The sequence below is a fragment of the Orcinus orca genome, chromosome 13 (genome assembly GCF_937001465.1).
Source record: "Orcinus orca chromosome 13, mOrcOrc1.1, whole genome shotgun sequence".
NCBI classification, from domain to species: domain Eukaryota; kingdom Metazoa; phylum Chordata; class Mammalia; order Artiodactyla; family Delphinidae; genus Orcinus; species Orcinus orca.
In genome coordinates this window covers 87637807-87781985 of record NC_064571.1, presented here as the reverse complement: position 1 = coordinate 87781985, position 144179 = coordinate 87637807, and the positions used below count along the sequence as shown (strand labels likewise).

Genomic DNA, 144179 nt, shown 5'->3' with positions numbered 1-144179 from the left:
CCGTCTTAAGGCTTAATGGAGGGGATGCCGGAGCTCCCAGTACAGCAATGGGCCTCGAAGGGCTGGAACTTTCCTTTTCTGACACCTGTCATTGGGACAAGTTCCTCTATGGGAAACACTTAAGCAGGGCTGAATTAGGGCCGAGGAAAGAGGACATTCACACTAGACTTGAGGAAGCTGTCACCCAAGGTTCAGGCCTGCTAGCTGGGAGACCAGCTCCTCTGAGGGGATCCCGGGCAGAGGAGGTGGGTACTACCCCAGCCCCAGATGGAGGCCGGGCCCTGCTGGTGAGCAGCAAGGGACCCCGGGAAAAGCCCTCTGGTGAGGGCGGGGAGAGGGCTGCGGGTGCCAGGCAGATGTGCCTTCATGACTCTGCAGCTAGACGGGTCCTTAGAGATAGTCAGATCCGACCCAGTGGTGGCTTCTCCAGGTGAGAAGCCAGCTGAGGCTCCAGGAGGGGGAGCACCTTCCCCAGGCCCAGAAGCTGCCACCCAGACCCTGACACCCTGGCCAAGCAGCTCCCGGTCCACCACCATCTCCACCCAGAGCCTCCCGTGTCACAAGGGCGGGACTGGGGGGATGCTAGTGCAGGCAGCTGTTGCAAGCAGGGTTGTGTGGTCAGGGAAAAGAGGGGAAGAGTGATGGGTTCCTGACAGGGGACAGGAAGCTGGGGCTCTGAGGCCCGAGAGAGAGAAGCAGAGGTCTCATGAGATGGAAACAGGGAGGTAGAGCTGTCCTGTGTGAGCCCTGGGCCAGGAGGACAGGGCAGACCCAGGGAACTGGGCCACAAGCCCTACTGACTCCTAACGTCCCCGTTTCCCAGAGGGTCTCCTCATTCTGTTGTAATTTAAAGAAATGTTTTTATTGGAGTAGAGTTGATGTACACTGTTGTGTTAGTTTCTGCTGTTCAGCAAAGTGAATCAGTTATACATATACGTGTATCCACTCTTTTTTAGATTCTTTTCCCATATAGGTCATTCCAGAGAGTAGATTTCCCTGCGCTCTACAGTAGGTCCTTATTAGTTATCTATTTTATATAGAGTAGTGTGTATACATCAATGGCAGTCTCCCATTTTTACCCTCCCTGCTTTAACCCCTGTAACCATAAATTTGTTTTCTACATCTGTGACTCTATTTCTGTTCTGTAAATAAGTTCATTTGTACCATGTTTTTAGATTCCACATATAAGCGATATCGTACATAATTTAGAAGTTTCTTTGTGATTAAACTTCTTCTCCATTTCACTCTGGAGTTAGTTTTCCCTGTGGATACCCAGCCGGCAGAGCTAAAAGGGCTGTAGTCTTCGTCATCAGATCTATCAGTGTTCGAATCCCAGCCCCAGATTCCGAGAAATTGTTTTTCTTCCGTGAGCTTCGGTTTTGCAAACAATAAATGGGGACCATATTAATACAGATCATACGATGCTTTAATGTTTAAATGAACATTAAACATTGTCCCTTATTAACAGTCCCTTATTCATTCTGGCCTGTATTACACATTCACCAAATGTCTATTTTATTTCAGTTGTTGCTGGTCTCACTTATGCACCTTGCTCAACCGTGGTAATATAAAGTCAATAAAATAGACTCTTGACCTCAAGAAAATTATGGTTTAATGGAAGCTGTTACAGTTTATTTCTCTTCATTTTTCCCTTTCCCGTTTGAAATCAGGAATTTTACCTTTCTAACTTACTTACTCAGAGCCCAGCTCTATGTATTGTACAAAATAAGTGCTTAGAATACGTAGTTAATGGTGCGTCTTGAAATTGTAGCAAAAGGCCTCCCTAGAATGTTTTCTAACGTGATTAATGTAGATACAGGAGCATAAAGGAGGAGCTGGCTGTGTCCTCAGCTTTCTTTTTTTACGCGGGCCTCTCACCGCTGTGGCCTCTCCCGTTGCCGAGCACAGGCTCCGGACGCGCAGGCTCAGCGGCCATGGCTCACGGGCCCAGCCGCTCCGCGGCATGTGGGATTCTTCCGGACCAGGACACGAACCCGTGTTCCCTGCGTCAGCAGGTGGACTCCCAACCACTGCGCCACCAGGGAAGCCACCCTCAGCTTTCTTCATCATCTAGAGGAGGCCGAGGAGGAAATGGCACATTGTCACGAGGGTCTAAAGCTGAGGAGGGATGGAACACCCCTGACAAACGCATTCGTCCAGCTCTGCATAACAGGGTTCCTTTCCAATATGCTTCCAATGAATGGAGAGGACAGTGAAAGGGAAGTCTAATCTACAAAAGTAATATAGGCCTGTGGGATGAACTAGATAATCCAAAAGCAAGATGAATCAATAGTATTTCAGGGTTCCAGACCTCATCAGCAAGGCAACAACTTCTCTTTAAAATTAAAAAGTGCTTGCACAGAATGTTTAATATGTGAGGATATTCATACCATGTTTTCTACTAAAAAATAATCAGTGAGAAAGAAAAATAACAATTGTTTGTTTCAGATAGGAACAAACACTTTCTGACACTTTACAGAAATTGATGTGAAGGATTGCTATGAGATGTAAGTGATTTACATACATTTTCAAAAGAATAATTTTTCCAAAAATGATGAAAAATATATTCATTCAACTAACAGTCATTGATCACCTACTATATTTTAGTAGCTGTGATCAGTTAATATTTTTTGGGGGGACAGAAACCTGCTACAGAAGTAACAAGGAATGTTGGACCTCCAGAAGAGAACAGTGATTTAGGCAAAATTGAGAAGTGGTTTGAATCCACCCGAAAAAGTTTCAATCCTCAACAGATATTTAGGTCTGGGCTCCATTTTTTAATTCATACAATCATGTTTTTAAAACAAGAAGAAGCTCTGCTACAGTCAGATGATTTGTCAGGAGGCTGAGGCCAGAGAGAGGGATTGATCTGCCCATGGTGACCCACAGCACTGCTGCCGTAAGCTAGACGGGCCTTGCACTCTGAGCTGGTTCATGCTGTTTCTGACATTCCTTCTACAGACGGGTCCTAATGGAGAGACTGCATTTAATTAGCGACGGCGGTCACCAGGAGAGGCTTGGTGCAGTGCTGTTGGGGGCACAGGAGGGGCGGCCACCTCTCCAATGGGGAGGCACAGAGGTCTTCCAGAAAAGATGACCCCAATGCTGGGTCTTACCCTTGGACTTGGTCTGTGCCAGCAGTGGGGAGGGGACACACAGCAGGGCTGAATGTGAGCAGAGGCCCCCAGGCAGATGGGGAGGAATCTTTGGTGCCTGGAGCAGATGGTCTACTGCAGACAGAGGGAGCCCCGGGGGCTTAGGATGGAGACTTTTCCACAGTGTGTTTAACTGGGATGACCAGATCTGCTTTCAGATGCTGCTGTGAATGACAATGATGACAAACATGCAGGCCAGCTTATAAAGTGAGCAGAACTGACCAGATTTCCTTAACCTAAGTGCGGTCAGGCACTGCAGGGGCCCCTGGGGTGGAAGAGTCACTTTCTCCAACACCCCTTCTTCTTACACATAAATACTAGAACAATCCACAGTCTCTCACAGAGTTGCCAGGGGAGCTTCCTAGCTGGAAATTTTGAGGATGTCTCTCCCCTGCTTGAAGCATCTCGGTGGCTTTCTGCGGCTCCCAGGACCCGTGTGTGAACTGCCGGATGTGGTTTAGGAGCACCCCTGCCCCAGAGAGTGACTTTTTCCCCAGCGTGTATCCTAACCTATCCTGAGCGTGGATCTTTTTGCCTCTATCCGACATGAGTTCACACTTGAGACCCATTCTCCTTGGCCCTGTGCATGTGGTCAACATCGGAGACAGTTTCAGAGATGGACATTGACCCAGCTCTGGTCATCTGAGTCAGCACAGAGCCCACATCCCGGGTCCCTCTGCTCCAGCCCCTAAGGGGAGCGTCCGGCTTCTGACAGCCCGCATGGGGCCAGTCCCTCCATGTCTGAGCACCCCCATCACTGGTGGAAAGCTCTAATAGTGAAAATCTGCCAGGACGGGCCCCGCCTCTGAAGTTCCAGCCGCTGCTTCTATTACAGAGTCCAATGGGCAGAGGCTCTGCTCATTCAAGGGCAACTCTGCACCTAGACTATCTATGCAGACAGTGTGAGGAGCTTCGGTGGCAGTGAGAGCTGAAGGATGCAGGGAGGGACAGATGTGTAAACAGAAACCCGGGTCTCCAAATGAAGACGCAGCTGACTAAATGCACCTCCCAGAGACTGGAGCTGCTTTTGAGAGATATGAGGGGTATTTCTAGGAAGAAGATAAGAAGAAGAATAGTCTGAAAAGGAACAGTGCATTTGCAGTCATCAGACAATTATCCCCTTGCATGTCCAGAGACCCTGGAGGAATTGTAAGTAACTGAAGTGGTGGATTGTGAGGGCTGCAGACTGCAGACAGCGTTCCCGGGGCTGATGACAAGAGGTGACAGCTTGGGCACAGAGGGCCGGGTGTCCTGCCGTCCACAGAGCAGTCAGTGTCAAGTCTCAGTGTCTTAGAACCACAGATGCCTGGGCCCCATGCCAAAGCCTCCTAATGGCATAGGGCTTGGGCATCACCTGGGCATCTGCATTCTTAAAAAGTCTCAGGTCATTCTGACATGCATCTCCCAATTGATAATCACCATGACCATGATGGGCAAGGCCTTGAAAGGTGAAGATGAAAAGAAACATGGTCAGCTTCCCAACACTTAGAACTAGCTCACATGTTCAGTAAAAAAATAAAATAAAATATAAAATTAAACTAAAATACAATATAAAATTAAAATAAAATATAAAAATACAATATAAAATTAAAATAAAATGGAATAAAATAAGAGGTCCTTTAATGATGGATGGAATTTTTCTGAGATCTTAGTAATTGGGGGTTGTGTCGAGTATCTTAGTGGTTAAAAAAGTAAAAAGCATCAGAACTCTTGAAGGAGTCCAGCTGGGGAAGCCACCTTGTTCCCTCATCCTGAAGCAGCGAGCGTGCCCCAGAGCCCAGATTCTGGAATCCCTGTGTGTAATTAGACACTTTCCAGCTACATTTCACAGGAAAGCACACTGCTACGGGAAAAGTCTAACAGCGGTTGTGTGTATGGTGCCACGAGGACAGACAAGTGCAGTGAATGATCTGTAAACTTGTCATTTGCAGACAACGAGCACATCCTGTAAATAAATTGAGAAGCTGACAGACGCAGTGTTTACAAAGGAGACGAGGAGGGTGGGCGTGTGCTGCAAGCTTGCTGGCTTTCCTAACCACCTGCCTTTCCGCCTAAGATTCATGAAACTCTAGTGAACGCCCGGAGACCCCCTCAGAAGGGCTGCTCTACCCAGACTGCTGAGGGTAAGTGAAGCAGAGGTGGGCAGTGACAGAGCGTTTGGGTCCTCGGCATGCCAGTGCATCCTTAAAGCCACTTCCTGGGGTGCTGCAGTGCCTCCCCCAAGAAGAGGTGTGCCCGCTGGGAAAGGCAGCTCATAGAAAGTCCCCAGGGAAAGCCACGTAAATGGGCAGTGCTCTCTGAATTCAGTGGGACACTGATTTATTTTCTTAGAAATTTCCGAAGATTTAGATTATATTTCTTGAAGAAGCCTGCCTTTATGAACATCTTTTACCCAGTCTGGCTTTTATGACATTTCGAACATACTAAATATCTTTTTCTAATACAAAGGGTCAGAATTAATCAGGTCAGAAGTTAAATAGAAATGTGTGTGTGTGTGTGTGTGTGTGTGTGTGTGTGAAGGTCGTACCCAAGGAGGTGATGGGCAACACTTTGGTCTTGCCATATGGCATCTATGCAAATATAGATGCAGGAATTCTTAACCACTCTAAATTAGGCTTCTGTGCTTGACAATATTGCCTGAAGTTAGGCTTTCAAAATAAAGATAGTCATATTAATGCTCTTACAGTGAGGCTGTCTGTTGGTTTATTTGGAGAGTGGCATCCCTGAGCTCCGTGTCTAAAGTAGCCGCCACTCACCCAGCACCTTGCAGAGCTTGCAGGATTGTTTGTCCTCTGTTCGATGAGGTCAGACGTGAACTCTTTCTTTCCTGGACACCGGCAGTGTTTTATTTTATACTTCACTGCAACTCAAAACTTCTAGATTGAAGGAAAGGGAGTGGAGCCTATTCCCAAAATATTTGAATGTCCCAGAGATGAGTTACTGGTCCAATGCCATTTTGCTTGGAATCCATCCTCGCTCATATCTGGATTGAGAATTCCTGTTTTTCACCCTGCTCTACTTTTAGAATGCAGATTCCTAGCAAGGTGTGCCTGGGGGTTCGGAGCTTTGTTATTTCCCTTTTATTTGTGACCAGGGCTCATGCAGTGCCTCTCCAGGATGACATTGAAACAAGTACCAGAGTCACAGTCAATAGTGTGCTCGGTTCAGATGTCTGCAAGCATTAGCATTGCTTTTCTGAACTGACATAACTGGAAGTGTCCACTCCTCTAAGACTCTCCTTTGTATGTGTATCTTCTCACCTCTGGAAGACCTAAATTGCCTATGTTTTCCAGTAGTGTTTCTGTGGAGAGTTCTTGGGCACAGTTGCACCTTAATAATAGTGTACCACATATACCCCCAGCATCGGAAGATGCTTGCCAGACATACTAGGGAAATAAATCACATGTGCCTTTTCATTCTCAAAAAAGCCTGCTGCTCCAGCACCGGGGCAGAGCAGATATTCGGACAAGACTTATTGGAGGCCCACAGAAGATATCCTTAGCAGGCAGGGCCAGAATGACCACTGGCCCTTTGCACAAGCTAGTCATATATGGAAAGTGTCAAGTAAACGGCTTTGTTTGAAAAAGCCTTGGAGTTTAGGCAAGTGGCTGTTTAACCAAACGTAAGGTAGATAGCTAGTGGGAAGCAGCCGCATAGCACAGGGAGATCAGCTCGGTGCTTTGTGACCGCCTGGAGGGGTGGGATAGGGAGGGTGGGAGGGAGGGAGACGCAAGCGGGAAGAGATATGGGAATATATGTATATATATAACTGATTCATTTTGTTGTGAAGCTGAAACTAACATACCATTGTAAAGCAATTATACTCCAATAAAGATGTTAAAAAAAAAATAACCTGGTTAAATACATTTGAACTCAACAAGATATGAGAGCGGACAACACATCAGAGTACACGAGGCGGTAGCATGCGTGACACTTCTTTAGAGATAGACGGTGTTTCCCCCAATACCACCTCATTGTGATTGCGAGCCTGATATCCATTCTGTAAGGGTATTTTTTTAAATCCCCACTGGGCAGAAGAAACTGGAGCTCAGAGAGGAAAAGTAACCTAGCCCATGGCATGGAGGAGACAGTGTTTACATCCAGGGTTTTGTGCTGTTCCATGCCACACGTGTCTTTTCCCCAAGCAGATGGCTCTGGCTGGGTTTCCCCTCCCAGCAGGATGGCCTGAAAACCCACTGTGGGGTTTGCCTTCTGCATATTCTTTCTTTCAGGAATCAAAGTCCTGCACAGCTTATTCGACGCCTGACAGACAACTGCTGTTTTATGTGTTTTATCCAGGTCTCCAGCTGTTTAAGGAGGGAGGGGAGTCCTGGTCTTGCTACTCCATTGTGGCCAGAAGTAAGTAGCGAAAGGAGGCTTCCAACCTAAGGGTGTAGAGGTGCCCCTCAGAGTACTTACTATAGATGCAGATTTTGAATCTTTCCCCAAAAGCTGAAATTTAGGACAGCAGAGAAGTCAAGAATCTGCTTTTCCTAACAATATCCCAGGCGATTCTAGTGCAGGAAGTTCAAGGATTCTGTTCTCAAAAACAACATTTAAATAACGGTTGGCTTATTAGAATAAATGACAAGCCCCAAACCAAACAGTCAAACAATGAAACTCTCTGTATCTAAGCTGGAAGTAAGCTTTTCTAAATCTTTAGTTCTTGGCCTTTTTTCCGCCGGACGCTTCCCTCCTCTCTTGCTTAGCTTTCCGACAGAAGGAGGTCTCGTCCAAGTGGAAGAGAGACCTCTGCAGAAAGGGACGTGGCAGGTTCCCTCAGGTGGAAGAAGGTGTCAGGAGCTTACACCATAGGAAAGAAAGCCAGGGGGACCACAGTAAGATCATGTCTGTCTGTTCAAGTCTGACTGTTCATCTTTTTTCTGGTTTCACTAAGAACTTCAAGCCCATTTCCATGGTCCTACCCTATCCATTCCCTTTTGTTCTTTTTTTTTTTCCCCCTTGTTCTTGACTCTGTGACTTCATTCTCTTGGGCCATGAAGGCCGGTTGGCAATAAAGCAACGGGATGTGGCAATAAACTGATCTTAAAGAGCATTTGTTGGTCTTAACCACCTCCCGATACACAGCCTTGAAACTGGATGCCACCTTTTCCAGATCTCAACACAAAGAGGCCTTGTTTTATGGGCCGTTGAACCCAATACTAACATTGCAGTGAGTGAGCAAGGGCTGTTTGCCAAAGTTTGGATATCATCCCATCTTTAGCTTTTAGGGTCATAGAATCAAGATTACTTAATGTCATGAGATATGAACTATTATGATGTCCTTCAACTTCATCCAGTTGGATATGAAGCACCAAATTCTAGGACTTTTCTTCCAAGAGTATGTATTCCATGAGTCTGACTATAGAGAAAACAAAGACAATAAAGTCATAAACTTTAGCAATTACTTGTGTCCTGAGATGACCTGTGGGATCTCTGGGGTGGACACTTCCTACCTCCTGCTCAGCAAGTGATTCCAGTATAGGACCAGACACTGCAATGATTTAAAATGTTTATGGATTCCTGTGATGTCTAGCGACAGAATTTCAGTGGGATGTTTCCTACTCATCCAAGTGTCCAATTCCTGCTCATTAAGATTCAGTCAGGCTTCTCCTCTTCTGTGGAGCTGGCCTCACATTCCTCCCAGCTCCTCCTCAGAAGTGAACCATCACCATTTTGTGCCTTTTATTCCTTTGGGTGGCACTTAACGCACTGTTTGCACCTATCACACTGTTGCCATGTGTATCATCCCTTTTGGATCACAACATCTTGACAGTTGAAATCATGACTAACCCATCATTCATCCCAACCTACATAATATCTACACATAGTATGTGACACGTGCATGTTTGTTGAATGAATATTTCCTTCTTGGTGCAATTACATTTCTTCCTTGAGGAAAGTCATACTGGCTGACTTTGATCAGTGATGTTCTGGAGTTGCCAAATTTAAACATGGATTTTGTTTCTATTTTGGGGTGGAGACTGGAATCCATTATTGATAAGGAGTCCAGGGAAGAGAATTTACATTGTTGATGACATTCTACTTTTTATCTTAATACATACTGTGTTTTCTCTCACCAAAAGTGTTGTGTTTCCATAGCAGCAATAGGAAGAAATCAAGCTGATTACAGAAATAACATTCTATTTCACCTTGGAAAATACATACTTCACTGAACTTTGTTTAATGTACAAAAGGCAGTTTCTTCTCTATAATGAGCAAGTTACACAAGTGCATCATGGACTCTGGCACACGTATAGACAAACAAGGATTGGGTTCTGATCTAAGGTAGGTCATTTTTGAAGGTGAGAAATGTAAGCAAATAATTGTCAGATAGAATAGTGGGGAAAAGGTTTGCCAACACAAAGTCAGTTATTAATTATAGAATTCAGAGCACGGTTTATGGAGGGTATGGTGGCATGTGAATTGCATCTTGAGTGATAGGAATATGCCAGAAAGTGTGGGGTAATGGGTAGAATATATGCATTCAGGTCAGTGTGACCTGGGTTCCATGCCCTGCTTCGCCATTCTCTAAGAGCTTCAGCTCCAAGACTTGTTGACCTTCCTGAGGGTCCGTTTCCTCTTGTGCACAAAGGAGACAGTGACATAGAGCTCACAGAATTGAAGTACGATTTACAGGGAATCATTTATGTAAAGTACTTGAGCAATTGTGTTCCAGATTGAATTACATCCCATCAGAAAGACACTGTAGTCCCAACTCCCAGAACCTCAGAATGTGACTGTATTTGGAAGCAAGATCTTGACGGAGGTAATCAAGTTAAAATGTAGTCACTAGGGTGGATCCTAATCCAGTATCTCTGCTATCCTTAGAAAAAGGGGAAATTTAGCCACAGAGACAGACACCCTCAAGAAGGAAGACAATGTGAAGACACAGAGAAAAGATGGCCATGGAACCAGAGTGATGCAGCTTCAAGTCACCGGCCTCTGAGGGGCGCCAGGAACCAGCATAACCTGGAAGAGGCAAGAAAGACATGGAAGACAATCCAGCCTCCCCTTCCTGTGGAGCTTGCCCTGGGCCAGGAACACAAAGCCATTGAAGCATGAAGGCTCCTGGGTACTCAGAAGAGGAAGAAAGCTCTGCTCTGGGGCAGAAGAGAGGGGGGCCAATGGTGGAGAGTAGGGAGAGGAAGGAAAGACCACCACTGGGGAGGCTCCTGCTTCCCGCGCTTGGGAATCTGACCCATCAAACTGCTTTGGCTGATTCATAGAATCGGCATGGTAGGAGCCGAGTAAGAAAGACTCTGGCGTCATGGTCCTCCATGCGTTTTTCTATACTGATTTCTCCTTCGTCCCTCAGATTTTCTAGAGTGGTCCAATTGGCAGCCCAGCATTCACACAAATCTGTGGACTAAGGATGGAGATTGATGTGGTAGCCAACCATGCCCAGGTTGCCAGCCTGGGCTTGACTCCTGCACTGTAGCATGCTTTGTATCTTCTCCCCTCCAAAGCTCAGGGTCAGGAAAAGAGACTCCCTCTGAAGATGCGGTGAGACCATTTGCCTCGGTGCTGGGAGGATGCTGTCCCAGGCTGGGCTGCAGCAGCTGCAGACGCCTCCCTCCGTGCCCTGCCCAGGGGCCTGTGTAGGAGGCACCAGCTGTGGAAATAGCTGTGATGCAATAGGCGTGTGTTCTTCCGGCTGCTGCTTGACCCCTCCGCCCGGTCCAACAGCCCCGAGGTCTCCCATGCAGGAGGCAGCAAGGATGGAGCTGCCGGCTGTGCCTGTGGGAAGCCTGCCATCCCTGGACCAGCTGGAGGGGAGCAGGAGTCACAGCCGAGGTGGACCCAGACCTCCTCTGACCCACAAAGACCTGAAGGTCCTGAGAGTGGAACTAGCACCCCAGAGTGAGACAGCCGGCTGAGCTGATGGAACCAGAATGCCAATTTCACCAGGTACAAGTCTTTCCAGATAAACGGAGTCATTTTTTATTAAGGTTTGTCATAAAACCAGTTTCCCCAAATGCTCAGCTTTTCCTCTTGCTCCTGGGCATCGGGCTTCAGGAAGTTTCCTTCTCCTCACCTCTTGCTGTGACCGCTGTGTAATGTCTCCAGAACAGTGGCCATGAAAACAGTCGGGCAAATCCTACTTGGCCAAGCCTGTAATACCAGTACCCGCTCCCTCGGTGCCTAAATCTGGGAGATTATTTCCTTTGCGATCTGCTCAGAACAGACAATGCCAAGAACATTTCTCTAGCTACAACTTCCCCACCATGGACACTTTTCCAAAAGTTTTTCTTGGTCCCTCACGTAGAAACACAGCAGAACTGTCACCATTCTCAGTGACCCTGAATTCAAAGACAAATTGGTTGCATCTGCTGAAAGCTTTAAAACTAAAGTCACCATCAGCTCCAAGCTCAGTCAGTTTAGAAGCCAGAACATAGTCATCACTGTTACATTCTCTCATTTAAGAAAACTAACTTTGCCCCTCTATCTTTTATAACAAATGCATATTATATATGTTGATTTTATCAAATCATAGGCTTTCTGCCCTAAAAGTCTCCTTTGGAATCATCTAGTTAGAATTTCTTTCAACTTATAAATGAGGAAACTAAACACCAAATAGCTGTGCTTTTCCATGTTCTAGAAGCTGGTAGTCAGGTTTGGCAATCAGAACAATGGCCCCGATCCTTCTGCAGTAGGGAGGTTTTGTGTGGTGTGATGTTCTCTGTAGAGATCGTGTGAGGACTAGACCTCTGTGAGGCTATCTCGCCGCCTCCTGAAACACCAGGTTGGGTTGTCATTGAACTCTTTTCAGTTACTAGTGACAGGTTGGACCTGATGAAACCATCTCTGAACAACAGAGATGTTGACTTGAGGGCGTTGACTTGGCCAACTTCTGAGGAAGGTGAAACTGCCCAGCTCTTTGTCTGTACAAATAGGTGGGTGGCCCTGGTTGACCAGCATGTGATAGATGGAGATGGGACACAGACCATGAGAGCAGTTTCTCCAGAAGGTCCGATGCCACAGAGATGATTCTCACCCTCACCATGTGGTGGGTCTGTGTGGAGTTTGGTCAGGCCCAGCTCTTCCAGGGGTCAGAGAGACCTCCTGTCTCCTCACCTGCCCAAGTGGTGGGAAAGGAGGAAAGCAACTGTACCTGCAGTGACAGCAGGTAGAGCTGACCTGGGAGCTTTCTACTTTTGCCTCTCCCAGAAACTCAGCTGAGAATATTATTAGGCACCTGAATTGCCTTGGAATGGAAGCTTTTTGTCCAACCCAAGGAGACAACAGAATAACTGTGGGACAGCTATAAATACAGAGGGACACTCATTTCCAAGATCTTTTGCCTGGTCACTGTCAGAGGCATTTGTGCCCACACCCAGGAATGCCTGGTAGGTCCCGAGGCCATGAGACTATGAAGAGGAACTCAGAAAGGATGGGCCCAGGACACAGCTGTCCCACAGGCCCTGGCACCTCCTTCTAGGAAGGGTGCAGCTGCATTCTTGCATAGGTGTCACCCCAGTCCTTCCGGGGATTGCCCTAGAAGCTGTCTGCTGGAAATGGAAAACTATGCATCCTTTAATTGCTCATGACCCCTGGAAAATTCCTGGGCATTGCTGCCTCTGGGGACATCATTGGAGGGTCTCTTGGCTTTCAGATGAAACTGGGTGGCTGTTGATGACAAGAATCTCTCTGTTTCTCTCTACTCTGCATGTTCTCTCTTATTCTGTTCTTTATTTCTTCTATGTGCTTATTTCTTCTATGTTCTCTTTTATCTAATTGGAGAGGTGAGAATTTTTAAACATGGAGGGGATGTTAGGCTCGTGTAGCTGTGACTCCCTTTGTCTCATTGTATTTTAAAGATGGAAGATTGAGCCTGGAGATGGGTAGTGGTTTGCCCAGGTTGAGAAAAGGGAAGCCCAGAGCCTGGACAATTCTTAATTCAGGATGGAGCATCTTTCTTCCTCACCGAAACCCACTTCTTCTTACTCACATGCACCTTCTTTCACCTTAGCTACCAAACAGTTGGACAATCTATTTGCTTCTCAATCCACCTATTCACAAATTTTAATAACAGTTGGTTTCAGAGTTTCTGCAGCATTGCAAACAAAACTAAGAAACATGGCCTCACTGGATTTGGGTTTCTGGTTTGTAAAATCATCTTTGCTTCTGTGACATCTAACCTCAGGCCCATTAACCTCACACTCAGCGGTCAAGCCCTCATCTTTACCAGGAGGAGGTTGGGCCACAGGCCCTTGAGATGTTGTTTGGGTTGAAACATTTTATCATCTCTCAAGTCATTTCCATGTCATCTGGAAGATACACGTTGAGGGGAACAGGGTGTTTAAGACATTCCAGTCTGCCCAGCCCACACACTGAAGAGTTTTACTTGTCATTCTTGAGGGTGGCTCTTTCTTAGATCTGCTAAAAAGTGCGCCAAAGGGCACAGCATCGCCCTCTGCCCCACAGAGGACACATTCTCATGCACAGCCCCTGGGCCAAAGGGCACAGCATCGCCCTCTGCCCCACAGAGGACACATTCTCATGCACAGCCCCTGGGCCAAAGGGCACAGCATCGCCCTCTGCCCCACAGAGGACACATTCTCATGCACGGCCCCTGAACAGCTGTCCGAGCCAGAGTCCCAGTATAGATTTTTCTTCAGCCACATTTTGTGCTGCATTTTGGATCAGCCTCTGCATGTGGCTATTCCCATGAAGGCTTACTAGCTCACCCACATCTCAGAGGTGAGAATTCTCTCACAATTACATTTCTATGGCTTAGGGGTGTACTGAAGTCAGCCAGGGCCTGATGGGAGAGAACCTTGTACCAGTCTCACAAGTGGGAAGTTATGGAGTATCTCACTCCAATATGCTGGATGATTTATTAAAGGCATGCAACTGGAAAGCTAGAGAGTTTCTAGTTTTATTTCAAGACCTTCTCTGTCAGGCTGGATCCAGTAGGAAAGGTCCACTCTAGGGCTCAAGGCTAGAGTGCTAGTCAGTGTTTTCCAAAGGGCCCTGAGTGTAACTGACCCTTGGTGTGAAGTCCAGTGCCGGCTCTCCACCTGTCATCCTCAGCTCCCTTTCCTATCTCCACTGTTTCTCATCTCCCCAATGGGCAGTGGTAGAAAGAACCTGAGAGCAGAAAATTTGGCTTTATCATATAATAACGCTTGTGATTCCAAATAAGCTGCCTAATTTCCTCATTAGAAAAATAAACCGACTCACAATATGGCGATCACTGTATTGTTAGGATTAAATAATTAAGGGTGATAATGTAAAGCATTCTAACAGCTAACATTTTACTTATAATTAATATTTGATTTATATTTACAATCTGTAAGTACATATTTTATGTCCAATATTTAACATTTCATCCTCATAAATATATTATAATCTCGCTGTGATGCACAGAGGGGTTAGGTAACATGCTTAAGGTAACAGAGAGAATACTGCAAAGAGTCCATGGTCTGAGTCTGTGTATCTTTATTCACCTGAAGTGCCTGCCGTATTTAAGTGCAGACCTGGGTTGGAATGAACAAAGTTACAGAATGTTTCACCAACATTCCTGTTGTAGATGGTGACTCTGCATTTCTTCCCCAGAGCCCTAGCCACTGGGAATGGGGATTCCATAGCGCTCTTTGGTTGTCTGTCTTCCAGGTATCCAGGCAACTAGTGATGGATGGTTTACTGGACCAGTTGTCTCCAGTTCTGCTTCTTGGGATTTCTCAGGATTGAAGATAAAATCCATGCAGTTCTAATTTTATTACAGTGAGAAAACAGTGGTCCATGCCCAGGAGAAATGTCTGCAGGCTCAGGGCTGAGATAGACATTTCTGTCCCAGGTGTGTCCTCCTCAAGCACAGTGCCTCTGATGGCACTGCATCTGCCAAGTCATGATTGCTCTGGAACGGTGTCAACTCATGTATTCTCTGAGCCTGGAAGAGTCTAAGACAATCATTTTCAGAAATGAACCAAATTAATGAACATAGACTCAGTTTTCTATAATAAGAATCAGTTGACTGCAATGGATTCTCTTATAGGTGAAGTACTTCATACGAGCATGTTTTTATAAATTCTTCCAAGCAATGAGCTCATGGTGTAGTCCTGTCTGGCAAGCATCTCCTTCAGCTGCAGTCTTTATAATGTATAATGTAGAACCAGCACTCTATGTATAATGTTTCATGAAGATGTTTAATTTATGTAATTATCGTATGAAAAAATATATGTACTGTTAACTGGTACACTGCCTCCTGAATGATCTGAGGCTGCAAAATGTCTCAGCTGCACTTGTAAGCACTGATATTTTCCTTACAAACCACAAGCTTGACTGAGGGGACTGGATGGACAAAGGATTATTACTTCCTTTTTTTTTTTTTTGAATTTTATGTTATTTATTTTTTTATACAGCAGGTTCTTATTAGTTATCTATTTCATACATATTAGTGTATATATGTCAATCCCAATCTCCCAGTTAGAATTATTACTTCTGATCTCATTTAATTGTGAAACTCTTCCATAAATGTATCTATATGCAGCATTAAAAGTCTAGAGTCTATCTATTCATGAAAATAATTATCAGCAAAGTATGAAGAGAAGAGAACTTCATCCAACTGAATAAAGGACATCTACAAAAACACAGGTAATATCACATTCATTGGTAGAAGGCTAGATACATTCCTCTTGAGTTTGGGAACAAGGTTTGGGTACTAATACTCACCAATTCCATTCAATATTATGCTGTAGGTCACAGCTATTGGAATAAAGCAAGAAAAAGATATAAAGGCATAATTATTTGACAGGTGGCATGATTGTCTATGGAGGATATTCTAAGGAATTTGCTAGGGCAAATAATGAATTTATCGAGGTTGTAAGATAATGATTAATAGCCTAAACTCAAACAAGTCAAAAACTAAACATAAAACACCATTTACAATAGCCTCAGTAATAATCAGGAATACATTTTATGAACGATATTTAAGGCCTGTGCGAAAATGACCACAAAACAGTGTTAAGAGAAGACAGAAAAGGCCTCAATATGTAGAGATAGTTCATGTTCATAAAAGGAAGTATTAAATGCTCTTAAGATATCTATTTTCTCCAAATTTTCTATAGATTCAATATGGTCCTAGTAAAATTCCATGCATGCTTTGTTGAAGTTATCATTGGGCTGCTTTAAAAATTTATATGGAAATTCAAAATGTGAAGAATACCCACAATATCTTGAGAGTTGGAGACGCAGGAAAACTTACACTAACTGATCTAAAGACCACGGACTTAACATGGGCAAACTAAAACTCTAAGAATTCTAGGAGAAATCATAGAAGAAAACTTCTGCAATTTTGAGGTAAGCAAAGAATTCTTAGGACAAACAAAGCATAAATCATTAAAATATATAAATGTATGCTCCTCAAAGATAAAAACTTCTACCCTTTAAAAGTTCACAGTTAAGAAAAGAAAAAGAAAAGCCATTGACTGGGAGAAAATATTCTCAATCTCTATAACTGGAAAAAGAGTTCTTATCTAGATTGCATAAATAATTTGTACAACTCAATATTAAGGGGAAAAAGGTTTAACATAAACGGGTGTAAGACTTAAACGGACACTTCAGAAAAGAAGATACACCAATGTCCAAGGAGCCTATGGAAGACTATTCTAATTATTAGTTATAAGGGAAATGCAAATTAAAACCACAACACCATGCTTGTACACACTCCCTTGAATGGATAAAATAAAAAGACATATATGTATCAAGTGCTGTTGAACATAAGGAAAAACTTGAGCTCTGATACACTGAACTTGGGAATGTAAAACGGTCAACCATATTTGAGAAAGATTGGGCAGTATTTATAAAATTATGCATATATTTATCATATTAGTTTATCTTTTGGTTTTTAATTTTTACTTCTATGTAACAAATTGCCACACATTTAGCAGTTGAAAACTTATTATCTCACAATTTCCATGGATTAGGAGTGCAGGCAATGCTTACCTTGGGTCCACTGCTCATAAGACTTTAATCAAGGTGTTGCCTGGGGCTGAGGTCTCATCTGAGGCTCAGGGTCCACTTCCAAGGTGGTTGTCTCAAGGAATTGAGACAGGGTGCAGCAGGGTGGCTTGTTCTTTGAAGCCAGCAGGTCCATCTTTCACTCTGGAGCCTCTTTTAAAAGGCTCACCAGGTTAGGTTAGGCCCACCCGGAAATCTCCCTGTTAATAAACTTAAAGCCAATGGATTAGAAGTTTTAATTACTGCTGCACATCTCTGCATCTTTGCAACTTAATCATGGGAATGACATCCATCATTCACAGGTCCTGACCCCACTCAGAGGAACGGATTAAAAGGGCATGTTCACCAGGAGGCAGGGAATCTTGGGGACATTCTTAAGAATTCTGTCTACCATACTTACCATATAACCCAATAATTCCACTACAAAGTATTTACCCAAGGTAATTGAAAATATATGTTCACAAAAGACTAGTACATATATGCTCATGCCAACCTTATTCATAATAATTTAAAAACTGAAATAAACCAATTCCCCAACAGGTTAATAGACAATCTGTGGTTAATCATACAACAGAGCAATATAAGAAGGAAAAAAAATACAATTCCTATATGCTACAACATAGATGTATCTCTGAAAATTATAGAGTGAAGGAAGCCAGCAATGAGTACTAATGATACCATTAACATGAAATTCTAAAACAGACAAAATCAACCTATGGTAATCATGATAGCGATAGAAATCTGATTACTGGTTTTATAAGGAAAGGGAGGGCTGACTGCAAAGGAGCAAGAGGCATCTTCCCGAGTGATGGAAATGTTTTATATCTTTTTTTGGAGTGATCATGAATGTACATGCATGTATTTGTCAAAACTCATCAAACTATACACTCAAAAATGTGTGCACTATGCAAATTATGCAAATTATATCTCAATAAAGTTGAGTCTTTTTTTTAAAGGAAATGTTCTACCCAAACCAAGCAAAAACAAATCCCAGAGGCCAGATTATCTCAGAACACATTTGGAGTTATTCCGCTGCTTACATATAGTCACATTCACATTGAAATCTTGATTGCCAGCTTGTCAGAATACTCCTGCCCTGAACCGCACCTGCCAGCCAGTTAGTGGTCAGCACATGGCATCCGTGATTGGCTTCATTTGTCTTATAGTTTATGGATCTTCAAGTATCTTCACAATTGGTTCATTTTTTGCCTGAAGCCCTTATGCATCAGTGGAGGTCCTTTTCTTTATAAGAATAAGGAATAACTTGAAAGGAAAAACATTTTCTAACATTTGTAGCAAAATTTACCATGATGGTATCAGCCAAAGGTACAGTTTTCCGTATAGAAGTTCTTTCTTATTTTATACACACACACACACACACACACACACACACACACACACACACACAGCAACTTATTTCATGACATTTGTCTCATTTACAAAGAGCAATTCGAAAAATACACTATGTGAACAGTCAAAAATTGTACTCTGCCACTTTGTAAAGGGAAAGGAGAGTTTGTTTTCACCAAACGTTATTGAACCAGTTGAATAGCAACCTGGCATCCAGTTGAATAGTCCCTGGGAAGAGGGGCTCTGAGGTGACATGCTGTATCATGCTTGAACAATTAGAGAGACTGGGTGTGGAGCAAGACAAGAGTTTGGGGAGGAAGGGCTTGGGTGGGTTCTCTAATTTCCTCTTCTACAGGGATGTGTAGGCCCACAGGCATGTCACTCATTTCTTAGCACCTATTAGAGATCCAGTAGATGAATGAATGGATATATATGTATATATAGAACACATATATATTTTTATTGGAGGAAAATGTCCCAATCTATAGTCAAGACTTACTAAATAGTGTTTAAAAACATCTTATATTTATTTCAGTTTTTAAAGAATTGTGAATTATGAACAACAAGATATTAAAAGAAATGTCTTCAATTCACATCAAAGAGCTTGTGAAGACACCAAGACCATGATTAAAGGCATTTTTAAATGAGATCTCAAACAAAGTCAACTATTTCATTCTTGTGACATCCTAGTAGAATACTGGCCAAACTGATAATTTTGCAAATGAGGAAACATGGCCAGAAGGTTTCTAATTCTATATATTTTAAAGCAAAACCCCAAACTATGTAGCTAGCAGTCCCTGGAGGTAAGAATTGGACTTGCACCTGTCCTCCAGCTGCTCTCAGACCAGTAGGGAGAAAACCTAGTATTTGGTGATTTCAGTGTGTCCCGTATAATGAGGTCACAGGATGCACAGACCCTGTAGGAAGAAAGGGAGGACACCAGCAGAGAAAATGGTGTGGTATTACGGAAGCTGGTTTCTGGGATTCTTACAGACAACTCTGGAACTGAGATGTGAAAGAGGAGACGTGAAGAGGGGAATGAAAAAGTGCAAGATAAAGAGGCAAAAGTGAGAAGGAGCAGGTAAGAGAATGGGTGAGTGCAGCTGGAGGACACAGGGACGGATGAGAGAGACGGTCTTGGTCAACCCATTAAGGGACACTTTTTTTTTTTTTTTTTGCAGTACGTGGGCCTCTCACTGCTGTGGCCTCTCCTGTTGCGGAGCACAGGCTCAGAGGCCATGGCTTACGGGCCCAGCCGCTCCACGGCATGTGGGATCTTCCCGGACCGGGGCACGAACCCGTGTCCCCTGAATCAGCAGGTGGACTCTCAACCACTGCGCCACCAGGGAAGCCCAAGGGCCACATTTTGTAACTTAACACCACTGACCAAGTTGCATGCTTCAAGTCAATGACATTGCAAGACCTGACTTTATCACTGTGAATTTCAAGACTTACTACATGCTCAGGGATGTTTAAAAGTATGTCAGCATTATACTAAGCTATGCACTTAGGATGCAAGTCATAAAGACAATCATCAACAGAGGATTGTAAATTAGCCAAAGGAAGTCACATGTGTGAAATGCATAAAGTACACACTTTCAGAATTGTCAAAAAGCAAGCATCTTCCTGAAAGTCCTGTAGAGCAAATCCCAAAATGTTTCATCCGGTGCTAAACATTTGAAACTCCAACAAACAAACGAAATCGCTTGTCTTTTTTTCACAATTCTATAATGCAAGGTGAAAGTCGTTTTACTCATAATTTATTTTTGAATGATCAATTTTCAAAAGCAATTGAAATGAATCAGATCCAAGTGTCTGTATTTCACCACATAGCAGAGTATTAAATTTAGTGTTTGGTGGGGTAGAGCTATAAATTTGAGAGAACTGCATATGGAGCATGTAAAAGGTATTCTACTGTGCGGGCTTAAATATAGTTACTTTTGTCCTCATCAAAAAAAAAAATACCATGCCGTGAATACTAAATAGCTCTGTATTACTTAAAAAGCCTTTAGATACAATTCAAGACGTTGACTTCACAAATATTAGGAATGACACATTTTTAGTGCATGTTCTTATTAAGGCTATTTAGTACTAATGAACATGAAATGCAGCGGTAATCACACTTATTTCCAGTTCTTTGTTCTTTTTTTTAATTGAAAAGAAGCAAATTTTAACAACCATTTAAACATGTTCTTTTAGGCACATGACAAATATTCATTCGAAACTGACAAAAATAAATGCAAAGGGCTCTACAATGAAGTGTTTGGCTGTTCATTACTAAGGGTAAGAGTAAATTTTATCCACAGTGTTTTGGGAGATTGAAAGCTAGATAATGTTTCCCTCTCTTCTCTGTTACACAAGAAGGATTTGAAAGAGTATAGCAAAATATACAAGAACAAAACATCATTAACTCATGCCTCACCTGGTAGCTGTCTGTGATAACCACCTGAGAGAAGTGATCCTACTTCAAAACATATTTCCAAGTAGTTTTAATTTCTGTTTTCATTCAAAACTAATCATGACAACTGAGACATTACCTACAAACAGATTTTCAAATTTAGGGCTTGAGTTGTTGGGAATCACTATAAAACCCTTTCTAGGACTTCCCTGGTGGCGCAGTGGTTGAGAGTCCGCCTGCCGATGCAGGGGACACAGGTTCGTGCCCCGGTCCGGGAAGATTCCACATGCCACGGAGCGGCTGGGCCCGTGAGCCATGGCTACTGAGCCCGTGCGTCCAGAACCTGTGCTCTGCAACCAGAGAGGCCACAACAAGAGGCCCTCGTACCGCAAAAAAACAAAAACAAAAAACAAAACAAAACAAAGAAAACCTTTCTACATATTTTAGTATTTCGCACCCTCAAAATCCCTGCCAAGCCCCCAGGAACTTCAAGAGACTTTCCCAAACATCTCCCATTCCTTTTCAAACACCTGTGGGCAATGGTTTGGTAGATTTCCTTAGCTTTAGGCTCTGTAGAATGCCTTTCACTGGTAGCTCTAATAAAAAGAGTGTATTAGGAATCTTAGACCTAAAAGGACACTTCCGTGCATTAATTTCCAACACCAAAATCAATCCCATTATCTCCTTGCAATGTGAGGGCTCTTGGACAATTCTCAGTGACAGGAAACAACACACTGCTTCAAAAACAGTCATTGTTGGATAATCTAAACTATTAAAATTCTCCCTTAAATAGGAAAGTATCAACACTGTTGGCCAAACAAATTAACACTGGTTGTCACTGTGTGTTTAGACTCTTCTTTATTGACTGAATTTATTCCAATGGGTGTTTTTTAGTATCATAATTCAACTAACTGGAATAGTTACAGTAAGGTTTTCTTATATTATTTGAAAGATAAATATGCTAAGATGAACCCCTTGGGGCCATAGAAAGCAAGTTTCTTGTGTCAACTTTGTTAACATGTAACAACTTTGTGATTTGCCTCCTAACCGTGTCCAGAGTGATGTGCTTCTTTTAATGGAATCCAAGGTTGCTTTTGTGTCTGGGCAGCGGCACTGCACCATTGACTTGTGTAGAGTTATTTGTCAATGAAATATTGAGTTCTTTACACAGCTTATGCTCCATCATCCTCTACAACTTGAACAGTGTCAATTTCACTAACTTTAGCCCATTGTTTCTAGTTTATCACAATCTCAATAATAAATGCTGACATTTATTAACTGCTTCCTACACGGTAGGAAAAGTTCTAAGACTTCCATATTCTTTATTTGCATCATCTCAATTAATTCTCAGAGTAGCACTGTCTGGTACACCTGCGGTAATTTGAAGCAAATAGTTTGAACCTAGGGAATTCAATAATTGTATTTGACTTTCTATGCTATCACCTTCTACTGGTTGTGGGAACTTAGAAAATTCACTTTCACTGGAGGGGCCTCAGTTGCCTAAACAATAAAATGGGTACAATAATGGCTCCCTGAAATTCTAAAGAATATTTTAGAGGGTCAGAAATGACCACCAGAAAATTAAGAATGAAAAGATATATACTTAAATTTCAGAAAAGTTTGCTTTAGTAATGCACATAGTACCTTGCTACATAAAGCGTGGTCTGAGGTCAGCAGCACTGCCTGAGAGATCGGTGGACCCGTAGATTCTCAGGTATTGCACCAGACTCATATCTACTGAATCAGAGTCTGTGGTTTAACAAGACTCGCAGGTCCTTCCTGTGCACACGCACATCTGAAAGTGGAAAGAGGTTGGTGGGGTGGGGAGGGGGGCACTGTCATAAGTCATAGCTCAGCACACAGCAGCTGTTTGCACAAGTTACTGCAGCCTCTTCATTTATTTTAAAAAAAAAAGGCAATGCCACTACCTCAGAGTTGCTTTAAAAGTGAGACAAAATAAACAAACAGAAAGGCATTAAAAAACCTGCCATCTATAAGCCCAAAATAAGGAGAGAGCTACAGACATCCAAACACAGGAAAAGTGCATACTAGTTTTTATTTTTTTAACACAAGTGGAAATAATCTAACCATTATCCATTCTTCCTCTGATTTTCTTCTTCTCTTCCCACTATCAAAATCTATGGCTCTGGCTTTTCTGTTTTCCTACTTAGTTTTATTTAATTTTTAAAATTTTTATTGGAGTATAGTTGCTTTACAGTGCTGTGTTAGTTTCTACTGTACAGCAAAGTGAAGCAGCTCTATGGATACATACACCCCCTCTTTTTTTGATTTCCTTCCCATTTAGGTCATCACAGAGAACTGAGCAGAGTTCCCTGTGCTAGACAGTATGTTCTCATTAGTTATCTATTTTATACATAATATCAGTAGTGCATATATGTCAATCCCAATCTCCCAACTCATCCCTGACCCCTTTCCCCCTTTGTATCCATAAGTTTGTTCTCTACATCTGTGTCTCTATTTCTGCTTTGCAAATAAGTTCATCTGTACCATTTTTCTAGATCCCACATATAAGCAATATTATACGATATTTTTTTCTCTTTCTGACTTCATTCTGTATGACAGTCTCTAGGTCTACCCACGTCTCTGGAAATGGCACTGTTTCGTTCCTATTTATGGCTAATATTCCATTGTATATATGTACCGTATCTTCTTCATCCATTTATCTGTTGATGGACATTTAGGTTGCTTCATGTCCTGACTGTTGTAAATAGTGCTGCAATGAACATTGGGGTGCATGTATCTTTTTGAACTATGGTTTTCTCTGAGTATATGCCCAGGAGTCATAGAAGAAAAAGAAATAAAAGCTACATATATCCATTCTTTTTATTTTTTTCCCATTTAGGTTGTTACAAAATATTGAGTATAATTCCCTGTGCTATACACTAGGTCCTTGCTGGATATCTATTTTATATATAGTAGTGTGTATCTGTTAGTCCCAAACTCCTAATTTTTTCCCCCTCCTTTCCCTTTCGGTACCCATAAATTTGTTTTCTATGTCTGTGAGTCAAGCTCACTTTTCATTCTGCCCTGCAATGTTTGGCTGCAAAATGCAATCAGGGTGTGGGGAAGACAGTGACTGTGCTTAGGAGAGATGATTCTGCTTAATGAAGCAAGTGTCCAGAAGTGCACTTCTGTGCTCAGCCTGCCTGCAAAGTTATGACACTTACACATGTGGTGGGCTCTACATGTGTGATTAGTATGTGTTCAGTCCTTTCCACCTCCTTGCCAATGTGCAAGAATTACAGCCTGGTCCACTCAGATGTTTACTTCACTCATCATCTGACTCTTGCCAACAGGGGTTCTTCTGCTTTTAATGGAAAATGGAAAAGGTAGCAGTGGAAAAATAATGATGCAAAGAGCAAAAGCTAGAACATTTTTCCTCAGAGTTTTGAAGAGAAATATATAGAAGCAGATTCCTTCCTAAATGTACTTGTCAATATGGAATATACTCTTTAACCATGTCACCTTTGAATGTACCAACATAGTCATGACTTTATAAGTGGTTCATGTGCATTGAAATGCTATTTGGTAAAGGTCATTTTGGGGGATCTCATGAGAGGAAACATAAAGCAGCAAAGGCAAGCTCCCTGCCGCAGGTACACTGGACACCCAGGAGAGAACACAAGGCAAATGTGTGCACAGTTGCATAAAACCAACATTTAACCTGAAAAGTGATGTCTCTAGGCTGCAGGGGACTTCAGGATGCGTGAAATGTGTAGAGGGAAGTGGGGCTTCCAGGAGAGGGAAGAACACGGTGCCCTGGAGGAGGTGGGAGTCTTTGCGGAGTCCTTTTCTGAAAGGTGGAAGGATTCCAGGTGTGCAGAGGGGAGAGGAGTGGAGAGGGGAGCAACATGAACAGAGCAACAGCTGTAGAAAGTGCTAGGCTTTGTCCTGGAAATGTAGGCTTTTTGTTTTTGTTCTATAAGTCTCTCTCTCTCTCTCTCACTATATATATATATATATATATATATATATATATATATATAGTGTAAAGAACTGTTAGAACTCAATTACAAAACAGTTTTCTGTAACTAATTTTAAATTAGCTACATGCACTCCAATATTCATTGCAGCACTGTTAACAATAGTCAGGACAAGGAAGCAACCTAAATGCCCATCAACAGAGGAATGGATAAAGAAGATGTGGTACATATATACAATGGAATATTACTCAGTCATAAAGAAGAATGAAATAATGCCATTTGCAGCAACATGGATGGACCTAGAGATTATCATACTAAGTGAAGTAAGTCAGACAGAGAAAAACAAATATCATTTGATATCACTTATAGGCGGAATCTAAAAAAAAATGATATCAATACAAATGAACTTATTTACAAAGCAGAAACAGACTCACAGACTTAGAGAACGAATATATGGTTACCAGGGGGAAGGGTGGAGGGGAAGGCATAGATTAGGAGTTTGGGATTGACATGTACACACTGCTATATTTAACATAAAATGACTTTACATGAAAATAAAAAGAAAAGTTGGGAACCAAAAGTAAATAAATAAATAAATTGGAAACACAAAAATGGCTCAAGAGTTTTCTGGTTGATAACTCTTTTTTGAGTGGCCAAAATAAACACTAGGTGACCCGAGGAGACATTTGAAAAATTCTTGGCCTATCTTAACTCTTTAAAATCAAATATTTACCTCCTTGAAGTTCTGAAAATATTCTGCTTAAAAATTCTTGCCAGCAAAACAAATGATTGTCGCAGGATACTACAGCTGGTCTGTGAAGACATTACCAAGTAAATTATCACCAAACCATACTCATGACTACTATTGGTCATATGGCCTGAGTGTTAAAGTTAGCTTTTTACAGGTGAGTGGTAGTGTTGGAAAATCTGCAAAAAGAGTGTCAGTAAATTAGGGCAATATTTACTCTGTGGACATTACACACTTCAAAACATTTGCAAAGCCCATCTACAAAGGCAAACACTCGTCTCTACAATAAAAACTCCCTGGAAGGTGCACACTTCACATCACTAGGCTTGACGGTGAGCTGCACAGCTACTGTCTCCGACCTTCCCAAATGTTTATAGAGATTTTGCTGTAGAAAACAACCACAATCAACCGGACCTTCCTAACTCCAAAGTTGTAGTATCTCTTAGAGAAGTGAGTTTGAAATTCTTCTTTTAAGACAAAAGAGTAAAAATGATTTCGGGGTCACTTTTTAAGCAAGTTAATAGGCTGAGCTATTTTTAGCACTGTGAGACACACTTATTTGCAGGTCACTCCAGTCTATGTATTTAAGCAAGCTCCCTCAAGATCCTCTTGAGTATGTGGATTTTCAGCCACTTTGAGGGTTTTATTGTCAATTTTTTGTTTTGTATGTTCTTTAGAAGCAATAAAGTTGCATGCATGTATATTGTTCCCAACTTTAACTGTCTTATGTACCCAAAGAATTGGTGACCTTTGCTTTGAACAACCTCCTTGCCTCAACTAGGAAATCAGGCAGCATTTTTTCTTATGCACAAGTTAGCAGTAAAAGACTTTTGCCTCAGAGACAGGTAAGCCTGCATCTTTTTAAAAATTCTTTGAGATAATATAAAATTCAGAATTCTCCAGCATGCTATTGCATATGGTATTAGCACTTTAGGTTAACGGTGGGTATGTTCTGAGTACTTATTGAGTTTCGACTGTGTTCTATACATAAAGAAAGAGTATCCATCGCCTTAGAGGCTTAATATAAATTACCGACATCAATCTATAGAAAACAAACCAGTAGAACAGAGAGTAGGAGAGAAAAAAAAGCCATTCTTCTAAATCTGGGTTTGTAAAGATGTCAGTTAATATTGAGTGTGGTGTCTGAATTGAATTAGAAATGCTGTCATAGAAAGATCATAAGCTTTACATCTAAAAACCCACTCTGTTATACATTAGAACTTTTGAGAAATGGACACGGCCAAGTCTCAATTCTGGGGATTTTGACAGAGTGGTTCTTGGGTGAGATCTGCCCAGGAACTTTTGAAAGGCTTGAGGGTGACTCTGATGCTGTTGGCTGTAAATGGAATCCACAGTAACTGGGAGTTTGAGAACCTGAGTGCCAGTTTTGACTTTTTCATTTTTCAGACACATGACCTTGGTGGAGTTACTGATTCTACCTGAGCTTTGGTGTAATATTGATGCAATGCAGTGCTCTTAAGGATAGCGCTTGAAATACACAGGGAAGGGTGAGGAAAATCGTAATCTTCTGTAAAAATGTATGAGCTTATTATTTTCAGAGACTAGCGGTTTCCATGAAAGACAGCTTTTTTGTGGAAAATATTTTGTCACATGCCACCAATCTAGCTCATTCACAAATGCTTCCTATTGCCTTGATCAGAACTCCAAACTAAACTAGGTTTTCAGCTCAAGGATTGACCAAGTGGCTCCCTTTGGGTTGATAACACAGGACAATTCAGGAAGCAGATGTGCGTCCACACAGCGGTGCACACAACTTGAGTGTTTGTGTCAGTAAATCAAGACCACAGTAGGTCTGGGACCCTGGCACTGAGGTGTGTGGTACCTGAAAAAGGCAGAGGAAAGATTGTGTATTTTAAGAAGAGACATGGAAGATATAAACATGGTCCATGAACTCCTATCCATGAAAACTGTATCTCCTGAGATTCAAAAAACATATTGAATAGGATTAACAGCAGATTAGATAAGGTAGAGGAAATTATTAGTAACTTGAAGACATAACAATAGGCTCTAACCAAAATGAAACGTGGAGAAAAGAATGACTGGAGAAAGTGAACAGTACTGAGTGAGCTTTGGGAAAACATGAAGTGGCATAATATACATGTAATTGGAGTTCCGAAGGAAATGCGAGGAGGGGAAAGCAGAGAAAATCACTAGAAAAAATAAATAATGGCTGAAAAATTTCCAAATTTCATGAGAACGCACAGAGTCAAGAAGTTCAAGAAACCCCAAACACAAGAAAAATGAAAAAAAAAATGCACTATAGTCAAATTGTTTAAAACAGTGACAAATAGAAAAATTTTAAAAAGTTCAGATTACAAAGATATATTGCATATGGAGAAAAAAAGATAAAGATGACAGCCAATTCCTTATCAGAAATAATGGAAACCAGAAACCAGACAGCGACGTCTTTAAAGTACTGAAAGAAAAGAAAAAGTCAAACTAGAATTCTAAAATGCTATGCTCAATGTTTGATGTCAAGATTTTCTATATAGCTACAATAATAAAGAAAGTGTAAGGCGTGAGGATGGACATGTAGATCAATGAAACACAACACAGAGTCTAAAAATAGATCCACATGTAAGATTAATTGATTTTTAACACATGTGCCAAAGTAACCTAATGTGAAAAAGAAATTTTTTTTTTCTCAACAAATGACATTGGACCCAGGTAACATCCATATGCAAAACAATGAATTTCAAATCTTCCTTTGAACTGTATACAAAAATTTAAGTCAACATGAAATACAGAACTAGATATAAAAGATAAAACTGTAAAATTTTAGAAGAATGCAGAAAATTTTTGAGACCTTGAGTTAGGCAAATATTTCTTTGACATTATACAAAAAGAATGAACCAGAAGTGAAAAGACATTTTCTGTTCAAAAGACATTGATAAAGAAGTGAAAAGACAAGTCACATATTGAGAGTAAACATTTGCTAAATACACACTTGATAAAACCTTGTATAGAGAATATAACTTTTGATTCAATAATGAGATAATCACATAAATAAAACGGAGAAAATATGTGAATAGATATACTCTACTAAAAATATATATGAAGGTGGTAAATAAGCATGGTCATAGTCAATAGTCATCAGGGAAATGAAAATTATAAACACAATGTGATATCATGGCATACTGGCTTGAAGGGATAAAATTAAAAATACCATGTGTTTGCAAGGATGAAAGCAATTGGATACTCATGTTTCTGGTTGTCATAAAATGTGATGTGTCCACTTTGGCTATGGGTTTGGTGGTTTCCTATAAAGTTAAAATATATAGACTACGCATATTAGTGTATTAGGGCTGCCACAGCAAAGTAAGACAGACTGGGTGGCTTCAACAAGAGAAATGTATTAGCTCACTGTTCCAGAAGCTACAAGTCTGAAATCAAGGTGTTGGCTGTGAGGCATAAACTGTTCCAGGCCTCCTTACTAGCTTCTGGTGTTTTGCTTGTGATCTTCTCTGTTCCTTGGCTCAGAGATACATCACCCCCATGTCTATCTTCATCTTTACCTGTGTTCTCCCTGTGTGTGTCTGTGTCCAAATTTCCCCTTTTTCTAACAACTCAGTCTTATTACATTAGGGCTCACCCTAAAGCCCTCATCTTAATTTGATCACCTACAAAAACCTGATTTCCAGATAGGTCACATCCACGGGTACTGGAGGTTAGAACATCAACATCTTTTTAGGGGACACAATTTAACCCATGGTACCATAGGAGCTAGTGATCACACACCTAGCTAGTTTTCCTCAAAGGGTTTTGTGAAGATTCAATGAAATTTAAATCTCAATTCATCTGATTGCTGTTCATAGAAGTTTTACTATATTGAATCAAGCCATCCATTTTGTACTTGCAGGTTGGATGAGAACAAAAAAGGTGATTTATTCTGTTCTTCAACACAAAATGCATTAGTTGCATTGTGTATAACCTTGCTCTTAAGCAACTTATAGTCTAGAGGAAGATGTGGCTCTCAATACTGACATGGCCAGGTGGTCTTGCCTTGTATAAGAAAAGTTAGAGGACTTTTGGTGAATTCACAATCGCTAGAGAGTCCTTTCATGTGAGGAGGGTCAGAGATGGTATAATGGGGAAAGTGGCAACTGATCTCATCTTAAAAGTTCTGGACAAGTGGATAGAAACAAAGGCAGTCCAGGTGGGGAGAACAGTAGAAGCCACGTAAAGGAGATGGGAATGCATAGAAATACGTGCCAGCAACCATAAGTCGCTGATAGGACAAAGGAAGTGCAGGTACAGTGGGCTGCTGGGAAATATCATTGCAATGGTAGGTGGGCCAGGAGGCCAGCAGGAGAGGAGACCTGTGTTCTGGAGGCAAAAAGGGAAGGAGGGACACATTTTGAACAGGAGAGTGATGGGATTAGCGCTATTTCAGCAAGTTCATCTTACATGGGGGCAGGGTAATCACAAAGGGGAACATCACATGGGGGCCACTCGGTGGTCTGCACAAGCTGGAGGAGAGGCCCCTGCACAGGGGCTCAGTCTGTCTTCCCTTTGGGGAGGTTTACCACTCACATAAATGGCCTTGCGCATATCAGGTAATTTTCTTTTAACACCAGTCCAGCAGAGGGTGTGTCTAAACGGTCAGAGAGGCTGCTGGTCCTTCCAGGTAGGCTAAAAGGGCAAGTATTACCTGATGCTGCAGTTTCTTCCTGTTCCCATGATGAGAAAGGCTCTTGATCACACAGTGCTGCTGGAATAATGTAACGATCAGCTTTATTTTTGCAGAAGAAACAGGATAATTTTTTTTCAGAGTCAGATCTCTGGATCACCAGCATTAAAGATAATTCCCACAGCACAGCCTTTACAAGGTTGAGTCTTACACTGCTGCTATTGTAGTCTTCTGCTGGAAGGCACCCAAGCACTTAAGGCTGTACCTCAGATTGTACGGATTTCCAAATGACCCCTCACAGCAAGATCTTTAAAGGTCAATGGCCAAACAGTCCCTTTGAGAAAATCTGAGAATGACTTGATTTCACAGAAAACTCATGAAATTGGGGATCCAGGGGAGCAAAGTTGAAGGACTTCTAATCCCTTAGTTTTATGTCTCTCCTTGAGTATCATCATGAAGGTAGACCTTGGCATCCTCCTTTCACTAAATACCTCAGGGGACTAACCTCTCACCTAAATGTCTTATCCTCTCCCAGTAAGTTGCCACCGTAGCTTCCCTGCTTTGGGAGCGGAGCTGTGTCCTTTATGACAAGCTCAGTGACTCTGAGGTGAGACCCAGCCGTGGGAAAAGGCTTCGGGTCTCCCCAGACAGCTCAGAGATTGTGGATGTACCCAGTCAGACTTCGCACTTACGCAACTTCAGGAAAGTGGAGGCTCCCTTGAGAAGGTGACTCCAGATGCCAATCTGTCACTTGTGCACAGCAGTATGAGTTTCAGAACAATTGAGTTGAATGCACACATGCACGATTTCCATGAGTTTCCCCGGGAAGCATTTTGGGCAGGAAGCAAAAAGTTTATTACTATGTAAAGCTCTGAATTTCCTGAATAAGAAATTCCCGTATTTCTTTATTTAAGCCTGTACTTCATATATATATATCCATGGAGAAGAGGAAAATATTTTAGGTAGGAGCATCTCTGAAAGGCAGCCTTGTATTTGTAAGGAAGACATTTGGAAGTTATTTCGATGATCTGAGGGCCAAAGGAGTCTGTGGCTTAGTGCAAAATTCAGCTGAAAGCCAAAGCAACTAAATAATTTTCCAAGCTCCCATGATAAATTGTTGGCTGATTTGAAATTAGGGTCCTTATCTCTTGATTCCCTGCTTCTGTTGTCTACTCCTGTATAATAAATCACCCCCCAAATTCAGTGGCTCTAAAGAATAGTAATCATTTTTGTTTTCAACTAGTTTGGGCTGGCCTGTTTCATGCAGAGTCAGTTGTGTTGGTTTCCTTGGGTGGCACGGGCATGGGATCTGCTTTCAGGAGGGCTCCCCTCACAAAGCAGGCAGGTGGGTCGTGGCTATTCCTGGGGGTTCAGGCAGGGATGTATCCAGGGACCTCATTACCTCTTCACAGCATGGTGGCTACATTTTGCTTGTTTTAGTAGACTTTATTTTTTTAGAACAGCTTTAGGTTCACAGTAAAGTTGAGGGAAGGTACAGAAATTCCCCTCTACCCCCTGCTCCCCCACATGCACAGCGTCCCCCATTATCACATACCCCATCAGATGGTACATTTGTTATGAATGATGTACTTACATTGACAACATATAACTCAAAGTCCATAGTTTACATTATTTCTTTTAATTAATATTTATTGGAGTATAGCTGCTTTACAATGTGGCGTGAGTTTCTGCTGTACAGCAAAGTGAATCAGCTCTACGTATACATATATCTCCTTACATTATTGTTCACTCTTGGTTTTGTACATTCTGTGGGTTTGGACAAGTGTATAATGACAGGTAGCCAGCAGTACTGCATCATGCAGAGTAGTTTCATGGCCCTGAAGTCCTCTGTGCTCTGACAATTCATCCCTCCCTTGCCCTCCCCTTAACCCTCTCAACCAATGTTCTTTTAGCTCTCTCCATAGCTTTGCCTTTTCCACGTAGTGGGAATCATAGAGTACGTAGCCTTTTCAGATTGGCTTCTTTCACAAGGTAATATGCATTTAAGTTCCTTCCATGTCTTTTTATGGCTTGACAGCTCATTGCTTTTTATAGCTAACTAATATTCTATTGTCTGTATGTACTACCGTTTATCCACTCATCTACTATATCTTGGTTGCTTTCACATTTTGACAAGTTTTGGCAATGATGATGAAAACTGCTATAAACACCCATGTGAAGATTTCTTTGTGGACATACATCTTCATTTCCTTTGGGTAAATACCAAGAAGCATGATTGTGGAAGCACAATTGCTGGGCCACGTGATGAGTACATTTAGTTTTGTAGGAAATTACCAAGCTGTCTCCAAAGTGGCTGCACCCAATTCCCACCAGCAATGAAAGGGAGTTCCACGTTGTCACCAGCATTTGGTGCTGTCAGTGTTCTGGATTACGGCCATTCTAATGGGGTGTAGTGGTATCTTACTGTTGTTTTAATTTGCATTTTCCTGATATGATATGCCTCCTTTTCTTATGCATATTTGCCATCTTTATATCATCTTTAAATGATGTATCTGTTGAAGTCTTTGGCCCATATTTTAAATTGTTCCCTAAAGGGTTGCTCCCTTTCTGATTGTTGAGTTGTAAGAGTACTTTGTGTATTTTATATAACAGTCCTTTATTAGATGTGTCTTTTGCAAATATTTGCTCCCAGTTGGTGGCTTGTCCTCTAAATCTCTTGGTATTGTCTTTTTCAGAACAGAAGCTTTTAATTTTCACGAAGTCCAGCTTATCAATTATTTATTTCATGGATGGTGCCTTTGGTGTTGTATCTAAAAAGCCATTCCCTTACCCAACATCATCTAGGTTTTCTCCTATGTTATCTTCTAGGATTTTTATAGTTTTGTGTTTTACATTTGGGTCTGTGATCTATTTTGAGTTAATTTTTTTTTAAAGAGTGTAAGGTATGTGTGTATATATATATATATATTTGCAGTTGAATGTCTAGTTGTTACATTACCATTGTTGAAAAGACCACCTTTGCTCCATTGTATTGCCTTTGCTCCTTTGTCAAAGATCAGTTGACTATATTTATGTGATTCTATTTTTAGACTCTCTTCCATCCCATTGATCTATTTTTTCTATTCTTTCACCACTATCAGGCTGTCTTGATTACTGTAGCTTTATAGTAAGTCTTGAAGTCAGATAATATCAGTTTTCTAACTTTGTTCTTCTCCTCCAATATTATGTTGAATATTGTGGGTCATAGCTTCCTCTATGCCTGAAAGAATTTTGCTGCTGGAAGCTCATGGAATCTCTCCCATTCCCTCAGCCTATGAGTTTTAAATCCCTTCTAGGTCCTTAAGAATGAAAATTGCATACATCAGGTTTCTGTCCCAGCTGTGCTGTTGTTTTGATCTACAGCACCACAGTGAGCTCTGTTGTACAGTTGCTAACATGCTCCTGTGTTTGGGTCATTGTTGATGTTGCTGTGGTCGCTTTATTTACATGTGGGGGCCCACAGTACTATAAAGCCTGCAATGTGATATGCCTGTGTCATCCCAGGGATGTTGTTCTCATTAGTGTGGCTTCAGAAACAACCTCAGTACATACAACACTTTCAGGGAAAGCCTATTCCCTGATGAACATTAAGTAAGAATAACACATCTTTACTCATGGTGATTTTTGAAATGTGATTCTCTGGGTTAAATGTGCTATCCATCCATATATTTTTTAGTTTTAGGACAAACATAGCATTTAACTTTGATTACATAGGGAATAGATGTGAATTTAAACTAGTGGAACTCAATTATTGGACTGATTAAACAAGAAGTATATGTTATCTATTTTAATCTGCTTAATTACTGAAACAAGCTTTTCTTTGAAAATTACTCCATTAGCCAAAAGAACAAAATCAATGCATATTCAATTAATATTAATTATACAACAAATTCAATGTTGAGTCAGTTTTAGCACAGTCCGATACTGTGGTTTTCTTATTGGTAAATTGAAAGTTCACTTATCGAAAGAGAGTTGGGTGCTTTTGACTGTATTTAGAACCAGCGTGAATGCTAAATTCTAAATGTTAAACCAATCTCAAACTTGTAAGGGATTGTTTACATGTATGCAAGACTGGGTGGGGTTCACAATATGGTTCTGTTCCCTCTGCTTCTAGAGCAAAAGCATTAAAAAGACCTATACAGTGAAGTTGTGAGCCTTCTGGATATGAAATTAATTTAGCAAAACAATGTTTTAGTGATCAAAGAGTAATGAATCAGAAGATGTTGAATGAATTTTCCTTAAGCTATGTGCAAGTTTACAAATGAAGGAAAAGAGCTGTGGTGAGATGGGTCTCTGTTGCCAGTACAGAATTCTCTAGGGGGCCACTGTCCACGGCATCTCACTTTACCCAAAAAGAAAGAATACCATGCACATGTCATTCATTTTGCCAACCAAAGTCCATTGACCACTGACCAATGAAAGGGGAGAAGAGAGAGAGAGGGCTGGAAAGTTTCTCTTACCAAGGTTGACCTGAACTCTCCTGGGTCAGATCCTGCATGCATTCCAGGGGCAGATTTGGTCTTGTAGTGCTACTTTTGTTTAAATATCACTTTCCATTTTACAAAGCTTTCTATTTTCTTATTTAACTTGTGTAATACCTTAACCAGGCTCATATATATATATATACACACACACACACACATATACACACACGCCTATAGATATACACACACATACACATATGATGTATGTATATATATGAAGTTACATATTATTAACTCTTAATTTAATATATATTAATAATTAACATATAGAAATTAAATAAGTTGAATTTTACTTATGTTTGCATATATGCACAATGATTATTATTCTTCATCTGTCAATTAGCAAACAGGCTCAGACAGGTGAAATAATGATGTTAAATAGCTTAGGAAGGGCAGAGCTGGAATTTGTCCCTGTATTTTCAAAGTCTGGTGCTCTTTTCTCTGTGTTGAAAGTCCCATTCAATAAACTAAGTTGCCATTCAATAAGCTAAGTTGTTGGTTGACAGAAATGGAGATATAATGGTGTGCACATATACTTTAAGGACCATGAAGACTTTTTTGCCCATGTGGGTCAAGGTAACTTCAGACTGACTACAGATCTGCTTCTCAGCAGGCTGTTACCCTAGAACCTCAGTCATTAAGCACACGACTTCGATGTCCCATTAAAGTACTCACTGATTCATTCATTCATTCAACACATGATCGCCTATGACAGGTGAGGCTCTGTGCTGGTCCCTGGGGATAATGCAATAGTGCAAAGCATCGATATGTTTCCCACACTCATGGAGTCAAGAAGAAACTAGACTAGTGATCTAGGAATTAGACCAGTTGAGGGTCCATAAGAAGGGAAGGGCAGTGAGCTGCTGTGGTGTTCAAAGAAGGGAGGGAACTCCTAGAAGGGTCAGAGAAACACTAGGTGGCATTTCCAAGGTCAGTTCTCATAGGTACGAATTATCCAGGCAAAGATAAAGCATGAAGATTTAGGGAGAAAAGAATAATGCCCTGGGCAAAGTAAATAGCACACAAGAAGGACCAAGTGCCTTACCTAGTCTGATTTTTTTCAACAACACAAGAGGATGCTTCGCCTCACCGGAAATACACGTGATCCTCAGTAGTCATCCCTGTTTGAACCCTGTGGATGATAAGACTCAGGAAGGAAAAATAATGTGTCCCCTTCTGGAAAATAGCAGAGTCAGACTTAAAACTTAGTCTGTTTCCATACATATTTTTCTTAGCATAATACTACATTAAGCACGTTTTTTATCAAAATTCCCAAAACCACAGTTTGCCTTCAAATAAGGAGAATGTAACAGCGATTGCTGTGACCAATTAGACTAGACCTTAAAATTATGAGTCCAGGTAATTTATTCAGTGGGTCTTGACCATAGAGATGGTGACACAATCATTATTTTTCCAATGATTTCTGTGTCATAAAGTCTGGAAGCAGAATAGAGTTTATGTGGGCAAGAAACAATTTTCCATTGTGTATGCAATAATTATCAACGCATACTGATTTCACCCTTTCTAATTCATCAGTACTCTTATCTTGTGATGAATGGGCAGAGAGAAGGAAGATGAATGTAGCACACCTTTTTAGGTTGCTTTGGGATTTGTACATAGAAACAGGCAGAGGACTTCCTATTTTCCTACCTTCCTTTCCAGCTCTCCAGGACACATGTTTCCTGGGATGTGTCTCTCAGATCCAAATCACCAAGTGAGATGTACGTTTCTCTTAAGAGACAACTTGCATACCCTAAAAATAAACCCTTAGAAATAAGCAATTAAGATAGACAGTAATACAGCTGTTAATCATGTAGTTGGCATTTAGGTCATTTTTGATCACTCACCATTCATTTACCAAGTGTTTGCTGTTTCCTGAAAAACCCCCGTCTTCACACTTTTGTGTTGGCATCCCTCTGTGAGTGCTGTCTGCCTAGCAGACTGCTGTCCACACCTAACTTCACTTCCTATCTTCCAGCTTCTACATCCAGCTCACATATCACTTGTTTTTGCCGCCCAACCTCCATTCAAATTTCTTCTGCTAAAACAAATTTTTTTTTTTTTGAGGGAAGTTCTTTCTTCAAGGCTCTTAACCTATGAGTATTGGATGGAGCTGACTTCACTCCCAAGCAGTGTGGTGGGTGAACTCTGATTGGCACAATCAAAATAATACATCCCCCCTAATTAATTCAGAGGCAATAAGATACAAAAGACTGCTGGATCTTCATGAAATGTGTAGGTGTCATGCCTACTGTACATGAACCTGGTGGAAATGTAGTTTTGGAGCTGACACAGCCATTATGCCCCAACACATGATCTGAAAATGAAGTCCTCTCCCACCTGCTGAATGGACCCAACAGAGAATAAGAAAAGCAGGGTCTGTGAAGTCAACCCCATCCTACCGCTGACCAAGAATTAGCATCACTACTCCATAAATATTCTCTTATTCTTTAAGCCAATTTGAGCTGTGTTTTTGGCCATTTTCCATCGAAAGTGCATTAACTGGGCAACTTTGCCAACCCTACCAGGCAGAATGGATAGCTCCCTTCTCTGCATCTTCAAAATGCTTTGTTTATGGCACTATTGGATCACTTATCAAATGGTTTATAGTTAGTTATATGTGTCTCTAAGCCTCTGGAGGGCATTAACCATGGCTAATTCCTCTTTCTTACTCCCCATCTTTAAGCACAGAGCCTGGCACATGGGAGGGGCTCGATGAGGGTTTGTGCAGTTAACCAACAAGTTTACTGCTCTCCCTCCATTAGCTTCAGATCGGCTTCCCTCTCTGTGTTTACAAGCTTTGACTCCCACAGAATGAGAATGTATCAGTGCAATGTTTCAATGCTTAAAATAATTAAAAGGCAATAGAGCTACATTATCTTGACAACCTCCTCAAAGGTTGAACCAAGTTAAACACTGTTAACTAATTACCATCAGAGGGAAACCAAATGTAGGAAATTGTCAGTTGTTTGCCAAGAAATGTCACCATGGTTTTTAAGGCGTATTTTCCCAGGCTTATATTATTTCAATCCTTCTATGGGCATTGGAGACCTTTGAAAAATGAAGTATGAGTATTCTATTGATGAAAAGATAACATTTAAGGGATTTTAGAAGAAAAGAAATAGCAATTCCTGAAAGTGCCTTCCAAAGTCTTATAAAAATGCTACCAGCTGAATTATTACAGTATTTCTACTCCGTTTCAGAAAATCCACCCCCACCATGATTAACACATACCAGCAAATTAGCCACCCACACAGGGTGAGTGCTTCCATTAGACCACAGATGTTTGCTGAACCCCTCACTTGTTCCTACACAGGGCAAAACCTGGCTCATGGGTCCCATGTGCATGTAATCAATAGAGCAGATTCATCATTTTTCACTCCTGGTTCTTGACCAAGTGAGTGAGTTCACTACCACTGTCCACATATTTATGCTTTATCACAATTTTCACAATCATCCTTTCCCCACCCTAACTGGAAGGAAAGACTGTATTAGACTTTTATCAATCATTTCTTGTCCTGGTCAGTAATGCCTACACATGCTGCTTCTGTTTTTCTATAAGTTATTGGCACATTTATCATTACTTGGCCTTAGTAGGGCTTTTTACCATTAGGTAATAATGCTCTTGAATTTCACCTTCAAATTATCCTTCCAGGAAGAGGAATAAAGCAGCATGGTGTGTGCTAGGACAATAGGCTGCTTCTGACTCTGGGCTCATAGATTTTGGTGACTTGTGAAAAATCATTTTTTTTTCCTTCACCACACAGGTTTGTCAAAGAAAAGAAATTGGTATAGTCTATAAGAATTGTGATAATGTTAATATTTTCTAATTCTGTAGTGCTTTTCTCTGAGAGCATGGCATGCTGGTCCATGTGCATGGAATGCAGTGAACTTTACTTGGAGAACTCTCAGAATGTCTTGCTTTATTTGGCAACACCTTTTTCTTTCAGGTTACTTTGCTCAGTTGTTAACTGGAACATAGGCTTGTCTAAAGCTCTCTTTCTTGTTGTGGAAAGCAAGAAGTGCAATCACGTGCAAGAAGAAATAGAGCTCTCCTTACCGTTAAATCACAAAGAATTGTGCAAGTATTAGAATAAACTCTTGGAAAAGTAATGAATTATTAGGGGTTCTTCTTTCTGTTTTCTGATACTTTAACTCAAACTTTCCAATCTAGAGAATTTCTAGTGACTTATGGAACCTCTGTTCAGGCCCGACCTACTCTAGGAGGCCTTCACGGGTATCCCCAAGCCTTGGTTAGACACCCCTTCTCTGTGCCCCGCTAGTGCATACCAACAATTGTACCCTACGTGCCACTGTGTTTAAGGTCCTTTAAATTAGATCAATTTTCTACACGTTGAATTCCTTGAAGACAGAGAATGCCGTGTTCCTCTCTGTATGCCCAACACACAGCCTAACAGGTAGCACGTTATAGAAATCATAGTCAGTGTATGAAAAGTAAGTTTAGATAAAATTTATTAACAAAAGCCTTAAATAATACTGACAGACTAAATAACAATGCAAAAGGATTCCCAGAAATGTGTATGACAAATGGGAAATGAATTGACCAGGCCTGGAAGGAAATAGAGGAGATGAAATAACATTAGAAAAGGGAAAGTATGAATTAATATAAAAAGAAGGTAATGTGCTTTTTGTGATTAAGAACTGTAATTAGTTCAATATGGCTCAGGAATGTTAGAAAGTGAGGTTGAGAGGAAATTAGAAGAAGCTTTGAAGGTCAGGCTGAGACTTTATGGACACATCTATGGGCCAGGCTAAGATGTTTATGAATATATCCTGTGGGCAATTCAATCTTGCATATATGTTATAAAGATAGAAATAATCTCCCCAAGCCTCAGTTCTTCACATATGAAGTCAAGAGGTTAGATTCCTAGGTGATCCCTAAGGTCTCTTTATGATCTATTCTCTATGAACCAGGGCAGGGCTGGCTTATTCCACTTTGAAGGCAGGCACTTTGGAAAGTGTTCGCCTCACTGGGTCGGCCTCCTTGGAGCCCAGGGTAAGAAATAACTGCAATTATCACTTTGGCTTACTCATTCAGCTTCCTTTCCTAACTATCTTTTTATTTGTTTCTTTTCTCTTTTTTTTTAATGAGGTATAATTTCCATATAACTTGATATCAGTTTCACGTGTCAACATAATGATTCTCAGTTTGTATACACTTAGAAATGATCACCACAAAGAGTCTAGTTACTATTCATCACCAACATATTTACAAATATTTTTTTTCCTGTGATGAGAAAATTTAAGATTTATTCTCTCAGCAACTTTCAAGTATGCAGCACAGTATTAATAACAATAGTCACCATGCTGTACCTTATATCCCCGGGACTCATGGATTGTATAACTGGAGGTTTGTACCCTTTGACCCCCTTCACCCATTTTGGCCACCTTCCACCCTTTCCTAACCATCTTGAAGACAATTCTCTACCTCGGGACTTTATAAACACATAAGATAACTAGTTGAAGAGAACCAAGCACACTTTACAGCCACTCAGAGATGTGCTTGTCTGCAGAGGAAGGGCAGAGCTGAGTCAGAAACAAGGACCCAGAACCAGAGCTGAGTTGACTTCACATTGAGAAGGGCAAGGCGTTCTGAAAAGGAGCCAGAAGCAGAAGCCAGAACCCCAGAGCAGGCGGTGTAGGTATGGGCTGGCAGAACAGGGAAAGATCTGGAACCCTGAAGTCAACACGGCTGGGCCCAGGGAGGATAAAAAGATTCCCAAGGGGACCCAGTAGAACTAGTGTGGCTGGCTGGTTGTATGTCCATGGGTTTGTATTCCTCACCGTTTTCCATAGACGTTTCCACTTATGCCTCAGAGAAACTTAAAGGTCCCAAGTTACCTACAATGGTTTGGAGGCAAACCAACTCAGCAGAAGCTCAGACCAGCCAATATGAAGGCACTTTGGCAAATAACTCAGTGAAATGCATTTACTGTCATATATTATAAGCAATTTGTATGGTTCTGTGGCAAAATAAAAATGTAATGTGAACCTTTGGATATAAAACTATTTTGTCTATTATAATCTGGACTCAAAAAAAAAAAAAAGACTTTCTATGTGAGGAGTTCCTTTGACTGCCTCTTTCACAAAATGGTTTGACTCAGTCTTTTATTCACATGTGTGGGATAAAATACTACCCCAAACACAGGAAGTTAGGGTTTTTGAGCTTATGGAACTTTACAGGAACAATGAGGATCATAAAACACAAGTATATGTACAGAGCCAGCTTCACATACTTGCAGCCTGTGTTGTCACACCAGGCCCTACGGTTTAATGCTCTGCCATCAGCACCTTGAAATTCTCAATAATTTTCGAAAAAAAGCTCAATATTTTCATTTTGTGCTGGGGTCCTACAAATTATGTAGTGATCTTGTATGTATGTGTAGCTAGGAAGGTAGATGGGTAGATAGATAAATACATGATAGATAGATGATAGTTGCTTGATACACAGAAATAGATGATGATGATGGTGATGGTGATGGTGATGATAATGGCAGATATAGAGAAATTTTAGTGAAGGAAATGCATCTTGGGGATGGGGAAGAAACCTTCTACCGTATGTTGAGTGGCTGGACCACTATTTTTCTGCAAACTCACTCTCCTTCTGCTCATTCACGTCCTATCTAGAGAGAACGTTTCCAACCAATGATTAATAGAGAACCTGAATGCTGTAAAGCACCTAATTTTTGTGAGATGCACTAAGATTAGTTTGCATACTTCATTAAATGGAGTTAAAATGATTTATGTGAATACTTTAAAAGAGATTAGAAAGCCATTTTTTCCTGAAAAGGTAGTATACTTGTCAATAAACTTCTTCTGACTTCTCTTTATCATAACTTCATGCCTCAGAACCAGTTAATCCTCAGTGAAAAAGATGCCTCATCTGCCGCCAACTCAGGCATCACCCAGACTCAAGTTCATCCCAGATACGCTGTCAGTGGACTTTGGGCCTGAGTCGTACAGTGACGAAGGTTGACGTGGTCTGAAGACAGTTGCGGGACAGCTGATGTGCAGCTTAAAGGCACTCACATGGAGAGAAGTGGTCACAGTGACAAGATGAGTTTATTTTACAAAATAAGTTGCTAGAAATTCCCTAAAGCTCAGTGTTAATCCCCACTGTATTATTATTTTGGTGATTACATATGAGTGGTTTCCTGCATTTCCATCATTCAGTTGTTCTACATTTGGGGTTACTTAAAAACATATACACATTTTCTTTCTGGTGAAGGAAAATCACTGATTCCTGAATTATTACAGCTGGAAGAAGAATTTGACATCATCCACTTCATCGTTTTACAATTTTTCAAGTATTTGGGCATTAGCTTCAAATATATGTATATTTGCTATGCCTTCATTTCTCATATACAATTATTTCTAAATATTACTTAACATCAGTTCACTTTTTTTTTTTTTTTTTTTTGCAGTACGCGGGCCTCTCACTGTTGTGGCCTCTCCCGTTGTGGAGCACAGGCTCCAGACGTGCAGGCTCAGCGGCCATGGCTCACGGGCTCAGCCACTCCGCGGCATGTGGGATCTTCCCGGACCGGGGCATGAACCTGTGTCCCCTGCGTCGGCAGGCGGACCCCCAACCACTGCGCCACCAGGGAAGCCCCCAGTTCACTTTTAATATTAAATAAATTTAGTCTCATCTTAAGCAACAGCATCCATTAAATCCTGGATTTAATAAACTAGTTTTATGTTTTATGTTTTAGTTACATATGCATGTGTAACTATTTTTTTCTAAGGTTTATCTATGACGACCTAAAAATGCTTCATGTCCCTCTCTAAAAACATTCTACAAGCTGAAGTGTAGAGACATAATACAGACTTCTCTTGGTACATATGAGCTAGTGAAAGCAGAATGAGCTTATTAAAATAAAGAAAAGATTGTCCGATGACCCAATAGAAAATCAGAGTCTTAAAAAATTAAGTCTTGGGCTTCCCTGGTGGCACAATGGTTGAGAGTACGCCTGCCGATGCAGGGGACACAGGTTCGTGCCCCAGTCCGGGAGGATCCCACGTGTCTTACAATCTTTACTCTGCAATTCCTTACCTGTACCTTTTTGGAAAAGTCACTTAAAATCCCTGCACCTCAGTTTGGTCATATGCAGAACCTGAATTTAATCAGCATCCTAGCTCATAATATATTTCTGAGCAAGGAGGAAAGTGAGTGGTGGGAGGTGATATAGTGACAGATGACATGTGACCTGACATTCTGGGTGACATAGGAGACCAGCACCCAAGGTCACAAGGGTAGCTGTGACACAAGGGTAGTTGACAGACCGTGAACAAAACCAAACTTTCCTAACGCTCATCCAATGACCTTGGTGCGGAATGAAATAAGCTAATTAGATGTTGAATAAACTTCACTAGAATCACGCCTCTGTTTTCAAAGCATTAGATTTTTATGTGGTTGATGATGTTCACAGAACACTGATAACATTTTTTGATGAAAATATATTAATACGGTATTGCATAATGATCATCAGTTCCATAATTCTTTTCTGACATGGCTGCTTCCCTGCAATTTATCTCTTTAAGCAAAAGGTAGAATGATTGGTTCGTTTCTGATTTTTCCTTTCAATCTAACATATGGTTCTGTTTAAATGTGTCCATGTTTGCAACTTACAGTTGACATTTTTGGCACTCAGAATAGTATCTTGCAATTATACTTAGTTTAGAAAGAAGGGTTTGCTTTAACAGCAGAATGCATGAAATAAAAAAGTTCAAGTCAAATTTATTGGCTGCTGAGAGCCCTCGAGAATGTAGACGTCTGGTCTGGGGGAACTCAATGGATTTCTGTTCTTGGTACATGCACCCACTTATGTGTTCACGTCCCACCCCCATCCTCACGGCCATTACATGAAAGCATCTGAGTGTTGTACAAGGCTAAAGCTTTTTTGTTAATCTATCCCATATGGAGTAGCTATTAAACAGACAGCGAATTCACTCACGGCCTGGGGGTAAGCCTGTATTTGTAACACGGGGACACTGTCAAGGGACTTGTGTAGCAAAGAATAAGGAAAAAATATAGAGAAAAGGGAATGTGAAAAGTAGTACTGTCTAGGCTACATTCAGCCTGAAAATAATTGTTTGTGAAGACTTTGGTGGTTGTGGACATGTGCAAACAGCTAAGGAAGCTCTCCTCGAAGGAAGGTTACTTCTCCTGCAATGCTGTGCCTGGGAGACACAGATTTTCCCTGTTTCTGGGTCTAAATTCAGAAATTAGGCCCAGAAATAGAATGGTTCAGTGAAACTCAATCGTGTCCCAGCACGAGATCCGAGACATATGGAAATTAATGAAACACAGGAGTTCTGCAAAAGTAATAGAAATGCACATGGAGATCCCTCTGTAATTTAAGCAGAAAGGTTTTATGCTTTAGGTACTCAGTTTTAAGCAAATGAGAGAGACGTTGAGAGATTTGGGTGGTTAGAGTACCTATACCCAAAGCAAGAAACGATCAGGCCAGTTTGTCACGTCTCAGTAGATTATGGAGATCTGGGATCGATCAAGGGCAACGAGAAGTTTCTGAGGCAAACTTGGAGAGTGAGGCATTTGTATAGATGACCCTAGTTCAAGGATAGATTCATTCCCCAGAAGGGAGGAATGGAAACTTAATACCAAAACACCTCAATTAGAATGGTTTGTTTCTATAATTTCTTACATACATTTCTGCTTGTTTATCAGATTTAAAGTAGCTTTGTGGATACATTTCTTCTGGGTGTATTTACTCTCTACTTGTCCTTACACAGTTCTTAAAGGACTCTTTCAGGTGATGCAATCCTAACGTCTATTCATGGAGATCTCTTGCACAGAATGAGCCCAAGCAAAGCCTGAAAAATCATTTACCAAGTGGAATACATGCCCTAGTAGGTTTGTGAAGAGACAGAGTCTTGGGTTGGATGAGGTCTACATTTTCTTTTATCTCTGAGACTATCATTCCTTGAAAGGTCCCTGGCTTCAAAAAGCCTAGCAAACACGACTAACCAGGTTGTACTTCCAACCTGCTGCTGGGGTGGATGACCTAGTCTGGAACAACACTCTGAGTCATTCAGATCAGCGTTCTTCTAGTGAACAAATTTCTGTTCAGCGAATTCTGAGTATGTGCTCTGAGGCAGGAACTCTATGATAAGCACTGAGGACACAAAAGTGAGAAAAATGGGCATAATCTTTGTTCCCATGGAGTTGACAGTTTTGAGGAGGAATGCAAATGTCACTCAAATAACCACAGTAAAAAGTGTACACCTAAGAGCGAATATAAGAAGTTGGAAGGAAAAAAACATAAACGAACAGCTTGAGTCAGACTGAGCAGTCAAGGAAGGGTTCTTGGAGGAGGTGATATTTGGACCAAAACCTGGAGCAAGATAATTTAACGAGGGAAAGGGGGCATGGATTTCTGGAGAGATGAATCAGGTAGGCTCAAGGGAAAACTGTGACGTTAAAAAAAAAAAAACTAGTTGGAGGCCAGTGGGCTAGATGAGAAAGAGGCAGGGAGAGAAGTGATGGAAGCTTCCTGGTACAGGAGCTACTCAGGGACCCAGAGGCCAGGTGGAGGATTTGGTTCTTGATCCTACGTGATGGAAGAAGACACCAAAAGTTTTAGGCCGAAGGTTAACATAATTTGATTTGAACTTGAAAGCATCAGTTTGGTATCCACTTACCTAGAAAGCCAAAACGGTCTTTGAATCAGCTCTATCTTACACTCCCTTAATAGACAATTCTCAGAAAATCTCCGGCGCTAGGTGCCTGCTCTACGTATCAGTGGCTGGGCTAATTAGCACACTATAGCTTAGACCCAGCGGATGCTACCAACAAGGGTTTCCCGGCCATTTTGTGCAGAAGAGCCTCTTTCATTTTCTTGAAAAGTTGAGGTCTTTGGGAAAAAGCCAGGAGACACAGTGAGGTGTCAGAACAAAGACTGTGTTTGGAGAAGAAATATAATTAACTAATTTGAAGACTGAACAACGGAGCTTTGAGAGATGGGATGTGGGAAGAAAAGCACATAAAGGAATCAGAAATCCAGTTTCCCCTTAGAGAGAACATGTAGCCACTTTGGGCTTCTGTTTACTTGCTTATGAAATAAGATCCATTCATTCGCGCAGCACTTACATTCCTTCTTGTTTTTAAACAATGCACCCATGTACCAAATCCCGTGTTAAGCTCAGGGGATAAAAAAATAAAGTGTGGTGCCAGCCTTCCAGCCCCTGGCATTCTCCCTGGGGAGGCGAGAACCCAGTATTTATCAAGTCTGACCTTCTAGACCCTGGGCTTGGTGCTTTCACAGGCATTCCGCTATTGAATCCATACCACAAGCAGGTGAGATCATAGGCTCCTTAGCCCCACTTTTACAAATGAGAAAACTAAGACTGAGAGAGAGGAAGCACCCGACCTCAGATCAGGCTGTCAGTGGTGGCAGGGCCAAATGTCACACACAGGTCTGATTCCAAGACCCTTGTTCTTTCCACCGTAACACAGTGTAAGCAAGTAATTACAGAGCAGAGTGTGAAGTGTTTCCACGGAGGAATGCAGCAAGAGTTATGGCAGCAGGGTGGGGATGCACTAAGAATAGCTCCTCTGCTGCTTTGCAGGGCTGTCCCCGTGATCACGTGCACGGATGGACTTGAAAGTGCTTTCTTTGTATGCTAAAAAGTGCCACATAAATATAAGGGATTACTGTCACCCACACAACCGGATCTGCTATGCTGGGGCGCCGAGTGCCTCTCAGGGTGAGGCTTACAGGCTGGGACGATGGCTATTTCATTCATTCATTTCCAGGACTTTCTTGGCATTCACTGCACCACAGGGGCGGGTCTGACAGCCAGCAGTCCCACACGTCCTGATGGAAGCCAAAGCCTGTCAGCTGTGCGGGGACATTCCTGGGTGCCGCTGGCTGGAATGACACTTAAGGTTTTTATCTCTAAGCTGAAAGGGAAAGGATTGATTTAGCCTGGAGAGTTCCCAAGGAGCATCCTCCCTCCCTCCCCTGTGGCTCCGAACCCAGAGCTTAGAATCAGGAGTCCTCCCAACTGTCCGCCCGCTCTGAGGTCTTCAGCTGTCTCCGGGTGAGGGTGCCCACAGAGACCAGCGCCAGCGCCGGGCTGGGCTGAGTCATGGTCCCCGCCTTGCTGGGCGGGGTCAGCACCAGTGATGGCTTGGGGACAAGGCCTGTATAAAGTTGCAGGGGTTTTCCAGGCTGTCCTGGGCGGGGGCTGCGTGGATTATAAACAGCTGTGTTCAGAAGCCAGAGTGACAGGAGGGCTCTGTGACCCGGCCTGGGGTCCCCGTGGAGAAACCTGTGGCGAGATTCAGGACAGAAATTCTCTCATGGACCATCCTGTGGTTAGTGTGGGCACTGCCTGTCTGAACATATATTAGTGTGTGTGTGTGTGCGCGCGTGTGCATGTGTGTGTGCGTGTGCATGTGTGTGCGTGTGTGGCAGGAGGAGATGATGCTCTTACTTTTTCAGTGTCACAAGAACTATCATCTCATGACAGACTCATAAACCAACTCCTGACACCAAGAGGTTTTTTTTTTTTTTTTTCTGCTTTGTTTTTTGAGATTTTGTGACGAGAAGTAGACAAACAGAGAGATGGAGGCAAGTGGGAAAGGGAAAGGTCTGGAGCCAGAGGCTCGAAAGATGTGCATCTGGAGGGGGAGGGCAGGGACAGAGGGGCGCCCGAGGTTCAGCCACACGGGAAGGAAAGTTTTGGAGGCGTCGCCAGAATGTTTCTGTGGTTTAGACAAGCATAAAGGAAAGTCAAAGAACGGAAAGTTTAAGGACTCTTTTTAGACTTATTTTTTGAGGTAACATTATATAAGTTTCATGCATACCACATTATCTATATGTTCTACCTCTGGATACCCTGTGGTGCTCACCGCCAAAAGTTTGGTTCCTATCCGTCACCGTACAGGTGACCCCTTTCACCCATTTCACCCTCCCCCTTGGCCCCCTTCCCCTCTGGTGACCCCTACTCTGTCCTCTGTATCTACATGTTTGGCCTTGTTTATTTTATTTTATTTTATGTTTTATATCCCACATATAAGTGAAATTATATGGTACTTGTCTTCCTCTATCTGATTTAGTTCACTTAGCACAACACCCTCAAGGTCTATCACGTTGTAGCAAATGGCAAGATTTCATCTTTCATGTGGATGAGAAGCGTTCCCTTGTATACATACCTCAGCTCTCACTGGGGACTTGGGATCAAGTCTTTGAGAAGTTCAGGTACTGAATGTTCTCGTTTTAATATTGTTGGTTGTTCAGCCCTCGCCCTGAAACATGATGTAACCGAGCAGGATCCTATGGGGCCTTCCCGGGACAGGGACACCTTCCTCGTAGCCTCTGCTGTAGCTCCTCTCTGAAGTACCCAGATAATGATACCTCATGCATGTTTCCTGAGTTTTTCAGATGCTAAAAGCCGCCACCAAATGGAAGACATTAACTACTTAATGGTCATGCGCCTGTAGCCCCTGCACCTTCTGGCACCCAAGGATTGCTCACCATCAACTAATCATAGAATTGTGCCCAAGCTGATCACATCCCCTGGGATTCCCCTTCCTCACCTGACCTTTAAAAATGCTCTGCTGAAACCCTTTGGGGAGTTAAGGGATTTTGGGGCGTAAGCCACCCATCTCCTCGTTTGGCCCTGCAATAAAATTTTCTCTGTTCCAAACTCCTGTGAGTTGGTTTGTTTAGACTCACTGTGCGTCAGGCCTAGGGGCCCACGTTCAGTAACAGTGACACAGCCTGATCGTGAACCCCAGGGGTCTGCAGGTTCATAAGGGGGTGGATGCTGCAACTGACTCCCGTGTACAGAGTTTTTAGGAAGAATTCCATACGTTGGTAATGAAACGTTATTGTAAGAACAAAGACAATGAAAACAAAATCCTACTGTTGATCAAAGTATGTTTTAGCAAAACTGCAATGAAAGTGTCAAGTTTTCAGGACTCCCATGTGGCAGAATACCCACGGGCGCCTGAATTACCTTTTCCAAAAAGTGAGTCAGTCTAGGTGAGTCATTTGAATATTAAATGCCAGTTTTCTGTCAAAGGAAGCTGCAAGACTGTCATCTCTAAAAGACCACAAACCTGCTTATTTTGGAAATGGAACCCACACCTACATCATAGCTCACGTCCACGGAAGCTCCGGCCTTGTGCTCATTTAAGAAAATCACTCAGGCATCTTTCATTTATATTTTTGCAAGGACCATGAGGTCACAGACAAAGGGTTATTTTCATGTCTGTCTTCAGCATTATTATGATAAGAAATTAATATCATCCACCTTATCTAGGAATGCTTTAAGGGTCGTGACCTGACCCGAACGGTGAACCCCAAACTGAACTGAACCATATTAATTTGCAAAACCAGCCACTGAAACTGAAACCGTGTAGCGATTTTTAGCTGAAATGTATACCAAAACGACGTCTTCTAAAAACGTGACTTGGCTTCATATATTTCGAAAGCTAATGAAGGGATGTAAAAATGTCTCTGACCGATGGGTCATTATTTATTTGTAACATGAGTCAAAGCACATGCAGTGTGACTAAAATAATTAAAGAAGAGAAAAACCATATAGGACCTTACCACTACTCAGCCATGGACTTGCCAGACTGTTCTGGCGGGGAAGGAGGGGAGCAGCGGGGGCTGAGGGAGTCAGGCCCCAGGTGGGGGGCAGGGGGTGGCCCAAGGCCTGGGGTGGGGCTGAGGGAGCACCACTGAGCTTGGGGGCAGCTCTGGGGTCAGGCTGGCGAGGAGGGAAAGCGAAGGAATGGCGGCGTCTCCTCCTGGGTGTTCAGCAAACGGATTGGAACCTTCTCTACCACGGATGAGACAGAAATATGCCAGATGGCAAGTGATCCCTCACACTGACTGCATAACTCAAAATCGAATTAGAAACTTGCCTTGGTCCACTCCTCTTTGAAATACTGCTTTTAGTTGAAAGTTGAAATCTGTGACAGGTCCAGACTGGGGAGGACAAAGAAAGAAAGTAGAAAGACTGCCCTTGTTTCTTACACAAGTGACTCCCTGTGAAGCAGCCTTGGCCCCAGCCTCCAAAGGTCCTGATTTCTCTGAGGGCCCCGTGCTCCCCCCTACTGGCCCCCCAGGTTTTACCATCATGTCTGTCCTGTCTTAGCTTCTCCTGTCTATGGGCAATCAAGCCGGTGACTGAATGAATATGTGAGTAAAACAACCCAAGCGCCCTCCTTAACCTTCCATCCTGGCCCCCGATGCCATGCAAGCCTGCAATTCATTCATTCATTGTCCTGTTTGTCCTGGGGTCACAGGCCCTGCTTTTCCGTCTCCAGCATGTTCAAGTTCCTCCATTCCCTTGCTTAGCTGCTTTGAAATAATCATTTCCCTCAAAATAGACTTCCTATGTGAATTATCTTTTTATCTTTCCTTTTATTTTAGCAGCTGTATTAATTTCCTAGGGCTACCGTAACAATGTATTACAAACTGGGTGACCTAAAACAGCAACAATTTATTTTCTCACAGTTTTGGAAGCGAGAAGCCCCAAATTGAGGAGTTTGAAGGGTCATGCTCCCCACTGCAATCTGACCAGAGTCTTTATGAAAGGGGGTATTGGGACCCAGCATAACCCCAAGGAGAACAGCATGTGAGGAGGAAGGCAGAGCCTGGGGTCACGTGTCTACAAGTCGAGGAACACCAAAGGGTGCCGGCAAACTACCAGCAGCAGGGAGAGAGGCTGGATCAGAGCCTCCCGAGAACCTTCAGAGGGAGCAGGGTCCCTCCAACACCTTGATTTCAGACTTCTACCCTCCAGGACTGTGAGGCGCTAAATGTCTCTTATTTAAGCCCCTCAGATTGCTGTGCTTTATTTTGGCAGCCCGAGCAGACACGGGCAGACTGCTTCCCTGGCTCTGCCTGGCTCTGAAGGCTGCGGCAATCCTGAGCACCCCCTGGTTTGCAGCCTCCCACTCCGATCCCCACACCGTCAGCACAGAGGCTCCCCGTGTGTCTGGGTCCAGATTTCCCTCCTCTTAATAAGAACATGAGTCCTATTGGCTGAAGCTCACCCTAGTGGCTTTATCTTAGCTTAATTCCAACTGCAAAGACCCTATTTCCAAATCAGATCACATTCACAGGTACTGGGGAGTTAGGACTTCAACCTACCTTTCTGGGGGACATAATTCAATCCAAACTCCTTGAAAGGGTTAAGCACACTCATTGCTTCTTCTTCCTTAGAACTGGGTTACTCTTCATCTTTTCAATACAAGGAGCATCCCGCCTCAGACACCCCAGCGCTGGCATTGTACCACTTTCCTCTTTATCATTTTAATATCCTACATTCTCTTCTCTTCCCTGACATTGAGGAGGTTGCCTGTCAACCACCCGAACTTCCCACCTTTCTGATTTCCCAGGGCGCCGACCCTGAATTCTCTCTGAAATGCTCTTCTGCGCCACCCCTTCCAGAATGCTTCTCGAGTCCTTGACTCATCCTCAGAGCCCACCCACTCCTTAAATGCTGGCGCTGCCAGGCCTTCTGCTGTGGGCCTGGCACCCAGGGCACCAGTGGGACAAGGTTTAAGCTGTATTAGCCTCTCTCTCCTCCGTGCTCCTCTGAGCACAGAGACCATGTGATTTAAGCATCACCAGGCCCTGCACAGAATAAACACACAGTAGCTCTTGCAGGACAGATGGAAGACTTGAATGAATGGGACCTTATGAATTTTCAGAAGGGGAGAGTGACTTGGGCATGGCTGTGGTCTCTTCCTCCCACCTTGACAGCTGGGCTCACAGAGGCACTCGGCGTGCTCTGCTCAGTTACACTCCCAGGTAAAGAAAAGAACGATCGTGGGCTGTCATGGATGAAGGAACCTGGGGCGGTGGACACATGCTGCTGACTGCCCGCCATCCCCCGAGGTGGCATGGGTGATGCTGCAGGGGGAGGCTGGGGTCCAGGGGCTAACCCCCTGGCGGAGGCTCTCAGGGTCCCTGTCCAACTGTGAAATGAATGGAACTTCAAGGACAAATAGCATTGTCCCTTCACAGGGACATGATGGGAATCAATAGAATGTTCTCATTTCTCTAGAGGAGATGTTTGATTCCTAGCATAGAAGGCTAGAGGTAAAAACAAACCTCATACTACAGGCAACAAGCAAACATCTCGAATCTGGATGGGAGCAAAGGAGGGCTTCACCCACCAGTCAGGAGGCATTTTGTGACGGCCTCGGGCTCCTCATTCAGTAAGGACCCCCACCCACTGCAGGTGTGAACAGGTGTACTTTCTACCTGGGTGGAATTCAAAACCTTCACTTCATTTGAAGGACCTTGAAGTCTGAGAAGATTCAAAATAATGTCTTTAAAGTCACAGGGAAGCAATCTCATTTTGTGAGCTATTCTCTAAAACAATAAAGGATGGTAATAATCTTACATGTGTACCTATAACCCAGGTCCTTCTGACATTGGCTTGTGCAGTTAAAGAAATGAAGTGATTTGGGTAATTGAAAATTTGCAAGGACCATGATAGAATAGTAATAATGGGTTGCTTCAATTTCTTCTCATTGCTAATTCAGACCAGGAAATGAGACAGCACATTAGGTCAATGGTTATGAACTAATTAAGGGGCAAACTAAAAGCAATTCCATTTTTAAATAGGTTATGCACAGAATATGCAATCTCTTACATGTCTGTACACTTCCAGGCTTACAGCTTGGTTTTCAAGGCAGCTAACACAGGTTTCCATCCTAGTTCTTTTATTCATTAGCTGTGCGACATCAGGCAATTTTCTTCAACCCTTTGGAGCTTGGTTTACTCATCTGCAATATATATACCTCACAGGCTCTTTGTAAAATGTTACTGTACAGCCCACGTCAGCATCCTTTGTGCAGTGCTGGCCAGATGATCTGCATGAAATATTTTTATCTGCGTCTGACTTCAGATTGGGGGAAGCCAGAAAGAAAAACATCTCACTGAAAATTAAAATCAGCTGGTTGGGACCTCACCCCCAGATTCTAGCATTCCTTGCTTTGCCACATTCATCTCTTCATTAAATATTCATGGGCATTTTTCATCTCTGAATCTGCCTGGGGACCCTGGAGGAAAAAGCACGTCCTGTGTCCTTTGAAAAGTTACCCCAAGCTAAGGGACATGCTTGGATGCCGCTGGTGGGCAATTGAAGAGCAGGTGATGACGGAATGAGGAATGAGGGAGGCTGGAAAAAAGGCAGGTCAATTCAAGGGCAGAACTCTGCTTCTGAGCCACGCCAGCCAGCAGCCTGCCTTGGGCTCCCCACGCCCAGAATCTGCTGGGCTTGCTCAAGTGTGGGTGGAACGTGCACCCCGCTGCCCCAGGAGCCCCTGCCTCTGAGGTCACACGGAAGGATACCTAGAAAGCACGCAGGACCTTTCCTGCAGCCCACCTGCAAAATCCACAGTTTCTCAAAAATACTAGATCAGCTGATTCTATCTTCACAAAGATGGCCTCATCAATGCAGAAATCATTTGTATCTAGAAAAAAAGTAGCGTAACTGGTAACTACGAGAGTGAAATCTTTTTGCTGCCGGTTTGAGGTTTCTTTATGTCTTGTCCTAATGGATTCCAGTAAGAAGTGATGGTGGAGGGGAAATGGGGACCAGAGCTCACGAATGGCGACATGCTCTGTGCTCCAATTACTCAGCTAAAGATCTTTACAGTTTGCACTGCATAGTGATTCACATCTTACAAAGCTTGTTTGCCAGGGCGATTTCATTTCATTCATGTTAGAGGATCATGTTGCCTTCTCGAGAGGGTTGGTGAGAGAGTGAGTTGAAATAATATTTGCATGACAGAAGGACAGTTACTTTCCAATTTTCAGCAAGGAAACGGATTCAGATCAGGGAAAGAAGTGTAGGGCGGGGCCCAAAGTATCTGTTCTCTGCCAGATACTGGTTGGAGGCTTTGCATATGAGTCCTCAGGTAACAGCCCTGAGAGTTGGGTGTTATTATTTTTTTTTATTTAATAATGAGAAAACTGAGGTTTACACAGTTTAAGCTATAGGTCAAAAGCTCTATGATAAGTTTATAGCAGAGCTGGGATTTAAACTTATGTTTTCAATCTATATATGTGGTTTTGCTTAAATGATACTGAGACACACATCAATAAAGTTTACTTATAAAAAAAAATCTCACAGGATGGGCATAATAATGTATCTGACTGAGGTTGATGGCACTCATGTCTTGCTGTTACCTAGATGACAAAAGCACTGATTTTGGGTTGTGCAGAACCTGGTGCCCTTCTTTGTCAGGCTTGCCCATCCTCTGCCTCCGTGGCAAAGTCCCAGGAAGAGAGAAGCAAGCAAAGCATGGACCAGGAGAAAGGGGAAGATGTATGCTTTGCCCACTTCCTGTGCGGCTTGGTGACTGTGACCCGGTCACAGCGAAAGGCCTGTGACCCAGAAAAGGAGAAAAGCCTGGAGGTTCGGAATCATCAGCTGGTCTCCAGACACTTCTTAGGGGCACAGGGCTCAGCACACCACTGAGGGGAGTCGCGCGTATTTAAGGCCATTCTCTGGCCTCCAGGGGCTTACCCACTATATCCATCCATCCAGGGGCAGGGAATACACAGGGGCTCAGCAGAGCGATTTCACAGGAGCATCTGGTGTCTGGGACCTATTTCACGGCACTTATACTTTTCATCTTTACCTGCTTTACGTATGGGGCCTCTTCTTAGGTGTCCTTTGAGGAAATGATTCCTTGGCTAAATCAAGACGGAACAGTCACGTTGTGTGTCCCACGCCCTCTAAACTGACTTGGGCATTTGGAGAAAATTATACGGGGGTTGTTCGGAGTCCTCTGGTGCTGTGATCACACAACCAAACGTGCGAATGTGTAAGAAAAAAGAAAAAGGAGAATAAAGAGGAAGACACAAAAATTACATAGGTCAATACCTATGTCTCTATTTTTAAAAATCTATAGATCTATATTTCTACGCATCTCTGGCTCTCTATTTATTTTGAGGCAAATACATGAAAATGTGAGTAGTGGCTATGTCTGCCTGGTAGGCTTTTTGATGGTTTTATTGTTTAAAAATTCCTCTATAAAAATTTATTATTAATAATTAAAATAAATAAATAATACTACTTTGTAAAATGGTGAACATAGGTATGTTTTAAATCAGTACAGGAGGGCTTCCCTGGTGGCGCAGTGGTTAAGAGTCCGCCTGCCGATGCAGGGGACATGGGTTCGTGTCCCGGTCTGGGAGGATCCGGCGTGCTGCAGAGCGGCTGGGCCCGTGAGCCGTGGCCGCTGAGCCTGCGCGTCCGGAGGCTGTGCTCCGCAACGGGAGAGGCCACAGCAGTGACAGGCCCGCGTACCGAAAAAAAAAAAATCACAAGTATTCCCCCAGGCTAAGACAGGAACACCCAACCTGGACCCCCAATGGTCTTCCTTACTGTCACTATGATAGTCTTACTTATTTCTCAATTTGTGTGTTCTCTTGTCTAGACTGCATGAGATTATATCAATTTTGCTCAATATCACATTACCAATATATAGCACTCTGCTTAAATATTTTTTTACATGAATAATAGTATTTTATTGCACTCGCTTATTTACTACATTTTCTCATCCTACCGTTGCCCAAAGCCACGAGATTTTTTTTTTTTTTTTTTGCGGTACGTGGGCCTCTCACTGCTGTGGCCTCTCCCGTTGCGGAGCACAGGCTCCGGACGCACAGGCTCAGCAGCCATGGCTCACGGGCCCAGCCGCAGATGTGGGATCCTCCTGGACCAGGGCACGAACCCGCGTCCCCTGCACCGGCAGGCGGACTCCCAACCACTGCACCACCAGGGAAGCCCAGGAACTGTTTTTTATATAGTTTCATACTCCATGCATTAGACGTGGTAGTGTCTAATACAGAGCAGGAACAATAGTTACTTGTGAAAGTAATCAATCAATGTATAGTGATGATTGCCTCTGTTACCTGGGCATATATGTCATATTTGTGTGGGAATGTTTTTGAAAGTCTTTTTATTTGTCCGCTAGCCTCAATGAGGACAGACATTTATTTTTCTTGCAACTCTACATGCAAGTTTAGGAAAGTATTTAACATATAGTTAATGTATACTTCAACATATAGTTCAGTATATTCATCTGATTTACTACTTAAAGATTGAATTTGAAGTATGTACCTTCAGAGAGAAATAAATTGATAGATATTGATTGTCAAATGGCTGAATCTTATGTCACATTTAGTGGATCCTCTTGTAATTTAGTATTTGTTCAACAACCACTTTTTACTTTCATTTTTTAAAAGTTTTTATTGGAGTATATTTGATTTACAATCTTGTGTTAGTTTCAGGTGTACAGCAAAGTGAATCAGTTATACATATACATATATCCACTCTTTTTTAGATTCTTTTCCCATATAGGAAACCACTTTTTAAACTACTAACTCCAACCCAGTAATCAGACTGGGTGGTGGTTCTCCAATGGGGCTGGTTTGGCTCGGAGGAGAGCCATGCTGCAGGTCTGGAGACATTCCTAGTTGTCTGGTTGGTGCTACTGTCACGTAGTAGTTGGAGGCCAGGGGTGCCGCTCAAATCCTAGGGCAAAGAACAGCCCCGCCCCCCCAAAAGAGAGGATTTCAGTCACATATTTCAGAGGTTAGGAGACCTGAAACTAGAGTTCAGGGGAACGCAGATGAATAAGGCACAGCCGTTGTCCCTAAAGGTCCCACAAGAAAAATAGAATTGGAACGAGTCCTTATACCAGGGTGCTTCCTCACAATAATAGAGTGTGTGAAACAGAATGGGATGTCCTTAGCTGGACTCATCAAAAACAGTTACGCTGAAAGGGGGACAGCTTGGGTAAAGTCATATGAAAAACCCAGACTGGAATGTATAAATGTAGTAATTCTCAGAACTAATAGGAACTAACTAGAAGGAAATTGAGGTTCCTTTTATTGGAAAATGAACTCAAGATGGACATAAAGACATCTTCCTATATCTATAAAAGATCTTCAGCACTGAGACCAGCATATTGGACTTATCAATGCAAATTTTTGATTTGATGAATGACAAGCCAGTGGAAAAGAGATTTTTCTCTTTCTTCCTCCCTCCCTCCCTCCCTCCCTCCTTCCTTCCTTCCTTCCTTCCTCTCTCTCTCTCTCTCTTTCTCTCTCTCTCTTTTTCCCTAAAACACAAAACCTCTGAGGCTGGCCATGGCTCAGGTCTTCCTGCAAGGAGGGCTGCTCCTCTCTGTTCATCTGCGTTTCTCCTCCTCAGATGTATTCCTTTGGGTAGTTTGCCAGTGATCACGGGATTGCCTCTCAGCTCTTAACCCACCCTTCTTTGCCCTGCCCTATGCTACTGCAGCTGGACCCTGTTAAAGTTTCTCCTCTGCAGCTGGTAGAGTGTTAACTTCATAAACAGAGGCTGGAGAAGTGACCCCAAAAAGGCTGGAGACTGAAGACACTGTCCTCCTAGATCCAGGTCCTCCGCTCTGGGTGCTGTGCTCTTACTATTTATTATTATCGTTCAGTGTGGTGTGGAGACATTGATATCTATCTATATATGTCTATATCATATTATGTATATATATATATATATATATATATATATATATATATATCTTTTGGTGTCCATACTTAAAAAACTTTCTATAAGGCTTGTGCATCAATAAAAAGTTACAGCTCGGGACTTCCCTGGTGGCACAGTGGTTAAGAATTCGCCTGCCAGTTCAGGGGACACGGGTTCAAGCCCTGGTCCGGGAAGATCCCACATGCCGCGGAGCAACTAAGCCTGTGCACCACAACTACTGAGCCCACGTGCCACAACTATTGAAGCCCATGCTCTGTGACAAGAGAAGTCACTGCAATGAGAAGCCTGTGCACCACAATGAAGAGTAGCCCCTGCTCGCCGCAACTAGAGAAAGTCCACGTGCAGCAACAAAGACACAACACAGCAACAAAAAAAATAAATTAAATAAATAAATTTAAAAAAAAAGTTACAGCTCACTATTATCCATGAAAAAAGAAAGACTGAAGAGAAAAGGCCAATCCATGTCTCTCTCCTGTGTAAAGCCCCATCTCTGTTTCTACTTTCTAGTTGGAATCTCCTTTACTTCCTCTGGTAATTTGTATGATGAATGACTTCATGTTTTAGGTAGAATTTGCGTCAGACTTCCGGGGTTCCTATCCTGATTCAAAACTAATTAGATCTATCACTTTGGGCAAATTTTATAATTTTTTTCTATGTTAGTATTACGATTGGGAATCTTTTAAATGATTATTGAAAGGGAAACCACTTTGCATAGTGCTCCGGGATACAGTAGATAATATAGAAAAAGTGCTTTACAGAATGCCCAGCACATAGTAAATTTTTTGTTTTTGTGTGTTTGTTCCTTTTTGTTTTTGTTAATGTAAGACCCTGCCTCCTAAGCATAGAGAGGTGGTCTTATCTGTGTAAACATCTGTGAGAACCCATCTCAACAGGGCTGCGACTTTTAAGGGTATAAGCACCACAAGAGATGTGCATGTTAGTAAGATAGCTGAGGAAGAGCCAGGACCAACGGTGGACTGCAGTAATAGAGACGGCTCACATTTACTGAGCACTGACCGTGGACCGAGCCCTGTGCTCAGTGGTTTTGCGAATATCAATTCACTTAATTCTTGCAGTACCTGTATCAGCCCAGGTGACAGGTAGTGCTTTCCCGTGCTGTGAACGAGGATGCTGAGGCATCCATCTCTTCCAAGATCTGTCCTAGTTACAGAGCTCAGAAAGAACATGGCACTGAGTCTAAATCTGTGTCTTCAGTGATTCTAGTGACTGCCCCTCTGATGGCCACGCTGCCTCTGAAAGCCACAAACAGGGAGCTTTTCTTTTCTTGGCGCAAGAAAGGAAAGCTATTAAAAGGGTGATGCTGAAGGGGCTTTGGCAAACCACTAGCCTAAATGCTTGCAAGCCTGGGGGCATGGTGCAGCCTGAGAGCCATGTCACTTGCATAAATCTGCACAGTTAAGTGAGTATTAGATCTGGAACTGGAACCCAGGTTCTATGTCCTTCTTCTCTGTCTCTCACATCCCTCCAATAACATAGTCCCTATTCTAATGTGCATTATTAATTTCCTATGTGGTTACCTTTTAAAAAATATCCATGTCTCCCCAGTCAACCATATATCCTTTCCATATGGAGTTTAAACTCTTGTAAATCAAATGAGAACATGACAAACAGGAACGAAGGAATGGTTGCTGGACTTCTTTTAAAGAAGAAAATGACTTCGATGAATAGGTACTTATGGGAAAACACTCAAATCTTTACAAATATCTTAATGTTGAAAACATATTTTAATTGGCTTAATTAATAAAGGGGAGGAACTTTAACAGAGCCTTGGGATTAATCATTCCTGAAAATGCTGAACTCTTGGCTGGCATCTTTTGCAGGGGATGGATCGTGAACCCCTGCACGGCTGGAGCCCTGGCAGAGAGAAGCTTGGGCATCAGAACAGTGGCATCGCAGGAGCCTGCATCTTGGAGAGACATGAGGGATACGAGCGTGGGGACGAGGGAGTTAATGCCTCCCCGTGCAAGAGAGTTATATCACGCAGCACCAGTGCGAGGTCAGCAGTCTGGCTGGGGCTTGGACGTCGCTGCGTGTGCCAACAAGCACCCCGGGCAGCCCTTGAGAGGGTTCCAAATCCAGGTTTCATTCTGCAGCCTGGAGGATGCTTTGACGATCGCCTTGCGAAAGGAAACTAGAAGCTGCATCGGTGATTCCCAGACAAGCCACGGGTTAGATCACGGAACTCCCCCAGCTGGGAGCCCACCGATGCAGTGACAAAGGGAGCCCGGCTGAGACCCTGCTCAGGTGAGATGAGGCTTCCGGCTGTGGGGTCTTGTCTCTGCCGTTCGTACGAGCGAAAGTCAGTCTGCTGGGACTAGACGCTGCTATCAGGCAGGTTGTTTGCTGAATGCCTTTCGTGTTTTCTCTAATTCCTTTTTCAGAAGCGTGAGCTAGTCTGATGATGCACTTTGGTCGGAAAGCCACCTCTAAAACCGGGGAGCTTGTTTCCTAGAGAATCTAGCTGCTGGGGGATTCCAGAGCAGGTTCTCAGGAGGGTCCGCAGCAGACCAGAGTCGGATTAGCACGTCCCCAGAGGCGATTTCTCACTGCGCCCCCAGATTAATACTGGGATGGCGGCAATGGAATATACCAGGGGGTCTGGGGTGCTGGGTCCTAACTCAGAACCCATCCTGGGGTTACCAGGAAGCCACATGATCTTGGGAAAAACATGATTAAATATTTGCTGAGACAGGTTTGAGTCCTTGGGGTCAGAATTGTGTCCGGTTTACCTTTGTGTGCTGAGCCCTGGACATGGGATCTGGTGATCTGCGTGCCTAAAAGTTACCCAGCGACTCACAGTGCTTTGGAACAGAAAGCGTCACAACAAAATATGGGTGTAAACTTGGAAAGGCCATGACGTCTGCGTTATCATCTCAGGGAAGTCCTTTAGCCTTTCGGACCATTTGCAAAATCGTGTGTTGTGATGCTAACCCGAGCAGGGATCGGAGCAGCTGTGAGGCGAGTGTGGGTGCTGAGTCAGTGCCATGGCCCAGGTGGTCTGCGCTTTGGGTGAAGTGAGATCCCAGTGACAGGTCTTAGGGACGGGGAGAAATGGGAGTGAACCTGGGGCTTTGGGGAACAGTCTGGGTGAAGCCCAGTTACGACGGCCAAATGGCCTGAAAACCTTGAGCCATACCCACGCTGGGGTCAGTCTCCAAGATGTCTGACCCACTGGGTGGGGTCTGTCATCAGGAAGCCTGGTGGCAAACAGCGTTTACAATCAAGCAAATACCTGTTTTCAATGGCCAGCAAATGCTTCCAAATGGCACCTCTAGCTGAACTCTTGAAAAGGCAGGGATGACTGCTGCTTTCCTGATTGACACCGTCATGTCTCCTCACTGCCTTCAGGGCTGTGACCCACCAGGCTGATTCTAGCCTCTGCGATCTCTGCGCTCGCCTGTGCGCTTCTGGTCGTGTTTCTGGACTCTCTGCTTCACGCTTCACGCAGCACCTGCTCAGGGCTCGTATTTTCCTGTTGTGTCCCTGATGCTCTCACCATCGCATGTCTGTTTCTGCTGGACCCTCAGCCTATAACACCCCCTCCGGCAACCTGACCACTTGTATTCATTGTTTAAGACCAAGTTTAGTTGCAGTTTCTTCCATAAAGCTTTCTGGGGCTCACATAGGTGTTTCTCTTCTTGCCCTGAAAGCGTCCTATGTTGTTTCTATGCCAGAATTGCATTGGAATTACCTGCGTGCCCCGCCAGTCCATGCTGTGGGTTCAGCGTCCTGGTACACCCAGAGTCTGGCACACAGTAGGGAGAACCTTGTCTGACCATATGTAGAAAGAAAGAGTGTCCACCTCTGGGAAAGACTTCGGAGCCTCCAAGTGTTTCATCATCTTCCCCAGGAATGGAAACCAACAAAATATTCAGGGGAAAAGCAGGGACACAGTGTCCGGAAAACAGGACTGGGGGCATCCGGGGGGCTACGGCTCAGAAGGCTGAGCAGGGAACTTGACCAGGTCCAGGGCACTGAAAGCCTCCCTCTGGGTTCCATGGCTGCCAGCCTGGGTCTGCCCTGGACTGGAAAGGGGACACTGAAGCACTGAGCTAAAGACCGAAGCCAGGAAAGAAGAGTAGGGAGGGCAGTGATGGCCAAGCCTCCAGTGGAAATAAGCTGCATTGTTTCAAGTATTCATTCTCCGCATTGCTTTGCTCTCATGTGACAGCGCATTGCAGCTGTGACGTGGGAAATATGCAGAGAGAGGTCTGTGAGACTCTAACTTTGTCCCCGAATCAAAGTCCGAGCCCCTCTGGTTTGGAAGGTGAGGTGGCCACCTCTGCCCTTCAGGCCAGGGGTGCACAGGCAGCCCTGCCCCCATTAGCCATGCACAGGAGAAAAGGCACCTGAGCGGGTGCCCTCGTCCCCCGGCGCCACCCAGGGGGACTTTGCCGCACTTGGTACAGGGCTCACTAGGAAGGCAATGAGAACACGCAGGTGGCAGGTGGTGTCTAGGAGTCAGAATCTGCCTCGTGACAAATACGTCTCAGACTGGTGTAAACGTGAAGGGACATTTACTGGGCCAGGTAGCCAGGAGGCTCAAAATATGATTTTGCTTCTGTTCCCAGCTGAGTCCAGGGGTTCAATGAAGTCAACAGAAATCTATGGGTATTTATGTGCATTTCGTTCTATTTTTTCTGTCTCTCAGGTCTGCTTTATTTATTTATTTTTAGTTGATTTTATTCACAAGCAAACACTTCCTGTAGGGCGGGGAGGATGGTACCTCTGACAGTTCTAATTAGTAAACTCAATAATAAAAGACAACCTCTTTCTCCAGAGTTCAAGAAAAATCCCAGTGTCCTTTGTTTGGCCTCATTTGGCTCCCAATCCCATTCCTAAATGCAGCCCTAGGGGCAAGGGGATGCAGTGCTTTTTTTGTGTGTGGCCTCTCACTGCTGTGGCCTCTCCTGTTGGAGCACAGGCTCCGGACGCGCAGGCCCAGTGGCCATGGCTCACGGGCCCAGCCGCTCCGCGGCATGTGGGATCTTCCCGGACCGGGGCACGAACCCGTGTACCCTGTATCGGCAGGCGGACTCTCAACCACTGCGCCACCAGGGAAGCCCAGGGGATGCAGTGTTTTGAGGGGCCATTCCTGGGTCTGGTTTCTCACCAACCCTCACACCAAGCAGCACTCACAGCTCATCCTACAACCACGTGGATTCCAAGCTCGCAGTCGCAGGCTGTCAGGGCAAGCAGGGAATTTAGCAGCTCCCTGGTGAGCTGGCTTCATTTTAGGTTTATTAATTTTCAGGGGGGAGGAGGGGATGTGAAAATATTATACTTATTCATTACAACTTAGAGAATAAAGGAAAAGGAAAGATGAAAATAAGAACCTTTCATGATCCTCCAATGTATATAGATAATACCTCTCATTATTCATTATTTTCCTCAAATAATTGAAAAGTTTTCTACATAATTTGAAACATTTTCTGTTTTGCAGTCCTGACTTTCATAGTGATCATTTTCCTTGATCGTTTCAATTTTCCTTATAATATACTTTAATGGCAGCATGACCTTCCCAGAAATAAACATACACGTTCATCTAAACTCTTTCAGCATTTTCCTTCCTTTTGTAGGTGAGGAAATTGAAGCCCAGAGAAGGAAAACAATTTTCCAAGATTGGCAGCAGCACAAAGACGTGATTTCAGGTGCTTTGATCCTAGTTATCTAACCTCTTACTTACCTAAGGTCTTTATCTTCATGTATCTTCAAGAGATGCTGAAGGGTTTAGATTTTTTTTTTTTTGGTGACAAGAACTGATGGATAATCATCAATATTAAAGAGAGGTGCTTGAGAGCTGAGTAAAGTTCCTGTCCATCAGTAGACGCTGCCTGAAGCTCTAAGGAAGAGCTTAGAAGTCCTTCAAGGCCCTGCCCGGCATGGTGGGTGGGAGGTCGTTTCTAAAGGGGGCAGCAAAACGAAGTTGTCGAAACTTTGTAAAGGTGGAGAATATTTTGAAAACACATGTTCTTCTTCACAAGACAGTGTGTGGGGATGAAAGTTACGAATGTTGTCTCTGACTCCCTGTTTTCATTCACTGAACAAATATTTATTGTGCGCCTGCTCTGTGCCAGGCACCAGTCTAAGTACTGAGGACAAGCTGTGAAAAGACAAGGGCTGTGCTCTCAGGGAGCTCCTACGCTATGCAGGGGAGGTGGGACAGAAGGTTAGACAACTAAGTTGTCAAGATAGGCTACTTAGGATGTAAGCACTGGGTTGAGCCGGGAGTGAGATGAAACATCCGGAGCTGGAGCAACCCCAGCCGAGGGGAGAGTCAGTGCAAAGGTCCTGGGGTAGACCCTGCAGCGTGTGTGAGGAGCAGAAGAGGCCAGCCAGCATGGCTGAGGCAGAGGAAGGAGGGGGCTGTGGTCTAGGCAGAGGCAGGGCCACGTAAGGAATCTGCATTTTATGAAAAGTGTGCAGGGGAGCTGCTGGGAAGCTTTAGAACTGGATCGTGAAAAGATGCTCTGATTGGTGTTGTGAAAGATCACCCTGGCTTCTGGGGAAGGATGAATTTGGGAGACAGGAATGGCAGGAGGGAGACGGGTTAGAAGGTTATTGAGAAGGACCTGGCAGGAAATGGCGGGCCCTGGTTTCGGGGAAGAAGTGGCTGGGTGATGGCCTTTGGAGGCCACAGGACTCCTGCTGGTTGGATGGGGATGGGGGTGGTGAGTGGTGGTGTGTTTAGGGAAAGGGAAGAATGAAAGATCATCACTACAGCTTGACCGCACCAAGACTCGACACCTTGTCTCTTCCCCCAGTTTTCTGCTTTATCCAGAGGGAAAGGTGGGAAAGTGGGAGAAATTCATAAGCAAATACTCCAACACTCATTCAGACATTCTGTCATCTCGTGGAGTGGGGATGTCTGCCTTTTCACACAGGAGGGACGGGTCTCAGGGCTCCTCGGGGTGGAGTATCCCTGTGGAGGAAGGCTCAGGAGAGGTCTCACAGGCTCTGGACCATGTGTGGTCCCTGCGCGCAGTGGGTGGAGTCTGTGCTCCCTGGAGAGTTGCAGCCCCTGCCCTTTCTCCGCAGAGCGACACGCGGCTGGGTCTTGTCTTTGTGGAGCCCCTGCCCCTCCTGTTCTAAATGGTCTTAGGCTGGAGGCTGCCGTCATCCTTCCTCATCCTCAGACCTCGGTTCCCCTGAAACAAGCAGCTAAATGCAACTGTGAGGGGCTCGGTGAGGAAAGGCAACCGAGGTGACATCTTATAAATAAGACCTTCCATCCCAGTTAAGCAGCCAGTGAGAGTCATCTTTGTGTAACATCAGGTCCGAGAGCTGACCTTCTCAGGAGTTGTGCCCGGCCGGGGCTGGCTTGCAAGGGGGCCCCGGGGCCCAGGCCGTGTGCTGGAAACCAGGTGAAGTCTGGGGAGCTCTAAAATGACACCACTGAGGAGGGCAGGCTTTGTCCTGAGTTCCTGCCGCCTCCCCCCCCCGCCATCCACTGGCCTTCCTTCCCAGAGCCGGTGGCCGGCAGGAGGCACCAGGGAGAGGCCCTGCTGAGGCTTCTGCTTCTCAGAATCAAGGCTCCTTTGTGCGGACATGAAAACCCCCAGGGCCTGGCTCTGCCTTTCAAGCCTCATTTTTGCCATTCTCTGTCTCAAAATTCTTACTGTAATAATAGAAAATTTTATGCAGTCCTGCACACGTGCACGTACACACGACAAATCTCTCCCTTGGGCTGTTTTTACGCAGCTCTGCCTGCTTAGATGCAGTGTCCCTTATCACCCTACTAGTTCATGGCTATTCATGCCCTGACACGTGAAGCATCACTACTCCTCCCACGAAGGCTTTTCTCTGGTCCTGACCCAGACTGGGCTGGACATGCTTCCTCGGTGTCACCGCAGCCGCCAGACCCACCTGGGACAAGGCTTTCTGCACACTCATCTGAACTGCTGCACTCTCTCCCCTAACGTGTCTGTGCCTCGCCTTCTTGGCAGTAGCCTCCCCAGAATAGAGGGGTTAGAGCAGTTAGTGAGCATCAGTGGAGTCCATGCTGAGACAGTGTGGATACCGGGAAGGGACCACAGAGGCTGCATCTCTCAGATCTGGTCCAGGGTGGTGAGGTGCGGAAGGCTGGCTTCCATTCCACGCCTTCTCTTACACGATTTTCATAGTTTTATAGAAAAAAGTGATTTAATGGCTAAAACCAGAAAGATTTCAGGCATCTGAGATGGTAAGGAAATGAGTCAGTGTGGAAATGTGAGTTCCCCCAGAAAGCCGAACATTTTTAAAGCCTTGACCATTTTGTGTAGAAATCCTTTAACATTAATGATACAACTTTCTTTCTTCTTAAGAGCAAACATCATACATTGTGATGTAGTACAGTGCTATTTTCAGGGTTCTGCAGGGAGGTTTTCTGCTATTTTGAACAACCTTAAGCTGCTGTATCTCTTGAGTTTTCAAGTTGGTTCCTCATGTTTCTCAATGTTGCATCTTTTTTTTCCCCTGTCAACTGTCACTTCTTATTTCTTCCACTATTGGTATATTTCCTTATAATAATAGCAATGGTTCTCCATGTGCACATTTTTTTTCTAATCTGGAGAGAACTAGGGATATGAATAAGGGAGCTGGTTAAAGATAGACTTTTATATATTTATGTATATAAATATATGGGACAAGCTGGATTCCAGTGAGGACTCAGAGCTGTCTGGAGAGAACTAAAGACAGGGCATTTATAACAGAGCTTTTGCAACTTCTCAGTCAATCGATGCAAAGAGGTTTTGTCTGCTTCTTTTGTGGCCATCCGTTGGCCATTGTACTAATAGGTGAGATCACTCAAAGTCTAACTTCCAACTCTTGGAAGGATTTCAGTTGCGACATGAATATTCCACTCTGTAACATGGTGTAGAATGTCCAGATTCAATTTAATGGTTCAAATACTTGATTGATCTGCTAACAGGCATTAAGCCCCTCGATGGGCTTAATGACAGTGTGTGGGTCACCAAAGGGAACCCAGGAAGGGCAGGGGGTTCACGGCCCCCCATCTTAGACAAAGCCTTGGTTCCCTTGACAGAGAATCCATCCAGGCTTTTTGCTGGAACTTTTCTGGATAGTTCAACACTTTCTGCAAAAGCAGACTGCTTTCTGTTTTTCTAAGTTCAATTTAAGTATATGACATAAGGCACTCTCTGAAGAGGCCGATCAGTTGCTGACCTATTTGTATGATATTTTAGGTATAAAATATGAAGGATCATCCACGCAAACAGCAGAGTGTGAGCAAGATGCTCTTCGACACCCTGTAGCTGGAAGATTTTTTTGTTGTTTTTTGGCATAACATAAAATTTATAAAATGAATGTTTGGATGCCCTTGAATCTCTCAACGCTTTACTGAGTTTAAGACTCTGCAGACCTCAGTGTGTGAATTAGGTGTGTGGACTCCTCCTGTGACAGGAGACGAAGGTGAGGGCTCCTGTCACCTTGGACCTGAGCATAGAAAAGTAGTCCCTGGGAAGCTCACTCTCACCAGCTCAGAGATGACAAACTCAAGTAGTCACGCAGGCGAGGCCACCAGCACAAAGGGGTGAAGTGGGCCAGGTACGGTTGCAGCAGGGAGCACCTGCCCCACCTGAGGTCAACTGGTCTAGAGTTGCAGGGAAGCCAGAGATCGGACCTGAACTTGGAGACTCCTGGCTTTTAGAGCCCCATGTACCTAACCATGTCCGGGGGTGGGAGGTGGTTGGAGGGTCCCAAATTTATCACATCTGCTTGGTACCATCGACAGAGCAGAGAACTCTCCCACTGGGAGACCCAGTCCCCAAATTCGGACCCAGAACTGTTTTCTGAGGTTGGCTTAGTGTTTAGAAATAAATAAATACAATCAGTTTGGATGAAAGTGTCTTTGAGAGGTGTTTCATCTCCAGTTTTCCTCAGGCCTCACCACTCCCTGCTGTATTACAGCAGCTCCCATGTGCACATTTGTGCTTCCTCTCTGCCCCTTACAGGCATCTGCATTTTTAGCTGTGTATACAAATAGATGCACGTTTTAATCCCTTGTCTGTTCAGGCTTGACAACCTCACTGGAGATCTAGGGCAGAACCAAAAAACGCAGAACCAAAAAATGTTATAAATGATGTCCTGTGGGCCGGAAGAGTGCGGCCTTGGCTGGGGGTGTGGGCTGGCTTCCCTGCCACTGGAACTTTCTAATTCTGGTCTGTAACCAGTTAATTGTGACATTAGAAACAAAATACCCCGAGCATCGATTACAGCGCCTGCTGGATACATAATAATAACTCAATATATGGAAACTAATTATTGTTGCCATGAGTATTTTATGATGAATATTTTTATTAGAGTAACCTATATCCGTGGATCCAAATACATAAATAGCTTTGGAATCACCCAACGCAGAATGCTTATATTCATAAACTTACACAGCCCCTCTGCAGAGTGTTTCTTATAGACAAACACAATAGAGGTGGAATTCTAAAGCCCCAATTAAGTGGAAAAGGTCGCTTTTGTGGTAACAATAGGGCAGAGCTAAGCAACAAAAAAAAAGCTACTTAGTTTGGCAACCTTTGTTCCGAAGAATCTTCTGAAAAAGCCCCCCTCCGAACCTCCTGAATGGGGCCTGATCCCATCTTCCTAATCCCCTGGCCGTCTCACATAGGGTTAATTGAATGCTGGGGAGGGGTGGGTCCCCTTTTGTGGCAGGAGCTGGTCACAAAACAAAAACCAATTGCTAGGTTCCAAAAGGTTTCTCCCTCACACTCTGTGATAAAGTAAGAGCTGCAATTCCTCTTCCTTCTTGGCCGGGAGGGGCGCAGAGAAAGTTAAATCTTTCGAACACGCAGAATTTTCTGGAAAAGGTGAAAGTTCCGTTTCAAGTTCCAAATTGAATGCAGCCTCCCAGCCCGATGCTTTGACCCGTCTTTGTCCCGGTGCCGCAGACGCACCGCTGGCTGCGGCAGCAGCGTGGGCAGGGAGGGCCCGGGCTCCCACGCCGGCCCCTCCCCCAAACACCAGGCTGCACATGGTAATTAAACCTCTGGGGCCTGGAGATGTTGGACTCCGGTTTGGAGAAATACTACACAGAAGAGCCGACCGGCAGCCCCTCCTTCTCGCCTGTGGGAATTTTCTTTAGTTACACATGGCTTCCCAGGTAAACAAGCTTGAAAAAAAAAAAAAGAAAAAGTCACTGGCGGGAATTAAATTAGCACCTTAGTGTTGCTTGTAATGAACCAGTCTGCTTAATGAGATGATCATGAAATCATGTTGAAAAACATAAAATCCTAGCAAAAAATGGGGGGTTTGCCTCGCTTTCCTAGGTCCTTTGTGGAACGCCTTTATTAAATATGATGTTTTCTTAAACATCCAATGTGCTTTTTTTCCAAGAGACAAATTGGAATTGTGAAAGATCGGGTGTTTATTACCTAACAATTGTGCTACAGGGCTGCCCCATGTCCTCGTTTCTCTGAGCTTCCTTTCTGTAAACTCTGCACAATTTTACCCATCTGGGAGTTTAGTCTGGGGATGATGTGAAGTCATTGTAAGGCCGAGTGTTGAACATTTAGGAGGCGGGTGGCACTGCACTAGTTCACCTGGTCTGGAACATGGTCTTCTGCACATATAGGCAGTGAAACGTCGGCACGTGGGGTGGAGTAACTCATCCAAGACCACGGACGGCACGTGATGGGGCCCGGGCTCAAGGGGAGCTCTGCTGACTCCAAAGCTCGGGCTTTTAGCAAGACCCGACACCCCCTGGACTCTGTGCACACGTTGTGCAGGAAATGTCCATGGGGTCCCCTGTGTCAATGCCCTCCTCTCCTTCCCTCAGGAGGAAAGGGAACGTCTTGCCCGGCCTGTGGTTTGAGGTCTACCAGGGATCAGTGGACCGTTGCCCCAGGAATCCCGGAGTCTACAATTCACAAACAGGAACTATATGTCTGGAATAATCACGGGGCATGGCTGCTGGTCTGGGAAAGAAGGAAAGGCCGATGTGTTATGAGGACATATTCAAACACGCGCCTGGGCTGCCCACGCCGGCTGCTCTTGGGAGCCCTGTGTGTGTCCGGGGACCCCACCCCCTTGGTCTTTGACGGGGGATCCAGCGATCCCCGGTATTCCTTTGAAGGGTGGGCATGCGCACGCTGGCCTGACATCTGCCCTTCCAGGCACCAGGGACACAGAGGGGAGAAGGTGGGTGTCCCTAGCATTTCCCTTCGCCTGGATCCCCACCGTTCCTCCAACAAGGAGAGCATTACCTGCAGGCGGTGAGGGCAGCAGGGCAGGAGACCTGACTCCTGTCTGGCTCTTCCCGACAACGTGACCAAAGCAGGCTGCTGAGCTGGGCTTCAGTTCCTCAGTCCCCTTGAAGTCCATCTCCGGTTTGACAAACCCAACAGATATCTGTCCAAACGATCATGATAAGATTAATAAATAAACGCAGAGCTGGGAAGATCCAACAGGAGGACCGTGCAGCTGAGAAGTTTGCTGCTGACCTGAGTCCCCAGGTAGTTGGAGGACATTCACCATTGTTAGGCTGCAGTGACTGGTCCCCTTGGTTGTCTGGCCGTCACCAACACCCTCATCCTGTCCTCAGTGTCCTGAGGATGGAAGTGGGGAGGGAGACAGGGCCGTTCCATGGGGAGGGCTTCTTGGTGAGAAAGAGGATGATTCAGGGGAAGCGGGGGACTTGATCTTCCTTTCCCTCCGCGCTCAAAGCACTTCTGGGCAGACTGCACATCAGGGGATGAAGGGAGCTGTTCGGAGAGAGAGACGGGGTTGGAGAAGAGCAGCCAGCTCGACGCCAGGTTCTCGGCCTTTGGTACCAGGAGTCCCAGTAACGGTGGTGGTGTTGGTAGTGGTTAGAATAGTAGGAATAGATGTGGCAGCTAATGGTCTGGAATGCTTACTGTACTTCCCAGATGCTCTTTATTTATGAGGATTTTCTAATTTTCACAAGAACCTTAGAGGTAATAGGTCTTTCATTTTCCCTATTAACACATGAGGGGTGTGACATTTACAGGGATGAGAAACTTAGCCCAGGCACAACAGCCCGGCCAGCAGATGGAGCAGCTCTGGTAGATATGAGTGTCAGCAGTCTTGACACAATGGTTTCCTTCCTCTGTGCTTACTTTCTAGGAAGCAGAGGTCTTGGGGAAGAAGCAAACTGGGTGCCTGTGTGTGAGGCCGAGAGTGCTGTGAATTCTAGTGAGTTTCTTGTGATTGCTTCCCAGACCCTCTAGAAAGATTGCTTTCATCCCTGGTTTGGAGGCCATGCGCTCGGCGCTGACGGCCTTTCAACTCAAACCCAGGTCCAGCGAAGGCCCCCCAGTTCCATCTGAAATGAGCGCGTAGCCGGGGCAGGGAACTTGGCGGGCGCTCCCCCTAGTGGCGGTAAGCAGAACCGCCCTGCTCCCCTCTGCTCTCGGCTTCTTGACTTGACCTCTCCATAGACTGAAAGCTTCTTGAAGGCAAGGCGTCTCCACCCACTTACCATTCACAGAATTCTGCTAGAAGATGGGGGCACATGGCATTGAACAAGGCACAGTGACTTTCTGTCAGCATTTTTCATCAAGGGGACAGAGAACATGCACCCAGGACTGAAACACAGACATCTGAGAACTGTTACGGGAGCAGAGAAAGGAAGGACTCACTCTGCCCAGGAGAATTGGTCAGGAAAGGCTCCAAAGTGGGAGCAGCATTGGGTCTTGACCTTACGACGGAGCCGGCTTCAGCATGCAGGTTCCTGGGCCGCTGGAGTGGTGAAGCCACCCAGAGCTAAAGAAACCCCAGGGGGGTGGAGTTGGCCTCAGGCAGTGGCAGAGGGGACGGTAAGAAGAGGGCAAGTGACTTTTCCATCTGATGCGTGCCCTTTAGCACCTCCAGTTTTGAAAATTGTCTCTAAGATACTAAGCAATGCCTGGATACTTAACAGAAGTCAAGAGTTTTAAAGTGTTCAAAGAAAAAAAAAGAAAACACAAACAAAAAATGAAACGGGAGTAAGACCCACAGAGATGAACACTAACGTTTTTTTCTGAAAGCTCCAATCCATCATTTGCCTTGTTAATGATCCCTAATGAAGACAGTGGCCAATAGTCAAATAACTGAGTCGTAAAACTGAAAACCAAAGGCCAATACAGGTGTAGTTCACTGACTAAGGTGATCACGTAAGAGATTCACGCCAAGTACACGTTCCTCAGCGTGCACGCAGTAAGCTTTTCTTATTCAGATCGTGTGTACAGGCTCCCTGCAGAGCTGGGCACAGAGAGTCAGCACGGTTACGACAGGCTGAGCTTACAACACTGCAAAAGGGATGCCCATTCATGCCTATGGAACCTGAATACTCCTGTTGCGTTTACTGTGTGGCTTTTGTGTGAAACCCCTTATCTTTTCACTTGGACGCCTCCTGGAAGGTGTGCACCTCAGCCAGTGTGGCCCGGCTCCGGCAGCAAGAGCTGTGGACCACCGCCCGCCGCCTGGACGGATCCTCTGCTGGTGAGCATGTGAGATCCTCACGGAGTGCCTTTTGTGCCCCGAAGGTGTCACAAGGCAAAGTGGCAGGGGCTGGGGCAGACCCGGAGCTGTGGACAGCTCCTGAACCCCAGCCTCAGGCCTTGCACTCGTGAAACCTCAGCTCAGAAGCTGGGGTGGCGTTCCATGTGATCTTGCCCCTAGTGCCCCAGGTGGGTCCATATGGTGATCCCCCCAGGCCCCCATGGCCGTCAGCCCCCTCCCGCTTTCCTTCCCTGCGGACAGGCAGGAATTCGTCAACAGCTTTGCCATGACAGTGAACTTCACTAGGAGTTCCAGGACCAATTTTTGTCCTTATTTGGGAACTTGGTTGTCCTGCCATCTTGGGTACTGAGGATTTTGCCCCCTGAATGGTCCGGCTCACAGGAAAGCCTGCTGCCACGAAAAGACATTTGCACAAGAAAGCTGTATCCCTTCCACTGGCAGGGCAGGGTGCTAAAACCATCCCTCCCATGGGCCAGCTCTGCTGTACGCCGTCTGCAGGGCCAATGGCCCCTGAGTAGAACCCTGGAGAGTACCCACCGCTTGATTGCTGTGAGACTGCTCCTTTCCTTTTGCAAGAAAAGCCTGCTCCCCAGCGTGGGGCAAGGCAAGCTGGCCCCAGCCCTAACTGGAGGGCTGGCACTGACGCAGGCTACTGGTCTGCATGGTCTTCAGCCAGGCGGGAGCCGCAGGGTGTCCTCGAGAGAGCTGTGCACACAGCCAGGGACATCCCAGCCATCTCCTGCAGTGCCAACAGGCTTGAGAAAAGGAGGAGGCTAAGTAAGCTTCCTCTGGTCGGTATGCAGGGAAGACGGTCTACCCAAATCTTAGCCAAGTCAGAGCTCAAGAGAGCATGTCTCCCCCCGCTAACCACATCCTCCCAGGCTTCTGTATGGCATGGCCCGGTCCAATACTGGTAATTTCATAGCATGGTTGCTAGTTGGCCAGCCTCCTCTTCAAGGAGCAAAGAGACCCTTCAGGGAGAGCTCGTGTCCTTTCTTATTTGCGTGCACTCCAAGATGACTGGATGAATTCAAGGATGCCTGTGCTCAAAGGAACATACTTTTCCAATCCTGTACCATTTCCCCTTATTTATTCTCTACCCCTTCTGGCTTGAGGTAACCTCTTCTCACCCAGCCCTACCACGATTGAAAACAACAACAATGACATCAAAGTCCCTGGCTATCAGACTTTTACTCCTTAGTGTAAATTATTTTGAGATGCCGTGTTCTGTCTGAGAGAACTTACAATTTCCTGCTAATTTCTGATTGTTTATATACAATCAGATGCTCTCCTGCTCAGAGCCTCTGCACTTGGTATTTCTTCTATGGGAAATGCTCTTCCCCCTAGATTTCTACCTGGTCTCTCCCTCACCTCCTCTGGGCCTCCTGGGCACCTTGTTTAAAACACTAACCCGTGCCTTCCTCAATACACACTCCACCCCAGTTCCCCCTTAATTTTTACCTGCAGCCCTTGCCTGATTTACAATATACTTTGCTCTTTATTTGGTTATAGTCTGTTTCCCCTTTTAGACTGTAAGCTCCCTGAGGGCAGGCACGCTTGTTTGTTTTACCTGCTGCTAAATCCCCAGTGCCTAGATGTATGTGGTGTCCTAAGTAGCAAGTTAACTGTCTATTGAATGAATCAATGAGTAAACCACGGATCAAACGCTCCAGCAGGGAATTTATCTTACTGATGACTCGAGGACTGTAGTCACAGAGCCCTGTGCAGGGCACAATTGCTGCCTGGCCCCAGGGGTGGGCAGACTGGTTCCTGGAAGACCATCTCTTCCTGGGCCTCAGGAGTGGGTGTGAGGTAGCATCCACGTGGTGCACAGACTGGCTCTCCGGGCCCTGCTGGAGGCACAGGATGCCAGGAGGATGGTGTGGTCTGGAGGTGGGATGAACACGGCTTCCCCTCCCACATCTGGTGGATGGGTTTCATCTGGCAAGTGTCTTAGCGTTTTTTTTTTTTCTTAGCTTTTCGAAGTTTGGATTTTCCCTTCTGAAAAATTCCAACAGGGAACCCTATCTTGCTGGGTTTCGGTAGATGCTCAGTAAATGGTCATGGCGTGGCTGGTAGGAAATTAGAACCATGTATGCCCCTCCTGGCACAGAGTAGGCACCTCTGACCGGCAGGCGCTATGGTGTGCAGGGGAGCAGAGTCCTGGCCTCCAACAGACACAACCACCAGGCTTGGAATTGCCCAGGGGCTGCCACCAGTGCTGCCTCCCCCTGCTGTTCCCCAGGCCGCAGGACGGAAGGCAGCACACTCTGTGCACAGGGCAACCTCGCCGCTGACGGGCACCTTGTGCTCGACCTCCTCACCTCCGCTTCCCCACCAGGAAAATGAAGGCATTGTCAGGACCTGGAGGGTAAGTGTTCTGATGATTAATCGGGACTCCTGCAAGTTGCCTTTGGGGTCACAGATCCTGAGCACTGTTCCAGAGTCTCAGTGGACACTGGTTTTAAGGCAGTCGGAGCCCCAGCTTGTGTTTCGCCTCCGTCTGTCAGAGACCTGACGCAGCTCTCACCATCTCCCCCTCCCCTCTCTCAGGCCATCACCACATGCTGTTATGGCTCCTGTCCAGGGACCACACACCAGGGATGGGAGGACCACCACCCATTGGCTGAGGAAGTCCCTTTAGGTGTGAGGTAAATATTCAGTTACTTAAGGCTCATACGTGATGAGATGAACTTAACTTCATGTCATCTCTTCGAGATATTATTTTTTTTTTTTTAAGAAAAGGAGAAAGCACTGCTTTGATCTTAAATTAGACAAATGTCCTTTGGATGAGCCCACCATGGGGTTGATCAAGAACAGGGACCACTGGGGACTTGGCAGGGCTCTGGCCTCTGGGGCGGGCACACACCAGGCCAGGTGGCCCCTCCTGCTGGGGCAGTTCCCTCTGTCACCAGGCTGGGAAGGGGTGGTGTGAGCAGACACTGGGGGCCTCACAGGGGGAGGCTTCACTCTGATTTGTTCACGGCTTCTGGGGAGGGGCTTCATTTCAGCAGACCCTGCGCCCACCGCCCCTCCCCCCGGGCCCCCCATCTGAGTGGTCTGGGATCAGATGTGTACAGTTAGGGAAATACAGTGGAGCCAGAACCTTTCCACTGTAAATCCCGCCCATATGCTCCAGGGCTGCCTGCAGGATATGCAGAGCCTCTTCTCAAATGTCCAAATCCCCTCTGTCGGGTTCCACAGAACAGATGTTACCCCGGCTCCTATGACATTCATTTATGAACTTCACATATGCTGAGTTATGGACCCCGCGCTGTTGCATGTGCTTTGCTGTACGTTCCAAAAGCACATTTGTGTGGTTTTGCAGAAACTTTGCACTGCTCTGGCTCTCTACGAAATTTTGAGGTCTGTTCTCATCAGCATTCTAGCCTTGCCCTAGAACATCGCAGGTGGAAGAGGAACCCTAGCCACCCCCCATCCGTCCTGCTAGAGGTGGTGAGAGACTTACAGAGAGGAGGTGTCTCCCCAAGTTTGCCAGGTTCAGGGACCAGCTCAGGACTCAAGCCTCTGCTCCTGACTTCTCAGCAGTCTGGGCTCTTTATGTCTCAAAATCTACCTTCATAACGCCAGAGCTTTCACAATGTATTTCAAAACAAATGGTTCGGTAATTTTAATTCTTTTTTGTTTTATTTAAAAAGACCCTATTATTTTAGAGGAGTTTTAGGTTCACAACAAAATTGAGGGGAAGGCACAGAGAGTTCCCGTAGACCCCCTGCCCTCACACACACACAGCCTCCCCCCAATCAGCATCCCTCACCTGAGTGGGGGCTTCGCTACGACTGATAACCCTACGCTAACATGCCATCATCACCTAACGTCCACAGTTTACATCAGGGTTCACCCCTGGAAACGTACATCCCATGGGATTGACAAGTGTATGATGACATGAATCCGCGATTATAGTGTCATACAGAGTGGTTTCACTGCCCTAGAAATCCCCTGTGCCCTGTCTATTTATTCTGAACCCCCAGTTTCTGGTAAGCACTCATCTCTTTACTGTGCCCATAGTTTTTCCTTATTTGATGTTTTTTAAGGTTCCAGTGTTAGCCCAAGAGGTTATATGAGTAAAGAGTTTAACCATTGCAGCCTCAGGGTCAGACCTGGCCAGGTGTCCACCTTCAGGACAGAAGCATTTCAGAAAAGTCCTGACACCAGCTTCCCTGCAAGTCTCAGAGGCTGCCTGTTTCCATGGTGACGTGACTTTGCCCCTGCTCTGAGGACCACTGCCCTTCTGGATGTTGTTGCGTGTCCTCTCTGACACCCACTCCCTTCGCCCCGACCCCAGGCACCAGTATCCCAGGTTGGTGTCTAGCTTTCTGGGCTCTTCCAACACTGTCTGGATCCACCTCCTCTGAGGGGGACCTGGTTGTCTCGCTGACTGCTGTTCCCAGCACAGGGCATACTGGCTGGGTTACAGTGAGTACTTCATGGATAAATCTTCAAGGAACGAACAGATGCCGTACTCAAATCGATCTTTCTGATGTGTTACACTTTCTGTCCCAGAGCTTTGAGGTCTTATCTCAGAGTTTCTAGGACTTTGGGTACAGAGCCTTCACCTGCTGAGCCAGACTTGCTGGCTTCACCCCCAGGGCCCTGAGTCAGTGTGTCCAGGAGGCCCAGGAGTCTGAATCCAACATGGGGTCTGCTCTGGGGGCACTGCCTCCTGGAAGACGCTGTCAGGTCAAGTGCTTAGGGACAGGGGTGTTGTCCCTCGTCTGCACTTGGTGACTCCGGGCGTGTCTGGGCTGCGTGGGGATGTGCTCGCTATTTTGTGGGATGACAGCTCACAGAAGTGGTCCTCAGACTTGAGTTCCAGTTGCTGCTCTGCCCTCCATGGACTGGGTGAACTCGAGCATGTTGCCTTGCTGCTCGGAGCCTGTCTCTTCATCCTGGACGGAGGGCATTCGAATACATGAAGGTCCTTTTCGGTCCTTAATAGCGCAGGAGATTAGGGGTCCAGGCGATGTCTGCGCTGGCAGCTGCGGCTCTGTGGTCCCCACCCCCAGGCAGTCAGGACACAGTGAACAAGGCTGCGGTCCTGCCCGCACTCTGCTGGCGGCTGTCCTGAGGGACCCTGCCCCACCTCCCAGCCACTGCCACACACCCCGCTTCTGGTGGGCGGTCCCCTTCCATCACTGAGGAGCAGAGCCGCGGCCTCGCCTTGGTACCCTTCGCTCCCACCAGGGGAATTGCCTGCTGTTCTCTGGTTCAGCTCAGCAGGGTTGATGGACACCGCTCGAGACCAGGAGTCAGAAAATGCTCAGAGAGTAGTCCGGCCCTGCCGCCGTGAGCGGGGACTGGGAGTCCGTGTTCTCTGACTTTGGCTTCCCGTGCGCACAGTGAGGGATTTGTGTGAATTCTTGGTTCTCAACCCGGAGCCCGGTCGGGTTTTTTGTGCCAAATACTGTAACTAGGTTCTAACCTCAGAGAGTCTGACTCAGGATGTCTGGAGCAAGGTCCAGACAAAAGAAATCTGGGGCAAAAACAGCTGTGGAGGGGATGCTGAAGGGCTCCGCTGGGTCTCGGTGACAGTGTTTCCCTAAATAATCCTCACCCCTGACAGCCAGCTAGCAGCCCATTCCAGTCAGGGCAACACTCCCACACTTTGATGTTGTGTCGGGAGATGCAGCCTGCAATCATAGGTCTTTTCCTGCTGTGCAGGCTGCAAATGCACGTGGAACACCATTCGTAAGTGATATTGAATCCATCCTAAAAGTGCCGTTGGTGGCAGCACAGAAGCAGCCCACGTACAGCAACACTTGCAAAGCCATGACCAGGTAGGTCTTCAGGGCTGGGCCCTAAGTCACCAAGGACTCTCCTTGAACTTAGAAGGACAGCCCTGGAGTTGGATGGTCCTGGAGCTGAGTGCATCTAAGCAATGCTCCCTGCATCTCAAGAGAAGCTCGGAGTGATGTTAGCGTCCATGCTTTCTTGTCATACAAATGGCATGTGGGAAAGTCACCAAGTATTATGATGATCCTTCGATATGTATTATTATGACATTTTCAGAATATTCTATTTGTTATTAATATTATTTTATAACAATATTAATATTAATGGATACAATCTTCTCTGCATTTTCTCTTTTGCCAAGTACTCTTATAAATGCTTCCCATGCATAACCTCAGAAGCACATGCTGAAGTAATTCTTATTACCTTCACTTCACACACAAGGGTACAAGGGCATCTGAATGTCTTGGCCCAGGTGGTGGAGCTGAGACACTGTGATCAGGGGGTGGCCTGGCTGGAAGAATCCGCCCTAATCACTATGTCACATGGCCCCCCAGGACTCAGGATGGCCTTAGAAGGGGAGGCACTATGGCAGGGCCTGACCACTGCTTTTGTGCAAACACGGTGAGCATGTTTTCTGTGTTACAGTGGTTGAGGTGACACCTGTGAAGTGCGTTTTGGGGCAGGCGTTATTTTGGCCTCTTTTGGCCTCTGCGGCAGGGGTGAGGGTGGGATGAGGCATCAGCCCATGGGAATTCAAAACGGGAACAACACACACAAAGTTAAAGAAGTGATGGTTACCTGGGTCACCTCACCTCTATGTTTGGCTGAGAGGACTTCTTGCTTTTCTTAACCTAGTTCTGGAATAGGGACTCACGTGGCAAAGCCCCTTTGCACCAGGGGCTCAAAGCATGCATTGTCTCACACAGCCTCCTCTACGATAGGGCACCAGCATGCCCCCTGTGTGGGTGGGGCACAGGTGCTAGGGCTTTCCCAAGGCCCCTAGGGAGCCTGGTCGGTGGTCACCAAACACGCACAGGTGAGCTGGTGAAGCGGATTTTCAAAAGCTTGAACAAGTTCTGCTCCATCAGGTGGGGAAGGACTGAGACCCCCAATGGGAAGGGGAGGGGCTGTGTGGTCAGACTCCGTCTCCAATTCTGCACCTCCTGCCCTCTGCTCCCTGAAGTGACGGCCCACTTAGGGGCTCAGCCTGCTCGGTTTCAGGCCAGGAAACAAACATCCCAGCCTCTGCCTCGCAAGGCAGGTGCTGAACCAGCATTTATCTCGCCCTTTCTGATGCCAGGGCTGTGCTTGGTGTTCCTGAAACTACTTCCCGTAAACCTTCCCACTCCCGCCGGGAGAAATTCTCGTGTTCCTGGTGCAGCTTAGGAGACTGAAGCCCATGAGAATAAGGGTCCATGGTCACACAGCAAGGGACAAAACAGGGCCTCAGAGCAGAGTTTCAGCCGCCAATGCCAGAGCTCTTTTCACGTTATTCTCTTTGCTTTGAAGGCTACTGGGGGTCCGCTGTGCTTTTAGTACCAGGAATCACGTGATTTAAATTGGATTTTCACTGGCACTGCAGCCAGCACTGTCCTTTCTCTCGAGGGTCTAGGACCCCTGTTGTAAAGTGGGGATGAATTCGTGTGAAGAAGATGGGTGGGCAGTGTACAACCTCCTCTCTCACATCCATAGATCTGTGTTCCAGACACAAAGGAATGCTGAATCATCTTGAAAATGCCATAGGTGTACTTAAAAAGCATGAAAAAGGTATATTTTCAGGTGCCAGAGAAGAAGGGAAGATTAAAGAGAGAGAGCATAAGCAGGGCTTGAAACCTAGCATCTTATGAAGCTATTGGGACCAGAAAGACATCTTAGGGGATGGGACAGCTGCCTGAGGGTGTCCAGGGAGCTTGCAGGTACTGTGTGCAGGGAGAATCAGGGGTAGCAGGTTTGCAAAGCCAGGAATAGGGATGGAGCTACCATGTCTGCATAGAAACTAGCAGTGTTTGGCCTTCCATATCCCAGAAAGCAGAGTGATAGCTGATGTTGGCTCTGGACCCCAGGCACGCCTGGTATGGGGGGCTGCAATTCACACTGTCTGCACTATTTGGAAATTTTGAACAGGAATTTCATGTAAAAGCTGATCTGGAGCTGACTGCAACCCAAAAAGCCCAGCCCCGGAGGAAGGATCATTGCCCCAGGAGAGGCTCCTGCACGAGTCAGGGCATCTCTGGGACTCCAGGGATGGACAATTTCGAAGGGAGTTGAGCTCACAGCACCTGTGGAAACTCACCACCTTGAGGCTGAACAGACTCAATAAAAGGAGGATTCACATCCGAGGACCTACAGATAAAGGGAGCATCAAAATGCACCTTTGACCATTCGAAACACAACATAAAGGGGGAAATAAAGGAACATAGCCCGCATTCCAACAATAGGACTTAAAAAGAAGATAATCACAAAATGAAAAATAGAGTCATTGAAAGAAAGTGAGTGGATTGGACAGAACGTCTCCTGGTCTCCGTTGTGTTCGTTCCCGTTCCCGCACTGTAATATCCTAGGAGCAGGGACCGGTCTCATTGACATTGAATCTTATGCCTCCCGTAGGCCCCTGGACTGGGTGGACACACAAGGCACATGCACCTGCTGGAAGGGCGGACCGTCCATGTTAAGTGTCCATGGTGAGCTGCTACTTCCAGAATCTTCAGATGTGGATGGTGGTGGCCGCCAGATGGCTTCTGTTCCAGCCAGGTGTGGCGGGCCTCAGCTTAGGGTGTGAGGAGATGGCGTGCACAGCTGGAAAGGAGGCCGGCAAGCGGGGAAGAGCGGACGGCCTCTCCCATCTCATGCTCTGCACAGGGAGGGCGCAGCCTGGCCTGTGGATCTCATGGCGGCACCGGTTTCCTCGCCAGGCCAGCGGACCCGCATGAGCCCCACTGGAGAGCTTCCCTTTCTGCCGTGTCCCCTCTTCCTCCATTTATTGTGTTGTTTCGTCTTGTGCTAACAAGGATCTTTGAAAAATGACTGGTGTGGTAATAATCTATGGAACTTACTGTAGATAGCAATTAAATATGGTTAACGGCTGGGTTGCACTGACACATTAAAAGGCCCACGGGCTGCAGTTTATGAAGACAGCCCTGCTGACTCATTTGTATCTGATGCATGTCTCTGGTGTCTGCTCAGGAGGTCCAGTCTCAGAAGGGCACACCTTCCAGGCCTCCCCCAGAATCACTTCAGTCACCAGGCCACCCAAAACCATGTTAGCACGACTTGATCATCCTTACTGCAGCCCATAATGTCCTCAGGGGGCCTGCTGGCCTTTATCCTTGTAAAAAAAAAGCATGTGCTATCCAAAGGAAATCTTAGTTATAATATTGGGGATGATTCTCACACATGATGGAAAGTGAGTTGATGACAAGAATTGATATTAAAGGCTGGGATCTCACTGTCCCCAACGTTGCTGATGTCTGGATATAACAGGCACTCAGACCCAGTGTGAGGTTGGTCCATCTCCCTAGGGGCCAGCAAGCCCTGCAGAGTCACGCCTCATTCATCCAGCAGCCTTACCCCTGCAAGACTCCAGAAGGAAGAGAAAACTCTGAGAAGCCAGAACAAGAACGAAGATTATGCAACCTACTCACACATGAACAACTAGACAAGAGATGACCAACTGGTCCCAGGTGTCCCCCATCCCCCCACTGGCCAAGTCCACCCACTGAGGTCACACTTGCTGATGCATGTACTTCCATCAGCAGTCAGGGCTGGAGAGAAAAGGTGTGTCTGCTGCTTCTGTCCTGGATTTTCACCTACAGACTAAATATAGAAACAATGCTAATAATGTAATTTTTCAGGACAAGTTACTGAGGTTTCCTTCGTATTTTTTCCCCTTTTGTGGATACATTTTCTTCCTGAGAAAACAGCCAAGACTGTGTGCTCTCCTGCCTCTGGGATTGCTAATGGTTTCGTGCCACAGGGCCCAAAGTGGAAGCATCTAGGCAGCTGGACGGTGATTCAAGGCCTTGTTTTGGAAAGTCTAGGCTTACTGAGAGAAATTATGCTGGACAGGCCAGTGGAGGAAACCACAGAGTCGTGGGGTGTCCAGCAATGAGAGACGAGAATTACCAGACCAGGTGAGGGCAGAGGATGTCTTGGGGTGAAGAGTGCGATGACTTCCTGTTGTTGACATCATTGTGGCTGCTGTCCAGTGAGTCCCAGGGACCCTGTTCACATCAGAGATGCTGGGGGATGTGAGGATACTGAACACAGAGAAATGGCCTTGGAGAAAATGACAAAGAATCCCTGTGTCCAAACTCAGTTCAGACACAGCCCACCTCAAAGAGAGCATGGGGGTGAACAGAGAGTTTATCTGTGGGACACTCAGGGCTGAAGAATTGAGAAGGCTTCCTTGAATGTTTGGGCCATCTAGAACCTTCTGGAATTTTGTTCAAGTCTAGGAGGGATGATTCATTTGCAGTGAGCCAGCTGAAGAGACGTTTGGACCAGATTTTATTTAATTTGGAGAAACAATGTCATATGATAGCTCTGCTGGGGCTTAAAGTCTGCTGGCGAAATGAATTTCCTGAAAGAGCTAAGGCTGTGGAAGGTGATGCTATGGCCTGTCTCCAAGTGTTAACTTCTAGGAAAATGAAAGCTGTCTTCTGGAGTAGGAATGACATGGGGTCTACACTGTCAGAGTGCTGGGGGCAAGGACAAAGGACAGGGGCCAAAGTGCATTCAGGTTGTGATCCCATTAGCAGTACAGAAATGACTGGTTCACCTAAATCAGTCCTTTTTTTTTGCAGCTTTATAGAGGTATAACTGACAAGTAAAAATTGTGTATATTTAAGGTGTACAACTTGATGTTTTGATTTACACGTACATGGTGAAATAATCACCACAACTGAGCTAATTAACATCTCTGTCACTTCACATAGTTACATTTTTCATGCATGTGGGGTGAGAACACTTCATATCCAACCTCTTAGCATGTTTCGAGTATATAATACAGTATTGTTAACCACGGTCACCAGCTGTACATATGATCCCCAGAACCTATTCATCTCATAACTGAAAGCTTGTACCTTTGACCTACGTCTTTTTATTTCCACCACCCCCCAGCTGTTGCCAACCGACCTTCTACTCTCTGTTTCTATGAGTCTGACTATTTTCGATCCCGCATACAAGTGAGATCACGCGGTATTTGTCTTTCTGAATCTGGTTTATTTCACTAAGCATAATGTTCTCCAGGTTCATCCAGGTTGTTTCATGACAGCATTTCCTTCTTTTTAAAGGTTGAATATTTAATATAATCACTCTATTATCCATTCATTCCTCGAAGGACACTTAGGTTGTTTCCATATCTTGGGTATTGTGAATAATGTTGCAATGAACGCAGGAGTGCAGGTATCTCTTTGAGATCCAGATTTCAGTTTGCTTGTGTAAATATCAAGAAGAGAGATTGCTGGATCATATAGTAGTTCTATTTTTAATTTTTTCAGGAACCTCCACACTGTTTTCCACAGTGGCTGCACCAGTTTACATTCCCAACAACAAGGTACCAGGGTTCCTTTTCCTCCACACTCTCACCAACTTTTATCTTTTGCCTTTTCGATAATTGCCACCCTACCAGGTGTGAGGTGTTACCCCACTGTGGTTTTGATCTGCCTTTCTCTGATGATTAGTGACATTGAGCTTCTTTTCATATATCTGTTGGCCATTTATACCTCTTCTTTTGAGAAACGTCTATTCGTGTCCTTTGCCAATTTTTAACTGGGTTATTTGTGTGAATTTATTTTTGCTATTGATTTGTAGCAATTCCTTATATACTTTCGGATATGAACCCTTATCAGATGGTTTGCAAGTATTTTTTTTTCCCATTCCATAGACTGCCTCTTCATTCTGTTGATTGTTTCCTTTGCTGAGCAGAAGCCCCATGATATCTTCTAATGCTGAGACTCCTGGGCTAACAATGGAGGTGTTTGAGCTTTAACTGGCATCCCCCCGAGAAGCTGAATCAATGGTCAGTCTCTGAGGCCTAGAGAAGCATCAGCTGATGGGGGTATCATAGGGCTCTGGTGTTTGCGTACCAGGTGTTGGTGGACCCAAGGAGACTTCATCTTCAATGACGGTGAGGCAAAGAATGCCTGAATAATTTAAAGCAGCCTTCGGGCATGTTGACAATCAGAGAAACAGAGCAGGTCACCTATCTAAATACCCATGGGGTGGTGGCTCTGTGGGCAGAAGCATGACATCAAGGCTCTGGGCAGGGAGGCGCAATGTCAGGAGGGATGGCTTAGGCCTCCAGAGATCGGGTATGGTTACAGCCAAGCTGGGGGTGCCCTCCACCTGACGAACAGCACAACTGGGTTCAAAACTCTGTCAATATCCTCAACCAGTGGAGATATCAAAGGGAGGGGAGGAGGAGGAAATGAAGCAAGACTGGAGGTCTTGACTCAGGTCACTAGCTGTGGAAGGGAGGGGCCAATCCTAGGCAAACAAGTGCGGGCATCCATGGGCGGGTCTCTGAGCACCAGCTACAGCAGAGAGATCATGTGCTACTCTAGGTTGCTTTGCACACCTGTACTCTGCATCCACGGTGTGGGTCAAGGCACACCCTGGAGGGGTGTTTTGGGAGAGGAAGCTTGAAGCTAAAGCAAATACAGAAATAAATACACTTGCCTGGATACTGAGTGGGGAAAGCAACTCAGAGACAAACTCTAAGGACTTTGGAAAGTGCACCCTTCAGCACCACACATTTTATAGGGGGCTGGTAGTAGGTAGTTTGGAGGGATGGACTGGGGAAGCAGAGCTGGGCCTTTTATGACAGAATGACCCAACAAAGAGGATTTGTAAGTACTAATCTGAAAGCTAAGGGATTCTTGGGTGATGGCAAGAAACTATCGAAGTATTAGAGAGTGGAGCCCCGTGGGATTTGTAAGAGATTAGGTTTGCCCATCTGGCCCGAAGACCCAGGAAGTGATTTACCATGAGGCCCAAATGCTCCCTTGGAAGCCACATCTGGTGATGGCAGGGCCCTGAGTCAGGGCTAGTATGTTCCAGGATGGGGACCACCAGCGTTGCAGTGTAGACATGTTTTAAATAGCATAGAGCTACCCTGGAATTTCAGAGGAAAGGGAAAGGTCTTATTGGCATGCCCCTTCTGACAAAAGTCACACACATCACTTCTGCTCTCATCCTGCTGTCCAGAACTTTGTTGAGCGGCTGTACCTAGCATCAAGGGAGACTGGGGGATGCAGTCTTATTCTGATAGGCTGCGTGTCCAGCTAAATATTGGAGGTTCTGCTATTATAAGAATAAACAAGAAGTGCAAATACTGGGAATCATCTACCAGTCCATACCATAGGTACTTTTACAGTCCAGAAGAGGGATCAAGTTAAAAGTTAGAATAAATAAAATATGAAGGTAGGAAACCCACTGAGAACAGGGTTGCTTGAGTGGGACTTTCAATGATGCATCAGTTAATTTTTATGGGAGCTGCCGAATAACAGTGTTCAGATTGTCTGCTTTCTTTAAGTTAATACTTTTCTGATTATAGAAGATTCAGATTGTCTGCTTTCTTTAAGTTAATACTTTTCTGATTATAGAAGCAACACAACTTCCCTGTCCTTTGTTTAGAAAAATATTGAAAAGTGTGGAAAATCAAATAGAATTCATTCATTAATGATCACACCGCCAAGAGGTAACCATCTCTTTTATGTTGGTGTCCATTCTTCTTGTATTTTCTGAGACGTCTGTCTCACAGGTGTATATTTTTGTTTATAAGAGCAGCATAGTATATGCATTATCTTTGACAGACTTTTATATTTTACTAGTTTTACCAGTGTCTTTATTGTCGGCTGTCTACACCCTCAGAATCCTTTCTTTCTCTGATGGATCCTAATCAAGGAAACAGGGAGAAGCAGGCAGTTTACTGGGGGTGCTCTCCCTGAGCGCCTCTGGTGGAGAAGATGCTCTGAAGAAGGAAAGTGTGGACACCCCTCCACATGCCAGTAAGGGTGGACCTACTTGCGGGTCCCACTGCCCACATGACCTCCACTCGTCAGCCCCGCTGGGCTTTTCCACCAGGCACTGGAGACACTCACTGCTCCCTCTGGCCCCCCTGAACCCCCTTATCTGGCATGCCTGCCTTCTGGATCCTTAACAAAGAATAGAGCACATTTCACCTCCCCGGTGGTCTGTGTTTAGAGATACAGCCGTGGGTGAAAAGAAAACCACAGCGCAGTTGTCGTGATAAAAGCCCGCAGAGACTGCCTTGCACACCCCAGGCCAGCTGAACCGACGTCGTCCTGGCCACCCCAGGTCTCGCAAGCTGCTGTTCTTAGAGCATCTTATCCAAGTCCAAGGGCAGTGAGGTGAGTGTCTGTGACAGTCTAAGGCCTGAAGGACATTCTGAGAGGACTGTGGAAAGGACATGGCATAGCCTACTGGCTTGAACTTCAATTTGAATTGGAAATTACACTTCTCAAGGTCAGCTTTTCCTTGGGTTATAGGTTAGTTTTAGTACTAGGTGTGTGCCTGTGTACACGTGTGTGTGTGAGTGTGTGTGTGTGACAAGGGAATGAGGGAGGGAAAGGGGAGGGCAGACCCAGCTACATAAGCATTTTATCGATTCCCAAGTCGGTCCTAGTTAGGAATAAACACTTTATGGCTGGGAAATGTTCCCTAGGACTTCAGTGTCAATTAACATATTTTTTTAAATTAAGATTTTTAGAATTTTTATTTTATATTGGAGTATAGTTGATTTACAACATTTACAATGTTGTGTTAATTTCAGGGGTACAGCACAGTGATTCAGTATAAGACGATATATATATGTGTGTATGTATATATATTCTTTTTCTGATTCTTTCCCATTATAGGTTATTACAAGATATTAAGCAGAGTTCCCTGTGCTCTACAGTAGGTCCCTGTTGTTTATCTATTTTATATATAGGATTGTGTATATATCAATCCCTCCCCACCCCCCTTTACCCTTTGGTAACCATAAGTTTGCTTTCAAAGTCTGTGACTCTGTTTCTGTTTTGTAAATAAGTTCATTTGTATCATTTTTTTCAGATTCCACATATAAGTGATTAAGTGATAAAGAACTAATATTCTTTAGGCACACATGCGTGCATGCACGCGCACGTGCACCCCATGCCCCTGCTTCCTCCTCCTTTCTGACATGACGGAGAGCAGGCTCAACCGCTGCCTGGAAGGTCAGAACACGTGGAGGAATCAGTCTGGGGCTGTTCTCTTGCCGAGCTCCCAGGAGAGCAGGGCCTGCACCCTGGCTCAGCGTCGCCCAGGCTTTTCCCAGCTCTCAGCCTCCCCATCCAGTCAGAAGGCAATCCTTTTCGTTAAGGATCCAGGGGCAGGCGTGCCAGATAAGGGGGCTTCAGAGGAGAGGGGAGGGCTCAGCTCCCCACCCTCCGCTCGCACAGCAGGCTGCCAGTAGGGCCCTGTGCTCCCCAGACGCTGCCATAGATTTTTCATGAGAGTCATAGATCTGGAGAGAAAGAGGGAGAAAAGGCAGCTAGCTTGGGAATTCATCAGCCCCACATGGATAGCATATACAATAAAAAAAATAAATTAAAAAAAAAACCCTTCTAGATAGCAAAGAGCTCATTAAAGGCCCACATTGTGATGCTCTGAATAGGAACTTCCTTCCCCTGCGATATCCCGGCTCTGTTTGTCCAGCAGGCTTTGCTGTCATGTGTGCTTTCCCGCATCCTCCTGTACATCTCCTCCTGACTCAGCTGAAGGAGGATGAAGAATTATCTTTCCAGGAGGGAGACAGGGGCTAAGGGCGGGCCCAGCCAGTGTGCAGGAGCCCAGGTTTCCTTCCCCGCTGCCCCCGTCTTGTCCACAGAGATGGACCTGAAACAGGGAAGCCACGTCCCAGGTACCTCGACAGGGCAAGATGCTGTCTGGGTGAGAACCCGTCCTAACCCGTGAGTCCCCTTCCAGCACGTGTCACCTTGCGTGGCGATGTCTCCAGTGTCTGTGGTGCTGACGCAAAGTGCTTTTATTTCAAATAAAGTCCGCTGCACAGCCTCACCCTGAACATCTCAGGAAAAACCCTTTCTGGCTGCTTTTTGGAAGGAATCATGTTGCCTTTGCCTCTTGACTCGGCTAGATGTAAACGTGGTGGCCTTGTTCTCTCCACTTCAAAAATATAAAGAAACATGTGGAAATGTTCTATTTTTCAGATCGAAAACCATGTGCACCACATTTTCCCAGACCTGATCTTAATGTAGATAAAAGTGAGAAACCTAGAGGGGAGCCTGCTGTTGAAGCCCTGCATTGTATGCTCTAATTTAATCATCGTGTGCCGCAGGATTTCTTTGCATAAATTACAACCACAATGATAGCATCACTTTCACAAAAGGTGGTCTCCGGTCGATTCAACTCTCCAAGTCATGGCCGGGTTGTTCAAAGCAGAGAAAGGGAGCCTGCGGTCTTACAGAGCTGGAGAATGCACCTGGGGCTCGTGGTGGAGGCCAATAGGGCGACACCTCCCTGCTCTTTGCCTATTCAGCTCATTTTCCTTTTCATTTCGACATCTGCTAACTGCTTGGTTTTTATTTTCCGGGAATAAAGGGTTATTGGCAATGGGCACCACCCTGGTGTATGAAGGAGGGGGTTTCTAGGAAGACCCCCAGAGTGGAGAAGTGATGGAGGGAACCATCCACCTATGATGCCTCCCCTGGCCTCCTTTTTCTCCTCCTTTCCATCCCCCCATCCGTTGGTCAAACACAATTTTTAAATTATCTGCATTTTCAATGCTCTTGGGTCTTCATCTGGAAAAGCACTGTCCCTGTGCTGCTCTGAACAGTCCCGCACCCATGGCCTCCCTTTTCCCAGGCTTAAAATTGTCTCCCTCAGAACCTTGGAAGCATGTTTTGTAAGCCCCTCTACAGAAGGCAGGCGGCTAGCCAGCTGTGCTTGTCTGCATCGAGGTGGTCCCAGAGAGCTCTGGACAATTCTTTGAAAGAACAGGGGTGGGAAGATTCTCAGGACACAGGCAGCTCATGTCTGTCCTTGGAGATTTATGTCACAAAGGACATCTAAAATAAAGATAAAATTGAATCTGTGGAAACTGCTCCTGTTTCCCAATGGATTGAGTCTAGAGGAAATGGGATTTTTTTTTCACAATTTTCCCAACAGAGTGATTCTTTTAGTGCCAAAACCCTCGAAAGAGAATGAAGCTCACATATCACACCTATGTGTGTGCAACAGCAGGAACGTGCAATGGAAAATCCAACAATAAAGGTTAAACAATAAATGAAAACTTCAGTATTGTCATTGCTGCTCAAAAAAGTGGTGGTCATCAACATATGCAAATGTGCACTGCCTTTTAAAACCACAGCAATGCAAAGTCTCATCTCCTGTCAAATCACCACGGGAATTGTTGATTCCTGGGGGCGAAATAGGAGACCAGCCAGCCTCTGGGTGTGTGTATGTGTATGTACTGTGCAAACACACAGTTAAGCCCACCTGGGCAGCCCTGTTCTGCCTTGTGCCTTTTCGGTGGGGGGAAGGGTCATGAGTCAAAATGCTTCCATGGAATGATGGAGGGAATTTCGAATAATACAGCCTTAGATATAAGTTTTCCTCTAACCTGATTTACATGTATAAATAGGAAGCAACGAATGGAAGAGAACAGTGAAAACAGAGACAGTTATGAAATGCAGGAAGTACATCTACAACAGATGCCTGTTGCTTTCTGCAGATCAGATTGTTCTGTGGCCCACCCTTTAGTGCTCCTAAAAGGTCAGGCTCACTGGATGGCTGGACTAGTAGCCTAATAAATCCCTGGTGTAAGAGTGTGTGTGTGTGCCAGTGTGTGTGTGTGCCAGTGTGTGTGTGTGCGAGAGGGTCCCCTTCCGTGTGCTGCAACTGGAATCACCGTGGCTGTGCACACTTACCTCCTCTTCCGTTTTTTTTTTTTTTTTTTTTTGGTATGCGGGCCTCTCACTGCCGTGGCCTCTCCTGTTGCGGAGCACAGGCTCCGGACGCACAGGCTCAGCGGCTATGGCTCACGGGCCCAGCCGTTCCGCGGCACGTGGGATCTTCCCTGACCGGGGCACAAACCCATGTCCCCCACATCGGCAGGCGGACTCCCAACCACTGCGCCACCAGGGAAGCCCCTCTTCTTCCATTTCAATGCGACCTGCAGACATGGGAACCCAGCTGCAGGATTTGTGTCGGGGCTAAAAGCAAAGCTCAGCCTAATAACACTCCCCAGCTTTGTTTGTACATTTCCAGCGTTTCACACTTTTCCTTGTCTTTCCTTAGATTAAAGAAAGAAAAATATATTGAGATGATTCTGTGGGTTTTCTCTTCTGTTGAAAATACACCTCATCACTCAGAGAGACCTTGGATATTTGGAAGTTATTAGCATTGGCTTTGGAGTGAGGCAGATTTGGTGCCCATCCTGGTGTCCATGTCTGCTTGGGTGTGATCTTTGCCACCTACTCTGCTACTATAGTCTTCTTCCTGAGAATGTTCTTACCTGCAGAACAGAGGCAATAATTCCCACCTTGCTGGGTTGTAGTATTGAATGCAGTTTATGTAGGAAATATATGCAGTGCACAGAAGTTTAATACATAAATAGGAATTATTACTTGTTTTGTGGGTGTGTATCAAAGTATATAATGTGCTTAATATTTATTTAAAGCAAAAACATTCTGGATTAAAGACAGAAAAGTTGCAAAATGCCAGAAATGTGCTTTCATGAAATATTTGCAAAACTCTAAATAAGGAGATGATATAATAGTGTCTTAGTTCTGCCATCAGCTAGTTAGTTATGCAGGCTTAGACAAACCATGTCACCTCCCTGGATTTCAGCTCTAAACCAAGAGGTGCGTCATAGATCGGCCTTCGGGAGGGGCCTCTGGGGGCACTCCCTGGAGGAAAGTGTGGGTCTGTACCCTCCACCTCTGCAAGTGGCCCCCTGCAGACCCGCTCTTCTCTGGAAACAGAAGTCCTTCTTTTCCTGTGTCACTTCCTGGAGGCTTGCGCGGGCAGGTATCATCCTGGCCCTGGGGTGTGGGCCGGGTCTCCACCTCTCCCTCGGCTGCTCTGGCGTCAGGCCGCCTCCGGCAGGTGCATCCCTGTCCTTCCCACTCCCCCGGCTCTGCTCTTCTGTTCCGGAGGTCGGGGAGGGCCCACCTCTCCGGAGCCTCAGGGCCCCTCTCCCGCTTCCTGCGCTGGGAATCAGCATGCCTCAGCTCACGTTCTGGCTGGGCCTCGTATTCACTCACCTCCTGGACCCTCAAGTTCCGTACCCCTAACAGGTGAGGGCAGACCCCAAGCTCCCCCAGCACAGCATCCTCGATTTCCCATGAGAACGCACGAGGAGGCCCAGGCTGGCAGGAGCCTGTCATCCAGGTGGTGCGCGCTGCAGCAGACCCACAGAAGCAGAAGGACCACCTCCTCCATCTGTAGGGACACAGCATTAGGATCGCGAGTGAAACAAAAGCAAGTCCCATCAGCGCGAGCCGGGTGGGAAAGCAGTCGGTGTGGATGGTGGGAACGGAAGGCGACCAGAAGGCTGAATCCCTGGTGACAATTAGAGACAGGCCGGCAGGCAGCAGCTGAGGCCCCTCCCCGAGAGCCATTTCCATCGCAGAGTCGCCACAGAAGGGCCTGTCGGCCCCAAAGCCACATCTCTGCCAGGCCATTGGTCCACAAGGGGCATAATAGCCCTGGCCTCATTGCTCTGGGCGGCGGCAAGGACAATGACCCGCCGTGAAAAGAGTTAAAAAGATTCCGAGGAGGGGAGAAGCAAGTGCGCACGGTGGCAATTCAAGATCTTTTGGACGCCGTTCGCAGGCTCTTTAATTAAGCCCCCTTCTTCAGCTCATCCGGCAGAAATGCACCTGCCCCCCATCTGCGGGCCAAAACAGCAAACGAGAGCGTGACTTCACACAAGCCCTTCCCCAGTTCTGTCTTTGCTGATTGTTCACGGGAGGCGGCCACAGACTCGCTCACTCTTTCTCTTTTTTCCTTGCTCTGAAAGAGTCTATGAAAACCATATTAAAAAGTGTGTGAGCCAAGGGATTCCATCTATCAAAGGAAGAAGGCCATAAATAGCATTCATTCTGAGAATATCAAACGTACTAGCAGATTTCTAGGCAAGGTGTGAAGGCCAGAGTTCCCTTAATTGACCTAATCTCCGTTTCACCCCCAAACTTCATCTGTGCCTGAAAGCTGGGACACAAAATATTTCCCTCTCCCAGAAGAATTGTCTTGTCTGCGGCAGCATGTCATAAACAATCAGGGCCCAGGACACGAGGGTTTACGTCATTCTCTGAACAACCCCGTTCTGCTTGGTGTCACTGCAGTGGTTGCTTTTTTCAGGTGGTTTAGTGCTGACTCCTTTCTGCAAATCGGTTCCGTTCACATGGGTCTGCGGTGGGCAGGAACCCACGTCCTGCCAGAAGGCAGCAGGATACGCCTGTCTGCCCTCCTGGAAATCTTGCTGTTGCCAGAACTGTGTTAGTGCATCGCCCCGTGCCCCTCCCCTCCTCTCCTCACAGATGTTACTGCATCTTCAGGAGAGGCCCTGCGTGGGCTGGTTCCCTCTCCATATGTGCCTGCTGTCTCCAGAACCATGGGAAGCTGGTGCAAACGCAGCCCAGTCGTGGTCCCACCGCTGCCCGCGGCAGCTCAAACTGCCCCGCTGCCCTTTACACCGCCTGGGAGAACTGCTGTCCCACGGCTATGGAAGCTAAAGTCCTCCTTGATTTCTGCAGGATACAAAGAAAGTGCAAGTCGGAGCTCCATGTCTGGGCTGCCTGTCTTGAAAGATGCCTGTGTCCTAGAAGCTGTAAGCGGAGCAGTGCGAGGTGGTCCGCCTGGAGCTGGGAGACTACCCGGGGGGCTCATCCATCAGACACCTGCTCCGGCGCGCCAGTTCTCTGCGCTCACGCGCTCCCCAGAGCTGCCCCGCCCCCTCTCACGTGCTCTCTGGACACGCCCCCCTCTGGCTGCCTCCTGACATGTCTTGACGTCACCTTTCACTGTGCCCTCGCCCTGCAGGCTCAGGACCTCCGTGGACGCCCTTGTTCCCGCATTGTTCCGGTCTTCCGTGATCAGCCCAGAGCTCACTGGGTCCCCGGAGCTGGACATTGAGAGGGCATTTTTTTCATATGCTGTTAATTATTCAGATAAAAGATTCCTAGGCTCAGATTTCTCTCCACTGCCTAAAGAAAAATGGAGAATTAAATGCAATTCCACTTCGAAAAATCCAGCCTTAAAAACAAAATGATGATTCAATGGAAGGTATTCAGGAAAATGTGCAGATTGAATAAACTTGATGATTTTCATCATTTCCAATAGATTGCGATTATCATCACTTGTTAACTATTTTGGAGACTGTGAGGTGATGGTCATTATCTCTCTTTTACAGACAAGCAAATGTGTCCACTGTCTCCTAGAGTGGCTGGGGGAAAAAAGAGAGAGAAAAGCCTGCCCCCCCCTCAAAAAAACAAATATATCTGGCTTCTCAAATGGCACATAATTTCTTACGAAATTGAGGAAAGGAATAGACAGAGAGGAATCTACCATTAGGGTGGGGTCTCTTTCCAGCCAAGGATCTGGGCAATTCCAGGATGGAAAAAGGTTTGAAATCAGGAATTCAGTTTCACAGTTTCCACAGGCTAACGCAGACACACACTTCCAGGTCAGAAGGATCCGAACAGAATGTTCTCCAGGGGAGAAGGCTGCGTCCTGCTCCCACGTGGCTCTCTCAGCATCGTGCAAGTGGGCGGGGCCTCCGTAGGAGCTTGAGTGTGCCCGACCCCCGCCCATCCCTTCCCCACTCCCACGCCAGGTGGGGAGAATGTGGCTCCGGGGTATCCTCCGTCCCCTGTGGGTGTCCCTTCCTGAAACAGCTTTTCAATCCTGCTCAGTCTGTTCCTTCCTAAGACTCACCATTCTTCACAGTGCCTTCTATTGCCACCCATCTAATGCTGTACCTTTTCCCTCGATATTCTCGTTGACATCTAAGACCTTAGCTTCCAGTTTATGCTCATGATTCCGAAGCCTTTCTATTCCTCTCACATGTCTGTTGAATCTTGGACAGACAGGTTCAGAGCCCGCTGGGCACCTCAGCCCCCAAATGTCTTTGCTCTCTCTGCCCCTGACCTCATCCTTCACAGCCTGCCTCTTCTCTGTAGAGTCCATCTCGAACCAGTGGCATTCCTGTAATTAGCCCAGACTAGAGATCCCGTCCCTTCCTCCACACACACGCCCCTTTAGTTGATTTACTGAATCCTGTCTTCTCTGCTGTAGAAAGATCTCTGGACCCCCTTTCCTCTCATGACCCCCACCACGGCCCGAGTTCAGGCTCCCCTCATTCTCGCCCACAAGGCTGCAAAAGCATCTGATGGGCTTCCTGTCTCCAGGTCACTCCTCACCCTCCAGTCTGCCTTCCACCTGCCTGTAGACTTATTTTCACCTAGAAAGCTTTTGTTTTCCAGCACTTAGAGAATAAACTCCTTAACCTGACACTTGAGCCTCTTCAGCAGAGCTCCCAACTGCACTATGCACCTGGGCAGGCTCCTGCCTGCTCTGACCCCTCGACATCTGCACCCTGTTCCCAAAAGGCTGTGCCCAGGGCCTGGCAGCTCTGTGTGTGCTCCTCTACCAGGGATGCCTTTCCTCCCTTTGCTTGGTAAATGACATTTTAAGGCCTCTTTAAATGCTATCTGTGCTATATAGCATATGGTATTTGCTCTCTGGTGTATGCCATGTGGTATATACCATGTGGTATATGTTATCTGACATACATCTTAGAGTATATGCTATACAGTATATGCTATGTGGTATATGCCATGAGGTGTATGCCATGTGTCATATGAAATATGCCGTCAGACCTTGTGAATCAAAGTAAAAGTTTCATCTCGAGCTCTCCCATCTGCCTCCCACGCTGGGGGCTCTGCCCGTTCTCATGTTCAGCCTCCTGTCTGCGACGGGTAACACGGGCGGGTGCTGACACTGTGATGGTTCTGGGAGCCTCTGTGCTCTCTCAGGGCCTGGGGTGAAGCCCCAGTCTAGCTTATTCATCACAGGCTGAGCCGAGCATATGCCTGGGAGCTGGCACCCTTGCACTCATCAGTAGCAGGCTGTGTGCTTATTACCTGTAATGACACACTTAGACCTTTACTTTGTTCTTTTCAAAGCACTTCCCCATTTATTTTCTATTCAGGACAGTGGATTTTATCCCCACCATACAAATGAGGGGATAAAGATTCAGAGAGAGTAGGTCATTTTTCAAGGCCGTGGTTAAACCCCAGCTTCTCCTGACTTGGGCCGCCTTGTGGGAGACCTGCCTCCCTTCCTCTGTCTCTCTCCTTCCCCCAGCCCTCTTCCCTCTCATATTCTTCCCTCCATCTCATTCTCTGACTACTCAGAGCTCTCTCCCTTTGCCTCACCCTCAGAGGATAACGTGGGTTTCCTCCAAAGTGCTCCAGGGGCCCAGATAACGTAAACTTCCTCAGAAGTCTGAGGAAGTGACAGGTATGGAAGCAATGTTTTGCTGGAGGTGGATAGAGGTGGGTGGACCACCAGAAGGGAGCCCCCTCCCAAGAATCCTCTTGGTAGGCTCTCAACTTTTATGCCTGCTGGTAGGACCAGCTTCACCTGACTCAGCATGTCTTTTACATAATGTTGACTTTACATTGGTTTTCTGCATCTTGACCAAAATAATGTATGATAGAGTTGATATTACTGAGTTTTTGACCACACTCATTTAAAATCACTCATTAAGAGGGCTGATTTCAGTCACGAGCATCAATGCAGCATGATATTGTGCAAATTTCGTCAAACTTTTTTTTGCTTTTTCATTTATATTGGGGTACATTTAATTAACAATGTTGTCTTAGTTTCAGATGTACAGCAAAGTGATTCAGTTACACATATACATGTAACTACTCTTTTTCAATTTCTTTTCCTATTTAGGTTGTTAAATACTATTGAGCAGAGCTCCCCGTGCTATGCAGTAGGTCCTTGTTGGTTATCCATCTCAAATAAAGCCGTGTGTAAGTGTCAATCCCAAACTCCCTAACTATTCCTCCCCCAATCCTTCCCTGCCGGTAACCATAAGTTTGTTTTCTAAGTCTGTGAGTCTGTTTCTGTTTTGTAAATAAGTTCACTTGTATCCTTTTTTTTTTTTCTTTCAGATTCCCCAAATAAATGACATCATACTATACTTCTCTTTCTCTGCCTGACTTACTTTACTCAGTATGATAATCTCTCGGTACATCCATGTTGCTATAAATGGCATTATTTCATTCTTTTTTTATGGCTGATTAATAGTTTGTTGTATATATATATATATATATATATATACTGTATCTTTATCCATTCCTCTGTCGATGGACATTTAAAGTTCATCAAACTTTAGTGGGAAAGGAACCTGGGAGGCTTTTGAAAACTGTAGTTGGCCTCATCTCCAGAGATTGTGACTGAATCACAGGATTCCTGGCATGTCAGATGCTTCTTTACCTTTTCAAGGTTTACTGAGATGTAATTAACTATTAAACATTGTATATATCTAAGATGCACAACTTAATGATGTGAACAGTCAACAGGAACCTCACTCTGACCGTCTCTGGTAGGAGCACTGACTTTACATTTACATAGACTTGAGTTCAGGTCTGATCTTTGCCATTCAGCAACTTTCTAATTTTGGAAGAATTGCTCTTTTTTTTTTTTTTTTACACTTAGAAAATAAAGAAAAATACCTATGTCAAGGTGTTGGCATCAGGATTAAATGAAAGCAATTAAATCAATGAATTGATTAAATCATTCATGGAAGTAGCTCTCATATGTTGGTGTTCATAAAAATGAAAGATTTTTTTTATGTGATAGAGTGAATATTTTATAAAAGGAAAATGATATGTAAATGAGAATATTATAATCCATTGTGGAATTTCTTAGTTGGTTTATTTAGTTTGAGAAATACATACTATTAATGAATCTCTATCAGTGGAAAGTTGGCAGAATTACTATAGAAAATAATTATAATAATTTTTAAAATTTCAACTTCCACAATGTGTTAGACCAAATACCTAAAAACTGTAACTCTAAAACCTGCTAGCGATTCTGTATACACAATTACAAATATTGTTCAAATGTATGTTCAAATGCAAACTTCCTGTGGAATGAGAATGCTGGAAATGTTTAAAGACATCAAAGGAGGAAGTGAAATCATTAGAAAAGATAATGACTACAAAATACCAGATAGATTTTGGAAACAACAACAAAAAAAGAAACTCCTGAAAATAAAAAATGTAATCATTGAAATGAAGTCAATTAGACACACAAGTAAAGAGAATTTATGGACAGGAAGATAGATTTGAATCATGTAGAACAAAAGAGATAAACAGATGTAACCTGCGAGGGTACATCTACTTATGTTTGAGATAACTTACCTCTAATAGGAGAACCAAAGGAAGAGAATAGAAAACAACAGAGGAGAGACAATCTGCTCTGCTCGCCTCCAGGACCATGGCAGGAAAATGCCTTACAGAGTGCTTCATGCACCAAGGTAGGGAAACCACATCACAGTCAGAAAAGCTTTGTTGGCCAGAAGAAGGGCTACCTTACATGGACCTCCCTGAAGGAAGCCAGACTCCATGAGTATCTTTGAAGTGAGGTGATGACATGAAGGTCATCAAGTATAAGAAGATCAGAGAGTAAATTTGTGTGGATCGGGTTGAACAAGGATTATCTGTGCACTCTCAAGGCCATGGGAACCTGAGCCAGAATTTAGGAAGCTTCAGTTTTTCTGTTACACTGTGAGAACTATCATAATGAGAAACATAATTATGTGGAAAGGAACCCCCAGTGATTTCTAAACATCCTTCTCAGCCTTTAACAAATAAAGACATAAGCATTTTGTGTTAATGTTAAGGAATAAATAATAAATTATGAACATAATAGAAATTATAATACAGTGGTGTGGTGTCTGTAGATTTTTATGGTCCCTGGAGTATGCTCCTGTAGCAATGTACACTCTTTTCCTATTTAAAGATGTTCACAATTCTTTATTAATCTGGTTCACCATAGCCATATAGGAACATTGGAATGGAAAATGTATTTAGAATTCTATGGGCTCCACTCTTCCATTGCATTTCAATTAGAGACACCATTTGTCTTGTGCCTTTTATCTCTTGGAACATTCTCCCATGTGCTGTTGGAAGATAACACCATTTTCAGGTCTTTGAAGTTGCTGGGTTTTACTCTATGTCCCTTAACACCTTATAGGTGGAAGTAATCTCACTGTAACAGAGTGTTGTCATGTCTTGTTGACTAATTAAGCTCCTTCACTCCACATCTCAGCAGCTGAAATTTCAAGTGTTAAATGGTGGGATGGTGAATCCAAAAGGGAGGCAACGTGGAGATGATCAGACCCAAGCCGGGTTTGATTTCTCCTCCTTTCTTTGCTCTATTTTCCATCTGTCCTGCCAGGGCCTGCCTGGTTAGAGATGCTACTGGGCTCAACCCAGAGCCAGAGATATTATCCAAATGTGAGATCAGGAACCAGATCATATGTGATGAGAGACAGCAAATTCTTATAGCTTGGTATTCCAGCGGGGGAGTGCAACTTGTTATCATCAACTTATTTGTTTATTCACATGGAAAACATTGAGTGTCTACTGTGTGCCAGACACTGGAGAAAATACTGGAGCTCCAACGATCCATAAGACAAGATTCTTGCCCTCAAAGTACATGATCTGGTGGGAAAGAAAGACAAGTGGACAATTACAGGACAATGTTGGGAGGACAGAGAGAGAGGCTTGCTTAGGAGTCCTGAGGGCTGTGAGGAGAGAAGGAGACCTTTGTCCTTGTCTAAAGAGGGGTCTAATCAGGGAAGGTGACTTTGAACAGTGTGAAAATCAGTTCAGAGAAGGATGAGAATTGAAGTAGGAGAGGAAGCAGGGTCTAGACCATCATAAACAGCCACACATTTCACAGTACAAGCTTTTGGTGAAGGACTTGAGGGGCTATTGAAAACATTCCAACTGGGAAATTCCAAGGGAAACCTTGAGGTTGAAACCATACCTTGACAGCTGTGTTCAAGGATGGACCTAATGGGGAAGAAAATGGGATCAGACAAATTGGGAGAACTCTTTCAAGGTAAAGGAGACAACAAGGCTCTGGGCTGAGGCAGTGACAGTGATTCGAGAGTTACTGTAAGAGTTTATTGATGGGCTCAGCACACAGATGGAGTGAGGAGGGCTGGAGCCCAGTTTGGCTACGCTGAGTGGAGATGATGCTGTAACAGGGAAGAACAAAATCTGACTCCATGTTGGATCTGTTTCTTTTACTTTGACCTTTGCTTTCCATTGCTTTTGTTCTGTCTAGAGCTATAGGCATACATAATGGTCTGCCTCGGGGAACCCTGTCCCTTTGTCTCAATGTTAAACTAAAGAGCCTTTGTTTAGCCCACAGGGAAACACCCTGAACCTGCCCACCTGTGAATGGCTGAAGAAAAGGAAAAAAATAATACATCCCCTCCCCAAGGATGGCCAAAACCAGGAGATATTTTGCAAGCCTTATGGCCTTTTTACCTTACTTTCTCACCTCCTTCTCCTCTCTGTTCTATAAAAGAAACTAGCATCCAGACCCCAAGAAGATGGTACTTTTGGACGTTAGCCCACCATCTTCTCAGACGCCTGGATTTCCAAACAATGTTGCTATTCCTTGCCTCAACACCTCATCTCCCAATTTATTGGCCTGTTGTGCAGCAAGCAGAGCAAGCTTGGACTCAGTAGCAATGCTACTCTTTAAAGCAGGGAATGCAAAGAAAAGACATCATGATTTCAGTGCTGGTCAGACTGGACCCATATGAGGGATTGGAGGAAATATGCTTAGAAAGATGGCACCCTGCTCTTGTGAAGGGTCTTGAATTTCAGTCAAGGCATATAGACTTCAGTTTATTACTATCATCAGTTTCAATGTGGAACTACTGAAGATTCTTGAGCTGAATGGTGTCATGTTCACAAGAACACTTTAAGAAGAAGATCCATCTAATATAAATGAGCATGAGGCTGCAGGGAGATAAAGAATGGTAAGGTAGGAAGTAGAGATTGGAGACAATCACAAACTCAGGTGATGAGGGCTGAGCATACAGGATTGAAGAGAATTGGATAGAGAATAGTGAGGACCATGTCAACGCATGAACAGAGGGGAAAAATGAAATAGGGACAAAGGCTAATTGTAAGGTTTTCTCACTTCTTATTTTGAAGGAAGAGAGATTCATTGGTAGAAATAGGAAAATCTGGAAGAAGTATTGCTTCTTGGAATATAAAATGCATTTATTTATTTATTTATTTATTTTTATTTTTTGGCCACGCCACCTAGCTTGCAGGATCTTAGTTCCCCTACCAGAGATTCAACCTGGGCCCTCGGTAAAAAAAAACAACCATGAGTCCTAACCACTGGACTGCCAGGGAATTCCCAAAAATGCCTTATTTTTTAATGGTGATTCTGATATTCCAGAGAAAAATCAGTCTAGATTGTACCAGAAGGAGACGAAACACGTCACCTAATACACATCTTTAAATGTGTATGTGCTCACTTACCAGTGAACACTGAGAAACCTTCATTTTATCCCTGGGTGAATTCTCACTGACTTTCACACTGCAGTTTCTCCCAATCCAGCCATTGGAATGCAAGCCCCTCGGTGGTCTTGCCTCACCTGTCAGGAGCGATTGAGTAACAGAGAACAGCAGTGAGGTCTCATGTTACTAATATTCCATTACTTTTACAAAAGAGACAAGAGTACATTCATTAGTACACTATGAAATATTATCCTAAATAAGTAAAATTAAATTATGCTTGTCAAAATAAATGAACACTGCACATGCCACAATTCTGTGTCCCTAATTCTTTTAATTATGTTTTTTTTTTTCTTACTTGCTAATTTGTGAAATTTGCTAACTCACAATGGGCTCCCTGTCATTAGTGAGAATGAGTCGGCTTCTGCCGTAGCAGTTTGCACACCCTGCTTCCTGTGGCTTCTGGCATGTACTACCTGGGGCACCATGCAGACTAACTGATTGGTTCTTTTTCTCTCTTCAAGCTTGTTGCAAGCTACATATTAATTTTCACCTTTTGAAATAGGTGATTAGGAGATGAACATTCTCTCGGCAGATGGAAGGACACCATTTTGCTCTGAAATAGAAAATTCCAGCCCAGTCTACACAGTGACAATACTTGCCTTCTTTAAAGTGTTGTGTGTGTGTGTGTTTTATCAATGCAGAGAAACAATTGTGCTAATTTTCAGTGTGTTGCTCTGCTGAGCCTTCTCTACTGATCCATCTCCTGGAGGGATGCAAAAGTCACTTTGGCCCAGGTGTTCCTTGGAAGAGCTTCAAGGAGGGACAGTGTTCCCTGAGTGACTTCTGGTGGTGTGGTGCATTCCACAAGAGTTTTGCAAATATTATCTGATTCATCCTCACAATATTTCTGTGAGTTAGGCATTTTGAATTCCCTTTAATGAGTCTGCAGGTCAAAGCAGTTAGGGGGACTTCCCAAGTTCACGTACCCAGTGAGTGACAGGATGAGAACACGTCTTTCTATTACATGTTTTTACTTACTCCTGATGAATCATGGGCTCTCATCAAACTGCCCTGAGATTGTATATTATTAAGAAACCAATGTGTTTAGACGATAAAGAAATAGGACCTGTGAAGAGAGAGATTAGGGAGATGGTGGAGGGGAGGCTTTAGAGGTAAGCATTGAAGAAAAGCTTACATAGTGGTCTCATTCCTAGTTTTAACTATTTTTTGAAAAAGTATGTTTATTGAAGAAGATTGAGAAAAGTACAGTGACAGAATGAATGCCTATCAGCCTATCTTTCAATATTTTCTTTCAGGTGCCAGTGGTTTTAGAACTTGTTTATAGCCCCTGAAACAGCTCTCATCAAGGTGGGGTTTCATGCCTTCTCCTTGACCATGCACTGGCTTTCAGGACTCACTTCTCAGGAAGTGAGGACACAGGACAGGAACATAGGATGCCCTCTGACTTTCTCCCAGGCTAAGCCATGCAGGGCTTCTTCTCAGTTCCTGCTCTTCCTTGGGGTTGTGACCCAGGAAACCCTGAACGGTCGTGCAGTGTGTTTGTTCACTCTGATGCCACCAGGCTGGAGACAGCAATTAGATGCTGAAAAACCCAAGGAGCTCACTGTGGTCCCAGCACCCATGGGTGAGTGAGCACACCTCCCAGCCATGAGCCACCTAAGCTTTCCCAGGTGAAGTCGAGATGCTGTCCTCATGGAGACCCAACTCAGAGGCCGAGTTGTGAGGAAAAGAAATAAATGTTGATCCCGTTTTAAGCCACTAAGTTTGGGGTGGTTTGTCACATGGCCACAGTCCCTGGAACACAGGCCTAGCTTTTCTTACACGCCTGTGGTGGTATTTTATCAGATCTTAATTCAGTGTATAAAGAAAGGCTTGTTCAGGTACATTTCTTGGGTTTAATTATGAGAATGTTCACATAATAAGGGGAAACACTTTATGCTGAAACTATTTACTTTTAAACGTCTAATATAATCATGGACCAAATCCATTGGGTAGAGGTTTTACTGTGGCCAATTCGATAGGATAGGTTTTGCTGAGATGATTTTTAATTGTCCTATGAAAACATTCGTGGTATTGGGTCTTGGTTAGAGAGAGGGTAATCAACAGACCAAATACCATCAAATAATAATAACATAAAATATTGCCTTATATTCCCTTAATACTCAAGAATTAATTTTGATTTTTTTCCCAGTTGGCCATCATCATCCTAGGTAACACTGTCATATTCCCCAAAGATACAAGGCTGATATATTTTCAAAGCATTTCTATATCTGATGGCAATATAAGTCAGCTTGGTTGAGCACAATTTCTGAAAGTCAAGTTTAATCGACTAGATCCCCAGAGCTGTGTACAGGGCCCTTTACTGCTTCCTGCTGATGGGGAGTCTGAGACTAGCCTTCCTTTTGTGTGTTTGCAGGTGAGCCCTGTCCACATCCCCCACACTGAGTGGATAAATAGATGTTTATAAGATGTTGCTTCCTTCTTCTCTTTTTAAAAGAGTTTTTTTGTTTTTTGTTCTTTTTGATGTGGACCATTTTAAAAGTCTTTATTGATTTTGTTACAATATTGCTTCTGTTTTATGTTTTGGTTTTTTGGTCCTGAGGCATGTGGGATCTTAGCTTCTTGACCAGGGATTGAACCCACATCCCCTGCATTGGAAGGTGAAGTCTTAACCACTGGACCACCAGGGAAGTCCTGCTTTATTCTTCTAATTTAAAGACTGACAGAATCAGTCTGGGTTTGGATCTACTAAGCATTTGGGGGGCTCACCTTACGTACTCAGGTATTTCTAAAATCATGGATGTCCCAAATGGTACGGCATTTCTCACTGTTCACTTCATTCCAAGCATGGGAACTCTGTATGTCTTTTGCCCTTTGTGGGAACATTGCTCTCATTAGTTTATCTTCCTGTGGCTTATTCTCTGTCTCAGCATTCAGGACTTGGATCCTCCTAGGATATATAGATCCTGATCACGTGATCTAAAGAGAGTTTCTCAACTTCGCCATTTCATATTTTTAAAAATCATGTATCATTATCTGAAAATACCCTATCTCCCCGCTGGTTTGCTTGTTCCTGGCCGCTCTCCTACTTTCTCTGGAGCTGAAACTGCAGGAGAGCAGGACCTTTTTGGGTTATTCACTGAGTTATTCCCCACGGCCTGACACATGCCTGGAAAGTAGCAATTGCACCATAAATATTTGTCAAGTGAATGCATGAAGAAAGGAGTGGATGAGAGCTTGATTTCCTTAACAGAAACTCCTAAAACATTTTTTGGATGTGCTAACCACATCCATCCCCATCTTCTTGTCATTTTGGCTCCTGGTTCTCCCCCCAACCCCCGATTCCAGATTCTGCACATGGCTCCCTTTGCAGACATGGCAAACGGTGCTGTGTTCAGATATTCCGTTACATGTTAGCAGTTCCCCTGCAATCCTTCTGCATCCATTTCTTTTATTTACCTTGGGTGTAGCATAAAATCCCTCTCTACACACAACTGGGAGTTGTGGGGTGTAACTGGCTATATAAAGAGAAGTATTTGGTTGGGGGAACGTGACACTGACAGACTCATGGAGCAGCACCTAGGAAGTCAGGCGGCAGCCTGAATGTTCCAGTTTGGAATTTCCCTATTATGGAGAAAATTGGGAGAGGAAGAGGATTCTTTTCATCTATTTTCAGACAGGCTTGGCACAAGGGCATGAAAAATATTATCCGTTTCGTTCCACTGGCCTTGTAGTTATTGTAAATGTAACTTAAATTCCTGAATGCATCTTAAATTGCATTCTATCTCTCCATGGTGTAATCAGAGGCTTTGATTTCTGAGGCTACTAGCCAGACATAAGTTTTAACAAAAGCTGGTGCCCATTTGTCTTTATTGGAAAATTGTTTTATGTATATATTTTACAGATCAGTGTTGGGAAAATATTCACAGAGGAGAATTTGTTTTTCTTCAGTCTTCAAACTGATACTATTCCTTAATTGAGGAGTAATTTACAGAGAGTAGCAGGAGATGCTTTGAAAACTCTGGGATTTGGCTCTGAGATCCGAAGGCGGCCTTAGCAGAAAGAGCTTCAAGGCCATCAAATCTATATATCCATTGGTGGAATAAAGGTTTCAGTCTCATTGTATTTGAATCAGAACTTATTACTTTCAATACAGATTAACTGTGGGTTACTCTCTCTGTCCTATTTTTAAAGGTATCCCTGGAAACTAAGCTTGATGCTTTGCCAAAGAGTGGGACTTTGTCCTTGGCCTTGACATAAATGCTCTTCCTCCAACTAGCTGAAAGGCTTTAGCTACTTATTCTCCAGAAGAGCCAAGAATTCTACCCTTATGTGTAGGCGTAAGGAGAGGGGAGGGGAGATGTGGGAATAATTCAAGAACTTTACTGCAGGGTAAAGAAGAGTGACAGTGCCTGGGAGTCAGTACGTGTGAGAAATTAGACAAGATACGCATGTGTGGAACCTCTTCCTTCATTCATGCAGTGATCAGCACATGGACATTCAAGGTAGACTCTGCACTGTTTACTTCTGTCTTTTTAGATGAAATTTTACTTGTATTTGTAATGTTTTGAAGTTACTTAATTTTTCATTAAATCGCTGAGATATGTTTTTAAAAATGATGTTTGCTGAGGCTGTTAATCAGAATGAAGAAGAGGAAAGCCCTAAGATCTAAGACATTGCTTTTAGAATTGGTGCCTGCCCAGTATCTCAGCCTGAATTTACTTAGAATACAGAAAGGGGTTACATATCCATGAAGGCTTGAGGATTGCTTATGCCTAGGTAGGTGCAGTCTGGAAGCTGATTCATATATGCAACCACTTATTTACATTATTTTAAGATATGTATACACACACATATATATGTGTATATATGTATGTATATATATATATTTATATGTATATTTATATTACATAATGTTAGGCTCAGATCTATTTGTAGGTATTGGAAAATTATCTGGAAGAGAGATTGTCACCTTAAATGAGGTTGATAAATAATTAAAATTATGATTAATACCACAGATTAGAAGTGAATGCTGATCTGGAATGTGACAGGAAGATGTACCCATTCTGAGTGATGCAGATTACTGTGTTGAGCACCTGAACTGGATGTGGTCCCTAAGCTACTACCTGCCCCTTTGGTGCAACAGGGAAAGACAGTAATATCTGAACAGTGGAGTTTAGCTGGTGTCAGCCTTTTGTTTTGTCCTTGATAAGATGGTCACTCTTTAAGATGACTCCTTCAGGTATCCAGAAGTTTCCACAGTCTAGCTTCATTTGAGAAAAAGATACATGAGTGTCTTGGAATATAAGCACAGAGTTGCAAAATTCAACATTGACTCACAACTTGGAGTGTTTTTCTTGAACTCTGAGAATAAAGAGGTTAACTTATGGTGAGTTTCATGTGACAAAGGGGGGCAAAGGTAAAAAAGAAAGATAGTTGTACCTGCTTGATTTTATGTTTATTTATAACCAAATGCACTAATGCATGTATTTTTTATTGGCCTTCATGTGATGTAGGGGTAGAGGCACTGGCCTGACTGTCAGAAGGCTCAAGCTGTTAGTCTTGGGTTTGGTACTTTGTGTGTGGACATGGCAAAGATTTTAAGAATATTTCACGAGATTCATTATTTATTCATTCATTCAGCAAGTTTGTTTTGGGCTAATAATCACTTTGGAGGAAAAGAAGTAGTAATTTTATCCATAATGTTTGTAAAACTTAGATGTAAAATTTTACTGATTAAAAAAATGTGTGTAGTGAGAAGACACTAAGGTTGATAAAATACAAAGACCTGATCTCTGGGGGAGATAAACACAAGCCAAGCCCTGCTATGGACTGTGTTTTCAGTGGGAGAGTGAATTCTGTAGAAACACACATGATGAACAGAGGGTGTGGTCTATTCTACATGTAGGGCTCAGGACAAGCTTTGTAAAGACAGTGCAACTGAGACAGTCTTTAAAGAAAAGTTCATGTTTTCACAGCAAATAAGGATCCGGGAAGAACATGTGGAAAAGTCTGAGAAACAATACAGCTTGACATGTTCTAGGAACAGAAGTATTTTGGAATGACTAGAACACACAGAAAGTTAAGAGTTTTGCAGCAGGAGATAATTATGGCTTACATTTCTTGGGCAGTTTTGTGTTAAATTAAACATCAGCTTGTATTAAATATCTCTGGGTGTTGTTTAAGTGTAAACTCACTTACCCCACCCTTAAAACCTAGAAGGAGTTACTCTCACTGCTGGACTTTATCATGATGGAACCAAGGCCCACAGGTGAGGTAGGGAGCCAAGGTCCCAAGCTAGCAGGTGTAGGGAGCAGTGTTGTCAGACAGTCTGCCTCTTAACCACTAAATATTCTGGAGAGATGAGACCCCAGTAGTCTCATATGTAGGCTAAAGATATTGAACTTTATTTGATCTACTTAGAAAACCCTGAACATGCCTTCAAAATTTGCATTGGGAGGAAGTAGGAGCTTGACTTCCAGGACACCATTTAGGAAACAAATGCACTGATCAAGACAAGAAGTGGTGACAGTCTCCCAAAGGCAGTAGTGAAGGAAGTACAGGCAGTACAGGCAGGAATGAAGGAAGGTCAGGGAACAGATTTGATAGGATGGTAGATTTTATGAGCTTTGGAAGCTGCTTAGATATGGCCGAGGAGGGGACAGCCCAGCAAGACTCGTAGGACAATTCCAGAGGAAATGTACGTAAATGCAACTGGGTCAGGATCCTACAAGCAAATTGGTAAAATTAGGATTAAAAATTACACTTTAGTCTTTCTGGCTCTGTTGACACTCACACTATGAAAACAGCAGCTCTTTGGATTTCCCGACCTCTACTTTCCCATTCCATGAACATAGCTATCACATCCTTGAAGCAGCCTCCTTTGTTGCAATGGAGCCACTATCACTTTTTTCTGGTCCTACTTTGTCAATTAAACGAATGTCCCTATTCCCATCTGTATTAGTTTTCTCAGGCTGCTGTAACAGAACATGATAGGTTGGGTAGCTTAAACAAAGACAATAAAGAGAGAAATGTATTATTTCACAGTTCTGGAGGCCAGAAGTCCAAGATCAAGGTGTCGGCACAGTAGATTTTTCTGAGGGCTGTGTGGGAGAGTCTGATCCCGGCCCCTCTCCTAGCTTCTGGTGGTTTACTGGCATCTTTGACCTCCCTTGGCTTATAGATGAATCACCCCAATCTGCACCTCATCTTCACCTGGCGTTCTACTTGTATGCAAGTCTGTGTCCAGATTTCTCCTTCTCATAAAAATTGGATGAGGGCCCACCCTACTCCAGCATGAGCTCATTTTAACTAATCACACCTACAACAGTCCTGTCTCCAGATAAGTTCACACACTCAGGTGCTGGGCTTTAGGACTTCGACATACGAATTTCCAAGGGACACATTTCAACCCATAACACTGTCCAATGCCAAAAGCAGCAGGTATGCTCACCATGACAGGGAAGGCACTGCCATCAATGTCCCATGCTGGAAGAACCATCATTACTGTTGATGAAGCCCACTGATGTCTACACCAAAGCTTCCATGTTGGGTATTTTCTCCAAGGGTAGTGTTACCTGTGGATCCTCCCACTGGCATGATGTTGCTCAGATCTTGGATGTTCAACCCTCCCAGGAGATCATAGTGAAGCATCAAGGCATCTTCAACTTGTGTTTATACTTTAACGCATCCCTCTTGCTGGGGAGTTGAGCATGGCCCACAGATCTGGACTATGGAACAATTGAGGAAGAGACCTTTGTTTTGCCTCAATGATCCCCATGCCTGATTTTCATGGAGAGTGAGCAGGTGACAAAAACACTGATGCTGAAACCACTGTTCATCACATCACTTCACTTCTCAAGGTCACAACAGCGACATTCTCAAAACCACAGTCTTTTTGTTGTCTGTCCTAGGTTTGCAAAGCTGGCTGTGTTTTATAAAACCTGAATGAAAGTTAGGAGGGGATAACATTGAATAATGGGTCTCATTCATATTTCAAGAAAAAGTACCAAATGAGTTTTTTAATTCTATGTAAAGCAGCTGAGGACATCTTAGAACCCACTGCATATATAGTAGTCGATTTGGGTCTGGACATTGTACATTAAGAAGATGTGGTCAAGATTGAAGTTATTCAGTGGAGGATGACATAGATATTGAGTTAACAGTAGTGAGTTCCCTGTCAATGAATGTGGTTAAGTCCAGGCTAAACAACGGTAAGGCCAAAGAGCTGGGCAGAGAGCCATGTAATGACGAACTCATCATGGGGATTCAATATTTGTTGGATGGATGAATGAATGAATGAATGGATGGATGTATAGAGCATCAAAGGAGTCACCCAAACTCATTGACTTTAAAGTGTCTCATAACCCTGAGAATCTATGAGTCTATAATTATCTTGTCCCTTATCAACCTGTATAACCTGCATTATTCTTCCTAAAATGTGTGTGCAATGTAAAATATCTTATTGCTAGCTAAGCCATAGATTCATATTTTGGCATTCTAAGAGAGGAAATTCTCTCTGAATGCTCAATGCTGATATGTGTATTGGCTGTCTGGCACACCATCATTCATGCCATCTGTTCGGGTGGCATTATGCCTAATTGCAAGGTGGCCTGACAATTTTAAGGGGTTTTGCATGCCAATCACATTGAGCTTAGCTAGCTAACCTGCAGAACCCAGAACATAACAAGCTGAAAAAGTTACCCTGCTGGTAAATCACAACTTCAAATGAAAAGATCATGCCTCATTAAAAACGACCATATTTTTTGACTGTGGTAGGTATCTTTCAAAGAGCCTCTATAGATTTACCTTCCCCTCAATGATGACTGCTGCAGCGATCTCATGCCATGGAGAAGAGATAATGGACAAGACCATGTCTTGTCCAGCCTGAATCACTGTAGCCTTAGAAATGTTCAGAATTCCTAAAACTCTCATGCTTGGAAACAAATGCACCAACCTGCCAGAATTTCACAGCATTGTCTTCCTATAATAAGCAAACATCTGTTACACTAAAATTCAGTTTATCTTTTGGAAAAGATGCAGTAGGAGGCTGGATATGAGTGCATTTGCTTACCTTCTGGAATTGTCATGGAAAAGACCCAACATAAGCATTAAAATATGTAGATTACAAAACAGGAAATTAAACTGCTTTCTTGACATTGAAAATCTGGGAATGTACATTGAGATTTAGAGCTGTTGGTTACAGATGATGTTAAAAGACTTACTCAAGATCAAATAGGTAGCTCATGCAGAGCTGGAATTATGTCACCCAACATATACTCCTTTCTCCCAACACAACTGGAATAATTATAATTGTTATTCTAGTGAAAATGGTATTCATGGCTCTAAAGAAGCCTGGATTGACCATGACATATTTTTACTTTCCTGTCTTAATAACTTTTTTTCTCATTATCAACCCAACTGGCCATGCACTTAAACATATGTCTTCAGTGTATGAATGTATAAAATATTTTGAAGATTTGATGTTCTTCATCTTATAAATAAACTTTTGGAGAAATTTAATATGGTAAGTTTAACCCTTATTTTTATGAAGTAATCTCTATTTTGAGCGAAGCTCTCATTGAATCTGCTGCAGACAGATGCTTTTGTGTTCCTGTATATTCCACAATATAGTATTGAGTACATAGGAGGAGCTCAATACTATTCTGTACTGAATAGAGATTAGTGAAATGGATAAAAGCAGAGAAGGTGTGAATGGAAGGCAAAGAGAAGAAATACTGCCAATGATTGTGTATATGAATGATGGTGGCTTTTTAAACAAAGTCCAAACTTCTGAAGGCAATACTCCTCACACAATATTTCCATTGCAGCATTCTCCATTTAAATATATTTGCATGCATGCATGACTGTCAGTGGCATATTGCATGGGCTGAACGCGACAGAAGCAAGTTAAGACACAGTGTACTTTTCTCTCTGCACTCTTTGAACCCACTTTATTGGTCTTCTTTTCTCCATTCCCAAGTGGGTAGATTTCATCCCCTTTTTTCGTCATATTCATGCATTAGAATAAACTCATTTTCAGTCATTAAAAACTCCAAGCTGGTCTAAATCAGCCTTTGTATCTCACTTCTATATTTAAATTGATCCTTATCCCAGGATTCAGGTCTGAATAAGGCTCTGCAGCCTTTAGTTCATTTAACGGGTGTCATCTGCTCTTATTTTTCATCTCATGTTATACCTTATAGTTTCTTACCTGTGCTTCCTCTAAAGGAGGAAGCAAGGGCAAGGCCCTATGTGATTAAGGACCTCTGTGCAGATTCCAAAATGTTGATTAGTCACGTTGGGGCATATACTGTGGGTTTAACCGAGGTACAATTGGCTCTCTGTCCTCCTCCTGTTCTCCCCTCAGATGTCAGATAATATACATTGTTTCTGGTATGGGTGATGTTCCAGCTGACTTCGTGTAAGTCTTATCTTGTCAATAAGAAATACCTGGCATTCCTACTCTCCAAAATCTGGATATGTACACACCTCCCAGTGACAATACAGCCCTCTCCCAAGGGAAATGAAGAAACCTACCAAAAGAGATAGGGTTGCCTAGAATGAAAATGCAGACACTTTCCAGTGTTAGTTCATCCCCCTTCAGTGGAAATGTAGACACATCCCTATAGCAATACAGACCCTCCCAACAGAAGTGGAGACATCTGCCAATAGAGTTACAATCACTTTCAAAGGTGATGCAGCATCCCCTCACCCCCACGTAAAATCCAGGCACCTCCCGAGACCTCCTCCTGTTCCCATTAGGAGAGACAGGTGGCCCCATGAGTTTGTTCCTGACTCTGTGAGCAGCTTGGTTATTTCCAAACTGTGATGGGGAAACTTGTTAGCTTTTGGTCTTTTCTTTTGGAAGACATCCCCTGTCTTCCTATGGTCCCTCACTTGCATTGACCTGGTGGTAATCCTTGGGCGTTCTCCACCCTGCCTTCTCTTTTCTCTTTCCAGCTGTGATTCTTTTCTAGTGTCCTCTTACTTAGAGTTCAAAGAATGATGATAGATTAATTATCTTAGAACAAGCTTTGACTATTTCTTAGTAATTCCTGAAAAGGATGAGTCTAGCTACCATTTTTAGAAAGTGAGAGACTTGTCCACCTTAGTGCTCAGTTTAATGGCCTTAGCTAAGACTCTACAAATGAGAAAAAATGAATATCCAGTTACATTTATTTATATCAAATTTTGATCTGAAAAGACTCTGAGGAAGTTCTTTAGGAAAAAAAGTCCAATTACTAGCATGATACATAGTTGAATAATTTTTCTAGGAATTTACTCAATCCACATACTTAGTACTCTATATTATAAAATGACCCAATGCACCTTTAGTTCTAAATGACTTCTCTGGACAAAGGATGTGTAATAGTGCAATGTTCTAAAGTGTCTTTGAAAAAATGCAGCATTATCTTATCAAAGTTTATGAGAAAGCAGTGAGTCATTTTCTCAAAGGGCAGTAGAGACCTAAGTGCCACAGACAGTCCAAGTGAAGTCAATGCAAATTAAAGTCCTGGGATTCACTCAACTCTCAGCACCCATAAGTAGCAATGCCATTTTGATAGCTTCCGTTTCCTGATCTGTAAAGGAATGGGAATTAAATGTATCTCAAAATATTATTTTAGGGTTTGCATGATGTAACATAAAGTCCCCTAACTGACACATAGGAATATTTCTTTTAATCTGTGAAAAAAATTATTAAAATCAGACTCTTATCTAAGTAAACACACATTTTGAACAATGTACATCTCTCAACATGTGGCTCATAAAATCTCAGGTAAATATTATCTCCCTATATAGATAGATGGGAAAACTGAACCCAAAGGCATATTTGCTAAATAGGTAAGAACCTTCCTTGAAAGACAAATCATAGCATCATAATTTTTATCTTATATCATGACTGGTGAGTAAAATCACGTTGCAAAGTGAAAATGTTCTGCGCTTGCTGTCTGGGCCAATTATCATCATTTGGCCAGTCTTTCTACATCTTGCATGGAGGCCATGTCAATAAGCCAAGCCCTCCAAGGCTTCTTATGGCTGCAATTAAGTTCCACCCCTCCCCTGGGATTTTCAGAATCTGGACATATTGTGGATAAATCCACACCATGTAAAAAGGTAGAGGGTAGAGAGAAATAAACAGGGCAGGAGATTGCCAGCATTCCACAAAACATGCTTGCTTTTCAGCAGCCTTCTTCACTTCAGTGATGACTTTTATTATGTTCTATTGATTTTCATGTTATTTCCCATTTTTGAGCAGAATGGCTTGAAGCAATAGCAGCAATAAAGCAGTGTTTCTGTCAGTCATCTCTGTCTTTCTCACCCACACACAAGCTCTCTCCATCACGTACACACTCATACACATAATTCTTGTGAGTGTTGAGTTTCCAAATATAGGAAATAAGACAGAGATTTCTAGAACAATAATAAGACCATCCCTAGAAGCTTTTAGAATTCATAACTATTCTTAGAAGTCATCTGAAAAGGGATGTCAACACATTGAATACCAGACCCTCCGACATTGAGAGCTGACAGTATAGACACATTACCTTTGGCATTTAAGCTGAATGTATTTTTTTTTCAGTTTCTGCTCTGTGTTAGGCCATGTGATGGTATTCAAGAGTATCCATAGAATAATCCTGAAGATGACAACAGGGCAGGGTCAGCATAAAGCCATGGGAATTTCTAGCCAGGGGGCCATGGTAGACAAAATTATAAGATGCCCACCTAGAATATAACCTCATGGTATACACTCCTGGTATAATCCCTGGGACTGAATAGAATGGAAATCACTCCCATGATGAGGTTAAGTTACAAAGCACAGCTGGCTCTGAGAAAGATTGTCCTGGGGAACCACTGACCTAATCATATGAGCACTACAGGAGACAAGCCTCACCCTGAATAAAGATAAGCAAATTAAATAAATAAATAAGAACAAGTGTGAGCAGTGAGATTTTACACAAGGAAGATTCTTTATTTCTGGCTTTAAGATGGAGAGGACCACCTGTCAGGGAATGTGTGAGGCCTCTTGAAATTAGAGTGGCCCTCAGCTGACAGCAAGCAGAGCATAGGGATCTAGCCCTATTTCTTTTCAGGGAACTGAATTTTGCAAAGAATAAGTTTGAATGAGGACCCCAAGCTCAGAAGAGAGCACAGCCACCAAAACCTTGATTTGTGTCTTGTGACACTGTAGCAGAGAACACAGATATGTCAGATCTGGACTTACAGAATGATTGGCTAAAAAATGGGTGTTTTTTATACCAACTTTACTGAGATATAAATTATATACCACAAAATTCATTCACAATGTCTCCTTTTCTTAAATGATGATCACAGAGCTGTCCACTGTCTAATTTCAGAACATCTTTATCACCCCCCAGAGAAATCCCATGCCCATCAGTAGTTGCTTTCCATTTCTCCCTTCACAATCCCCTGGAAACCACAATATAGTTTCTGTTTTTATGTATTTGGCTATTCTTGACATTTTGTGTAAACTGAATTATATACCATGTGACCGTTTGTATCTGATTCATTTCACTGACCATAATATTTTTGAGATTCACCTGTAGCATGTATAAATACTTCATTCCTTTGCATAGCTGAATAGATTTCCATTGTATGGATATATCACATTTTATTTATTCATTCATCAGTTGATGGACATTTGGGTTTGCTTCTCCTTTTTGACTGTTAGGAATGGTGTTGCTATGAATATTTGTGTGTAGAATTTTGAATGAACATATATTTTCAGTTCTCATGAGTGTATACCTAGGAGTGAAACATTGAGTAGTATAGTAACTCTATGTTTAACATTTTGAGAATCTGTCAACTTCTTTTACAAAATGATCATATTATTTTGCTTCCCACTAGCAATGTATAAGAGTTCCAGTCTCTCCACAACCTTGTCAACGTTTGTTATTGTCTATCTTGTCATGGAATTATTGGGCATTTTTATGTCTTCTTTGGAAACATGTCCTTTGAAATCCTTCTCCCATTTAAAAGAAATTGGATTGTATTTTTATTGTTGAGTTGTAAGCATATTTTATATATTCCAGATATGTCTCATATCACATAAGAGATTTGAAAATATTTCCTCCCATTCTATGGATAGTCTTTTCACTTTTTGATGGTGTAGTTTGAAGCACAAATATTTTTAATTTTGATAAAGTCAAATTTATTTATATATTATTTTGTCACTTGAGTTTTTGGTGTCATAGTTAAGAGACCATAACCTAAACAAAGACCACAAAGTTTCACTTTTACATTTATATAAAATATGAAGTGTTATAATTTTAGCTCTTGTGGTTAAATATATAATAAATGTTGAGTTAATTTTTTTATATGATGTGAAATAGGGGTCCATCATCATCGTTTACCTGGGAGTATTCAGTTTTCCAGCATCAGCATCATTGGTTGAAAAGACTATTCTTTCCCCCATTGAGTTTTTCTGACACCTCGTCAAATGCAAGGGTTTACTTCTGGATTGACCAAAAATGCAAGTGCTTACTTCTGGATTCTCATCTTCTTCTATTAATCTCTAGATCTACCCTTATGCCAATACCACATTGTCTTAAGCTTTTGGAAAGTGTGAGTCTTTCAACTTTGTTTTTCTTTTTAAAGGTTATTTGGCTGTTCTGGCTATCCAGCATCTCCCTATGAATCGTAGGGCTGGTTTGCATTTGTTTTTCTTAAGCTTAGCTTTTCTACATAAAGTCTTTCTGGGTACAGGTGGGATGTGAAGATCCACCACCATTTATGGAAAATCAAGAAGGTGTTGACACTGGAAAGTTCAATCTTGTGTCTGATTTCTCAATCACTTTACGTTTATCATCTCATTTTCTTTCTTAGGAAGGCAGTGGGCTGGTTAAAAATAACTGGAAGCACCCAAACAGTAGCAGAGAAGGAAAGAAACACCTGAAAGCTAGGGGTGTGGAAAATATGGAAGCTACAGGCCTGAGTGAAGACACAGCTGAAAGGGTAAGTGATGAGCTCAACATGCCGGGCACATACCACACACTTCACAGACATTTACTGAATTAATTAACAGATCAAGGTCAAGAATCTGAGGGATGCTGTGTGATTCATAGGGAGGCTCTCTGAGCAGTGTGGAGGGCCAGAGGCCCATTTTCATGTGGGTGAAGCTGCAGCCTGGGTCCTTGAGCAGCTGAGTCATGAAATTATACAGTCAGGATGCATCCTTCTCTCTTCTTATTTCCCCTTCTGTCTAAATCTGATTCTCTTCAGCCTAAACGTGGATGCATTGCTATGGCATTTGATTACTGGCTATTCAACCAAAAGGTAAAATAAACTGTTTTCATCTGCTGTATGCTTAGTGCCCATCAGATGCTGGTCAACCCAAGTGGTGTCTCAGTGGAAAAGCATGGCCTGGAGAGATTGGCTTAGGTCTGTATGCTGGTGTCTTTGTTCCAGATGCCGTAAGAAAATTCCACAGACTGGGTGGATTATAAACAACAGAAATTGATTTCTCACAGTTGTGTTGGCATGAAGTCTAAGATCGAGGCACCTGCATGGTATCCTTCTGGTGAGGGTCTTCTTCTTGGTTCACAGTTCACACCTTCTTTCTGTGTCTTCACATGGAGGAAGGGCTGAGGGAGCTCTGTGTATCCCTCAGATACACAGGGGTGCTAATTTATAGGGGTGCTAATCCCATTCTTGAGGGCTCCACCCTCATGACCTAATCACCTCTCAAAGGCTACACTTTCTAATACCAACACATTGGGGGTTAAGGCCTCAATACATGAATTTTGGAAGGACACAAACATTCAGTTCAGAGCACACATCAAGTGACATAATCTTTATATAACTCAACCTCTTTGTCATTAAAAAATGTGAATAATCATCATACCTACCTCACAGTTTTATTTTGAGGATTAAATGAGTTCATATATGGAGAACACTTAGAATAACATCTGGCATAGATACTTAAATAGTATTAATATAAATAAATATGAATATATTTCATTATTCTGAGGAGTATATTAAAAATTATACTTCTCACTTCTTTAAGGTTTTAAAAAAATACTTAGGTAGATATAATGCAGACTTGAAATAACCAGAGCATAATTAAGTGATAAATATTGTTTAATTGCCTGTTCCTGCAATGGGCATTCCAAGATAGGAGAGAGAATCTGGAGCTGATACAACCAGAGAAGTTTCCTAAAGAGGACCAGAATGAGCCCTCCCCAAAACACTAGGTGCCAGTGACAGCTGAGGGCTCTCTCTTAGTTTTTTTTCTTGTGGTAGCACCAGCTGACAAAATAGAATTCAAACTCCAGTTCAACACACACACTCATGTTAATGCCAGTAAGCCACCACCCCTTGGTCCAGAATGGGGTACTGGTCCCAAAATATCTGAGAGGTGCTACAGTGTCAGTTGTCGGTGGAGTCAGTGCACACTGGCAGAGGAAAGTAGCTGGAGTGGGCAGAGAAGCTGGGCTCTGCTCTTCTGATGGGAAGGGGGCAGGGCTCTTGGTGAAGTGTCCCAGCTGGTTTAGCAGTGACAGTCTGTTTGGAGTCTGTGTCCCTAACGCATGGCGCTGGCCCAGAGAGGCCTCGTGTGTTGAAAGAGCTTTTTCCTTTTCTCCCTATCTCCACTCTTACCACCATACAGCACCTTTATTTAATTGAAGCCTAAATTATTACTTATAAACATGAATCAAATATCATGTCTACCTTGTGCAAAACCCTCATTATATTCCCATTACACTTGGTATAGATAAGTGAGACTTCTCACCTCTCCAGGGCCATCCCCTCCACCCCTACCTGGGCCAGACTGCCTTCTGGCCTTGACTTTTATCCTTCTTCCTCGTCCTGATGGTGTAAAACCCCCACAAACTGAGTTTGCTGTTGTTTCTTGGGCACCTTAAGATACCTTTGCTCTTACTGTTTCTATATATCTCTTAGCCCTTCATTTGGGGTCCATTCACATACCGTCTCTTTGACCATTGGTCTAATCTCACTACTCTTGTCACTCTTCCGCCCTTATTGCTGCTTCATTTTTCATCCTAGGATGTATTGCTTCCTGTTGTTGGGCAAAGGGGTCGGTCTATGTTGTGAATCACATCAACTCCATTGAAGATAAAATTGTCCGGTATATTTTAGGACCTCAAAAACATTTCTTGAATGAATCAATGCATATATGAGTAAATGGAAAGTTAGAATCTGACATGAGTCAATGGGGAGCTGTTATCAGGGCAGTGACTCCATGGACCTGGTGTTTTGGGGCATAAAATTAGATGGTGCTGTGCATTATGCTTGGTAAGAAGTTGAGGTCAGGGACAGTCACCTGAGAGAATAGTGCACTCATTAGCTAGAGTTTGGAGAAATGGAAGTCTGAACCCTGTTAAGTATACTGGGCATACAAATAAAGGGTCAAAAGAAGAAATGGCAACAATTGTTGGCATTCTGGATAAGGGGGACAAGGGCAGACATTGGTCGAAGTGGACCCCAAGTCCTCTCATGACAGACTGTCGAACTTTAAGGGAGTTGGGGCATCTGGAAGGAGAACTCAGGGAAATGACATGGCCAAATCTGGACACACTGAGTTTGAACTGTCAACGGAGTGTCCAGCCAACAAGGGCTATTTGCCAGTTGACCTTTGGGCACAAGGATTCCAATCATCAGACAGGAAGGAGGTAGGTGGGTATCATAAGTATGACTCTCCCAGAAGCAGACCCTGGAAGAAGGATTAGATGAAAGTGATTTAGTAAGGAAGTATATATATATATAATACATATATACACATTATAGTATGTAGATACGAGAATCTTAGCTCCAGCAGTTTACTGAGCCTGTTCTAACAAATGTTAGTAAAATACCTTCGTTGTTTATATTAGAATTTTAACTTTGCTACCCCTCCTAATTATTATGATGTATTTCTATCTCCTCACTTCCAAGTCCCCCAAATGAAGTGTCTACATCTTCTTACAATCACCCATTGTTTTTAACTTAATCACTCAGACCTGGACCTCAATGTTTAGAATGTACCAGGATTGCTTGCTACAAGTTCACAGACATCTCTCTATTGACCTGGTCAAAAGTTTCTTTACTGAGCTACATAAGTGTTGAGTTTTACTGAATTCAACATTATCAGTTCTCTTCAGCAGTTGATGATGTTTCTGACCTCTTGGTTTCCAGGTCATCCACATTTCCACGTCCCTATTTAGGTCTCCTTCTCCCAAAACTTTCCTAATGGTGGGTTTGGGCCAGGGCCCTTGATCTTCTGTTTCACGTTTGCTGCACTTTTTCTCCTCACATTCAATCCTTTTGTCAAGAGCAGCTATTGCTTTAACTTTAACTACCCCCCAATTATGCAAAGCATCACCATTTTTACATCTTCATCATGATCATTTGTGCAGTTATATGAGGAATGGAATGTGTATTCCAGAAGTGGTCCTATTGTATATATTACTCAGCATCAAAATAGCATTTCTGAGTAGGTTTTAGTTTCTTTGGTTAATCTTCTTCTCCTTTTTAAATAATCTTTTAAAATAATCTATTAGGGACATTTAGGGCTTAGCAGAGCCTAAGCTCTACCTCCCTATTCTGGAAACCCGAATTCCTCTCTGTGACCACTACTGTACATTGTTCACTGTCCTCAGAATGGCAAGTGCCAAACACTGTCAGGAAGTTTCACTCCAGCCTGTGCTGTGGGTGGTGTCCTTCTGGACCTCATCAGAATCTTCATCGGTTTGCTGTGTCTCATTCCCTGCTGGTCCTGCTTCCAGGACATACCAATTTTTCTGGAGAGGACCTCTGAATTAGGATGGTACAAACTTATTTTTTTTTTGACCTTGTGATGTTGTGAAAGCAATATACATTTAGTAGAAAATGTACATCAAGTTTGAATTTTGATCTTTTCCCAGGCTAATGCTATGCTGTAAGATACTCTCTTCTGATGCTGGGCAGTGGCAGTCACAGCCCCCCATCAGCCAGGTGATCAATCACAAGGGAAAAACACCTAGACACTTACAACCATTCTGTACCCAGACAACCGTTCTGTTTCACAGTTTCAGTACCATATTCAATCAATTACATGAGAGAGCCAACACTTTATTATAAAATAGGCTTTGTGTTAGATGATTTTACCCAACTGTGAGCTAATTTAAGTGTTCTGAGCGTGTTTGAGACAGGCTAGGCTAAGCTATGATGTTAACTGCCAGTTCCCAAATCTACCTGAAACCCATTGAAGTCACCCCAGGATGTCCCAGGGGAGTCCTGCAAACACTGGAATAAGTGGGAAGGGTTGGTTCCATTGACCTTGGTTCTTGGAGTTTGTTAATCATGATATGACCTGATACAGACATCTTTGCTCATTGTTCTTTCCAGCAAACTACCTACAAAGATATCCACCTGACTGTTATACCTCACATCTGAGCCTTAGCCATTAGACAAGAACCAAAGCAAACCGGGATGTATGCAATTTGTTATAGATTGATTTGATCTATGTTCCCCCAGAAAGATTTGTGAAAGTCCCAACTCCCAGTATCTCTGAATGCAACTTATTTGAAAAGAGGGTCATTACAGATGTAATTAGTTAAGATGAGGTCATGATGGAGTACAGTGGGCCCTTAATCCAATATGACTGGGGTCCTTATTAAAAGAGGAGAAAGACACAAAGAGGAGAACCCTATGTGAAGACAGACACATGGAAAGAATATGGGCATGCAAACCAAGGGAGGCCAAGGATTGGTGCAGACACTAGAGCTGAAAGAGGCAAGGAAGGACTCTCCCTACAGGTTTCAGAGGGAGGATGGTCCTGCTGACACCATGATTTTAGAATTCTCCTCTCCAAAACTGTAAAACAATAAATGTCTGTTGTTTGAAGTCTCCCAGTCTGTGGTGTTTTGTTACTACAGCCAAGCCCACCACCAGCAGCCAGTAGAACCCTTTGGGTTACACTGACCCTAGACTTGCTTAAGGCACCATCCTATGCTAAGCATGTGTTTGACATGAGGTTGGAAAATGGCAGTGCTTCACCTTAGGCATCAAATGCAAACAAAGAAGAATATGTTTCGGTACTCTAGATAATGTGTCCTATGTGAAAATACCTATTTCTAGTATTAGTTTAAGAGCTCAGATTAGCTAACTGCCTTTTCCTGCTAAAAGGAAGAACTATGGCATGATTTAATTAGTCGATCTCTTGTAAATGGTTGGTTTAGAAGAGAATGACTTTAGGCAAGATATCCCTGTAGCATTTTTATCTCTCATTGATTCTGCTCTGGTAAGCGCATGCAATTCAACATCAAGAAGAAGAAGAATATGCGGAAGGCACATCGTTTTATAGTGCTGGAAAGCAGATGTATAAAGATTCTTGTAGACTTTGAGTGCCAACCCAATTTTTTAAAGTGCTAACATTCTTCCAAGTTATTTGTTATTCTAGGGAACTTGGTCCATACAACAGTGAATACTTTATCATGTAAGTTAATATGATGTTAGAAAAATGAAATGTATTGATTATCCTCTGATCAAATACTGCATCTTATAGCAGTAGAAATCTTTATTCAGACATTCCAGCTTGACCGGATGGGTTATTAGGCAAGGAATAAACGGGCTGATCCCATGAAAGCATTTATAGTGAGGGCAGTGCAGTTGTAAAATAAAGGGTGCCATAAATTTTGTGCCCGGTAGCTCTTCAAACAGGCACTCACGTTCTACACAGATGGCAGTGCATTTCAATTTCATAAGCAGCCCCTTATCACCATCTCTTTCTTTTGTGTACATTACCATGGCAAGCAAAGCCCAAGGCTATTGGCAGAGCTGATAATTTTTTTTTTTAACATGATTGCCACTGCTTTGGGATTAGGTAAAGGGCGAGGAACCAGAAGCAGGACTTTCCAGCTTGAGAGCTTGTGCATTTGCCAAATGAGTGGTTTTGAAAATTGGCCTTCCGTTGCTGAAACATGTTTTTCTACACCCTAAGAAACTTCCGGCATGAAAGAGAAATGTTGTGTCAGGACACAGGAGGCAAATTGAACATTGTGCCTCCTATTTTTTCTTTATTTTTATTTTCTTTTGTGGAATGAAGACTGGCCAAATACTAACTACATTTATATTTCACCACTCTTTTTGGTGGCTCCACGATAGGGGTCCCAGGAGACAATCTGGAGATGGTTGACTGAGTGAACCAGAGCTGTGGACACTTTTTGCAGGAGTACCAACTCAGCGTAAGAGAAAGGTAGGAATAACAGGTTGACCAGAAGTCCAGGTGAGCAGGGGAGCCTTCTGGAGGTATTTGAGACAGAGGTGTCCAGTGAACTCAAGGCAGAACAGACTTTAACAAAGGCACAGGGGATTGTTGCTCAAATGCCGTCCTTATAATCTCGGGTTTCTTGGCAGAAGATACTGTCAACTAAGAGTCAGGTTGATATGTGGGAGCCAGAAAATAATAATCACAAAATCCCGGAGGTTTAAGTTGGGAGACACTCCTCCCCACCTTTGCTGCCAGAGGCAAAAACTGATTGGAGTTGCAAGACTGGATGCAGAGAGAGGGCCGGTATGAGGGAGGTTGCTACAGAACGGGCATCCAGAGCCCACAAGTGGTAAAGGAGAGGGGGGCACACACTTCACCATCCTAAGGGTCTATGAAGTGGCCACAGAGCCCGTCCTCAGACCAGGATGCTTTGGACTAAAGTCTAGAGCTTCCTCCACGACACCAACTTGTCTTCTCTTTTGTTTTCATCCATGATAATAGAGACCAGAGATCTGAAATGTTTCATCTCTAAAGGCTCTGAAATCGTTATCAACTTGTGTGCAGCCTGAGGGCTGGGGTGTTAGGGGATGATAAGATCATGCTGTCTTGGCTCAGCATCCAGATCCCAGAAGTTTGAATGAGTTATGGGATTTTATTTGGGAGCCAGGAGATTGCATATGGTTATTTATGAGTCATCCTACCGTGTATGTTGCATGTCCATCAGCTGTTCTTGGCCCAGAGGAGCAGAATCAACATGTCGCTGTAGATGCAGATGGGGCCGTCCCTGGAAGGGGTGAGTCTGGCATGGGAGCAACATGAGGATGAACACAGTACAGCTAGGTATGGCCGCCCTGGGGAAGGTCCACCTGGTTGCCTTGTTTGTGTTGGCACCTGCTATTTAACGAGACTTGAGAAGGGAAAACCTGGATCATTTTCTTACTATCTGATCATGGAGTCTGGTATGGAGACAATTTAGAGGGGAAAAAATGAAAATTCAGTAACTGAAATATCACCTAGTCTTAAAGGCAGAAGAGCACTGAGCTATTGGCTCGCATGCCTGGAAAGGCCTGTCAGCCTGGAGCTGCCCTCTCCTGCCTGTGGCCATGAGCCCAAGATGGCATCGCACTATGTGTACGTGGACTTTTACACCTGCCCTGGTCCAGGTGCCCCATGGGGTCCATGACTCCAATATCCCCCATCTTCCCTTCAAGAGGTGGAGCTTAATACCCTTCCCCTTGAGTGTGGGCTAGACTGGTTTCTAACACGTAGGATAAGGAGGAAGTGATGGTGTCTGACTTTGAGACTAGGTCATACAAGCCACAGCAGCTTCTTGAGTGCCCTTCTCTCCTCTCTGTCTCTCTCTGTCTCTGTCTCTGCCTCATCACTTGATTTGAGGGAATCTAGTTGCTTTGTGGAGAGGCTCACATGCCCAGGAACTGATGTCTCCAGACTCCAGACATGTGAGGAAGCATCTTAGAAGCTCACAGTCAAGCCTTCAGAGGGTAGTTAATCCAAGCTGATGGCTGGACTACAACCTTGTGGGATACCATGAGCCAGAAGCACCCTGTTAAGCTGAACCCTCATTCCTGACCCTCAAACATGGGGTGTTGTGCTAAGCTGTCGTATATTAGGGTTATTTGTCATGAGGCCATATATAACTGTTTAAGCTTGGACCCATCCTTTCACACCACTTCTCTAGCCCTCTGGCAGGACTGCTTTTGCCTGGGTCATTAATGGGCCCAACCTGGCCCATGAATCCCTAAACCAGTATACAGGCCCCTGAACCAGAATCCAGTGTTCTCATTGGCATCTAAGGGATCACCTCAGAAAACTTGACTGGACCTTGCTATATTTGTTGCACTTCCTGGAAAGAGCTTCATCCCAGTTTTTGTTTAGGGGAAGTACAGGAACTGCATGGAGTTTTGTGAGAAGGTGAATGGCACTGAAGCTGAGTGCTGAGTTGCTGTTTCATTTGATGGCTGCACAACCTACAGCCCATTTGATCTTCCCATCTTCCTGCCATGCTTACTGTCAATCCCACAGTAAACCAGGTCTAGTCAATTCTGCCTTCATTTTGTTTCCCACACTTTTCTCTCCATTTTAGCATCGGGACATCTTTAGTTTGTCTCAAGTCTCCCGACCAAGAAAGTTTTCATAGCATTTACCCACCATGTCTCTTCTCTTCTGTTCCTCATGTACAGAGCTGATACTCACCTCCTGAAAATAATACCACCGATCATGTCACTTTCATGTACAAATATCTTAAATTTATCCCAAATTGCCTACAGATAAGGTCTAATATTTTATCTGAACTGAAGATTTGCTCTCCACATACACTCCAAGCTTCTCCATCTGTCTTGCCCTTCCACATGAAATTCCTCATTTCTCCCATCTTGTCATGTCCAAATCTTCTCTTCAGACCAAATATACCTTGTTTTAAGATGCTAAATTTTGTGATAACTTGTTACATGGCTAGTAAGATAAATAAGACATGTGTACTTGTCTTTTGACACAGTTTCACTGTCCCTCTTTAAGTTTATATTAATGCAATTTCTGCATTATATATCACATATAATTTTTTATATATATATATATATATATATATATATATATATTACACCAAATTGTTCTTGAGAAGTAATGAGCAACATAATTCTTTGTCATCATGACCGTACAAATTTATTAAATCTCAGTTTTCCCATTTGCAAAATCACATTTTTGGATTGCGATTACTGATATCCTTGGTCCTTTCTAATTCTCACATATCTTAATTCTTTGTGCTTCTATTAGTTCCAAGTGCAAAGAAAACCAATAAAATATGTCAAGTTTTTGAAATCTAATGAGTCAATTAGTGAGTGTTTATTGAGTGACTACTATGCACTCAGAATTTCACCAGGAGCAATGAATTTCAAAACTCCTTTATGTGTCATAGATCATTTTGTTAAAACTACTGATTTTTTAAATTCCCCCATATGTCTTTCATTTCTATAGCTATTTTCATACTGATAATACTTTAAATAAAGGATTTACGGAAAAAAGAAAGCATTCATCCAAACCCAGCACATCTGGTTACTTGTTAGTTGTTAGTGGTCGTTAAAGGATGGCTGGATATGGGAAATTTGAATAAGGTTATTAGGCAGAGCTGACTTAAGGACATGGGGCCCGTGAGCCTCAGTTTAATGATCTGCTCTCGCTGATCTTGAAACTGTTAGTACTTTTTGAAGAAGAGACGCTACATAATGTGGGCTCCACATACCATACAGCCCCTCCTGTCCTCGAGGGATTCTGATATGCTCCTCCATCACTTTCCCGTTGACAGACAATTAGTACAGAGGTGGTTCTAAGTTGACTTCCCAGAAGCAGACCCTAAGGTAAGGGCTTGTGTGCAAGTGATTTATTAAGCAAGGCTTCCAAGGAGAAACAGGTAAAGGATTTGGGGAACCAGCACAGGAAAGGGGAAGAAGCCAAGCCAGAGTGTGATTTCAGGGAAGCCCCCTAGGGTGGCTGCAGGTTGGGAGGTGTGGGAGATAAGCTGTGCTCACAGTGTCTGGACCTGAGTGAGGCTGTTGAGCTTCCAGCTTTCAACCCCACACTCTTTGCTTTGGGGCAAGAGTTGGCAGTGGGGAGGACCTCCCAAGAATTTCCAGCTCTCTGCACACAAAATCAAGGAGACTCCAGTGGCTGAGGGCTGTCCTCAATGAACAGCTACAGGTGCAGACCTTTGGAGATAGAAGCACCTTGAAGCTGGGAAAGGCAAATTGAAACAGTAGAAGGAGCCCCCAGGGGATCTGAGAGGAACACTGACAGCATTCACTATAATGAATGCTCTGAAACCAATAAGCTATCCTTGCTACTCCTGAGAACACTTAACTAAGATCTCAAGTGTAACATTCCGCCAAAGCTTCAAAAGTGAGCAAACATCCTGTGTTCATTAACTTTATACTATTTGCCAGTCGCTGTGCTTTACACCGTGAAAAATACATGGAAAGACAAGGCATGGATCAAGTTGTATTCAAAGGTGAAAAGTTAAAATTGTGGTAGAGACATTCTTTTTTTTTTTTTTTTTATGAGACATTTACTGTGAACCACACACCAGCTCTAAGCATTGAGATTACCAGGGTGGTGCCATTTGGTCCTTGCTCTCAGAAATTGATAGTGTTGGATGAGGGCATCTGATTGACATGTGAACAAGTCAGCATGATAAGATCTTTCAAGGCACACACGGGGCCCATTCTAATCAAAGAAGAGGATCCAAGTCTTCAGATGCATTTTGGTGTTAGACTAAACTTCTAAGAATAAATACAATGAAGAGGAGAAGGGAATTCTAGCCTAGGCAATGTATCAGCCAAAATATAAAGGCTTCTGTTCATTCTTCCACAAACCTTATTGAGTAAGATTCTGGGGAAAAAATGGTGAATAAAGGAGAAAAAATGTTTACCCTCATGGAACTTACATTCTAGTGATGGGAAGCAGACATGCGTGCAAAGAAACTTCAAAATATGAAATTCAGAAACAGAAATGTTTTCAAGGAGGGAGGCATGAAATAACACCATACATTCACATATCTGCAAGTAGCTTAATGTGGCTATGAAGCTGGAGAGATAGGATTGTGAGAGAGTACATTATGAATCATGGCAAGGAGCTTTATGAAGTTCTCCTGTGAGTGATGTGGAACTGACAGAGAGTTTTAAATACAAGAGTGAGGTGGCCATGTTTATATTTTAGAAACATTATTCTTGACCTTAATTGCTCTGGGCTTATTTTAATATGTGGTTGCCCAGTTAGTCTCATTGGCTTCTTGCATCTCTGTTATTTTAAGAGTCTCAGTCATCTAATTCAAGGGAGCTTAGCCAGAAGAATCTCTCTGTTAGTCATCTGAAACCGGGGAGATCGCTCCTCTCCCAGCGGAGATTTGGTGAAGTCTGAAGACAGTTTTGATTGTCAGGGTCTGGAGATTGTTACTGGTACCTAGTGGGTGGAGGCCAGGGATGCTGTTACACACATTCCACAGTGCCCAGGTCAGCCCAGACAACCAAGAATTACCTGATCCAAAATGTCAGTAGTGCCCAAGTTGAGAACACCTGTTATAGATTGATTAAAGAGGGATTAAAATAATTTTATCAAGACAAGAGAGTGTCTGGTACCTGGAAAGGAGTCGAGGAGGTTTGGGGCAATCTCTGAGGGAAATTCATGAGCATTGTTGGATGGCAACAGTTGTTAGTTACAGAATTGCTAAACCAAGGGTGCCAAAATTTGAGGTGTGTTTAAGCACTTTATTACTAAAAACAAAATACTAGGTTTGCAGATTAAATACTCTCTTTTATAATATTCTCATTGATTTGGATTCAGCTATGTTGTTCTTTAGTGGGAAGGAAGGAGTGGAGTTAACTTTAATGGGACAGTCATTGGGCATCAGAGTGTAGCAACCATGTGGTATCATTTATTCTGTGACAACCATTGTTTTATGACATTAAATCACAGTCTGATTTCCCATCCCAATTAGAAAGGTGTTTCTTCTCTATTATTCAAAATCAAATTTAACCAACAAATATTGAGTAATTACATGCACGATCTCTGGGATTATAAGTATGAATAAAACATTGAAATTCGAATCTATAAGGGAGACAGACATCTCTAAATCCCTGAGTAACTGAGATAAGAGCTATTATAGATGTATGAAGGATATGGTAATTGGAGTGCTTTATGGGAGAGAGATTGCATGGAGATGAGAAGATTTTATGGAAGAAGGGAGAACAGAGTTGAAATATGAAACATATTTAGACTTCAAACAGGGTAGAAGCGGGGAAGAAAATATTCTAGGTGAAGGAAACACCCTAATCAGAGGCTTGAGGATGAAGGTATATAATCTTAATGCAGACTGAATTATCTGAGTTATCTAGGAGATAAACCTGGAAGAATCCACACGTGTCGGAATATGCATAGGCGTCCGGCTCTTTCTTTAGTTTTAAAATTTATTCCTGTTAAATATCACAACTTTGTTAATGCTGTCATCATGGTATTCTATAGCTTTCTACGTTCTTTGTAACTTGCAAAACATTTGAGTTTCATTAGCTCATTGAACTTTACCACAAATGAATCAAATTTAGTGAAAGGTTACCATTTCTTCCAGTGGCAGCAAGAGTGGAGTACAAACTCAGAAACACAGAAGGGACTCACAAGACATTAATCATCATGTTTCTTGGCACTAGTGCTTATCACACCAAGAAGTATTGGCAAAAGCCCAGGAGACAATGAATATGCAACATTTAACTTCTTTCGTTCAAATTACATGTAATCCTTTAGATGTGTCATCTGACACTCAGTATAGCAGACATCCCAGAAATCATGACTCTCTCTCTCTTTCTCTCTCTCTTTCTCTCTCTCTGCAGTCCCCAAATTTGAAGTCAAGTGGATCTGTTTACAGTTCTGTAAAAGTGTTCATATCTGATATCCTGGATATATTCAAAAATTCCAAAATAGTTTTTTATTTAAACAGTGCAGCTCTTTTCCTGTCCTGGATAATTTTCTTGCTGTTTTATGACTTTGGCTTTCTTATTTGTGTTTTCTGGATTTGGTTGAAATTTGATGTTAATTGTTTTAAATGAATAATCTTAATGGGATATAGAATTTCTCTTCATTAATTACTAAACTACTAACTTTGTATTTGGATAATCATTGATACTAACAGCAATTAGAAGTTGAAAAGGCTAAATAAATCCTTTGAGAAGTCCACACCTGAGCCACAGTAATTCAAATTCAGGGGATCTCCATGATTATATTTTGAAATAAACATAGAATATGTTACTTTTTGGTCATGACATGTCATAAAAAACCAATGAGAACATCACAGGGGGAGAAAATAACAAGAAACATTTAGTATAAAAATAAACCAGGGGGGCTTCCCTGGTGGCACAGTGGTTGGGGGTCCGCCTGCCGATGCAGGGGACGCGGGTTCGTGCCCCGGTCCGGGAAGATCCCACATGCCGTGGAGCGGCTGGGCCCGTGAGCCATAGCCGCTAAGCCTGCGGGTCCGGAGCCTGTGCTCCGCAATGGGAGAGGCCACAACAGTGAGAGGCCCGCGTACTGCAAAAAAAAAAAATAAAAAAAAAATAAACCAGGAGGGCAAAAGATGTTTCATATTTCAAAACTTTCTTATTAAAGGAACTCTTTGTCTAAAAATAATATTTGTAGAGTGTTTTAGAGTTTAAAAAGGACATTCATTTCCTTTTATCATGTGGTTCTTTCAATGTCCTCTGAGCCATCATCAGTCTTATTTTTCTGCTGGAGAAACTTGGGATCATAGAAGTTAAATAATTTATTTTGTTGAATTACATTTTTCCTTAACATCTTTGAAACAAGGATTCATCTTGCAATTAATGCATTAGCAATCATTTCTTAGTGTACTGGCAGTATTTTCTTTCATATCAGTGCTACATATATCAATACATCTTATAATTAATGACATCTTCAAGTCAATAAAATATGGTGAATTCTCAAGTTCATGTGGCTTTAAAATCAACTCTGACTCCAAATTATATACTCTTTCTATGAAACGGTTATCTCACTCATGGTCATCTGTGAAAAATAAATCAACCAACAGAAAAAGGTTTGAACATTGTAGATTTTAAGCTGCAATTATAATGCCTATATTCAAAATATACAAATATTATGTGCTTCACTTGTTTTTTAATAATAAAATATATTGATGCATTCCTATCAATTTTCTTTATCTATATATTTTTAATTCAGTTTAATTACATAAACACTTACCAAGAGCATATTTTGTGCAGAACACATTGCTCTTCATTACAGGGTCTATGTAGCTGCTTAAAATTCAAATTATGCCCTGATAGGTCATAATTTTTCCTACTATGTATGAGATTTGTGTTCAGAACTGTTGCACACTTTACCTCATTTAATCTTCTTTTTGTAGATGAGTAGACTGAGGCTTATAAAATTATGCTTCTCCCATGATATCAGAAGTAAAAATTGTTGAACTGAACTTAAAACCAAATCGTCTAGCTCTCCAAACCTATTTTCTTCCATTATTTCATGTAAATAGGTAGCTCTTATATAAGGTATGAAAAGAGATGATGCACAATTACTTTGGTGTTTTGTAAGGAGTGAGTTTTGTATTCTATTGAGAAAGCTAGTATAAATAATCTCTCCTCTAATCAAACAGGCATTCCTTTATTTTGTGAGAATGCAAGCCTCCTGCTGGGGATGTTTCTCATGAGGTCTTCTCATCTCACAAATGGAGTTTGAAATCAATAAAATGTTCAGAGTGTTGATAAAGGCGAAGAGAGAAGATCCAGCAATTTTATTTGTTAATAATAACACTAGATAACTAGAAACTTTAAATTTGCTTGTGTGTTCTCTTCATTTCATAAAAATACTTCTATCCAAAGAGAAGGAAAAAAGAGATATTTCTTCAGCTCTAACCTGAGCTGGGCACCATATATTTTGCATCACCTTTAATTCCCACGATGACAGTGCTAGTTATTATAACCCTTATTTTGTAAGTGTAAATATCCACAGATATGTTGCAATGTTAAATATCTTGCCCAGCGTCACATAACTGTGTTTCATTCCAGAACACATGACCTTTTGCCTACATCATATTGACAGGAAGGATTATTTCTGGGGTTGGGGAGCCCACTGTATACATATATTGACCAATAAATGAACAATTGGAGTCTAAAGACTGCCATCCTACTGCCTGGGTTACTGACACAGTTACACCATTGGAGCCTCTGTCTGAGTTCTGATAGAGTGGAACTAAATGGATTTGTATTAATACCAATCATACATTTAATTGATCATTCTTAATCTTAGAACCTGTTTACCACTCTCATTTGGCTTCATAATACTCCATTGTTAATTACCATGGTTGTTGCAATTGGTCTTACATCATATAATACTGTTTTTCAGATGAGAGAGAGGAAACATGTAGAATCGACATGAACTATTCAAGGTTACACGGATATTAAGGGATACATTGAACATGTTTAGATCTCAAATTTTGAGCTCTTTCTCAACATCACTTTGAATGTCAAAATTTGAAATGTATTTTTGGGGGGCCCAGGCACGGACAGGTGATGGACTTACTTCCTTGGTATATGTAAAAGGTTGAAGATAATTCAGTCAGAAATGTTGGCATTTTGAAAGCAAAAGAGTGATGGCTACATCTATGTTTTCTATACAGAGTGTACAAGCCAAGACCTGGGGGGTGATGTTGGAGAAAGAGTTAGTGTAAGTGAAACGGATGTTGGTAAAATTCTCAAAGATGGAGATGCTGTTGTCGAAGAGAAGGAGACTGTCTTGACATCACAAAGCTAGTCCTTCACAGAAGGAGTGAGGTACAGTGGTTGGCCATCTCTGTGCCCTTGGCCTCCCTGTAAACAAAGGAGGGACTGTGGGTCATTAAGAACTTAAGCACTAACCATTCTTGAGTCATGGCACCCCCATTTAATAGCTCTGTGACCTCAGATAGTTAACCTCTCTTCTCTGTGCTTCAGTTTCCTCTCTCAGTAAGTCATGGAGATCATACTTTCACCTGTCTCAGATTTGTCATGAGAACATATCAAGTACTTGGAACCGTCCCAGACGCAGACTCAAGCAGGAAGTGTTATGGACTATTATTCCACCTGCCATAGCCTCGAAGTTCCTATCTGTAGAATGGGAATCGATGTGACATTTTGACAAGGCCTTAGTAAGAATCACCTGAGAAATAATGTGTAAGATATCACAGGCCCTTGATAACGTCTCTTGCCTGTAAGATCTCTACAGATTTATACAAGTGATAAAAAAGAGAAAAGAGCCAGTGGGAGAATCCTCTCAATGAACAAGTACCAGATGCCTTTCACACATCAGGAACTGTTTTGTACAAGAGACATTAAGACAAATAAGACACGGATTGTGTTCCTCAGGGGCTTACAAGAGAGTAAGGAATGCAGATGTACAAAGAAACACTTTTCAAATGGTGGCATTATTTTTCTGGAGGCCTGAAGAGAAGAGAGGACATGTACTGGAAACCTGCGGGCTTCCATTTGCATGATGGACTCCTTTTAACACAAGGGGGGATTAGCATCCACTTACTGAGTTTTACACCAGGGTGATATGATGGAGAGGGGGCATTGCACTGGAGACAGGGTGGCCTCGCCTTACCTTTGGCTTCTGTGTAACTCGGGGATGTTGCTCATTTCTTTACATTTCAAACTACTCATCTATCTATGGCTGAGTGCTCACTGGCTGCAACCACCTCCAGCGCTGCAGGCATTCAGAAAACAGAGGGAGGGCTTTGGGGAGTTGGCTATTTTGCTGGCGAGAACAGACTTACACACGAGAACCCATTCATGGACAGGATCAAGCAACACATCATCTGCTATTGGACAGCATGGGTCAGTGTCACTTTCCGGAGGAGGATAGAGTCAGGAGTCCAAGTCTGTAACAGAATTATTCCAGGTTTCCAGGAAGGTGGTTCTAAGGAATTCTGCACTAGGGACTAACCTGAACCTTGAGCTTCTGATTCAAAGATTAAAAATAATCTCCCCTCCTCTCAACAATTAATAGATTTGATCTATCCCACCAGCCAGGGTTTTGACACTTCTTAAAGTAAATTCGAATTATAGGAGTAGGAATTTTTAAACATGAATTTTTAAATTCTCTTAGTAGCCTGAGCATTCTTTAAAGACAGAGTAGGTTCTGATTATATCTGTTGCTCCAGCACATAGTAAGTTAATGCAAACTCATGGCATGTGCTTCTTAATGGTTGTAACAAATGTATGAAATACAGCAGAAATGGAGTGATCCGTGAGGGCAAGGCAAGCTCCGGAATGTCCCTCAGCAGGAGTTCTAATTGACAGGTATAAAATCTGATGGCCAAAGCCATGAATAAATGACTCTGGGTTTCAGCCAAGTGACCCATACCCAACTAGGTGAACAGGGTGATGCCCATGCCAGGGACCCCAGGAGGGAGGTGAGCTCCCAGCCTAGCCTTCCTCCACCCGCCCTGTTTACAGGTTTTCCTCTGGATTTAGCTCCACTCTGCTTGACCCTGGAAATGAAGATGCCTTCTCTGTCATCATTGTGGGTCATCTGTATCCCTCTAAGTGAGTCGGAGAGGGGGAAGCAGACACTAGCAGGAAGCAGGTGGCAGAAAGGAGAAGCAGGGCTACGGGCGGGAAGTGAGAATGGATCCTACGCCCTGGATTCCTCCCCATCCCTCCAGGACCACTCCCTCTCCACTTCTCCTCCTCTGCCGGCAAGACTCCTGTACCCTCTGGACTCCAGGAGGGCTTCCCTCGCTGGAGCGTGAAGGAAGAGAAGGGGGTCTTGGCTCTATCCTTGCAGGGTCGCCATTCCCAAGTGAAGGTAGCCATAGATGCTTTCTTTTCTCCTTGCTGCATGTAACCCCATCATCTTTGTCTCCTGGCAGCTCTGGTACCTCTTCCTTCCCCTCACCCTGGTCCTTAGAGGAGGGGCTGAGTAATAGCTCAGCTGATAGCAGCCTCCAAAGTCCTATACCCCACCCAAAGACCTGTCATCGGTGCTTTTGTTAATAAAACTTCCTAAATTCTCCTATTTGTGGTATGTTTCCCTTTGGACCCCTAACTGATATGGATCCACAGATCAGAACTTAATTTCCCAGCACTACTTCCTCCTCCCCTTCTTCTCTATAAGCTCCAAGGTATTTTCTTTACGCTGTGACCTTAACAAGATATTTAGTCTGCATAAAGCTTCAGTTTCCTCTTCTCCAAAGTTCAATTAATAACTTGGTCTGTTCTAGGCATCAGACGAGATAATGCATGGAAGATGCAGTTATGGGGCCTGGAAAATAGTAGATATTGTATATATTTCAGCTTGAAGAAGGTGCAATCTTAAAGCACCTCATTCTTGCACTCTAGTAGTAAATGAAAATACCCATCCTTTTGTGCCCTGAGTGGGGTTTTGTAGCAAAACAGTAAAAGTCGAAGATCAGGGGAAGTTGGTTTTCTAAAAAAAAATTTTAAAACAAACCACTTAAGAATCACTCCATGTGAGTAATACGAGCCTCTCAAACATCACTCCCCCCTCCCCTTCTAACCCCACAGATCCTGGAAACAACAGATGAATAGTTCTGTTTGAAGTTTCCTCTCAACTGAACCATTCAGGGAGGTTTTATGGAGATCATATAGCTGTAGAAAGAACTTGATCAAATATGACAACAGGCCCACAGATAACATCATTGTCAGTTTACTGAATTGAGCTATCTGAAAAATATGGGATTTAATTAGAATATTTTCTGTTCTCTATATAAATGTGAGTAGAGAAGGGTGCATGTGAGCCGACCCAGAACAAAGAGGCCGTGCTCTGAGCAGAGCCGCCCGCCTCTCAGCCTTCTGAAGGCCAAGTAATTAGAAATTGTTAGGACGGTCACAGCTGAGGCAGAGAAGAAAAAGGCAGGAGAGTCTCAAAAATGTGAATTATCTTCTTACCTGAAAAGAACACAGAAATCCCACCTGTGTTTCTCTGAAAGGCAGGACTGTGCTGTAAGATTACCCCAAAACTATTCAGAATGAAGTGAAAGACAATTGTGGTTTTGAAAACATGAGGCCTAGTAGGCATCTGCGTGAGCAATGAAGTATAGAGGACGTTCGTTTGGAAAGAACACTATTTATAGGAAAGTCCTCTTCTCCTTTCTGCCTTCGGTCTTTGTGACTGGAGGGCAGAGGCTGGACTTGATGCACATTTCTAGTACTTAGCCCACAGCCAGTGATGTAGCAGGCGGCCTGTCGATTTTAACGAAAAATGAGTGAAAACTCTTCTCATTTGTTTTTTTAAATTTATTCTGAACTAGAGTCAGAATGGTTAATTTTCTTTATTTCTCCAAAAGTTTACTGCCGGGGTTGGTCCGTGGGGTAGGACCTGAATATTTTGATGTAATACTGAAATTAGGCTCTTAGAGCCTTCAATCAATAGCTATTCCATTTTTTTTTTTCTGGCGGATTTAAAATCCTTGTTCTTGCTAAGGAGATAAAATAATAGTATCTTGTGGTGGGTGGCAACAGGGAGTGTGAAAGCATTCAAAAGCGTGACTTTTTATGTGTAAACTTCCCCAGGACCCAAGGAGGCACCATCATCTTCTCATGCTTTGTCCCTTCATCTGCTTTTCGGATCTGTCTGGGACAAACTCTTAGGACACCAGTAGTTCTCATCCCCTTTCCATTCATAGCAGCATCTACCATGGAGGTGTGGGGTTTTCCTAGATGAGCATCTTTTTCCTAGATAAGCACATTTTGATGGCATAAACTGGCATTAGACCCGAGAAAGGCCATTCTATTCATTAATTAGCAAGAGGGCCTTTGGGTTTTAATTACAGGTCTGGTTTTCTTTATATTCCACACTATTTGGTAGGTATTTGGTCTTTCCCTTCTTGTTAAGCTAAGGGCTTTCTACCTCTCACATTCACCTAGCTGATCATCAGACACTTCTTCTTCTAAACAAATCAAAAAGCCATTATTCCTGAAAAGGTTCTTGAAAACAAGGCACTGGCATCCCTGTGGCAGGTATGCAAGTTACAGCGTCCTACCTGAGGGGGGAGAAGCAAATGGTTTGTGCAGGAGTGTCATGCTTTTTCATGCCCATCATCCTGCTTTTCTGACAGTTTTTGCTTCTACTTTGCAGTTGCTTTTCCAGACCTTGATGGGAAGAAGCCACCATGAGAGGAACGTGAAGCTGGGCACCAAGAGGCTGAAGAGCTGGAACCTTCTGTGCTGTTGGCGGCTATTGCTCCCAGTGTGTGGTTTAATGTACTCATGACAAAGGTGATTGTTCCACGGTTATCTGTAAACAATCCCTTTCTCTTACATGAAAAAATCCCAAGAACGGATTCCATTTCTTAAAGCATCAGTTAGATTTTTTGCAAAGGAAAGGGGTGTGGATGCTCTGAGCGAGTGAGGGTTGCAGGGGGCAGTGTGTTAGGTGTTCCATGGCACGTGGTGAGAGTCACAGCCGACTGCGGCCAGTGTGTCCACCCGGTGGGGAAACTGGGGACCACTGTGGGACACACACCCTACCGGCTACTGGATTCAAGCTTCAGCTTCCCTTTAAGATCACCTGTTCTCCTTCAGATTCCTATGCCCGCAGGGAATCACCTGTGTACTTAACTAAGGTTGTGTAGCTGTTATTTGTGAAAGGGTGTTTTTTTTTTTTTTTAATAGCTGCACTTTTCCACACTGGTACTAGAAACCACAAAACTAGATATTGAAAAGAGCAAACAAATAACTGAAGCTAATAAAACCCTTTCCAAAATAATTAAAGACACAGATGACATTCACCAGAGCTGCTGTATTTAGTTACTTATGTCTCTGAGTACAAACATCTCCACGTGGTAAGGCTTCCTCTTTTTCAAGACTCCTCAGTGATGCCAGGTGAGGCAGTGTACTTCTCAGGTCTAAACGTGTGGACACCAGTGGACCTGCTGCTCAGAGCTTCCACCAGGCAGGCATTCTTTGCTTCCACATCTAAGGTTGCAAACATCACACAGCAGAAGGTGGTCACCCACACTTCCATGAGTCAAGCCACATTGGAGAAAGGGAAGAGAAATGAGGATTTCAGAGGATTTCATGTGCACAGGGGAGAGATTCTACTGCCTTGTGAAGAGGAGTGTCATTCAGTGAAGTGGCTGGGGGTACACGGCTGAAGTCCCAGCTCCGTCGAGAAGCTTCTTGGGACTGTGGATATACTGTGTACTGTATCCAGCTCATGCTTTCTTTTATGTGAAATAAATAATGTTCTGAAACTCTCCAGAAGCATTTGGAAAAGCTTTCAAATCTACAGAAATGTTGCAAGAATAAAAAATGAATATAAAGAGCACCTACATACTCTTTACCTAGATTTATTTATTTTGAATACCACATTTGTGCTCTCTCTCTCTCTCTCTCTCTCTCTCTCTACATATATATACATACGTATATACACACACATATAAACATCTACACACATATGATTGTTTTCTGAGATTGTTTTCTTTGGTGTGTATTTCATACATATGTATGGTACAGTTATAAGCTGTAGTAAAATTAATATTGATATAACACTTTCATCTAACCTATCATTTTATTGCAGTTTTTGTCAACTGACCTAATTATTTATATATATATATATATATATATATATATATATATATATATATATATATATATATTTTTGGCAGTACAGCATCCAGTCTAGAATCTCATATTACATTTGCTTATTTTGTCTCTTTAATCTCTTTTAGTCTGGATCATTTTACAGTCTTTCCTTGTCTTTTATGACATGGACATTTTGGAGAATAGAGCACCTTTCCATTTTAGTGCTGCATTTCTGAGTTGGGTTTTGCCTGGTGTTGCTCCATGACTACATCCGGCTTATCTTCTGGCCACAACACAATATAGGTGATGCTGAGTCCTCCTCAGCGTACTCAGTCTGGAAGCCCACCATATCCACATCCGTGATCTCCAGGTCAAGGGATTTTCCAATTTCTCTGGCAGTGTAGTTTAGAATTTTATTTTGCAGCCAATAAACCATGCAAATAAATACTGCTCTGTTCTTCATCAGAATGTCCCCCTTGATTTAGAATCAATTGATAATTGTTTTCATGAATCAGTATTTACTGTGATGTTTGAGAAATGATGGATTTTCCAACTACTGCATTCTTTTCACACTTACTAGCTGACATTGAAAGTTCTACCAGAAGCAGTTGCCCGCTCTCAGCCCCCAGTTTCTTATGTATTATTGGCATGAACTCTAGACTCATGACTATTAGTGTTTAATTATTTTGATGCCCCCAAGCTGGCTCCAGCTTCTCTTTGACATCTTGCCTTTGTTTTGAGCACTTCACTACTTTCTGGTATAAAACGATATTCCAGGCTCAGAATGTACCTATTCTACACTTACCCTGTAATCACCATGACATGAAAATTTTTTGAAAGCATCAGCTCCATTGTTTTTCCTGGAACTCTGTTAGCAAAACAGTCTGCATTATGTGAGACTGAAGCTCTTTAGATATAAGACCATGTTTGTAGGGTTTGGCTCATTTCTAGCTTTAGGAAAATTCAATTATATAACGTTTTGATGACTATGTTTTTTTAAAAATCCATTAAGAACAGGATAAAGTGCTTTAAATTTCCAATGTTCCTATCTGTGACATTGAATAAATTATAAGGAAATAACAAAAAAAGACTCTATTCCCAAGATTTGAATTCTACAATACTTAAAAATTAGATACAATTACTTAAAGTTAAATTCAAGCAAACACTTTGTCTCTGCAAGTCTGAGGGTGGGCAGACACAGGCTGGAGGAGAGGACCTCCCTGGACAGGACGGAGCATCCGGACAGTGGGCAGCTTCATGCGTGTTTGACACTGGTCTTGCACTTACCTGAGTGTAGAATTCAAAGGCATCTGGAAAACCACTAGAGCTTAGATGCCTGCTCTTCATAATCTTGAGGCTTCTCTCTTGGTAAAACCAACAGATGTTTTACGTAGACTTTACCGCAAAGGAAAGGGAAATGCCATGTGCCGTGGGGCTGTTTCTCCACTCATGGTTTCACAAGGAGAGTAGGTGAGGGGGCGTGAAGGACCATTGCCCACAAATTAAATCCTGAATTTCATAATTCCTCAAATGTGCGCAGAGCAGGATTCCAGCACATGCCAGTCACTGAATTAATTTAAACTTTCTCTGCACAAAAGATTATACTTTCTTTGCAGTTAGTTATTTTAACCCACACTTTAGATATATTATGGATATGATGTAGCCAAATATGTGTTGGTTGATAAAATAAAGACACAGTTATTTTCCAAACCATATATAGAAGAAAATCATCATAAACAAGTTTAATTAGAAATTTTAAAGGGTGAATATAAAATTAAAACTTTTTGAAAAAAAGCAAAAAATAAAAACCTCTACCTTGAGAACTTAAGCAAATCGTTCTATATTTTGTTAATGATATTATTTTTTTCTTTTTGCAATTATATCATTAATCAATTTCTAATTGACCTTTAAAATCTAACCTAAAGTAGTGACATAAACTACTTTTGTTCATAGTCAACTGCACCAGTAATATTTATTAAAAAGCCATATTTTCACTAGAAATCTGAAAAAAATGAAATTTTTAAAAGGTTTATTTTTTCAGAGCAAAACTTTATTTTCAAATTTGAAATATCTGTTTCTTTCCTTTGACAAGTTTCCACATGCCCACTTATACCCAAGTCACAGGATTCTCTATATTGACCAGTAAAAATCAAAGGCATATTTCCACACCCCTGATGTAGCCGCCAAACAAGATTCTAGGTGTAGTGTTATAGGAAGAATTTTGCTTTACTCCACATAGAATGAGTACTTCCACAAGAAATTGTGGCCTTAATATGCTGCTGCTTTTCACTGTGCAAGGGCAATAATATAATATAGAGGCTCTCTGAGAGTCTTGATTTTTTGTCTCGGGTTTTTTTTTTTTTTTTTGCGGTGCGCGGGCCTCTCACTGTTGTGGCCTCTCCCGTTGCTGAGCACAGGCTCCGGACGCGCAGGCTCAGCGGCCACGGCTCACGGGCCCAGCCGCTCCATGGCATGTGGGACCTTCATGGACCGGGGCATGAACCCGTGTCCCCTGCATCAGCAGGCGGACTCTCGACCACTGCGCCACCAGGGAAGCCCAACGTCTTGGGTATTTTTAATGCACTTGTGTAACCAGGAACTGATGATAACCTACCTCAGCCTCGGTCTGAAAATGCCCAGACCTGGGCTTTAAACCCCTGCCTTTTTCTCAGGAAAAACGGATCCCACGGGCCTGATTACACCTCTTTCCTCTTTCTTCTCTTCCAGAGATAATCCCAGAACAAAATATTCAACCCACTCCGTGGTTTTCTTTTGCCATCTCCTCCTTTTTTCTTTAATATTTCATCTCTGAGACTGAACTGCCAAGAACCATGGTCGAGGAACAGTGTGGTTTTGCTGAAGCGGACCTTCAGGGTCTGACTCACTTGAAAGGCCAGCCTTGGTGGAAGCCGTGAAGATGGAGCGATGTAGCCTCCAAGATGGAGAAGGAGGGCAGACCTGAGACCAGGAGGCCTCCCTACCGTGTGTATTCGTCTGCCTTTGGCTCCCGGGTTTGTGAGTTTTGTTTTCATCCATTTTATTTTATTTTGTTTAAAGAAGATGTTGGGGGTAGGAGTTTATTAATCAATGTATTTATTTTGGGCTGTGTTGGGTCTTCGTTTCTGTGCGAGGGCTTTCTCTAGTTGTGGCAAGCGGGGGCCACTCCTCATCGTGGTGCGCGGGCCTCTCACTGTCGTGGCCTCTCTTGTTGCAGAGCACAGGCTCCAGACACGCAGGCTCAGTAGTTGTGGCTCACGGGCCCAGTTGCTCCGTGGCATGTGGGATCCTCCCAGACCAGGGCTCGAACCCGTGTCCCCTGCATTGGTAGGCAGATTCTCAACCACTGTGCCACCAGGGAAGCCCTCGTCCATTTTTTTTTAAATAACCATGTTTTAAAATGCGTGTACGGTGGGGTAGGGGGCACTGGTAAATGAATGAGATGCTAACTCTTAATTCTCCTGACCCCCTCCCCATCCCCTTGTTTCCATAATAGCTCCCCACATAATAGGGCCACACTTTACACCTCGCCACTGCCTGGCAGGCAGCGATTGGGTCACTGTTTGAAGAGCGAGGAAGGTGAGCATCTTGCAAATAATGTGAGAAGAGGCTCCGTTGTGACTCGTGCTCTGAAGCGGTGCAGTGGTTGGAGATGCCGGCATCTTTGAAGCTCAGCCCATGGAGGCTGCAGAGATTTTCCCATTATTAAGGCACGTGTTTGCACACCACTGGGACACCACCATCTGATTTGTGCCTCTTGTTCCAGGAGCAGCTCTTTGCATTGCTTTTGTAGGGCTCTGCGTGTTGCGGCATTAGTCAGAGGACGCAGGCCTGTATAAATTATGCATGGATGAGCTTCTGCTAACGTGAGGGCCGGAGGCTCCTAGATGCATGGCTGTGTGCCTTTCAGGGGGAGCGGAAGGGAAGGGGGAGGGGATGGACAGGAGGTTGGAATCTAGAGGTTTCTGTGGATGGTAATACCTAAAATGAGGATAAATATGGAAGCAGAGGAGCTCGGGGGAAAAGTAACTATCTTACAAGACTAGGAGTCTGACCTAAGTCTTTTATTTTGTTTGTTTGCCTTTTCTCTCCATCCTCTCTCTGTTCCCGACCCCCAACCTCTCCCCTCCCCCAGAAGCCCCTCCCCGTGGGGAATTGCATCTACGTGGGGAGAGAGAAGATGGCGATGGCAGGCTATTGATCTCCTTTCCTAAGCCATGTATTTCACAGGGTGCTCGCCAATTTTATTCAGGAAGCTAGGATGCTAGGGAAGAGAGAAGTCAGACAGTAAACCGGCTGCTGCAGAGGTCAGTCCATGACGGATCCCCTTACATATGAATTACGTGCTGACTTTCTCTCCAGAGACAGAACTGGGGTTTAAAATCCAGCGTGGGAGGGAGGCAATAAGTAATATGTATAATAATATGAGTTCAAAAAAATCTCTGAGGGATGAGGAAACAGAAGATAATGGTTGACTACAACTTCGACATCCAGATATCTATAAAAGCAGTCCAAAATGTGTATAATAACCAAATGTACCACAGCTACTTCCCAGACTTGATGGGATGGGTCTCCTGATGGAGATGAGACAGGGGAACGTACACATTATTTAAGATGACTCATCCTTCTAGAAGGTGAAATCTGCAGGTGGACTCTCAACTACTGCGCCACCAGGGAAGCCCCCAGGTCCATTTTTATACGTCTTGGTTTTTGACAGCTCCATCACATCCAAGTTTACACACACACACACACACACACACACACACACACACGCACACACACACACACATTTTTACAGACAAATCCATCTGTCCAGGTTATAAGAGGCAAAATCATGCAGTAGCTAAATCCACACATTTTAGAGCCAGAATTTTGATATTTGAATCCCTCATCTCATCCCCTTGCCAGTTGTATATTCTTTGAGCAAGCTATTTAACATTTCCCTGCCTCAGTTTCATCATCTGTAAAATGGGGATGGCAGTGGTATAATTCTCATGGCTTTGTTACTGAGTTTACATTGATTGAGTTCATTGATGCACTTAGAACATTAACTAGCACATCATGAACACTGAATATACATCAACTTTTAGATTTACAATTCTATCCTCAACATGTCCGTGAAAAGAGAATAAACTTAGTAATTACTAGGGCTACAAATACTTTGCTAATCTTAGTTGAGTATTGACTATGTTTCAGGTACTTTGCTAAGCACTTGGTATGGATTAAATTCTACAAGTTTAATGTACCTCTGTCATCAGGAAAGTTAGGAAGCTTTTTTGAACAATTTTCTCATCTACAAAATGGGCAAAAAAAGTCTTTCTGAAATTGTTATAACAATTTAAGTGAGGTTAGGTAAAGTGTAGGCTAAAGTATTTACGATGTGGTGACTGCAGTTATGGTTGTAATGGTTGTTAGTATTGTCCTTGTTATTATTAATCACAGAAACTTATTTTTTTTAACGACTGAAAAGAGATTGTGCTAATCCACAGACTCCACCTGCCAGCGGAAGCATGATAAGATGTATATGCGGTTCTTCTCCTGACCTCGAGGTCTGGGGGAACGTTTGTTCCTTCCCTCCTGACTAAAAGCACATTTAGTCAGCCTATGGGTGAAACAATAACAAAGATAAGAGGACTTAGCCTTTCTTTTAAAACGACACCGTTATTTCAATATGTGGGATGTTTTATTTTTCCAAACCTGGATAGTCTTACATTTTTTGATTACATTAATTGAAGAAATTAAGTTCCTTTTTTTCCTCCCTCCCATTAATAATAGGGAGGGAGAAAAAAGAAAAAAAAAAGTATAAAATAATGTCCTGCAAACCTAGCTAGTCCCGGATGTTTTAAAATTGCTTCTCCACTGAGGCAGCTGTGACACAGATGAGTGTTTCCTCAGCTCTAGGGAACCTTTTTCTATAAACGACTCCATTTTAAGAGTAGCCCCTGGTTCTTTTGTTGTTGTTTTTGTTACTTATTTATTTATTTCTTCCAGGAACAATATAAGAGTCTCCAATTAGTTGCAGGTGCAAATATTATGCATGCAATTAATTGTCCTCAAATGGTTAATTATGGGCCGAATTGGCTAATTCAGGGTGCAATTAACTACTTGCCACTTATTCGGAGAATGCCCGTAGACAATTGTGTCTGCAATTAATTTACAAGAGCCATTACAGTGAAAACCTTGAGCTATAAATCCAAGAATAGAGTGGGAGAATTTTTTTCGAAGCAGGACTTCACTCTGGGTTAATTGCATTGACTCTTTCCTTTGGCTTTTCTATGCCGGTTGACTGTAAATGGGGTTTTCTACGAGTTGCTGCCGTGATTGGAGCAGAGACGCCCCAGAGGATAACGCTGAAAGGAACAGAGAGCCAGGGTGCCCTCACGGAAGCCGCAGGACTCTAGAGCTGCCAGACCTCAGATATTCTTTCTGGGAGCCCTGCTGTCCATGGTTCCTGCTTATCTGTTTTATCTATTTGTTTATTTGTCTCTGTACCTTTTCTGACACTGCAATGCCAGAGCATTTGCAGAGATGGGCATCCTCACATCTTCCCCAATATGTCAATGTCTTCACTCAACAACCGAGTTTTACAGCTACTTATTTATATGTTTATCAACAGAGATCAACAGTTCCTATCAGCAATCATTTAAGTATAGTTTTTAAATTTGTTGTGTTCTTTCTGTAGGCCAAGCTTTGAGCTAAATACTACGATTACGTTATCATATTTAATCCTCACAATAATCCTATGTATTAGGCATTCTTATTTTCCCTATTTTGCTTATAAACTCAAAAGAGGTTTGACGACTTGGAGGTAAATGGTGGAGCTAAGGTTAAACCATGCCTGTGCGACTCCAAGCCCTGGATCTTGGCAGCTATGTGACGTTGGGGATTTCAGACCCCAAAGGGTGCTTAGATGCCACCCTCTCCAACTTCTTGCCCGTACAGACGGGGGAACCAAGGTCACACAGCTAGTTGTATACAAGCCAAGCTTAGAAACCAAGTTTCCAGCCACCCAGACCAATGTTGTTCTAACTACAGCAGGTTGCCAAGTGCAAATTCCATGGAGACACCTCTGTCCATCCTCTGTTCCTTCTGCATAAAGGTTGGTTTTCTTGTGGAGTCTGAAGTGTTTACGTGTCTGCCTGTCAACTGTTGATAGGAAATGACATTCCACTGACAGTGCCTCTCGGGACTGCCATGGATCCCCAGCAGGGGAGGGTTCAGGTTCAAGTTGCAGTGACTCTACAGGTTGGAGGAAATGTGCTGGTTGGCCCTTCTTCACATCTTGTTTCTTTAGCACTGGGATAGGGAGAGTAATCAAAGGTGACATGCTTCCTCTGCCCCTCGGGTCCCTCTCCCCGTGCAAGGTAGCCCACAAGCACATGGATCCACAGCGGGAGCTGCTGAGAGTCCTACTATACAGAGACCCTGGGCCACGTGGGCCTCTGTCATGTTATTGGAAGGAAGGAAGGAACGTGTGTGTCACTAGCAGAGAATGAAGACAGAAAGTTCTCTCTGCCAACATGAGATTAAATCACCTTGAGTACGTGTAACTGTGATTTAGGTTCCATCTCTTGATCCTCTGATACGGGGAAGGGCAGAGCAAGCTCATCCCATGGTTGCTGGCCAGTTTGGGTGTTCTGGTTCCCTGCCGTCGGCGGAGGCTCTGAGAAGCTGAAGGTGTTCAAGTACAAGAGGCAATAACCTAAGTTCTGTGTTGTAAAGGAGGGCAGCACAGAAATGACAAATGCCCTTCTCTTC

At 43.6% G+C, this 144179-nt stretch overlaps 1 long non-coding RNA gene across 2 annotated transcripts; it reads left to right on the top strand.

Annotated features, from left to right (window-relative positions):
- The first annotated feature begins 59221 nt into the window (after nt 1-59221).
- LOC125960814 (uncharacterized) lies at nt 59222-136162 on the top strand. Of its 2 annotated transcripts, XR_007470853.1 has the most exons (6): nt 59222-59523; nt 62859-62930; nt 85372-85508; nt 85705-85871; nt 86379-86418; nt 87711-88760. It is a non-coding gene; the product is annotated as an uncharacterized LOC125960814 (long non-coding RNA). The 2 variants fall into 2 exon arrangements; XR_007470852.1 differs by lacking the exons at nt 62859-62930; nt 85372-85508; nt 85705-85871; nt 86379-86418; nt 87711-88760 and adding exons at nt 114948-115076; nt 134977-136162.
- The last annotated feature ends 8017 nt before the right edge of the window (nt 136163-144179 follow it).